The following is a 111,661-nucleotide window of genomic DNA, read 5'->3' on the forward strand; positions in this document are numbered from 1 at the left end:
CTATGAACATTTGAACATCTTGGCCTTGTTCTGTTATCTCCAGAAGAGGACTGGCCACCCCTCGTAGCCTGGTTCCTCAATAGGTTTCTTCCTAGGTACTAGGCAGTTTTTCCTAGCCACTGTGCTTCTACACCTGCATTGCTTGCTGTTTGGATCTTAGGCTTGGTTTCTGTACAGCACTTTGTGACATCAGCTGATGTAAGAAGGGCTTTATAAATAAAGTTGATTGATTGAAGCTACTAGTCTCAGATCCGATGGTTTCCACTAGTTACCACAAAGTCAAAATGGACTATATCATAAAGATTTGTGAAGAATTTTTTTTTTTTAAATGTATTTATTTAATGTTATGCATAAGGTTAGCAGTGTGGTTAAGGTTGGGGTTAGGTTGAAAAATCACATTTTAAGAAGAGAAATTGTAAAAAAATAGGCCTGGTTTATGACTTTCTGGTTGTGGTATCTACTGACGACCAGCTCGAGGCGAGAGAAATTGACCGCCACCTTTTGTGTTTTGGTAAGGGTTAAGAGCGACGTCAAGCACCCAACATCCCTCAGCCAATCACCCAAATTGAAATTAATCACATATGGTGTGTTCAAGACAACTTGGAATTCTGAAAAATATGAGGTCAAGTCATGACTTCAGGGGTATTCGGGTCGGGAAGTTGGAGATCTAGAAAGAGACCCTAGATCGCGAGTTGGAATTCCGAATTGGATAACCGTTCAAAACGAGTTTTCTCAGTCAAGGATAGTTTTTTTCCCCGAGTCCTCAGTTGCCATGAACACGCAGAAGTCGGAAATCTGACGTTTCCGAGTTCTCAGTTGTTCTGAACGTGGCATTTGCCTCCGGGTATTCGACGGAAATACATTTCGCGTCTAAAATTGGATCCTTGGGACGTCCCAACTCTGACGCCACCACATTGAAGTTGACATTTAAAATGGTACAGGTAAGGGTTAAGGTTATGGTTATGTAAGGGTTGTGGTTAGGCTTATGGTAGGGGTTAAAGTCAGAATTAGAGTTTAGGGTAGTGACGTCCCAAGGATCCCATATAGCATTCATGGGCGGGGCGTGGCCGTGAGATTCCTCAGAGGGCAGTCCGTTTGAAACGAGCGACAGTAGGAACTAAAAGCTGATATTTTCCAGTCCTGAACCGACAACGGTCCTCTAGAAACAACTTCAGGTAGGTTGCTGAACGATTTAATTCAGTTTAGATAAATGCTATGTTATTCAATTAATTAAAATAAGTGTTTATGTCTGAACGAGTTTCGGATGAAAATATTAAACAATGTGGCTGTAAATATAGGTTTGTAAAATCTATCTTAATCACTTCCAATGCAGTATTCTGTAGTTTGGTCAACATACATTTACTTTTACGTCGGTATCAATTCACATTATATTGTTTTTAAGACAGAGTAAATATTTAGCTCCGGGAAACGTCCCGTTTTAACTCAGTGATAAAGCCGCTTACCGACTGCGTTACCTGTTCTAATGAGCGCGCGTTACGTGTGGTCGGTTTCAGAACCCTGGACAGCGCTGGGGGCTCATTCTACAAACAGGCTACATCCCGACAAAAACAACACAGAAACGTTGAGAGATTTTAAAGTTTGTTTGTAGAAACGCTGTAAAAAAAGTTCAACTGTGTAATTTGTTTTGAAAAAACTCCATGTTTTGTATTAAGAGGTCAGCATTGAAAGAGTAAGAGAGATGTTCTCCAATTGTGACACTCGCAAGCAAGACTTCATCATTTGTCACAGAAATGGGTCATTCAGTAGCCTCGACAAGGCAATACAGTAGCTCCTTAAAGTATTTCTCAAATGTTGTTTCCCCGCTGTTTAAACGTAATTGGTAAGATGGTGCGATATTGTCATTTACCTTTTTTTGGTAATCATTTAGGTTCAAATGTTCGGTTATATGGAGCGAAAGGTCAAGACAGTTTTGTTTGAGACACGTGGCTGTGTTATGTCAAGTATTTCTAAAGCCAACGCGACTATGGCGATGTATCATGCTATTCGTGCCCACCTACAGCCTCTGCCAAAAGCTCATTCGCGTCGCTGGATGTGAACATGTGTCTCTTTCTTCGGTTCAAAGAGGTGCAGCTTAAACCACACATTATAGTAGTCACAGTTCCGTCAGCCAGCACAGGGATGAGACGTGATTATGATATAGCCTAGCTAATACACTATGTGTAGGCAGAGTTCCCGGTGGGAGAGGAGCTGTGGGTGGGGTTGCCAGATTCGCTGCCAAGGGGATATCCCTCTTTCACACTTCTTAATAGCTTACATTGAGCCTTAAGGCCCAGTGCTTTCACCCTGGGAGTTCTGGGTATTTAGATCTGTATAAATGTGTCAGGGGAGACAACCTGCTCAATCTGAGGTAGAGGTATCCACGTTGAGGTAGAATGCAACACAATATTTGCTTTGTTGGTCCATTTGCATGGATATGCTTTATTTATTTCTGTCATAGTACCCAACCTGACACACTGCCGAGCAACGCCCCCTGGAGCAAAGTGCCTTGCTCAAGAGTACAATGGTGGAAGGCAGTATATGGGATAAATAGGTAGGCAGATCAAAACGTATTTGTTTCTGTATCAGTGACTGTGTAGTCTACCATTGGCCTGTATAGTGCTGCTGCTTTAATACGCAGGATTCTATGTTATTCTCCAGGGTTTGGACCCGTGAAGAGGAAGCCTGCACTCTTTGACCCAGTCAGACAAACAATTGGTGAAGGAAAGCTGCTCAAAGAGAGCTTCAGAGACTCACCCAGATCACTTCTATTCAATGGGCTAAGTTAGGATAATGATATTGAAGCACTTGACTATCTTTGCACTTTAGATCTAGTTTATTTGGAAGCAGGGTCTGGCAGACTGACTGACGTTTTAGACTGTTCCCTCATGTCTTCCTGGGGTACAGTGTGTAGGCAGAACTTCAGTAGACTGACATCCAAACTGATTTCCCAGTTGATTCGCTTCAATGATGAGTGTCTAGAACTTCACCAACTCACCCCGATCTCTCCCATTCACTGTTCTACCTCAGGATAATGAGACAGGAGCACTAGATTATCTCTGCTCTAGTTTTAATGGAAGCAGGGAACGTCTGACAGACACATCATTGAGATGCTGTGTAGGCTACACAGCAGCATGTTGAAGTTGTTCACATGAGTAGTGCATTTACACGTGGAGTGTATGTATTTTCCTTGTTGTCCATGGCTTTGATAAGGGTTATAGGGAGCCTGGGTTCGGCCAAGCAGGGTGACAACAGAACAGAACAGAACAGTAGGTGGCTTGGTGGCTGAGTTGGGCTATGAGGATCACTCACTAACACACGGAATGGAGTGGTTTTCCAAAGTGGTAGCCTAAGGGCTGGCTCCATGTAAAATATGACCTTATGAACAGATCTAGGATCATCTTATTGTGCCCAAATACTAACCTTAACCATTGGTTGTCTTCCAACAACATGTGGGAGGAAACCGCACAATAGCCACATATGACCTTATGAACAGATCTAGGATCAGCTTGCAATAGCCGCTCTAACTGCAATGTGAATAATCTATATTCAGTAGGCTTTATCCCTGATAGGACTATAACCCCTTCTCCCCTAACCATGAATTTTCTATATTCAGTAGTCTATATCCCTGATAGGACTAGAAAACCATCTTCCCCAATCTGCATTGACTGCGCTCATAAATGCACTGCTACTCACATACCTCGTGCATTTCATCACATACCTCGTGCATTTCATCACATACCTCGTGCATTTCATCACATACCTCGGGAATTTCATCACGTACCTCGGGCATTTCATCACATACCTCGGGCATTTCATCACATACCTCGGGCATTTCATCACATACCTTGTGCATTTCATTTCATCACATACCTCGAGCATTTCATCACATACAGGCATTTCATGTCAGGCATTTCATCACGTACCTCGGGAATTTCATCACGTACCTCGGGCATTTCATCACGTAGGCATTTCATCACATACCTCTGGCATTTCATCACATACCTCAGGCATTTCATCACATACCTCGGGCATTTCATCACGTACCTCGGGCATTTCATCACATACCTCGGGCATTTCATCACATACCTCGGGCATTTCATCACATACCTCGGGCATTTCATCACTTACCTCGGGCATTTCATCACGTACCTCGGGAATTTCATCGGGCATTTCATCACATACCTCGGGCATTTCATCAGGCATTTCATCACGTACCTCGGGCATTTCATCACGTACCTCGGGCATTTCATCACATACCTTGGGCATTTCATCACGTACCTCAGGCATTTCATCACATACCTCTGGCATTTCATCACATACCTCAGGCATTTCATCACATACCTCGGGCATTTCATCACATACCTCGGGCATTTCATCATCATTTCATCACGTACCTCGGGCATTTCATCACGTACCTCAGGCATTTCATTGCGTACCTCGGGCATTTCATCACGTACCTCAAGCATTTCATCACATACCTCGGGCATTTCATCACGTACCTCGGGCATTTCATCACGTACCTCGGGCACTTCATCACATACCTCGTGCACTTCATCAATACCTCGCTCGTGCAATTCCTCACAAACCTTGTGCATTTCATCACATACCTCAGGCATTTCATCACGTACCTCGTGCATTTCATCACGTACCTCGGGCATTTCATCAATACCTCGCTCGTGCATTTCCTCACAAAGCTTGTGCATTCCCTACATACCTTGTGCATTTCATCACATCCTCTTCAGTCAAACAACCAATAATATTGTGCGCCTCTGGTTCTTTTCCTATGTTTGGTCCGGATCTCGTTCTCACCTGCAGCGAACTGCACCACGGGACAAATTGAAACCGCTGTGCGTCGTTTAGTGTGCGCATCTGAGTATGAATAATGTTCACACCAGTCCAGACGAAACGAACTAAGGGGAGAAACACACCAGAGTTCGGGGGGAGACAAACCCTCTAAACCAATTTGGTGTGAAAGCCCCCTTAATCAGGTCTGTGGGGGGTAAGAGTCATCCATGAATTACTGTACATGGCAGAAGAGAGATGTTGTTGACTTCCACCTGCGTGACAACTAATGACTAACAGTACATCAGAGTCAGGAGAATTATATCTGTTCTACTGTACTGATCATGTCTTCATAGCTCTCAAACTCAACTCTGGACCCGGAAGCAAGTTCCACTGCTTTTTAAAATTGTTCCCCTCTAATCAGGGACTGACTTAGACCAGGGACACCAGATGGGTGCCATAAATGATCAAGTAGAACAGAAAGGCAGCAGTAGTCCAGACTTCGTAGGGTAAGATTTGAAAACCCCTGCATAGGCTGTTGGGCTGTGGGCAGGTAGCTTAGCAGGTTAGAGCATTGGCCCAGTAACCAAAAGGTCAGTGGTTCTAGTACCTGAGCCGACAAGGATAAAAATCTGTCAATGTGCCCTTGAGTAAGGCACTTAACCATAATTTGCTCCATGGGTGCCATGCTACTATGGCTGACCCTGTAAAACAACACATTTCACTGAGCCTATCCAGTATATGTGGCAATGAAACATTTAGGTATTTTTTTTTTATTCAGTAAGAAATAGGTCAGAATAAATTCACATCCAAATGGCTTTGTGCAGACTAGTATGAAAGTATGAAAAACACAGTATGTTCAGCATCTGAATCTACATTTTTACTAATGATTTTTCATTTGTAAAAATACTTGAACGGGAAAAACGTCCAGAATCTTGGGTCTTGCCAGTCATCATATTAAGAGTCAACATTCCCAATACTGGTCTATTTTTATTTTTATTTTTTTATTTTACCTTTATTTAACCAGGCAAGTCAGTTAAGAACAAATTCTTATTTTCAATGACGGCCTAGGAACAGTGGGTTAACTGCCTGTTCAGGGGCAGAACTATGGGGCATCATCTAACTATATTGATGCAAAGTTAGTTCACGTCAATACAGTGTTTGCATAATGATGAATACAAGTGTCCTGAAGCAGATACCACGCCGTTAGTACCCTTCTATGGCACTGTATACATATCGGTTCTATGACGGTTCTATGGTTCTATGACACTGTATACATAGCGGTTCTATGACGGTTCTATGGTTCTATGGCACTGTATACATATCGGTTCTATGACGGTTCTATGGTTCTATGGCACTGTATACATATCGGTTCTATGACGGTTCTATGGTTCTATGACACTGTATACATAGCGGTTCTATGACGGTTCTATGGTTCTATGGCACTGTATACATATCGGTTCTATGACGGTTCTATGGTTCTATGACACTGTATACATAGCGGTTCTATGACGGTTCTATGGTTCTATGACACTGTATACATAGCGGTTCTATGACGGTTCTATGGTTCTATGACACTGTATACAGATCGTTTCTGAAACCTCTTGGAATCTGATCTAGGAATGCCTATTTAATCTGAATAAGAGTGCATATTTGCAGTAACCCGAACCCCCCCCCCCCGACACGCACAGATGCATGCACACACTAACACACACTCAGAAGTCACCTCAAAGCAAGGGCAAGCTGGGCATGGTGATACTGTCATCCATCAGAACTGTGGAGCCTGTCGGACTAACTAACTCACTAACTAACATAGACACAACTGCCCCAGCCCAGACGGTGTTCCTAATGAATCCACCATCTGTGTGGGTGGGAGTTAGAGTTAAGGTGTCAGCATGCTAGCAGAACTCAGCTAAGTGTGCTCGCATACACCCTTAAAAGACCTTCACTTGAAAAACAAGAAAAAATCGGCGACAAGTACTGTTTGAGACGCCTTAGCCAATATACACTTACTCAAAATAGTCAGAATGAATCTAAGATAACTCAAGAAATCTGTCAATTCATTTTGAAGTTTTTGCTAAGGAGATCTTAGTCCCACAATTTTACATCTAACTAATATGTTTAAAAAAACTGAAAAACGAGTTGCCTCTCGTTGAATGACAACAAAGACTTTATTGAAGAATCCCTACTGTGGACCAATTATCGACGAAGGTAGCGTAGACATCGGCTCCGAACTTCGGCTTGCCTCCAAAAAAAAATGTTGTGTGCCTGAACAGCTGAAAAAACCCTCACCGAAGACAAAAACATCACAAAATGTCATCATCATGGATGCACAATCTCTTCCGAACTGTTTCGGCTGGGAAGCTGTCAGACGCCTTTACATTAGAGCAGAGGCACGGGGAACATCTGGGCACAGGAGTCCTGTCACTTCGAAGTCACCACAGAGCAAGGTATGTTTACAGCTCTGTGGAGGACGGGTATGTTTACAGCTCTGTGGAGGATGTGTACAGTGGCAAGAAAAAGTATGTGAACCCTTTGGAATTACCTGGATTTCTGCATAAATTAGTCATCAAATTTGTTCTGATCTTCATCTCAGTCACAACAATAGACAAACAAAGTGTGCACTAATAACACACAAATTATTGTATTTTTCTTGTCTATATTGAATACATCATTTAAACATTCACAGTGTAGGTTGAAAAAAGCTTGTGAACCCCTAGGCTAATGACTTCTCCAAAAGCTAATTGGAGTCAGGAGCTAACCTGGAGTCCAATCAATGAGACAAGATTGGAGATGTTGGTTAGAGCTGATCTGCCCTGCACTATAAAAAACACTCACTAAATGTCAGTTTGCTATTCACAAGAAGTATTACCTGATGTGAACCATGCCTCAAACAAAACAGATCTCAGAAGACCTAAGATTAGGAATTGTTGACTTGCATAAAGCTGGAAAGGGTTACAAAAGTATCTCTAAAAGTCTTGATGCTCATCAGTCTACAGTAAGACAAATGATCTATAAATGGAGAAAGTTCAACACTGTTGCTACTCTCCCTAGGAGTGGCCATCCTGCAAAATGACTGCAAGAGCACAGCGCAGAATGTTCAATGAGGTTAAGAAGAATCCTAGAGTGTCAGCTGAAGACTTACAGAAATCTCTGTAACATGGTAGCATCTCTGTTGACTAGTCTACAATACGTAAAACCCTAAACAGGAATGGTGTTCATGGGAGGACACCACGGAAGAAGCCACTGCTGTCCAAAAAAACCCATTGCTGCACATCTGAAGTTTGCAAAAGTGCACCTGGATGTTCCACAGCGCTGGCAAAATATTCTGTGGACAAAGGAGACTACAGTTGAGTAGCTTGGAAGGAACACACAACACCATGTGTGGAGCTCACATACTTTTCCCACCCTGCTCTGTGACTGTTTACACAGTGTGTTCAATAAAGACATGAAAACATATAATTGTTTGTGTGTTATTAGTGTAAGCAGACTGTGTTTGTCTATTGTTGTGACCTAGATGAAGATAAGATCAAATTTTATGACGAATTTATGCAGGAATCCAGGTATTTAAAAAATGTTCACATACTTTTTCTTGCCACTGTATGTCTACAGTTCTGTGGAGGATGGGTATGTTTACAGTTCTGTGGAGGACAGGTATGTTTACAGCTCTGTGGAGGACAGGTATGTTTACAGTTCTGTGGAGGACAGGTATGTTTACAGTTCTGTGGAGGACAGGTATGTTTACAGCTCTGTGGAGGATAGGTATGTTTACAGTTCTGTGGAGGACAGGTATGTTTACAGCTCTGTGGAGGACAGGTATGTTTACATGCTGTTCATACCCATACAGGCAATAATACAGTAGAAACAGTCTATAGACAATGTGTGCAAATGAGGTAAGATAAGGGAGGTAAGGCAATAAATAGCCCATGGTTGCGAAGTAATTACAATATAGCAATTAAACACTGGAATAGTAGATATGCAGAAGATAAATGTGCAAGTAGAGATACTGGAGTGCAAAGGAGCAAGATAAATAAATAAATACAGTATGGGGATGAGGTAGTTGGATGGGCTATTTACATATGGGCTATGTACAGCTATGTACAGGTGCAGTGATCTGTGAGCTGCTCTGACAACTGGTGCTTAAAGCTAGTGAGGAGATATGTGTCTCCAGCTTCAGTGATTTTTGCAGTTTGTTCCAGTCATTGGCAGCAGAGAACTGGATGGAAAGGTGTCCAAAGTAGGAATTGGCTTTGGGGGTGACCAGTGAGATATACCTGCTGGAGCGCGTGCTACAGGTGGGTGCTGCTATGGTGACCAGTGAGCTGAGATAAGGCGGGGCTTTACCTAGCAGAGACTTGGGTTTGGCGGGTTTGGCGACGAGTATGAAGCGAGGGCCAGCCATCGAGAGCATACATGTCGCAGTGGTGGGTAGTATATGGGGCTTTGGTGACAAAACGGATGGCACTGTGATAGACTGCATCCAATTTGTTGAGTAGAGTGTTGGAGGCTATTTTGTAAATGACATCGCCGAAGTCGAGGATCAGTAGGATAGTCAGTTTTATGAGGGTATGTTTGGCGGCGTAAGTGAAGGAGGCTTTGTTGCGAAATAGGAAGCCAATTCTAGATTTCATTTTGGATTGGAGATGCTTAATGTGAGTCTGGAAGGAGAGTTTACAGTTTAGCCAGACACCTAGTTATTTGTAGTTGTCCACATATTCTAGGTCAGAACCGTCCAGAGTAGTGATGTTGGACGGGCGGGAAGATGCGGGCAGGAGGAGGCTTGGGCGAGTTGCTATGGAGGGTGCATGGCTGTTGACCGGGGTTGGGGGAGCCAGGTGGAAAGCATGGCCAGTCGTAGAAAAATGCTTATTTAAATTCTCAATTATAGTGGATTTATCGGTGGTGACCGTGTTTCCTAGCCTCAGTGCAGTGGGCAGCTGGGAGGAGGTGGACTTTACAGTGTCCCAGAACTTAGTGCTACAGGAGGAACATTTCTGCTTGAAAAAGCCTTAGCTTTCCTAACTGCCTGTGTATATTGGTTCCTGACTTCACTGAAAAGTTGCATATCGCGGGGGCTATTCGATGCTAATGCAGAACGCCACAGGATGTTTTTGTGCTGGTCAAGGGCAGACTGGTCTGGTTAGAACTGTATGAACAGTATGAGCAGAATAATGGCTAATGGCTTGTGTCAGGTTGTATAGATACATCTGGGAGGGAGATAAAAGAGTGTGAGAGAGAGAGAGAGAGACAAAGAGAGAGAGAGAGAGAGACAAAGAGAGAGAGAGAGACAAGGAGAGACAAAGAGAGAGAGAGAGAGAAAGACAGAGAGACAAAGAGAGAGAGAGACAAAGAGAGAGAGAGACAAAGAGAGAGAGAGAGAGAGAGAAAGACAGAGAGAGACAAAGACAGAGAGAGACAAAGACAGACAGAGAGAGACAAAGAGAGAGAGAGACGAAGAGAGAGAGAGAGACAAAGAGAGAGAGAGAGAGAGACAAAGACAGAGACAAAGACAGAGAGAGACAGAGAGAGAGACAAAGACTGAGAGAGACAAAGACTGAGAGAGACAGAGAGTGAGAGACAAAGAGAGAGAGACAAAGAGAGAGAGAGACAAAGACAGAGAGAGACAGACAGAGATAGACAAAGACAGAGAGAGACAAAGAGAGACAAAGACAGAGAGAGACAAAGACAGAGAGACAAAGACAGAGAGAGACAAAGAGAGAGAGAGAGAAAGTTAAAGAGAGACTATGTGTTATGCAAGTGTATGAGATGGGTGTTCTGTCTGCTATCTGCCTGGTAATGGTGAGGAGGCGTGGGGGTTGGTGGAGGGAGGGTGGGGGTGGGTGGGTGCTCTGCTTGGTAATGGTGAGGAGGCGTGGGGGTTGGTGGAGGGAGGGTGGGGGTGGGTGCTCTGCTTGGTAATGGTGAGGAGGCATGGGGGTTGGTGGAGGGAGGGTGGGGGTGGGTGCTCTGCTTGGTAATGGTGAGGAGGCATGGGGGTGGAGGGAGGGAGAGAAAGGGGGAGGGGCTGTGAACAGGCCTACTCCACTAGATTAATACTGTAGGTTTTATCCTCTCCGAATGGGACGCTCTGGCTTTAGTCCCATAATCCCCTCTGGGAAAGATGATTGCTTCGAATCTCCTGAATACTGTGTTGCCATCACAGGCCGTCCCACTACCCGCATGCACATGCACACACTAACAGTTGTATAATGAGGAAAGTGGCATCACCGTGGTTAACATGTTTGAAGGCTGATTATATTCAGATATTACCTCTGTGTCCGTTACTGATACAGACCCTTGCTGTAAGACAGTTTTCTGTAGAATCACAGTGTGTTGGTGCTAGCTGTGGGTTACAGTGTGTTTGTGCTAGCAGTGGGTTACAGTGTGCTGGTGCTAGCAGTGTGTTACAGTGTGTTGGTGCTAGCAGTGGGTTACAGTATGTTGTTGCTAGCAGTGGGTTACAGTGTGCTGGTGCTAGCAGTGGGTTACAGTGTGTTGGTGCACAGTGTGTTACACTAGCAGTGGGTTACAGTATGTTGGTGCTAGCAGTGGGTTAAGTATGTTGGTGCTAGCAGTGGGTTACAGTGTGCTGGTTAGCAGTGGGTTTTGTTACAGTGTGTTGGTGCTGAGTGGGTTACAGTGTGTTGGTGCTCGATGGGTTACAGTTTGTTACAGTGTGTTGGCGCTAGCAGTGGGTTACAGTGTGTTGGTGCTAGCAGTGAGTTACAGTGTGTTGGTGCTAGCAGTGGGTTACAGTGTGTTGGTGCTAGCAGTGGGTTACAGTGTGATGGCGCTAGCAGTGGGTTACAGTGTGTTTGTGCTAGCAGTGGGTTACAGTGTGTTTGTGCTAGCAGTGGGTTACAGTGTGTTGGTGCTAGCAGTGGGTTACAGTGTGTTGGTGCTAGCAGTGGGTTACAGTGTGTTGGTGCTAGCAGTGGGTTACAGTGTGTTGGTGCTAGCAGTGGGTTACAGTGTGTTGGTGCTAGCAGTGGGTTACAGTGTGTTGGTGCTAGTAGTGGGTTAAAGTGTGTTGGTGCTAGCAGTGGGTTACAGTGTGTTGGTGCTAGCAGTGAGTTACAGTGTGTTGGTGCTAGCAGTGGGTTACAGTGTGTTGGTGCTAGCAGTGGGTTACAGTGTGTTGGTGCTAGCAAGGTGTTACAGTGTGTTGGTGCTAGCAGTGGGTTACAGTGTGCTGGTGCTAGCAGTGGGTTAAAGTGTGTTACAGTGTGTTGGTGCTAGCAGTGGGTTACAGTGTGTTGGTGCTCGCAGTGGGTTACAGTTTGTTACAGTGTGTTGGCGCTAGCAGTGGGTTACAGTGTGTTGGTGCTAGCAGTGAGTTACAGTGTGTTGGTGCTAGCAGTGGGTTACAGTGTGTTGGTGCTAGCAGTGGGTTACAGTGTGATGGCGCTAGCAGTGGGTTACAGTGTGTTTGTGCTAGCAGTGGGTTACAGTGTGTTTGTGCTAGCAGTGGGTTACAGTGTGTTGGTGCTAGCAGTGGGTTACAGTGTGTTGGTGCTAGCAGTGGGTTACAGTGTGTTGGTGCTAGCAGTGGGTTACAGTGTGTTGGTGCTAGCAGTGGGTTACAGTGTGTTGGTGCTAGCAGTGGGTTAAAGTGTGTTGGTGCTAGCAGTGGGTTACAGTGTGTTGGTGCTAGCAGTGTGTTACAGTGTGTTGGTGCTAGCAGTGGGTTACAGTGTGTTGGTGCTAGCAGTGGGTTACAGTGTGTTGGTGCTAGCAGTGTGTTACAGTGTGTTGGTGCTAGCAGTGGGTTACAGTATGTTGGTGCTAGCAGTGGGTTACAGTATGTTGGTGCTAGCAGTGGGTTACAGTGTGCTGGTGCTAGCAGTGGGTTAAAGTGTGTTACAGTGTGTTGGTGCTAGCAGTGGGTTACAGTGTGTTGGTGCTCGCAGTGGGTTACAGTTTGTTACAGTGTGTTGGCGCTAGCAGTGGGTTACAGTGTGTTGGTGCTAGCAGTGAGTTACAGTGTGTTGGTGCTAGCAGTGGGTTACAGTGTGTTGGTGCTAGCAGTGGGTTACAGTGTGATGGCGCTAGCAGTGGGTTACAGTGTGTTTGTGCTAGCAGTGGGTTACAGTGTGTTTGTGCTAGCAGTGGGTTACAGTGTGTTGGCGCGAGCAGTGGGTTACAGTGTGCTGGTGCTAGCAGTGTGTTACAGTGTGTTGGTGCTAGCAGTGGGTTACAGTATGTTGGTGCTAGCAGTGGGTTACAGTGTGCTGGTGCTAGCAGTGGGTTAAAGTGTGTTGGTGCTAGCAGTGGGTTACAGTGTGTTGGTGCTAGCAGTGGGTTACAGTGTGTTGGTGCTAGCAGTGGGTTACAGTGTGTTGGTGCTAGCAGTGGGTTAAAGTGTGTTGGTGCTAGCAGTGGGTTACAGTGTGTTGGTGCTAGCAGTGAGTTACAGTGTGTTGGTGCTAGCAGTGGGTTACAGTGTGTTGGTGCTAGCAGTGGGTTACAGTGTGTTGGTGCTAGCAGTGGGTTACAGTGTGTTGGTGCTAGCAGTGTGTTACAGTGTGTTGGTGCTAGCAGTGGGTTACAGTATGTTGGTGCTAGCAGTGGGTTACAGTGTGTTGGTGCTAGCAGTGGGTTACAGTGTGTTGGTGCTAGCAGTGGGTTACAGTGTGTTGGTGCTAGCAGTGGGTTACAGTGTGTTGGTGCTAGCAGTGTGTTACAGTGTGTTGGTGCTAGCAGTGGGTTACAGTGTGTTGGTGCTAGCAGTGGGTTACAGTGTGTTGGTGCTAGCAGTGGGTTACAGTGTGTTGGTGCTAGCAGTGGGTTACAGTGTGTTGGTGCTAGCAAGGTGTTACAGTGTGTTGTGAGTGTGTGAGTTGCGTTGTTTGTCGGGGCGGGTTGTATAATGTTTCACGTGTCTACAGGGTTCCACACACACACACACACACACACACACACACACACACACACACACACACACACACACACACACACACACACACACACACACACACACACACACACACACACACACACACACACTCGTTATGAAGAGGGTTGAACCAAGGCCTCATACCTTTTAAATCAATTTTAATCAATTATGATGAACTGTAAGATCTCCTCTTCAGGAGACCTCTCTGTGTGTGTGTGTGTGTGTGTGTGTGTGTGTGTGTGTGTGTGTGTGTGTGTGTGTGTGTGTGTGTGTGTTTGTTAAAACCTGTTTCTGAGTGTTCTGACCTTCAGACACTATCAGAAGGCATCTACATTCAGACTCCTCCTGTCTGGATCCTACTGTGGTTATCTGGTTTTCTGAGAACACAAGGCTGCCAAAGACCTGATGAAACTAACCAGCTGTCGGAAGATGCTTATGCTCGTTCACCTTGTGATGACCCTATACTTGTGATGAAAGGTCAAGTTTTGGTCAAACCCACTTCTGAACTTTTAATTGCTGATAAGATGATTACTTCTGTCAGGGGGAGGTCAGATGTATTAAAATGTTGTTGCCATGGAAACTCACGCACAGAGGACTGTGAGAGACTGTATGAGTTATAGGATGTTACAAGATGTCTTAGACATTTTGCCGAACTTGGGGAGAACTATCATATATTGTTATACTGTACTCTGTATTTTTTTCACCTTTATTTAAACAGTTAGGCTAGTTGAGAACAAGTTCTCATTTGCAACTGCGACCTGGTCAAGATAAAGCATAGCAGTGTGAACAGACAACACAGAGTTACACATGGAGTAAACAATTAACAAGTCAATAACACAGTAGAAAAAAAGAGAGTCTATATACATTGTGTGCAAAAGGCATGAGGAGGTAGGCGAATAATTACAATTTTGCAGATTAACACTGGAGTGATAAATTATCAGATGGTCATGTACAGGTAGAGATATTGGTGTGCAGAAAAGCAGAAAAGTAAATAAATATAAACAGTATGGGGATGAGGTAGGTAAAATTGGGTGAGCTATTTACCGATAGACTATGTACAGCTGCAGCGATCGGTTAGCTGCTCAGATAGCAGATGTTTGAAGTTGGTGAGGGAGATAAAAGTCTCCAACTTCAGCGATTTTTGCAATTTGTTCCAGTCACAGGCAGCAGAGAACTGGAACGAAAGGCGGCCAAATGAGGTGTTGGCTTTAGGGATGATCAGTGAGATACACCTGCTGGAGCGCGTGCTACGGGTGGGTTTTGCCATCATGACCAGTGAACTGAGATAAGGAGGAGCTTTACCTAGCATGGCCTTGTAGACGACCTGGAGCCAGTGGGTCTGGCGACGAATATGTAGCGAGTGCCAGCCGACTAGAGCATACAAGTCGCAGTGGTGGGTGGTATAAGGTGCTTTAGTAACAAAACGGATGGCACTGTGATAAACTGCATCCAGTTTGCTGAGTAGAGTGTTGGAAGCTATTTTGTAGATGACATCGCCGAAGTCGAGGATCAGTAGGATAGTCAGTTTTACTAGGGTCAGTTTGGCGGCGTAAGTGAAGGAGGCTTTGTTGCGAAATAGAAAGCCGACTCTAGATTTGATTTTAGATTGGAGATGTTTGATATGAGTCTGGAAGGAGAGTTTACAGTGTAGCCAGACACCTAGTTACTTATAGATGTCCACATATTCTAGGTCGGAACTATCCAGGGTGGTGATGCTAGTCGGGCGTGCGGGTGCAGGCAGCGAACGGTTGAAAAGCATGTATTTGGTTTTACTAGCATTTAAGAGCAGTTGGAGGCCACGGAAGGAGTGCTGTATGGCATTGAAGCTCGTTTGGAGGTTAGATGGCACAGTGTCCAAGGACGGGCCGGAAGTATACAGAATGGTGTCGTCTGCGTAGAGGTGGATCAGGGAATCGCCCGCAGCAAGAGCAACATCATTGATATATACAGAGAAAAGAGTCGGCCCGAGAATTGAACCCTGTGGCACCCCCATAGAGACTGCCAGAGGACTCGACAGCATGCCCTCCGATTTGACACACTGAACTCTGTCTGCAAAGGAGTTGGTGAGCCAGGCAAGGCCGTCATCAGAAAAATCGAGGCTACTGAGTCTACCGATAAGAATATGGTGATTGACAGAGTCGAAAGCCTTGACAAGGTCGATGAAGACGGCTGCACAGTACTGTCTTTTATCGATGGCGGTTATGATGTCGTTTAGTACCTTGAGCGTGGCTGAGGTGTACCCGTGACCGGCTCGGAAACCAGATTGCACAGCGGAGAAGGTACGGTGGGATTCGAGATGGTCAGTGACCTGTTTGTTGACTTGGCTTTCGAAGACCTTAGATAGGCAGGGCAGGAAGGATATAGGTCTGTAACAGTTTGGGTCCAGGGTGTCTCCCCCTTTGAAGTGGGGGATGACTGCGGCAGCTTTCCAATCCTTGGGGATCTCAGACGATATGAAAGAGAGGTTGAACAGGCTGGTAATAGGGGTTGCGACAATGGCGGTGGATAGTTTCAGAAATAGAGGGTCCAGATTGTCAAGCCCAGCTGATTTGTACGGGTCCAGGTTTTGCAGCTCTTTCAGAACATCTGCTATCTGGATTTGGGTAAAGGAGAACCTGGAGAGGCTTGGGCGAGTAGCTGCGGGGGGGGGGGCGGAGCTGTTGGCCGAGGTCGGAGTAGCCAGGAGGAAGGCATGGCCAGCCGTTGAGAAATGCTTGTACATACAGTGGAATACTATCAACTTCTGCCTACAATTGTATTACTAAAAGGAGTGTTTTAATACTTAAACAAAAAGTCTGTGTTTCCTTTCCATTATTAATGTATGTTTGATAATTATATAGACCTGATCATTTGTTGAGGAAATTGACCAACAGATACATGGTAATGATCCAAATCTACTGACTGTTGCCAGGAATCAATTACCCACCATTAAAGAGATTCTCTTGTACTTTTGTGTACTTTTTAGCCAGTAGTTCTGAAAGTAGCGCTCACGATCCAAAAGAGGTCCCCAGAAGTAGCATACTACGCATCGGCTAGAACTCAAATTGCTAGGGTGGGTGGCCCACGTTGGAGAAAATGTAGGGAAAATGGCGCAGCACAGCTGCCAGATTTCATGGCTAATTGCGGTAAAAGCGGTAATTTTATTCATAGATTATGCATGAACTACACATTGACACGTCCAGCACAATGCGGGAGGGCATTTGTGATGTCATCAGCCTCCGTCTTGCTTGAGGATCAATAGAGAATAAAAGAGGAAAGGCCCCTCCCATTTGTGCCATGTCATGACTTACCTGGACTACTTATTGAGATTTGCCTTTTGTTAAGTGAATCATGTGTTATTAACTGAGGTGAAAAGGAGACTGGAGGGCCACTTTAAGTAGTCCAGGCTTCAGCCTTTTCACCACAACAGATCAATCCACATCCAAAATCACAGCCAATCCACTCTATTCAATACGCATCGCGGAAGTTCGGCTTTACTGCATGATTGAAATTTAAAGGTAATGTTCCATCGTTAGCAGAGACTGCATTCACGGTAAATGCTGCATATGTCGGCTCAATCAGAAATGACCTTTAAATTGATATCACTTTACAGACTGAATAGATCCCTAATGAGTTTACCATCACACCTCACCACGTCAGTCAATGATCAGAGCGTCTGTTAAATGACTACAAGTCTCTATCCTCCCCATGGTGCCACCTGACAGTAACCGAGAGAGAAAGAGAGGTCTGTTGGGTTTTATCTGCTTGCCGCCATTGTGTGGAAGCTGTCAGCACCTATTTCATGCTCTTAGAGCCTCGAATGGATTTCTGCGCTCCATCTTTGTCAGATTTCTTCAAATATTTAGCAGTGGGGCAGGCTGGTTCAGAGAGGGGTAGGGCTGGGGTGGGTAGAGCTGGAGCAGGTAGGGCTGGAGCGGGCCGGGTTAGGGGTAGGGCTGGAGCGGGCAGGGTTAGGGGTAGGGCTGGAGAGGGCAGGGTTAGGGGTAGGGCTGGAGAGAGCAGGGTTAGGGGTAGGGCTGGAGAGAGCAGGGTGGAGCAGGTAGGGCTGGGAGGGCAGGGTTAGGGGAGGGCTGGAGCAGGGTTAGGGGTAGGGCTGGAGAGGGCAGGGTTAGGGGTAGGGCTGGAGCGGGCAGGGTTAGGGGTAGGGCTGGAGAGGGCAGGGTTAGGGGTAGGGCTGGAGCGGGCAGGGTTAGGGGTAGGGCTGAGTAGTGTTGTGGTCGGGTTCTCTCTCTCATCTTAAGTGTCTGGAGGCCCACAAACAAGACTGTCTCGGGGAGAGGCGCAAAATCAAACATTGGAAGGCATTAGAGTCACAGAGTAGCAAGGCGTGGTGGCCTAAATACAGTGGCCTACATACAGTGGAATACAGTAGAAGTCAATGCTCCCAGTTTTTTGTATAAGTATGATGACGCCGATATAGCAGCTCTGTTTCTAGCTCGTAAGCAACTTTGCAGTATTTTGTTTTTTTTGTGTGTTATTTCTTACATTTTTAGCCCAGAACGTGTTTTATGTTATTACATACAGGACAGCCAGAAATAACTTTGGGATATCAGATTGGTGGTAACTCACCAGCATTACGACTAAGAATACTACTTTCCCAAAATGGATATTTTGTTGGTACCCCCAGGGCAATTGAACTTATCCCAGAAACTCAAACAGGAAGTACCCGTGATAAAGTCTATTCAATGCTGGTGTGACCAATCGGAATCCCATGCTCAAAATTATTTTGAACATGCCGACTGGGATATGTTCCGGGTAGCCTCTGAGAATAACATTGACGTGTATAGGGGATGTTGTTCCCACTGTAACTATTAAAACCTGCCCAAACCAGAAACCGTGGATAGATGGCAGCATTTGCGCACGCCATCACATTTAACCATGGCAAGGTGACTGGGAACATGGCTGAATTCAAACAGTGTAGTTATTTCCTCCGTAAGGCAATCAAAAAGGCAAAACATCAGTACAGAGACAAAGTGGAGTCGCAACTCAACGGCTCAAACATGAGATGATTGTGGCAGGATCTACAGACAATCACGGATTACAAAGGGAAAACCAGCCACGTCGCAGGCACCGATGTCTTGCTCCCAGACAAGCTAAACACCTTCTTCACTCGCTTTGAGGATAACACAGTGCCAGTGACGGGGCTCATTCTCAAGGACTGTGGGCTCTCTTTCTCTGTGGCCGAAGTGAGTAAGACATTTAAGCGTGTTAACCCTCGCAAGGCTGCCAGCCCAGGCGGCATTATTGGCCACGTCCTTAGAGCATGCGCAAACCAGCTGGCTGGTGTGTTTACGGACATATTCAATCTCTCTCTATCCCAGTCTGCTGTCCCCACTTGCTTTAAGATGCCCCCCATTGTTCCTGTACCCAAGAAAGCAAAGTTAGCTGAACTAAATTACTATCGCACCGTAGCACTCACTTCTGTCATTAAGAAGTGCTTTGAGAGGCTGGTTAAGGATCATATCACCTCTATCTTACCTGCCACCCGAGACCCACTTCAATTTGCTTACCGCCCCAATAGATCCACAGACGATGCAATTGCACTGCACACTACTGGATCCCATCTGGACAAGAGGAATACCTACATCAGAATGCTGTTCATTGACTTTAGCTCTGCCTTCAACACCATAGTACCCTCCAAGCTCATCAATGAGCTCTGTCCCTTGGTCTGAACCCACACTGGTTCCTGGACTTCCTGACGGTCCGCCCCTAGGTGAAGGTAGGAAACAACATCACTGGGGGTCCACAAGGGTACGTATTCAGCCGCCTCCTGTACTCCCTGTTCACCCATAACTGCGTGGCCACCCACGTCTCCAACTCAATCATCAAGTTTGCAGACAACAGTAGTAGGCCTGATTATCAACAATGACGGGACAGCCTACAGACAGGAAGTGAGAGACCTGGCAGAGTGGTACCAGGAAAATAACCTCTCCCTCAACGTCAACAAAACAAAGGAGCTGATCGTGGACTACAGGAGACAGCAGAGAGAGCACGCCCCTATCCACATCGATAGGACCGTGGTGGAGAAGGTAGAAAGCTTCAAGTTCCTCTGCGCAAACATCACTGACATTCTGAAATGGTCCACCCACACAGACAGTGTGGTGAAGAAGATGCAACAGCTCCAGAGGCTGAAGAAATGTGTCTTGGAACCTAAGACCCTCACAAATTTCTACAGATGCACCATTGAGAGCATCCTGTTGGGCTGCATCACCACCTGGTATGGCAACTGCTCCACCCACAAGTGCAGGGCTCTCTAGAGGGTGGTACAGTCTGCCCAAAGCATCACCAGGGGCAAACTACCTGACCTCCAGGACACCTACAGCACCCGATGCCACAGGAAAGCCAAAAAGATTATCAAGGACATCAACCACCCGAGCCATGGCCTGTTCACCCCGCTATCATCCAGAAGGCGATGTCAGTACAGGTGCATCAAAGCTGGGACCAAGAGACTGAAAGATTCAAAGCCATTAGATCTCAAAGCCATTAGATTTGTTAAATAGCCATCACTAGCCAGCTACCGCCGGGCTACTCAACCTTGCATCTTAGAGGCTGCTGCCCTATATACCTAGACATGGAATCACTGGTCACTTTAATAATGGAACACTAGTCACTTTTGGGACCGGTGTTCCTTCCACGGGACGGTTGAGTTAATGTAGGCTAATGCGATTAGCATGAGGTTGTAAGTAACAAGAACATTTCTCAGGACATAGACATATCTGATATTGGCAGAAAGCTTAAATTCTTGTTAATCTAACTGCACTGTCCAATTTTCTGTAACTATTACAGTGAAAGAATACCATCCTCTTGTGTGAGGAGAGTGCACAATTTTGAACATGAAAAGTTATTAATAAACAAATTAGGCACATTTGGGCAGTCTTGATACAAAATTTTGAACAGAAATGCGAGGGAGGGAGAACGGAGGGAGCAGCGGTGAGGCTGTCTCTCACCAGGCTCTCCCTCCCTCCGCTCTCCCTCCCTCCACTGAGAAAAGGAGACACTGTCTCCAGGCAGATGGCCAAACTCAAGTCGCACTGCATAATTTCTGCCTCATGCACAAATTCATGTTGTTACTCCTGTGACCAGAGAAAGTCAAATATTCCTTGGTATTAAAAAAAAGACAAGACAGTAATATAACAACGCAATCTTATCAGAACACGTTGCTGTACTCATTCAGTGCAGCTGCAGTCCTGGTTGTAGCCTGAGTGGAAGTAGAGAGAACGCACATTTTATGGCTCATGAAAGTGTTGAACAAAGTGTTGACAGTCTGAATAGAAACTTAAACATGAACTTACTCATAAAAACAGCAGCTCTGTGCTGTATTCATTTAGTCTCTCTGAAGTCTTGGTTCTAACATTGTTTGAGGCTTCTTATTACTGTCTATGGCTTGAGGAAACTGTACAGACGTGGTGATCTGAGCTATCTGATTGGCCAGTGATAAGGCTATAGGTGCACTTGATTTTCACTCTGGGCCTGCAGAAACATGAACTGGTTCAAAACACTTTGCCTTCCAGGCGCTAGGGCTGCTGAATCAAGTGCACCTACCACCAACAGTGCCAAGTATATATATATACCACACTACAGGCTGATCCAACTTTGATTCATGACTTTAAAACAAGTCAAAATGAGGCTCAGTAGTGTGTGTGGCCTCCACGTGCCTGTATGACCTCCCTACAACGCTTGGGCATGCTCCTGGTGAGGTGGAGGATGGTCTCCTGAGGGATCTCCTCCCAGACCTGGACTAAAGCATCCGCCAACTCCTGGACAGTCTGTGGTGCAACGTGGCGTTGGTGGATGGAGCGAGACATGATGTCCCAGATGTGCTCAATTGGATTCAGGTATGGGGAACGGGCGGGCCAGTCCATAGCATCAATGCCTTCCTCTTGCAGGAACGGCTGACACACTCCAGCCACATGAGGTCTAGCATTGTCTTGCATTAGGAGGAACCCAGGGCCAACCGCACCAGCATATGGTCTCACAAGGGGTCTGAGGATCTCACCTCGGTACCTAATGGCAGTCAGGCTACCTCTGGTGAGCACATGGAGGGCTGTGCGGCCCCCCAAATAAATGCCACCCCACACCATGACTGACCCACCGCCAAACCGGTCATGCTGGAGGATGTTGCGGGCAGCAGAACGTTCTCCATGGCGTCTCCAGACTCTGTCACGTCTGTCACGTGCTCAGTGTGAACCTGCTTTCATCTGTGAAGAGCACAGGGCGCCAGTGGCGATTTTGCCAATCTTGGTGTTCTCTGGCAAATGCCAAACGTCCTGCACGGTGTTGAGCTGTAAGCACAACCCCCACCTGTGGACGTCGGGCCCTCATACCACCCTCATGGAGTCTGTTTCTGACCGTTTGAGCAGACACATGCACATTTGTGGCCTGCTGGAGGTCATTTTGCAGGGCTCTGGCAGTGCTCCTCCTGCTCCTCCTTGCACAAAGGCGGAGGTAGCGGTCCTGCTGCTGGGTTGTTGCCCTCCTACGGCCTCCTCCACGTCTCCTGATGTACTGGCCTGTCTCCTGGTAGCACCTCCATGCTCTGGACACTACAATGACAGACACAGCAAACCTTCTTGCCACAGCTCGCATTGATGTACCATCCTGGATGAGCTGCACTACCTGAGCCACTTGTGTTGGTTGTAGACTCTGTCTCATGCTACCACTAGAGTGAAAGCACCGCCAGCATTCAAAAGTGACCAAAACATCAGCCAGGAAGCATAGGAACTGAGAAGTGGTCTCTGGTCACCACCTGCAGAACCACTCCTTTATTGGTGGTGTTTTGCTAATTGCCTATAATTTCCACCTGTTGTCTATTCCATTTGCACAACAGCATGTGAAATTTATTGTCAATCAGTGTTGCTTTCTAAGTGGACAGTTTGATTTCACAGAAGTGTGATCGACTTGGAGTTACATTGTGTTGTTTAAGTGTTCCCTTAATTTTTTTGAGCAGTGTATATATGCAACCAAGGCTTTATCATCATTCTTTTAACAGAAATGTTTGGAGATCGACCCGTCAATCGCAATCGACCGGTTGGTGACCACTGCTATAGGCTTGTCTCATCATCATCGGTGATCAGGCATAACACTGTCGTGTCTTCAGCAAACTTGATGATCGTGTTGGAGTCGTGCGTTGCCAGAGTTGTGGTTGAACTGGGAGTACAGGAGGGGACTAAGCACACACCCCTGAGGGTCCCCCCGTGTTGAGGGTCAGTGTGGAGGTGTCAGTGCGGAGGTGATGTTGCCTATCCCCACCACCTGGAGACCCCCGTCAGAAAGTCCAGGATCCAGTTGCAAGTGGAAGTGTTCAGTCTCAGGGGGTCCTGAGTTGGTGATGAGTTATGACTATGAACTACATTACAGTGCGTGCGTGTGTGTGTGCGTGCGTGCGTGCGTGTGTGCGTGTGTGCGTGTGTGTGTGTGTGTGTGTGTGTGTGTGTGTGTGTGTGTGTGTGTGTGTGCGTGCGTGCGTGCGTGCGTGCGTGCGTGTGTGTGTGTGTGTGTGTGTGTGTGTGTGTGTGTGTGTGTGTGTGTGTGTGTGTGTGTGTGTGTGTGTGTGTGTGTGGTCCTTGTCTCCATTGCTCCGGTGCAGACCATATGGGAGTCTCCCTGACTTCATAGGATCAGGGCTTTGGTGGAGTTAAGCCGGAAGGCATGCTATGTGCTGGAGGAAAGATCCTCTGATTGTGTGTGTGTGTGTGTGTGTGTGTGTGTGTGTGTGTGTGTGTGTGTGTGTGTGTGTGTGTGTGTGTGTGTGTGTGTGTGTGTGTGTGTGTGTGTGTGTGTGTGTGTGTGTGTGTGTGTGTGTGTGTGTGTGTGTGTGTGTGTGTGTGTGTGTGTGTGTGTGTGTGTGTGTGTGTGTGTGTGTGTGTGTGCGTGCGTGCGTGTGTGCGTGTGCGTGCGTGTGTGTGTGTATAGAGAGCAGATGGCCCTGACCCTGGAGCGGTATATCTATAGACTGTAACGCAGTAGGAAACAGGAATGTCCCTTCAGTTCCACCCATAGACAATCAACAGGCCTCAACCGTTCCTCTGCGATGAGCAGATCATAGAACACATACCATAGCTACACATCTACTGGGTCTAAATACAACGTGCTTAATGCATAACCAAAAGGGAATTTATTTTCTGCATTATCGTGTCTCACCAGGTCACGTTAACGGTAAAAAAGTAACATTCTCATATAATGTTATTTCTGGAGTTTTGTTATTGGTTTCATATTTAAAAAGGGACAATCTGTGATTGCTACATCAATTTTAAAAAGTTGAAATGAATAATATACACTGAGCGTACAAAACATTTTACAGGTGACATCAATAAGGGATCATAGCTTTCACCTGGATTCACCTGGTCAGTCTATGTCATGGAGAGAGCAGATGTTCTTAATGTTTTGTACACTCAGTTTATTTCAATTGATTGTTAAAGAATATCATTTATAGATGCTTCGTGATCTTAGTTCAGCTGTCACACCCCCTCAGAACCCAAAATATAAGCTTTAAAGCCTCATAACATGTATAGATGCTTTGTGAGCTTAGTTCAGCTGTCACACCGCCTCAGAACCTAAAATATAAGCTTTAAAGCCTCATAACATTTATAGATGCTTCGTGGGCTTAGTTCAGCTGTCACACCCAATCAGAACCTAAAATATAAGCTTTAAAGCCTCGTAACATTTATAGATGCTTCATGAGCTTAGTTCAGCTGTCACACCCCCTCAGAACCTAAAATATAAGCTTTAAAGCCTCATAACATTTATAGATGCTTTGTGAGCTTAGTTCAGCTGTCACACCCCCTCAGAACCTAAAATATAAGCTTTAAAGCCTCATAACATTTATAGATGCTTCATGAGCTTAGTTCAGCTGTCACACCCCCTCAGAACCTAAAATATAAGCTTTAAAGCCTCATAACATTTATAGATGCTTCATGAGCTTAGTTCAGCTGTCACACCCCCTCAGAACCCAAAATATAAGCTTTAAAGCCTCATAACATTTATAGATGCTTCGTGATCTTAGTTCAGCTGTAACACCCCCTCAGAACCCAAAATATAAGCTTTAAAGCCTCATAACATGGTTAGAACTGCAATGTTGATATTGTGGATTGTCAGTCCTTGTATCCATAGCTCTGTCTATGAATTTGAGATTGGTTACATTTCTCCAGCTCTATCTCTCCCCTGTTTTACGAGAACAGTGGTGGGGCGTCCACTTTGTTATTACTCGAACTGCAGAATGCCCCTTTAAACACATTGTCAGGTAGCAACCATGGGAAGAGTTGCAGTGGAGAGGAGAGCGGCTGATTGATGAGAATTATATACAGTTGATGTTGGAAGTTTACATACACCTTAGCCAAATACGTTTAAACTCAGTTTTTCATAATTCCTGACATTTAATCCTCGTAAAAATTCCCTGTCTTAGGTCAGTTAGGATCACCACATTATTTTAAGAATGTGAAATGTCAGAATAATAGTAGAGTGATTTATTTGAGCTTTTATTTCTTTCATCACATTCCCAGTGGGTCAGAAGTTCACATACACTCAGTTAGTATTTGGTAGCATTGCCTTTGAATTGTTTATCTTGGGTGAAACGTTTTGGGTAGCCTTCCACAAGCTTCCCAAAATAGGTTGAGTGAATTTTGGCCCATTCCTCCTGACAGAGCTGGTGTAACTGAGTAAGGTTTGTAGTCCTCCTTGCTTGCACACACTTTTTCAGTTCTGCCCACAAAATTTCTATGGGATTGAGGTCAGTGTTTTGTGATGGCCACTCCAATACATTGACTTTGTTGTCCTTAAGCCATTTTGCCACAACTTTGGAAGTATGCTTGGGGTCATTGTCCATTTGGAAGACCCATTTGCGACCAAACTTTAACTTCCTGACTGATGTCTTGAGATGTTGCTTCAATATATCCACATAATTTTCCGTCCTCATGATGCCATCTATTTTGTGAAGTTCACCAGTCCCTCCTGCAGCAAAGCTCCCCCACAACATGATGTTGCCACCCCCATGTTTCATGATTGGGATGGTATTTTTCGGCTTGCAAGTCTCCCCCTTTTTCCTCCAAACATAACGATGGTCATTATGGCCATTTATGTTTCATCAGACCAGAGGACATTTCTCCAAAAAGTATGATCTTTGTCCACATGTGCAGTTGCAAACCGTAGTTTGGCTTTTTTATGGCGGTTTTGGAGCAGTGGCTTCTTCCTTGCTGAGTGGCCTTTCAGGTTATGTTGATATAGGACTTTACTGTGAATATAGATACATTTGTACCTGTTTCTCCAGCATCTTCACAAGGTCCTTTGCTGTTGTTCTGGGATTGATTTTCACTTTTCGCACAAAACTATAGTCATCTTAGGAGACAGAACGACCTTCCTAGAGTCTTCAGAAAAACTCCTTTATGCGTTATGACGGCTGCGTGGTCCCATGTTTATACTTCAGTACTATTGCTTGTACAGATGAATATGGTACCTTCAGGCATTTGGAAAGTGCTGCCAAGGATGAACCAGACTTGTGGATTTCTAAAGATCTTGGCTGATCTGTGTTTGAGCCGTTATATCAAGCAAAGAGGCACTGTGTTTGAAGGTAGGCCTTGAAATACATCCACAGGTACACCTCCAATTGACTCAAAGGATGTCAATTAGCCTATCAGAAGCTTCTAAAACCATGACATCATTTTCTGGCATTTTCCAAACTGTTTAAAAGGCACAGTCAACAGTGAATTATAAGTTAAATAATCTGTCTGTAAACAATTGTTGGAAAAATGACTTGTGTCATGCACAAAGTAGATGTCCTAGCTGACTTCCCAAAACTATAGTTTCTTAAACAAGACATTTGTGGAGTGGTTAATTAAAACACGTTTTAATGACTGCAACCTACGTGTATGTAAACTTGAGACTACAGCTGTGTATATATATATATTTTACAGATACAGATGTCATTTACAGATAGCTAGTCAGTTAGTAACCTTGTTATGTAAACATCCTAGGTTTATCTGTGTATCCAGACTCAACACACACACACACACACACACACACACACACACACACAGAGACACACACACACACACACACACACACACACACACACACACACACACACACACACACACACACACACACACACAGATAGATAGAGATGGAAGCTCCTGCATTAATAATGTTGCCCTGGTAACAACCTGTGAATAATGGAGCACGTCTTGTCTTTGATGTGAAGGAGACAGATGTGACATGTTAAAAATGGAGGCAGCCCCTCCCCCCCCCCCTTCCTCCCCCTCTCCTTGTCCTTGACACAGTTATTTAATGTGGTCGTGTTTAATTATGAAATATGGAGCCTTGGTTTCCTGAAAGCTGGGGTAGAGGGCAACGTATGGGCACTGGGCTGCTCCAGTGGCTCGTAATGAAACATGAGCAACGCAAACGCTGTTACTTTCTTTTAGGGCTACTGGCAGTCAGCTGCATGACAAACAGGTTAGCATACCATTGTACTGTAGGTTATATAGGCTTTGAATGAGTAACACAATGGAACGTTCTAGCTTCAATACGAAACGCCTGTGTCAGAGATACATGAATAAGACGGAGAAGAAAGCAGACAGACAGACAGACAGACGCACACAACATCTTCATATCTACTGTACATCTCTATGAGATGTGGTTTAGCATCTCCATTGTTACCTGAGCTACAGCAGTCTAGTGACCTGGACAGCATCTCAGAACCACATGGACTGTGGTGTGATGGGCCAGCTCTGAACATCTCCTATTTCCTGGGGAAATGTTGTTTAACTGAGCTGAACATGGAGTCTGATTGATTGCAGTGAACAGAGTTGGGTCATCACTGGCAGCTGACAGTGTGTTACCAGCCTGCTGTTTGACAGTAGGACAGCATCATTGTTCATTGTTAGGACAGCACCAGCCTGCTGTTTGACACTAGGACAGCATCTCATTGCTACCAGCCTGCTGTTTGACAGTAGGACAGCATCTCATTGTTACCAGCCTGCTGTTTGACAGTAGGACAGCATCTCATTGTTACCAGCCTGCTGTTTGACACTAGGACAGCATCTCATTGTTATCAGCCTGTTGTTTGACAGTAGGACAGCATCTCATTGTTACCAGCCTGTTGTTTGACAGTAGGACAGCATCTCATTGCTACCAGCCTGCTGTTTGACAGTAGGACAGCATCTCATTGTTACCAGCCTGTTGTTTGACACTAGGACAGCATCTCACTGTTACCAGCCTGTTGTTTGACACTAGGACAGCATCTCATTGTTACCAGCCTGCTGTTTGACAGTAGGACAGCATCTCATTGTTACCAGCCTGTTGTTTGACACTAGGACAGCATCTCATTGTTATCAGCCTGCTGTTTGACACCAGGACAGCATCTCATTGTTACCAGCCTGTTGTTTGACAGTAGGACAGCATCTTACATTGTTACCAGCCTGTTGTTTGACAGTAGGACAGCATCTCATTGTTACCAGCCTGTTGTTTGACACTAGGACAGCATCTCATTGCTACCAGCCTGTTGTTTGACACTAGGACAGCATCTTACTGTTACCAGCCTGTTGTTTGACACTGTTAGGACAGCATGTTGTTTCAGGACAGCATGCTGTTACCAGCCTGTTGTTTGACAGTAGGACAGCATCTCATTGTTACCAGCCTGCTGTTTGACACCAGGACAGCATCTCATTGTTACCAGCCTGTTGTTTGACACCAGGACAGCATCTCACTGTTATAGCCTGTTGTTTACCTAGGATGGTTCATTAGTTACCAGCCTGCTGTTTGACACCAGGACAGCATCTTACTGTTACCAGCCTGTTGTTTGACAGAAACATCTCATTGTTAAAACCTGTTGTTTGACAAACAGCAATTGTTACCAGCCTGTTGTTTGACACTAGGACAGCATCTCATTGTTGAGCTGTTGTTTGACACTAGGACAGCATCTCATTGTTTACCAGCCTGTTTTGACACTAGGACAGCATCTCATTGTTTATACTGCTGTACCTCTAATGGTTCATCAGTGTTGAGCTCATCCTCCTATATGGAGAAACCCAGCCTAAAACCCCAAACAGCAAACAAAAAGAGGAGCTCAGTGTTGAGCTGTTTCTAATGGAGCTCAGTGTTTAGCTGTTTCTAATGGAGCTCAGTGTTGAGTTGTTTCTAATGGAGCTCAGTGTTGAGCTGTTTCTAATGGAGCTCAGCGTTGAGCTGTTTCTAATGGAGCTCAGTGTTTAGTTGTTTCTAATGGAGCTCAGCATTAAGCTGTTTCTGATAGAGCTCAGTGTTGAGAGCTATAAGTTGATTAAAAACATAACTATCATTTCTCCTAGCCTCTCTTCATCACATGATTACATATGCCCTCTCTTATGACCGAAAATAACTTCTGGACATCAGAACTGCGATTACTCACCACGGACTGGCAGAATCCTTTTTGTCCTTTACTGAGTTCAACGTGAATGATGTACTGCTTTCCTAGGAACAGGCCCAGATACCCATCATTTGCGTGAAGAGGAGGCGGAGAAAAAGGGGCCGGCGGGCTGCCGTCTGAGAATTCGTAAGAGATCTAATGAACGTACACTGCCTTCCATTCTGCTAGCATACCTGCAATCTTTGGAAAATAATAATAGATAATAAACCTATGCAGAAGATTACACTACCAACGGGACTGTAACATCTTATGCTTCACGGAGTCGTGGCTGAATGATGACATTATCAACACACAGCTGGCTGGTTATACGCTGTATCAGCAGGATAGAACAGCGGTGTCTGGTAAGATAAGGGGCTGTGGACTATGTATTTTTGTCAACAGCAGCTGGTGCACGATATCTAAGGAATTCTTGAGGTTTTGCTCGCCTGAGTCAGAGTATCTTATAAGATGTAGACCCACACTATCTACCTAGAGTGTTTTTCATCTGTGTTTTTCATAGCTGTCTACATACCACCACAGTCTGATGCTGGCACTAAGACAGCACTCAATGAGCTGTATTCCGCCGTTAACAAACAGGAAAACACTCATCCAGAGGCGGCGCTCCTAGTGGCTAGGGACTTTAATGCAGGGAAACTTAAATCCGTCTTTCCAAATTTCTATCAGCATGTTAAATGTGTAACCAGAGGGGAAAGATCTCTGGACCACCTTAACTCCACACACAGAGATGTGTACAAAGCTCTCCCTCGCCCTCCATTTGGCAAATCTGACCATAATTCTATCCTCCTGATTCCTGCTTACAAGCAAAAAATTAAAGCAGGAAGCACCAGTGACAAGATCAATAAATAAGTGGTCAGATGAAGCTGTTTTGCACTGACTGAAATATGTTCCGGGATTCCTCCGATGGCATTGAGGAGTACACCACCAGCAGTCATTGGCTTCATCAATAAGTGCATCGATGACGTCGTCCCCACAGTGACCGTAGGTGCATACCCCAACCAGAAGCCATGGATTACAGGCAACATCAAATCAAATCAAATTTTATTTGTCACATACACATGGTTAGCAGATGTTAATGCGAGTGTAGCGAAATGCTTGTGCTTCTAGTTCCGACAATGCAGTAATAACCAACAAGTAATCTAACTAACAATTCCTAAACTACTATCTTATACACAGTGTAAGGGGATAAAGAATATGTACATAAGGATATATGAATAAGTGATGGTACAGAGCAGCATTGGCAAGATACAGTAGATGGTATCGAGTACAGTATATACATATGAGATGAGTATGTAAACAAAGTGGCTTAGTTAAAGTGGCTAGTGATACATGTATTACATAAGGATGCAGTTGATTATATAGAGTACAGTATATACGTATGCATATGAGATGAATAATGTAGGGTAAGTAACATTATATAAGGTAGCATTGTTTAGCACTGGCCCTCCCTCCCTCATCCGCACTGAGCTAAAGGCTAGAGCTGCCGCTTTCAAAGAGCGGGACTCTAACAAGCTAATAAGAAATCGCGCTATGCCCTTCGACAAACCATCAAACAAGCAAAACGTCAATACAGGACTAAGATGGAATCGTACTACCCCGGCTTTAACACTCGGCAGATGTGGCAGGGCTTACAAACCATTACAGACTACGAAGGGAAGCCCAGCCAAGAGCTGCCCAGTGACATAAGCCTACCAGACAAGCTCAAGAAAACGTACATTGTAGAAATCGTAACTCATCGCTGCTGTAAATGGTTTATGGAATTGAGAATGGAATTTTCCATTCCTGGGTTTAAACAGGATTTTTGTCAATGTTGTTGTTGCTTAAAATAGCAACCAGTTGGATCCCTGGTTTATGGGGAGAATGGTACTGTGTTAATCATGTCAGAAGATGACAAGCCTAATCCCCTCCCTCAATGGGCCGCCACTGCCCCGCCCCCCCCCCCCCTTATTCTGCCTCGGGGGACAACACTGCCTCTCCCTCCCTCATCCTGCCTCGATGGGCCGCCACTGCCTCTCCCTCCCTCATCCTGCCTCGATGGGCCGCCACTGGCCCTCCCTCCCTCATCCTGCCTCGATGGGCCACCACTGGCCCTCCCTCCCTCATCCTGCCTCGATGGGCCGCCACTGCCTCTTCCTCCCTCATCCTGCCTCGATGGGCCACCACTGCCTCTTCCTCCCTCATCCTGCCTCGATGGGCCGCCACTGCCCTACCTCCCTCATCCTGCCTCGATGGGCCGCCACTGGCCCTCCCTCCCTCATCCTGCCTCGATGGGCCGCCACTGGCCCTTCCTCCCTCATCCTGCCTCGATGGGCCACCACTGCCTCTTCCTCCCTCATCCTGCCTCGATGGGCCACCACTGCCTCTTCCTCCCTCATCCTGTCTCGATGGGCCACCACTGCCCGATGGGCCGCCCTCCTTCATCCTGCCTCGATGGGGCCGCCTCCCTCCCTCATCCTGCCTCTGGCCCTCCCTCCCACATCCTGCCTCGATGGGGCCTCTTCCTCCCCACCACTGGCCCTCCCTCCCTCATCCTGCCTCGATGGGCCGCCCTCCCTCCCTCATCCTGCCTCGATGGCCCTGGCCCTCCCTCCCTCATCCTGCCTCGATGGGCCGCCACTGCCCTCCCTCCCTCATCCTGCCGCCACTACACTTTTCTTCACTACAATCTGTCACCTAAATGTGCTTTATTGGAGTAGTAAGTAACATGGAGGAAGAGAGAAAAAACGGTGGTGAGTAAATCCTCTTCACCCTGGCGTTTTTAAACCCTCCCTCGGCTCTGTTCTGGCTGAGGCATTACGAATGTAGTCAATCAAACGGAGTGACAGCAGCGTGTCATGTGGAGGGGGATGGGGAGGCGGAACTTAGCAACAGATAGAGCCCTAGTAGCCTAGATCCACTCAATCTCAATTCATCTTTCCACAATCTTCTTCTCAACAGTATTGGAGGAGGTCCAAGGTCCCTCCTCTCTGACCTCTCCTGTTGAGAGGGAGGATGAGGAGAGAGGATCGAGAAAAGATTAATTGAGACTGAGCCTCTACCGATTCTGAATTGAGAAAGACCTTGTACTAAAACACATGACTGCTGCACCAGAGAAGTAATTTTTTTGAAGTTTTCCCTGCATGGAGCAAGGTTAGACCTTACCAGGTCTGTGTTGGGTAAAAGACAGGAAGTGTGTGTGTGAGAGAGAGAGTGGGATTGATTGTCTGTCTGTCTGTCTGTCTGTCTGTCTGTCTGTCTGTCTGTCTGTCTGTCTGTGTACTGTACCCCATGCTGAAGGTCAACTCTAAATGCCACAGCCTAGGATCACTGGAGACACACTGATAGACTGTTCACCAACAGCCTGGGATCACTGGAGACACACTGATAGACTGTTCACCAACAGCCTGGGATCACTGGAGACACACTGATAGACTGTTCACCAACAGCCTGGGATCACTGGAGGCACATTGATAGACTGTTCACCAACAGCCTAGGATCACTGGAGACACACTGATAGACTGTTCACCAACAGCCTGGGATCACTGGAGACACACTGATAGACTGTTCACCAACAGCCTGGGATCACTGGAGACACACTGATAGACTGTTCACCAACAGCCTGGGATCACTGGAGACACACTGATAGACTGTTCACCAACAGCCTAGGATCACTGGAGACACACTGATAGACTGTTCACCAACAGCCTGGGATCACTGGAGACACACTGATAGACTGTTCACCAACAGCCTGGGATCACTGGAGACACACTGATAGACTGTTCACCAACAGCCTGGGATCACTGGAGACACACTGATAGACTGTTCACCAACAGCCTGGGATCACTGGAGACACACTGATAGACTGTTCACCAACAGCCTAGGATCACTGGAGACACACTGATAGACTGTTCACCAACAGCCTGGGATCACTGGAGACACACTGATAGACTGTTCACCAACAGCCTGGGATCACTGGAGACACACTGATAGACTGTTCACCAACAGCCTGGGATCACTGGAGACAAACTGATAGACTGTTCACCAACAGCCTGGGATCTGTTGTGTGTTGACAGTATGCAGACTCCTTTGGTAGTGAATCCAGTCCATTTCAGACTATTGACTTTATTTATTGTATTTATTTATCCGTTATTTTACAGCCTGGGTTGACTGAGAACACTGATTCTCATTTGCAGCAATGACCTGGGAATGGTCACAGGGGATAGGAGGGGGATGAATGAGCCAATTGTAAACTGGGGATTATTAGGTGACCGTGATGGTTTGAGGGACAGATTGGGAATTTAGCCAGGACACCAGGGTTAACACCCCTACTCTTATGATAAGTGCCATGGGATCTTTAATGACCTCAGAGAGTCAGGACTGTTCACCCATCTGAAAGACGGAATGGAAAGGCACTTGAAAGAGGCAGTTATGATGTTCTACCAGTAATGCTGGATCACTGGATTCAACACTAGAGGCCTATCAGCTGTCTCTATCCAGCTGTGATCACTTTCCCCTGGGAAGGGGGTGAATGAGACGTGGATATGAAAGCCTAGGAGGAGGAGAGGAGGTGGAGGAGGAGGAGGAGGTGTTCACCAACAGCCTGTAGGATCACTGGAGAGGTGTAGGAGGTGGTGGAGGAACAGGTGGAGGAGGAGGAGGAGGAGGATCACTGGAGACAGGTGGAGGAGGTGGTGGAGGAGGACAGGTGGAGGATCAGGTGGAGGAGGAGGAGGTGACACACTGGATACATTTCACCAACAGAAGGGGTAATCAACTGGAGAAACATTACTGATGACAACAGCCTGGGATCAGACTATGGAAAACAAACAATGAGGAGAAGACAATATCACCTCACAGTGAAATGGAAATACAAAAAGAGAAAGACAGAGAAAGGGGAATACAACAACAAAAGAGAGAAACGAGGGAGGCTTTCAAGAGTCTGACTGTCCTGTACTGTGGGCTGCTGTTCCTTTCAGAGCCGATATCAATTATTAAAGACCACTCAGACTAGAGGGAAGGGAAGATTTATTGAATGGGAGAGAAAGAGGGGAGTGAATGGGAGAACAGGGAGTGAATCTCATTTGAATGGGAAGAAGAGGGGGAGGAATGGAAAGAGGAGGATGGGAGAGAAAGAGAGGGATGAATGAGAAAGAGAGGGAGTGAATGGGATTATTAGGTGACCGTGATGAATGGGAGAGAAAGAGGGGGAGTGAATGGGAGAGAAAGAGAGAGGGAGTGAATGGGAGAGAAAGATAGTGAGTGAATGGGGAGATCTTTAATGAATGGGAGAGAAAGAGAGGGAGTGAATGGGAGAGAAAAGAGGGAGCGAATGGGAGAGAAAAGAGAGAGTGAATGGAAGAGAAAGAGAGGGAGTGAATGGGAGAGAAAGAGAGGGAGCGAATGGGAGAGAAAGAGAGGGGAGTGAATGGGAGAGAAAGATCCAGCTGTGGGAGAGAAACAAGAGGGAGTGAATGGGAAGAGGGGGAGTGGGAAGAGGGAGTCGAATGGGACAGAAAGAGAGGGAGTGAATGGGAGAGAGAGAGGGAGTGAATGGGAGGAGGAGGAGGTGGAGGAGGAGGGAGTGGGAAGAGGGAGTGAATGGGAGAGTGTAGGGAGTGAATGGGAGAGAAAGGAGGTGAATGGGGAGGAGGGGGAGGAATGGAGAGAGAGAGGGAGTGAATGGGGAGGAGGAGTGAGTGAATGGGAGAGAAAGAGAGGGAATGAATGGGAGAGAAAGAGAGGGAGTGAATGGGAGAGAAAGAGAGGGAGCGAATGGGAGAAAATTACTGAGTGAATGGAAGAGAAAGAGAGGGAGTGAATGAGAGAGAACGACAGGGAGTGAATGGGAGAGAAAGAGACTAGGGAGTGAATGGGAGAGAAAGAGAGAGGGAGTGAATGGGAGAGAAAGAGAGAGAGTGAATGGAAGAGAAAGAGAGGGAGTGAATGAGAGAGAACGACAGGGAGTGAATGGGAGAGAAAGGAGGGCGTGAATGGGAGAGAAAGAGAGGGACTGAATGGGAGAGTGGGAGGCTGCGGGATGAGGGAGTGAATGGGAGATTAAAGACCTAGGGAGTGGGAAGAGGGAGTAAATGGGAGAGAAAGAGAGGGAGTGAATGGGAGAGAAGAGGGAGTGAATGGGAGAGAAAGAGAGGGAGTGAATGGGAGAGAAAGAGAGGGAGAGAAAGAGAGAGAGGGAGTGGGAAGAGGAAGTGATTGGGAGAGAAAAGAGGGAGTGAATGGGAGAGAAAGAGGGAGTGAATGGGAGAGAAAGAGAGGGAGTGAATGGGAGAGAAAGAGAGGGAGCGAATGGGAGAGAAAGAGAGGGGAGTGAATGGGAGAGAAAGAGAGGGGGAGTGAATGAGAGAGAGGGAGTGGGAAGAGGGAGTGAATGGGAGAGAAAGAGAGGGAGTGAATGGGAGAGAAAGAGAGGGGAGTGAATGGGAGAGAAAGAGAGGGAGTGAATGGGAGAGAAAGAGAGAGGGAGTGAATGGGAGAGAAAGAGAGGGAGCGAATGGGAGAGAAAGAGAGAGAGTGAATGGAAGAGAAAGAGAGGGAGTGAATGAGAGAGAACGACAGGGAGTGAATGGGAGAGAAAGAGAGGGCGTGAATGGGAGAGAAAGAGAGGGAGTGAATGGGGAGAGAGAAGGGAGTGGGATGAGGGAGTGAATGGGAGAGAAAAGAGAGGGAGTGGGAAGAGGGAGTGAATGGGAGAGAAAGAGAGGGAGTGAATGGGAGAGAAAGAGAGGGAGTGAATGGGAGAGAAAGAGAGGGAGTGAATGGGAGAGAAAGAGAGAGGGAGAATGGGAGAGGGAGTGAATGGGAGAGAAAGAGAGGGAGTGAATGGGAGAGAAAGAGAGGGAGTGAATGGGAGAGAAAGAGGGGGAGTGGATGGGAGCGAAAGAGAGGGAGTGAATGGTAGAGAAAGAGAGGGAGTGAATGGGATAGAAAGAGAGAGGGAGTGAATGGGAGAGAAAGAGAGGGAGTGAATGGGAGAGAAAGAGAGGGAGTGAATGGGAGAGAAAGAGAGGGAGAAGAGGGAGTGAATGGGAGAGAAAGAGAGGGAGTGAATGGGAGAGAAAGAGAGGGAGTGAATGGGAGAGAAAGAGAGGGAGTGAATGGGAGAGAAAGAGAGGGAGTGAATGGGAGAGAAAGAGAGGGAGTGAATGGGAGAGAAAGAGAGGGAGTGAATGGGAGAGAAAGAGAGGGAGTGAATGGGAGAGAAAGAGAGGGGGAGTGAATGGGAGAGGGAGGGAGTGAAAGAGAGAGAGGGAGTGAATGGGAGAGAAAGAGAGGGAGTGAATGGGAGAGAAAGAGAGGGAGTGAATGGGAGAGAAAGAGAGGGAGTGAATGGGAGAGAAAGAGAGGGAGTGAATGGGAGAGAAAGAGAGGGAGTGAATGGGAGAGAAAGAGAGGGGGAATGAAGTGAATGGGAGAGAGAAGTGAATGGGAGAGGGAGTGAATGGGAGAGAAAAGAGAGGGAGTGAATGGGAGAGAAAGAGAGGGAGTGAAGTGAATGGGAGAGAAAGAGAGGGAGTGAATGGGAGAGAAAGAGAGGGAGTGAATGGGAGAGAAAGAGAGGGAGTGAATGGGAGAGAAAGAGAGGGAGTGAATGGGAGAGAAAGAGAGGGAGTGAATGGGAGAGAAAGAGAGGGAGTGAATGGGAGAGAAAGAGAGGGAGTGAATGGGAGAGAAAGAGAGGGAGTGAATGGGAGAGAAAGAGAGGGAGTGAATGGGGAGAGAAAGAAAGAGAGGGAGTGAATGGGGGAGAGAAAGAGAGGGAGTGAATGGGAGAGAAAGAGAGGGAGTGAATGGGAGAGAATGGGAAGAAAGGGAGTGAATGGGAGAGAAAGAGAGGGAGTGAATGGGAGAGAAAGAGAGGGAGTGAATGGGAGAGAAAGAGAGGGAGTGAATGGGAGAGAAAGAGAGGGAGTGAATGAGAGAGAAAGAGAGGGGAGTGAATGGGAGAGAAAGAGAGGGAGTGAATGGGAGAGAAAGAGAGGGGAGTGAATGGGAGAGAAAAAGAGGGAGTGAATGGGATAGAGAGAAAGATGGGAGGGAGTGAATGGGAGAGAAAGAGAGGGAGTGAATGGGAGAGGGAGAGAATGGGAGAGAAAGAGAGGGAGTGAATGGGAGAGAAAGAGAGGGAGAATGGGAGAGAAAGAGAGGGAGTGAATGGGAGAGAAAGAAAGGGAGTGGGAAGGGGGAGTGAATGGGAATGGGAGAAAGAGAGGGAGTGAATGGGAGAGAAAGAGAGGGAGTGAATGGGAGAGAAAGAGAGGGAGTGAATGGGAGAGAAAGAGAGGGAGTGAATGGGAGAGAAAAGAGAGGGAGTGAATGGGAGAGAAAGAGAGGGAGTGAATGGGAGAGAAAGAGAGAGGGAGTGGGAAGAGGGAGTGAATGGGAGAGAAAGAGAGGGAGTGAATGGGAGAGAAAGAGAGGGAGTGAATGGGAGAGAAAGAGAGGGAGTGAATGGGAGAGAAAGAGAGGGGGAGTGAATGGATGGGATAGAAAAAGAGAGAGGGAGTGAATGGGAGAGAAAGAGGGGAGTGAATGGGAGAGAAAGAGGGGGAGTGAATGGGAGAGAAAGAGAGGGAGTGAATGGGAGAGAAAGAGAGGGAGTGAATGGGAGAGAAAGAGAGAGGGAGTGAATGGGAGAAAAGAGAGGGAGTGAATGGGAGAGAAAGAGAGAGGGAGTGGGAAGGGGAGTGAATGGGAGAGAAAGAGAGGGAGTGAATGGGAGAGAAAGAGAGGGAGTGAATGGGAGAGAAAGAGAGGGAGTGAATGGGAGAGAAAGAGAGGGGGAGTGGGAAGAGGGAGTGAATGGGAGAGAAAGAGAGGGAGTGAATGGGAGAGAAAGAGAGGGAGTGAATGGGAGAGAAAGAGAGGGAGTGAATGGGAGAGAAAGAGAGGGGGAGTGAATGAATGGGATAGAAAGAGAGAGGGAGTGAATGGGAGAGAAAGAGAGGGAGTGAATGGGAGAGAAAGAGGGAGTGAATGGGAGAGTATGAGGGGGAGTGAGTGGGAGAGAAAGAGGGGGAGTGGATGGGAGAGAAAGAGAGAGGGAAAACCTTATCTGACATTAAAACATAGGATCACATCAATGTGCACACACTGGTTCAATCAACCTCAAGGAAATTACGTTAAACCAAAGTAGAATATATGTTGAATTGACATCCGTGCACAGTGGGACCTGAGCCTCCCCTCATCTGAAAATAACTTTAAGTTGTTGATTTGGATAAAAAGAACATGAGTTCCCACATCTTGCCGACTGAATCCCAGTGTACAGAAATAGAGACGATATAGTTTACATCAAGCTGGTTCTCACTGTATTCTGCCACTGTGTATTTGACAGCATTCACATGATATGGTTTCCCATCTGTCCCGACAACAAAGCATCTCGGAACATAAAATGGCCGAGGCTTTTGTCGAGTTTAGATGAAAACCTTTGAGAGAGGCTTTCTAAAATGCATGGCATTATGACAACTGACTTGGAATGATTGAGTGTGCAGTATTGTTTTAACGTAATGTTAATGTTATGTTAATGGGATAAATAACAGATTGAAGTGAACTTAAAGAAATGTGTGTTACAAAACTAAACTCCTTTCAGTTTAGTCTCTCTCTCTCCTTCCCCCTCCCTACCCCTCTCTCTCCTTCTCTCTCCCGACCCCTTTCCCTCCCTACCCATCTCCCTCAGTACCCCTCTCCCTCCTTACCTCTCTCCCTCCTACCTCTCCCTCCCTTCCTCTCTCCCTCCCTTCCTCTCTCCCTTATTTCACTTATAATTTACTGTATCACAATTCCAGTGGGTCAGAAGTTTACATACACTAAGTTGACTGTGCCTTTAAACAGCTTGGAGAAATGATGTCATGGCTTTAGAAGCTTCTGACAGGCTAATTGACATAATTTGAGTCAATTAGAGGTGTACCTGTGGATGTATTTCAAGGCCTACCTTCAAACTCAGTGCCTCTTTGCATGACATCATGGGAAAATCAAAAGAAATCAGCCAATACCTCAGAAAGAAAATTGTAGACCTCCACAAGTCTGGTTCATCCTTGGGAGCAATTTCTAAATGCCTGAAGGTACCAAGTTCATCTGTACAATCAATAGTACGCAAGTATAAACACCATGGGACCACGCAGCCGTCATACCGCTTAGGAAGGAGACGCGTTCTGTCTCCTAGAGATGAACGTATTTTGTGGTTAAAGTGCAAATCAATCCCAGAACAACAGCAAAGGTCCTTGTGAAGATGCTGGAGGAAACAGGTACAAACGTATCTATATCCACAGTAAAACAAGTCCTATATTGACATAACCTGAAAGACTGCTCAGCAAGGAAGAAGCCACTACTGCTCCAAAACCGCCATAAAAAGGCAGATTACAGTTTGCAACTGCACATGGAGACTTTTTGGAGAAATGTCCTCTGGTTTGATGAAACAAAAAATATAATTATTTGGCCATAATGACCATCGTAATGTTTGGAGGAAAAAGGGGGATGCTTGCAAGCCGAAGAACACCATCCCAACCGTGAAGCGCGGGGGTGACAGCATCATGTTTGTGAGGGTGCTGTGCTGCAGGAGGGACTGATGCACTTAAAAAAATAGATGGCATCATGAAGCAGGAAAATTGTGGATATATTGAAGCAATCAGTTAAATGTCGCAAATGGATCTTCCAAATGGACAATGACCACAAGCATACTTGTGGTCATTGTATGGCTTAAGAACAACAAAGTCAAGGTATTGGAGTGGCCATCACAAAGCCCTGACCTCAATCCCATAGAAAATTTGTGGTCAGAACTGAAAAAGCATATGCAAGCAAGGAGGCCTACAAACCTGACTCAGTTACACCAGCTCTGTCAGGATGAATGGGCCAAAATTCACCCAACTTATTGTGTGAAGCTTGTGGAAGGCTAACCGAAATGTTTGACCCAAGTTAAACAATTTAAAGGCAATGGTACCAAATACTAATTGAGTGTATGTACACATCTGGTCCACTGTGAATGTGATGAAAGAAATAAAAGCTGAAATAAATAATTATCTACTAATATTCTGACATTTCACATTTTTAAAATAAAGTGGTGTTCCTAACTGACCTAAGACAGGGAATTTTTACTAGGATTTAGGATTAAATGTCAGGAATTGTGAAAAACTGAGTTTAAATGTATTTGGCTAAGGTGTATTTAAACTTCCGACTTCATCTGTATTTATAAATCCCTTTTAACATCAGCAGATGTCACAAAGTGCTGAACAGAAACCCAACCTAAAACCCCAAACAGCAAGTAATGCAGATGTAGAAGCACGGTGGCAAGGAAAAACTCCCTAGAAAGGTAGGAACCTAGGAAGAAACCTAGAGAGGAACCGGAGGGGTGGCCAGTTCTATGTGAGTACATGGCCATTAAGGCCAGATTGTTCTTTGAGATGTTCAGAAAGAGAAGAGATAGGGAAGGACTCTAACCTTGAGGGATTTTGTCTGCTGTGTCTGTCAGTCTGTCTAATCTAGACCATCTAGACTGTGAAGGTGGTTGCAAACTCGTTTGACTCAGAACTAGGGGAACTATGAGAACTCCGACAACTCCGACAACTCTGAGAACTCTGAGAACTATGAGAACTATGAGAACTCCGACAACTCCGACAACTCCGACAACTCCGACAACTCTGAGAACAATGAGAACTATGAGAACTCCGACAACTCTCAGAACTATGAGAATTCTGAGAACTCTGAGAACTCCGAGAACTCTGAGAACTCTGAGCCATCCACAATGCTATGTAGACTAGATTCAATATCAAAGAATTGTCCTGTTCCACCATATCTGAATTGCATACCGTATGCAGCTTGACTTGTTTGGGATCTCTCATATCCCCACTAAGCAGCAACTCTAAAGGGATAACAAATATTCTGTTTATCGCCATAACGCACTAATGTGATACATTGATACTCATTTTTTTTTCTCTTTCTCTCTCTCTCTCTCTCTCTCTCTCTCTCTCTCTCTCTCTCTCTCTCTCTCTTCAGTCTTAGCAGTAGCAGCCAGTCTTCTCGTGGTTTGGAGGCCGACGCCCATCTCACTACCTAGAAGCCATGGCAGATGAAGCGGACATGCGCAATGAGCTGGAAAACCTGCAGGCGAAGGCAGATCAGATAGCCGATGAGGTAAACACACACACCTCACACACCCCTCACACAAACCTCTCACACACCCCTCACACAAACCTCTCACACACCTCACACACCCCTTACACAAACCTCTCGCACATTCCTCACACAAACCTCACATACGAACCTCACACAAACCTCACACACTCCTCACACAAACCTCACACACGAACCTCACACGTGAGTGACGGCTCACAGTAGACCGTCATCCTTTCATTCACACAAATGAGATCCACATCAGGGCTCATGTCTGAAAAGCGTCTTAGAGTAAGACTGCTGATCTAGGAACAGTATTGTATTTAAGATCAAAATTTATACGATTATACGGACAGGGGGCACCTGATCCTAGATCAGCATTTCTACTCGGATATGCTTTTTGGAACACCTGAGACAGAAGCATACAACTAGACATCTGTTCCACATCAGAGCTCCTTCAACTAGACATCTGTTCCACATCAGAGCTCCTTCAACTAGACATCTGTTCAGACATCTGTTCCACTCTCTATCAACTAGACATCTGTTCTCAGAGCTCCTTCAACTAGACATCTATTCCGTATCAGAGCTCCTTCAACTAGACATCTGTTCCATATCAGAGCTCCTTCAACTAGACATCTGTTCCATATCAGAGCTCCTTCAACTAGACATCTGTTCCACATCAGAGCTCCTTCAACTAGACATCTGTTCCATATAGCTCCTTCAACTAGACATCTGTTCCATATCAGAGCTCCTTCAACTAGACATCTGTTCCACATCAGAGCTCCTTCAACTAGACATCTGTTCCATATCAGCTCCTTCTAGACATCTGTTCCACATTCAGAGCTCCTTCAACTAGACATCTGTTCCACATCAGAGCTCCTTCAACTAGACATCTGTTCCATATCAGAGCTCCTTCAACTAGACATCTGTTCCACATTCAGAGCTCCTTCAACTAGACATCTGTTCCACATTCAGAGCTCCTTCAACTAGACATCTGTTCCATATCAGAGCTCCTTCAACTAGACATCTGTTCCACGTCAGAGCTCCTTCAACTAGACATTTGTTCCGTATCAGAGCTCCTTCAACTAGACATCTGTTCCACATCAGAGCTCCTTCAACTAGACATCTGTTCCACATTCAGAGCTCCTTCAACTAGCGTATCAGAGCTCCTTCAACTAGACATCTGTTCCACGTCAGAGCTCCTTCAACTAGACATTTGTTCCGTATCAGAGCTCCTTCAACTAGACATCTGTTCCACGTCAGAGCTCCTTCAACTAGACATCTGTTCCACATTCAGAGCTCCTTCAACTAGACATCTGTTCCACATTCAGAGCTCCTTCAACTAGACATCTGTTCCACATTCAGAGCTCCTTCAACTAGACATCTGTTCCATATTCAGAGCTCCTTCAACTAGACATCTGTTCCACATCAGAGCTCCTTCAACTAGACATCTGTTCCGTATCAGCTCCTTCAACACTAGACATCTGTTCCATATTCAGAGCTCCTTCAACTAGACATCTGTTCCACGTCAGAGCTCCTTCAACTAGACATCTGTTCCACATTCAGAGCTCCTTCAACTAGACATCTGTTCCACATTCAGCTCCTTCAACTAGACATCTGTTCAGTATCAGAGCTCCTTCAACTAGACATCTGTTCCACAGTCAGAGCTCTATCAACTAGACATCTGTTCCATATCAGAGCTCCTTCAACTAGACATCTGTTCACATCAGAGCTCCTTCAACTAGATATCTGTTCCACATCAGAGCTCCTTCAACTAGACATCTGTTCCACATTCAGAGCTCCTTCAACTAGACATCTGTTCCATATCAGAGCTCCTTCAACTAGACATCTGTTCCACATTCAGAGCTCCTTCAACTAGACATCTGTTCCACATTCAGAGCTCCTTCAACTAGACATCTGTTCCACATTCAGAGCTCCTTCAACTAGACATCTGTTCCACATCAGAGCTCCTTCAGCTAGACATCTGTTCCACATTCAGAGCTCCTTCAACTAGACATCTGTTCCACATTCAGAGCTCCTTCAACTAGACATCTGTTCCACATCAGAGCTCCTTCAACTAGACATCTGTTCCACATCTAGAGCTCCTTCAACTAGACATCTGTTATCAGAGCTCCTTCAACTAGACATCTGTTCCACATTCAGAGCTCCTTCAACTAGACATCTGTTCCACATTCAGAGCTCCTTTAGACATCTGTTCCACATTCAGAGCTCCTTCAACTAGACATCTGTTCCACATCAGAGCTCCTTCAACTAGACATCTGTTCCACATAGAGCTCCTTCAGACAGTTCCACATTCAGAGCCTTCAACTAGACATCTGTTCCACATTCAGAGCTCCTTCAACTAGACATCTGTTCCTATCAGAGCTCCTTCAACTAGACATCTGTTCTACATCAGAGCTCCTTTAGACAGAGCTCCTTCAACTAGACATCTGTTCCACATTCAGAGCTCCTTCAACTAGACATCTGTTCCACATTCAGAGCTCCTTCAACTAGACATCCACTGCTCCTTCAACTAGACATCTGTTCCACATCAGAGCTCCTTCAACTAGACATCTGTTCCACATCAGACAGTTCCATATCAGAGCTCCTTCAACTAGACATCTGTTCCACATTCCTTCAACTAGACATCTGTTCCGTATCAGAGCTCCTTCAACTAGACATCTGTTCCACGTCAGAGCTCCTTCAACTAGACATCTGTTCCATATCAGAGCTCCTTCAACTAGACATCTGCTCCTTCAACTAGACATATCAGAGCTCCTTCAACTAGACATCTGTTCCACGTCAGAGCTCCTTCAATGTTCCACATTCAGAGCTCCTTCAACTAGACATCTGTTCCACATTCAGAGCTCCTTCAACTAGACATCTGTTCCACATTCAGAGCTCCTTCAACTAGACATCTGTTCCATATTCAGAGCTCCTTCAACTAGACAGACATCTGTTCCACATCTGTTCCGTATCAGAGCTCCTTCAACTAGACATCTGTTCCATATTCAGAGCTCCTTCAACTAGACATCTGCTCCTTCAACTAGACATCTGTTCCACAGCTCCTTCAGACAGTTCCACATTCAGAGCTTCAACTAGACATCTGTTCCTTCAACATAGACATCTGTTCAGAGCTCCTTCAACTAGACATCTGTTCCAGTCAGATATCAACAGACATCTGTTCCATATCAGAGCTCCTTCAACTAGACATCTGTTCCACATCAGAGCTCCTTCAACTAGATATCTGTTCCACATCAGAGCTCCTTCAACTAGACATCTGTTCCACATTCAGAGCTCCTTCAACTAGACATCTGTTCCATATCAGAGCTCCTTCAACTAGACATCTGTTCCACATTCAGAGCTCCTTCAACTAGACATCTGTTCCACATTCAGAGCTCCTTCAACTAGACATCTGTTCCACATTCAGAGCTCCTTCAACTAGACATCTGTTCCACATCAACTAGACATCTGTTCCACATTCAGAGCTCCTTCAACTAGACATCTGTTCCACATTCAGAGCTCCTTCAACTAGACATCTGTTCCACATCAGAGCTCCTTCAACTAGACATCTGTTCCACATCAGAGCTCCTTCAACTAGACATCTGTTCCACATTCAGAGCTCCTTCAACTAGACATCTGTTCCATATCAGAGCTCCTTCAACTAGACATCTGTTCCACATTGCTCCTTCAACTAGACATCTGTTCCACATTCAGAGCTCCTTCAACTAGACATCTGTTCCACATTCAGAGCTCCTTCAACTAGACATCTGTTCCACATCAGAGCTCCTTCAGCTAGACATCTGTTCCACATTCAGAGCTCTATCAACTAGACATCTGTTCCGTATCAGAGCTCCTTCAACTAGACATTGTTCCACATTCAGAGCTCCTTCAACTAGACATCTGTTCCACATTAGAGCTCCTTCAACTAGACATCTGTTCCATATCAGAGCTCCTTCAACAAGACATCTGTTCTATATCAGAGCTCCTTCAACTAGACATCTGTTCCACATCAGAGCTCCTTCAACTAGACATCTGTTCCACATTCAGAGCTCCTTCAACTAGACATCTGTTCCACATTCAGAGCTCCTTCAACTAGACAGTTCCACATCAGAGCTCCTTCAACTAGACATCTGTTCCACATCAGAGCTCCTTCAACTAGACATCTGTTCCATATCAGAGCTCCTTCAACTAGACATCTGTTCCACATCAGAGCTCCTTTAGACATCTGTTCCGTATCAGAGCTCCTTCAACTAGACATCTGTTCCACATGTCCTTCAACTAGACATCTGTTCCACATTCAGAGCTCCTTCAACTAGACATCTGTTCCACATCAGAGCTCCTTCAACTAGACATCTGTTCCATATCAGAGCTCCTTCAACTAGAGACATCTGTTCCATATCAGAGTTCCTTCAACTAGACATCTGTTCCACATTCAGAGCTCCTTCAACTAGACATCTGTTCCACATCAGAGCTCCTTCAACTAGACATCTGTTCCTCAGAGCTCCTTCAACTAGACATCTGTTCCACATCAGAGCTCCTTCAACTAGACATCTGTTCCGTATCAGAGCTCCTTCAACAAGACATCTGTTCCACATTCAGAGCTCTATCAAGACATCTATTCCACATTGAGCTTCTTCAACTAGACATCTGTTCCACATTCAGCTCCTTATGAGCTCCTTCAACTAGACATCATTCAGAGCTCCTTCAACTAGACATCTGTTCCATTCAGAGCTCCTTCAACTAGACATCTATTCCATATCAGAGCTCCTTCAACTAACAGCTCCTTCAACTAGACATCTGTTCCATATCAGAGCTCCTTCAACTGCTCCTTCAACTAGACATCTGTTCCGTATCAGAGCTCCTTCAACTAGACATCTGTATCAGAGCTCCTTCAACTAGACATCTGTTTGCTCCTTTCCTGTTCCACATTCAGAGCTCCTTCAACTAGACATCTGTTCCACATTCAGAGCTCCTTCAACTAGACATCTTATCAGAGCTCCTTCAACTAGACATCTGTTCCACATTCAGAGCTCCTTCAACTAGACATCTGTTCCACATTCAGAGGTATTCAGAGCTCCTTCAACCAGACATCTGTTCCACATTCAGAGCTCCTTCAACTAGACATCTGTTCCATATCAGAGCTCCTTCAACTAGACATCTGTTCCACATTCAGAGCTCCTTCAACTAGACATCTATTCCATATTCAGAGCTCCTTCAACTAGACATCTGTTCCACATTCAGAGCTCCTTCAACTAGACATCTGTTCCACATTCAGAGCTCCTTCAACTAGACAATCTGTTCCATCAGAGCTCCTTCAACCATCTGTTCCACATTCAGAGCTCCTTCAACTAGACATCTGTTCCACATTTCAACTAGACATTCAGAGGACATCTGTTCCACATTCCTCCTTCAACTAGACATCTGTTCCACATCAGAGCTCCTTCAACTAGACATCTGTTCCACATCAGAGCTCTTTCAACTAGACATCTGTTCCACATTCAGAGCTCCTTCAACTAGACATCTGTTCCACATCAGAGCTCCTTCAACTAGACATCTGTTCCTCAGAGCTCCTTCAACTAGACATCTGTTCCGTATCAGAGCTCCTTCAACTAGACATCTGTTCCACATTCAGAGCTCCTTCAACTAGACATCTGTTCCACATTCAGAGCTCCTTCAACTAGACATCATTGCTCCTTTTCAGAGCTCTATCAACTAGACATCTGTTCCGTATCAGAGCTCCTTCAACTAGACATCTGTTCCACATTCAGAGCTCCTTCAACTAGACATCTGTTCCACATTCAGAGCTCCTTCAACTAGACATCTGTTCCACATTCAGAGCTTCTTCAACTAGACATCTGTTCCATATCAGAGCTCCTTCAACTAGACATCTGTTCCACATTCAGAGCTCCTTCAACTAGACATCTGTTCCACATCAGAGCTCCTTCAACTAGACATCTGTTCCATATCAGAGCTCCTTCAACTAGACATCTGTTCCACATCAGAGCTCCTTCAACTAGACATCTGTTCCACATCAGAGCTCCTTCAACTATTTTGTCCCACTTTAGCTACACTGTAATACATACCTAACGGGAGATAGCCTATATGGGGATTTGCAAGTCATGAATTAGAAATACGTTTGAGTGCTGTTTGACTATAAATAGTCTGTATTGCTCTAAGCTAAGCTGAGTCAACCAGTCCCTGCTGTGTTTACACAGCTTGGTCACTCAATATGTCAATCAGCTGTGGCCTTATAGTGAGCACTGTGTTTTGGTTTCCAAGGATAGAAAGAGATCAAATCTGTGTATGTAAATCACAATATAACTATTATTTTGTTTAGAAAGCTCATTGAGGCTGATCCATATGTATTTAACTGTATCAATTGAACACTGTCTAACAGTATACCCAGTTGGCTTCCATGGAGAGAAAGAGATCTCATCTTTATATAGATTATGACAGGACCTTTGTTGAGTCTTTGAGGTAGAGCCAGGACTAGGACTTCCTGTCAGGGGTCAATAATAACAGACAACCAGCCATGGACCGATTTCTCAGACAAATCCCACTTTGTGTCAAGAGCACTTGAGTATTTGGGCCTGCTAGTGTGGGGGGGGGGGGGCCTGACACGGCACAGGAAGGAGATTTCCCAAATTGGCCGTCGGTCTGGTCTGGGTTGGTAGTCAAAAACATGACAACATATGATATAATCACACATCAACAAAGATAAATCTCCTGTCTCATGACCTACATGTGTCTTTGAGAAAAGTGTAATATGATGCGTTATCATAGTTACCCCGTCTGTCGCCCCGCAGGGTGAACGTGTGGCATCTGAGATCGGTAACAGAAGGCATTGTCTAATATCTCACCATTACTTCACAACTGTCGCATGTAGGACCACTGTCTTTGGGTTCATTTGATCCCAGATTGACAATGCATTAGAAATCTCTCTTTAATAATCTCACATTAATAATCTCACTTTAATAATCTCACTTTAATAATCTCACTTTAATAATCCCTGGCTCGGTTGTCTTGCTATCCACTTCACTGTTATTCTCTCACTGTTCTCCTCTGTCATTGAGCCCTGCTTTTCAACTACCGTTAGTCAGCCATAAATTATATTTGCCATAAACTAACTATCATGGTTATGTGTCCTACTGTGTCTATGTCCCTGTGGTTTTGCTGTGGGCGAGGTTTTAGACAGTGTTAACTGTACATCTCTCTGGCCTGTCCTTTCCTAAGGAGTGGGGACACAGCCTTTAATTCAGATCGCTAGAGTTATAGAATAGCTCAAATGGACCTATTAAACATTCATGAAGAGATCATGTAATCCAGACAGGGTTTGGAGGGAGAGGGAGAGAGATTAGAGAAAGGGAGGGAGGGAGGGAGGGAGGGAGGGAGGGAGGGAGGGAGGGAGGGAGGGAGGGAGGGAGGGAGGGGGAGGGAGGGAGGGAGGGGAGGGAGGGAGGGAGGAGGGGAGGGGGGAGGGGGGGAGGGGGGGAGGGAGGTGCAAGAGATATAGAGAGAGATGGAAGAGGGGCATGGTAGATAGGAAGGGAGCCATTTAGAGGGAAATATTGTTATGTAAAAGCAGATTGTTGGAAAAGGAGGGAGGGAAGAGTGAGGAGAACATGTGATAAATTCAGTGGGAATGTGAAGACCTGGTAGCTCACTGTATCCATGTTAATGATACATCCTCCTATAGACCGGCACCTCCAAATATTGGCACAGTGATTCAATTGTTGTTGTTTTGGCTCTGTACACCAGCATTACAATTTCTAAACAGTTCACCCAATATGGATGAAAATACCCTCAAATTAAAGCTGACAGTCCTGCACATTAACCTCGTAGTCATTGTATCATTTCAAATCCAAATTGCTGGAGTACAGAGCTGAAATACTAACTCTGTCAATATAGGAGGTGATCTGATTATTATTCAATTTTTGTATTATATAATGTTTATTTTGTTTATGAAATGGGTTCACTGAATGAAAATGGAGTTCCAATAGAGTTGACACCAGCACTGGTTACAGGTGTGTTCATCACCAGGTGTGTTCATCACCAGGTGTGTTCATCACCAGGTGTGTGGTATAGTACAGTAGTAGAGAAGAGATTCATCTAACAACTCTCTAATATGGGTCTTTTCTCTCCACAGTCGCTGGAGAGCACTCGGCGTATGCTGGCCATGGTGGAGGAGGTAAGGTCATCTTAACATTACACACACCACACAGTTTTCTTATTCAAATTGAGAGACAGATCTAATTTCCTGATAGAATGTAAGCGGCTGTATTTCCTTTTAAGGTGAATGGAGAGTTTGGTCCGGGTTTGATTACATGAATTATACATTAAATAGCACATCTCCTCGCATCATAGAGCGTTACTCTGCCCAGTTGAGGGACTAGCATCACTCTTTCTTGCCGGAAGACAAATGGCTGAGTAGTGATTTTTAAATGTACTGTCAATCTGTGGCTGTATCTGTTTCCTGAGTGCTTTAAACGGTATAGACAGACAGAGGATGAAGGGCCAATATCCCAGCATGTATTATGCATGAGTAGCTCTCAATGTGACTCCCCAGATGGTCTCATCTAGGGGATATAGGAACATACATCACCCTGTCTGTCTGTAAAGTAGAGCTGGACCATGGAGAGCCAACAGTCTATACTCCTAGGCCTCTCTATAGATTGAACATTGGCCGTCGTTGTAAATGTATCTTCTTAGATATAGTATGTTGAGCTTCTTCACCAATAGCTTGGAGCTGTATCGCATCCGGCCGTGATTTGGAGTGCCATAGGGCGGCACACAATTGGCCCAGCGCCGTCCGGGTTTGGGAGTCCGCATAGGGCGGCACACAATTGGCCCAGCGCCGTCCGGGTTTGGCCGGGTTAGGCCGTCGTTGTAAATAAGAATTTGTTCTTAACTGACTTGCCTAGTAACGCTCCACCAGCTAAAGACCTGACGAGGGAGGGGTGGAGTTTATCAAAGGACTATGTGCATAAGTAGTATGTCATATATACATAGTCGGGGCGGCAGGGTAGCCTAGTGGGTAGAGCGTTGGACTAGTAACTGGAAGGTTGCAGGTTCAAATCCCCGAGCTGACAAGGTACAAATCTGTCATTCTGCCCCTGAACAGGCAGTTAACCCACCGTTCCCAGGCCATCATTGAAAATAAGAATTTGTTCTTAACTGACTTGCCTGGTTAAAGAAAGGTAAAATAAAATAGTCACTTTAACCATATCTACATGTACATACTACCTCAATCAGCCTGACGAACCAGTGTCTGTATATAGCCTGTCTTTTTACTGTTGTTTTTAGTTCTTTACTTACCTAATGTTCACCTAATACCTTTTTTTTGCATTATTGGTTAGAGCCTGTAAGGAAGCATTTCTGTCACGCCCTGACCTGGTCAGGGTGTGATTTGGGTGGGCATTCTATGTTCCTTTTTCTATCTTTTTGTATTTCTTTGTTTTGATTTGTTTTGGGTATGGTTCTCAATCGGGGACAGCTGTCTATTGTTGTCTCTGATTGGGAACCATACTTAGGTAGATTTCTCCCACAGGGTTTTGTGGGTAGTTAATTTCTGTTTATTGTTGTCTCTGATTGGGAACCATACTTAGGTAGATTTCTCCCACAGGGTTTTGTGGGTAGTTAATTTCTGTTTATTGTTGTCTCTGATTGGGAACCATACTTAGGTAGATTTCTCCCACAGGGTTTTGTGGGTAGTTAATTTCTGTTTATTGTTGTCTCTGATTGGGAACCATACTTAGGTAGATTTCTCCCACAGGGTTTTGTGGGTAGTTAATTTCTGTTTATTGTTGTCTCTGATTGGGAACCATACTTAGGTAGATTTCTCCCACAGGGTTTTGTGGGTAGTTAATTTCTGTTTATTGTTGTCTCTGATTGGGAACCATACTTAGGTAGATTTCTCCCACAGGGTTTTGTGGGTAGTTAATTTCTGTTTATTGTTGTCTCTGATTGGGAACCATACTTAGGTAGATTTCTCCCACAGGGTGTTTGTGGGTAGTTAATTTCTGTTTATTGTTGTCTCTGATTGGGAACCATACTTAGGTAGATTTCTCCCACAGGGTTTTGTGGGTAGTTAATTTCTGTTTATTGTTGTCTCTGATTGGGAACCATACTTAGGTAGATTTCTCCCACAGGGTTTTGTGGGTAGTTAATTTCTGTTTATTGTTGTCTCTGATTGGGAACCATACTTAGGGTAGATTTCTCCCACAGGGTTTTGTGGGTAGTTCATTTCTGTTTATTGTTGTGCACCTTTCGGGACTGTTTCAGGTGATTCCGTTTGTTATTTTGTTATTAGTGTTCAGTTTTAATAAAGAAAGCATGAACACTTACCACGCTTACGCTTTGTCCGATGATTCCTCGTCTTCCGAGACGAAAACCGTTACAATTTCACTGTAAGGTCTACATCTGTTGTATTCGGTGTATGTGACAAAAAAACAAACATTTTTTGATTTGATTTGTTATATCAAATCCGAGAATAGTGTGTTCTTTGTTCCAATATTGTTGTTCATTCACACATTGAAGATTGACATCAAAACATCACTTTTATAATTGTAACTCTTTCACGGCTATGAGGCTGGGTTGTGGAGATAAATAACATATTACTTTAACCGAGGCATTGAGAAACCCGCCCCACTCACACAGGTCAATACTTTTCCAATTATCCTCTGTAGCACAGGAGCACTAACAGGGTGAGAGTCGAACAAGTGCCCTCCCTATGATGTGTGGGCTTTAAAATCTCCAACACAAGGCTAATACAATCAGGCAAGAGTATCGGTGCAGGGAGAGTATCTGTTCAGCGCTGTTCAAATCAAATCAAACTTTATTTGTCACATAGACCTTACCGTGTGTTGACCTTACCGTGTGTAGACCTAACCGTGTGTAGTCCTAACCGTGTGTAGACCTTACCGTGTGTAGTCCTAACCGTGTGTAGACCTAACCGTGTGTAGACCTTACCGTGTGTAGACCTTACCGTGTGTAGACCTTACCGTGTGTTGACCTAACCGTGTGTTGACCTAACTGTGTGTAGACCTAACCGTGTGTTGACCTAACCGTGTGTTGACCTTACCGTGTGTAGACCTAACCGTGTGTAGACCTAACCGTGTGTAGACCTTACCGTGTGTAGACCTTACCGTGTGTAGACCTAACCGTGTGTAGACCTTACCGTGTGTAGAACTAACCGTGTGTAGAACTAACCGTGTGTTGACCTAACCGTGTGTAGACCTTACCGTGTGTAGACCTAACCGTGTGTAGACCTTACCGTGTGTTGACCTTACCGTGTGTAGACCTTACCATGTGTAGACCTTACCGTGTGTAGACCTAACCGTGTGTAGACCTTACCGTGTGTAGAACTAACCGTGTGTTGACCTAACCGTGTGTAGACCGTACCGTGTGTAGACCTTACCGTGTGTTGACCTTACCGTGTGTGGACCTAACCGTGTGAGGACCTAACCGTGTGTTGACCTTACCGTGTGTAGACCTTACCGTGTGTAGAACGTACCGTGTGTAGAACTAACCGTGTGTTGACCTTACCGTGTGTTGACCTAACCGTGTGTAGACCTTACCGTGTGTAGACCTAACCGTGTGTAGACCTAACCGTGTGTAGCCCTAACCGTGTGTAGACCTAACCGTGTGTAGACCTAACTGTGTGTAGACCTAACCGTGTGTTGACCTTACCGTGTGTAGACCTTACCGTGTGTAGAACTAACCATGTGTTGACCTTACCGTGTGTAGACCTTACCGTGTGTAGACCTAACCGTGTGTAGACCTTACCGTGTGTAGACCTAACCGTGTGTAGACCTAACCGTGTGTTGACCTTACCGTGTGTAGACCTTACCGTGTGTAGACCTAACCGTGTGTAGACTTTACCGTGTGTAGACCTTACCGTGTGTAGAACTAACCGTGTGTAGACCTTACCGTGTGTAGACCTAACCGTGTGTAGACCTTACCGTGTGTAGACCTAACCGTGTGTTGACCTTACCGTGTGTAGACCTTACCGTGTGTAGAACTAACCATGTGTTGACCTTACCGTGTGTAGACCTTACCGTGTGTAGACCTAACCGTGTGTTGACCTTACCGTGTGTAGACCTAACCGTGTGTAGACCTAACCGTGTGTAGACCTTACCGTGTGTAGACCTTACCGTGTGTAGACCTTACCGTGTGTAGACTTTACCGTGTGTAGACCTTACCGTGTGTAGAACTAACCGTGTGTAGACCTTACCGTGTGTAGACCTAACCGTGTGTAGACCTAACCGTGTGTAGACCTTAACCGTGTGTAGACCTTACCGTGTGTAGACCTTACCGTGTGTAGACCTTACCGTGTGTAGACCTTACCGTGTGTAGAACTAACCGTGTGTTGACCTTACCGTGTGTAGACCTTACCGTGTGTAGAACTAACCGTGTGTAGACCTAACTGTGTGTTGACCTTACCGTGTGTAGACCTAACCGTGTGTAGACCTTACCGTGTGTAGAACTAACCGTGTGTTGACCTTACCGTGTGTAGACCTAACCGTGTGTTGACCTTACCGTGTGTAGACCTTACCGTGTGTAGACCTAACCGTGTGTAGACCTAACCGTGTGTTGACCTTACCGTGTGTAGACCTAACCGTGTGTAGACCTTACCGTGTGTAGACCTAACCGTGTGTTGACCTAACCGTGTGTTGACCTTACCGTGAATTGGTTACTTACAAGCCTTAACCAACAGTGCAGTTCAAGAAGAGTTAGATTTTTACCAATTAGACTAAAGTTTTTTTTTAAGAATAAAAAGGAACGCAATAAGAATAACAATAACGAGTCTATATACAGGAGGCACCGGTACAGAGTCATTTTCCGGGGTAGAGGCTGTTGATGTAATCTGTATGAAGTGATTATGCATAGGTAATGTGGAGGCTATATACAGAGGGTACTGGTACAGAGTCAATGTGGAGGCTATATACAGGGGGTACCGGTACAGAGTCAATGTGGAGGCTATATACAGAGGGTACTGGTACAGAGTCAATGTGGAGGCTATATACAGAGGGTACCGGTACAGAGTCAATGTGGAGGCTATATACAGAGGGTACCGGTACAGAGTCAATGTGGAGGCTATATACAGGGGGTACCGGTACAGAGTCAATGTGGAGGTTATATACAGGGGTACCGGTACAGAGTCAATGTGGAGGCTTTATACAGGGGGTACCGGTACAGAGTCAATGTGGAGGTTATATACAGGGGGTACCGGTACAGAGTCAATGTGGAGGCTATATACAGGGGGTACCGGTACAGAGTCAATGTGGAGACTATATACAGGGGGTACCAGTACAGAGTCAATGTGGAGGTTATATACAGAGGGTACCGGTACAGAGTCAATGTGGAGGCTATATACAGGGGGTACCAGTACAGAGTCAATGTGGAGACTATATACAGGGGGTACCGGTACAGAGTCAATGTGGAGGCTATATACAGGGGGTACCAGTACAGAGTCAATGTGGAGGCTATATACAGGGGGTACCGGTACAGAGTCAATGTGGAGGTATATACAGAGGGTACCGGTACAGAGTCAATGTGGAGGCTATATACAGAGGGTACCGGTACAGAGTCAATGTGGAGGCTATATACAGAGGGTACCGGTACAGAGTCAATGTGGAGGCTATATACAGGGGGTACCGGTACAGAGTCAATGTGGAGGCTATATACAGGGGTACTGGTACAGAGTCAATGTGGAGGCTATATACAGAGGGTATCGGTACAGAGTCAATGTGGAGGCTATATACAGAGGGTACCGGTACAGAGTCAATGTGGAGGCTATATACAGGGGGTACCGGTACAGAGTCAATGTGCGGTTAGTTGAGGTAATTTGTATATATAGGTAGAGGTTAAGTGACTATGCATAGATAATAAACAACGAGTAGCAGCAGTGTACAAAAGGGAGGGAGATGGATGTAAATAGTGCGGTGGCCATTTGATTAATTGTTCAGCAGTCTTATGACCTGGGGGTAGAAGCTTTTGAGGAGCCTTTTGCTCCTAGACTTAAGTGCTCTCTTTGACTGATGGGGTGATGTTACGTTTTATAGAGGTTGTGAATGTGGTTAGTGTTGGGTTATCCATCTGTCTAATGTAATGTTGTCAGCTCTGCCTTTGGCCTATAGTCTAGCTTTACTCAGCCCAAATAAACTGAGTAACCCACTGAGCCGCCCTGTTATGAAGCATTATAACACTCTAGTCTAGCTTTCCTCAGCCCCAAATAAACTGAGTAACCCACTGAGCCGCCCTGTTATGAAGCATTATAACACTCTAGTCTAGCTTTACTCAGCCCCAAATAAACTGAGTTACCCACTGAGCCGCCCTGTTATGAAGCATTATAACACTCTAGTCTAGCTTTACTCAGCCCCAATAAACTGAGTAACCCACTGAGCCGCCCTGTTATGAAGCATTATAACACTCTAGTCTAGCTTTACTCAGCCCCAATAAACTGAGTTACCCACTGAGTCGCTCTGTTATGAAGCATTATAACACTCTAGTCTAGCTTTACTCAGCCCCAAATAAACTGAGTTACCCACTGAGCCGCCCTGTTATGAAGCATTATAACACTCTAGTCTAGCTTTACTCAGCCCCAAATAAACTGAGTTACCCACTGAGTCGCTCTGTTATGAAGCATTATAACACTCTAGTCTAGCTTTACTCAGCCCCAAATAAACTGAGTTACCCACTGAGCCGCCCTGTTATGAAGCATTATAACACTCTAGTCTAGCTTTACTCAGCCCCAAATAAACTGAGTTACCCACTGAGTCGCCCTGTTATCAAGCATTATAACACTCTAGTCTAGCTTTACTCAGCCCCAATAAACTGAGTTACCCACTGAGTCGCCCTGTTATGAAGCATTATAACACTCTTGTCTAGCTTTCCTCAGCCCCAATAAACTGAGTTACCCACTGAGCCGCCCTGTTATGAAGCATTATAACACTCTAGTCTAGCTTTACTCAGCCCCAAATAAACTGAGTTACCCACTGAGCCGCCCTGTTATGAAGCATTATAACACTCTAGTCTAGCTTTACTCAGCCCAAATAAACTGAGTAACCCACTGAGCCGCCCTGTTATGAAGCATTATAACACTCTAGTCTAGCTTTACTCAGCCCCAATAAACTGAGTTACCCACTGAGTCGCCCTGTTATGAAGCATTATAACACTCTAGTCTAGCTTAGTCTAGCACTCTATTCTGAGCCCTGTTAGAAATAACTCTAATAATGTTGTCTGAGATGACACAGATTTTCCTGAGGTTTATCTCAGTTATCAAGGAGCTTTATCTTGACCCGTGATGATGCTGGTGGGACCACCTATTTAACATGCAGTGAAGCATCAGGCATACATTTCAGTTGAATATTTCAATCCAAAGATTTGTCACGCCTGCTCCCACTGCCCCTCTCTGGCGCTCCAGGGCGCCAGACGGCCCGTCAATACGCACACCTGTCACCATCATTACACGCATCAGCACTCCATGGGACTCACTTGGACTCTATTACCTTATTGATTGCCTCCCCTATATCTGTCACTTCCTCAGTTTCATCCACGTGTCTGCATTAATGTGGTTTTGTTTCCCCTCGTCCAGACACTGTCCTTGTTTTGTTTCATGTCCGTATCTAATTAAATGTTCACTCCCTGTACTTGCTTCTTGTCTCCCAGTGTCTGTCCTCACAGAACAAACCAGTGGTGGAGGGGTTAAATCTATCGGTCTATCCCCATATATGCTTTAAGCAGTTCAAGATGAGGAGAGAGAGACAGTAATATAAAGTCTGTTATAGCAGGACTCTGTGGAAGTGGTGGAGGGAGACAGACAGTAATGTAAAGTCTGTTATAGCAGGACTCTGTGGAAGTGGTGGAGGGAGACAGACAGTAATGTAATAGCAGTCTATTATATCAGGACTCTGTGGAAGTGGTGGAGGGAGACAGACAGTAATATAACTTCTGTTAAAGCAGGACTCTGTGGAAGTGGTGGAGGGAGGGAGACAGTAATATAACGTATGTTATGGAGCAGGACTCTGTGGAAGTGGTGGAGGGAGACAGACTGTAATGTAACGTCTGTTATAGCAGGACTCTGTGGAAGTGGTGGAGGGAGACAGACTGTAATGTAAAGTCTGTTATAGCAGGACTCTGTGGAAGTGGTGGAGGGAGACAGACATAATGTAAAGTCTGTTATAGCAGGACTCTGTGGAAGTGGTGGAGGAGACAGACAGTAATATAACGTCTGTTATAGAATATCATACGTCAGGACTCTGTGGAAGTGGTGGAGGGAGGAGACAGTAATGTAAAGTCTGTTATAGCAGGACTCTGTGGAAGTGGTGGAGGGAGAGAGTCCAAGGGGAAAATAATCAATGCTGCTGGTTGGTGGACAGACGGACGAATGGACGGACAGATAGATGGTTCACACCTTGAGCAAGATAGTCCAGATTGTAGAATTTAGAAAACGTGACCAATATTTGAGTGTGCAAACAAGGTGACATTGACAAAAGCTCCGAAAACTTTGCACCCGGATGGCAAACCATACATCCTCCTACACATCTATGGTGAAAACACTTCTGAAATCTGGCCTGCCCTTACTGAATGGTTGGTGGGACAGTCCATCCTATAGCTCCGCCTGTCTAACACACAGTAATACTGACTCCATCTCCATGTAATACCTGATGGGTCATTGTGTAAAATTGATCCATAAATAATACATGTTGAAAAGAAGCATCTGGTGCCGTCAAGTCTATTTCCGATGGTTCATTAGTGTAGGTCCACTTCCTCCTCATTTCTCATGGTTCATTATTCCATCCTCCTATATCCGCCCTCTGCTATATACCTGATGGTTCATTAGTGTAGGATTCCAATTACGTGTCCTATATCATACACGCCATGAATATCATACGTCATGCAACTGACTCTGGCTGACAAATGGCTGAGCTCCGCCCTCTGGGGATACTGATGGGAGTGGGATTGGGCAATGAGGTCATTGTCTCTGCAACTGAAGGTCAGTACAGGAGGATTCCAATGAGTAAAATCGATGACAATTGCTCTGCCCTGAGTCATTAGTGTAGATTCCAATGACTCCATCTCCTATAGCTCCGCCCTCTGCTATATACCTGATGGTTCATTAGTCTCTCTCAATGATTCCATCCTCCTATAGCTCCGCCCTCTGCTATATACCTGATGGTTCATTAGTGTAGGATTCCAATAACTCCATCCTCCTATAGCTCCGCCCTCTGCTATATACCTGATGGTTGATTAGTGTAGGATTCCAATGACTCCATCCTCCTATAGCTCCGCCCTCTGCGATATACCTGATGGTTCATTAGTGTAGGATTCCAATGAGTCCATCCTCCTATAGCTCCGCCCTCTGCTATATACCTGATGGTTCATTAGTGTAGGATTCCAATGAGTCCATCCTCCTATAGCTCCGCCCTCTGCTATATACCTGATGGTTCATTAGTGTAGGATTCCAATGAGTCCATCCTCCTATAGCTCCGCCCTCTGCTATATACCTGATGGTTCATTAGTGTAGGATTCCAATGAGTCCATCCTCCTATAGCTCCGCCCTCTGCTATATACCTGATGGTTCATTAGTGTAGGATTCCAATGACTCCATCCTCCTATAGCTCCGCCCTCTGCTATATACCTGATGGTTCATTAGTGTAGGATTCCAATGAGTCCATCCTCCTATAGCTCCGCCCTCTGCTATATACCTGATGGTTCATTAGTGTAGGATTCCAATGAGTCCATCCTCCTATAGCTCCGCCCTCTGCTATATACCTGATGGTTCATTAGTGTAGGATTCCAATGAGTCCATCCTCCTATAGCTCCGCCCCCTGCTATATACTTGATGGTTCATTAGTGTAGGATTCCAATGAGTCCATCCTCCTATAGCTCCGCCCTCTGCTATATACCTGATGGTTCATTAGTGTAGATTTCCAATGAGTCCATCCTCCTATAGCTCCGCCCTCTGCTATATACCTGATGGTTCATTAGTGTAGGATTCCAATGAGTCCATCCTCCAATAGCTCAGCCCTCTGCTATATACCTGATGGTTCATTAGTGTAGGATTCCAATGAGTCCATCCTCCAATAGCTCTGCCCTCTGCTATATACCTGATGGTTCATTATTGTAGGATTCCAATGAGTCCATCCTCCTATAGCTCCGCCCTCTGCTATATACCTGATGGTTCATTAGTGTAGGATTCCAATGATTCCATCCTCCTATAGCTCCGCCCTCTGCTATATGCCTGATGGTTCATTACTGTAGGCAATAGTAAGTCACTGTGCAGATGATGTCATCTATAAAACATCTCATCTTCCACACAACAGGGCATGAATAGATTCCTATGATTTAGAAATCAGTGCTATTTTCCATGTATCTAGTAGGAGGGTCAAACTAGCCTCGTCCATAGAGGACAGGGCATATGAGCCTCAGCCTCATATTTCATAAACAGCTGACCTTGCAAGTTATATGACAGCGGTGCGGCCCATCTCCAGCTGTGTGATATCATTACGGTGGTCTTCATTCAACTTTTGACCTCTTATCTAATAATGGCCCTGGAGTGGCTGGGCTGCGTACAACATGGTTCTCTCTCTCCTCTCAGGGCTCTCTCTCCTCCCAGGGCTCTCTCTCTCTCCCCTCAGGGCTCTCTCTCTCCCCTCAGGGCTCTCTCTCTCCTCTCAGGGCTCTCTCTCTCTCCTCTCAGGGCTCTCTCTCTCTCTACTCCCAGGGCTCTTTCTCTCCTCCCAGGGCTCTCTCTCTCTCCTCTCAGGGCTCTCTCTCTCTCCCCTCAGGGCTCTCTCTCTCTCCTCTCAGGGCTCTCTCTCTCTCCTCTCAGGGCTCTCTCTCTCTCCTCTCAGGGCTCTCTCTCTCTCCTCTCAGGGCTCTCTCTCTCTCCTCTCAGGGCTCTCTCTCTCCTCTCAGGGCTCTCTCTCTCTCCTCCCAGGGCTCTCTCTCTCTCCTCTCTCTCCTCTCTCTCTCTCCCCTCAGGGCTCTCTCTCTCCCCTCAGGGCTCTCTCTCTCCCTCAGGGCTCTCTCTCTCTCTCCCTCAGGGCTCTCTCTCCCTCAGGCTCTCTCTCTCCCCTCAGGGCTCTCTCTCCCCCTCAGGCTCTCTCTCTCCTCTCAGGGCTCTCTCTCTCCCCAGGGCTCTCTCTCTCTCCCCTCAGGACTCTCTCTCTCTCTCCCCTCAGGACTCTCTCTCTCTCTCTCTCTCCCCTCAGGACTCTCTCTCTCTCCCCCAGGGCTCTCTCTCTCCCCTCAGGGCTCTCTCTCTCTCTCAGGGCTCTCTCTCCCCTCAGGGCTCTCTCTCTCCCCCAGGGCTCTCTCTCTCTCCCCTCAGGGCTCTCTCTCTCTCCCCTCAGGGCTCTCTCTCAGGGCTCTCTCTCTCTCCCTCAGGGCTCTCTCTCTCTCCTCTCAGGACTCTCTCTCTCCTCTCAGGGCTCTCTCCCTCAGGACTCTCTCTCTCTCTCCTCTCAGGGCTCTCTCTCTCTCCCTCAGGACTCTCTCTCTCCCCTCAGGGCTCTCTCTCTACCCCTCAGGGCTCTCTCTCTCTCCCCAGGGCTCTCTCTCTCTCCCCAGGGCTCTCTCTCCTCTCAGGTCTCTCTCTCTCCTCTCAGGGCTCTCTCTCTCTCCCCTCAGGGACTCTCTCTCTCTCCCCTCAGGGCTCTCTCTCTCTCCCCTCAGGACTCTCTCTCTCTCCTCTCAGGGCTCTCTCTCTCCTCTCAGGGCTCTCTCTCTCCTCTCAGGGCTCTCTCTCTCTCCTCTCAGGGCTCTCTCTCTCTCCCCCTCAGGGCTCTCTCTCTCCCCTCAGGACTCTCTCTCTCTCCTCTCAGGGCTCTCTCTCTCCTCTCAGGGCTCTCTCTCCCCTCAGGGCTCTCTCTCCTCTCAGGGCTCTCTCTCTCTCCCCCAGGACTCTCTCTCTCTCCTCTCAGGGCTCTCTCTCTCTCCTCCAGGGCTCTCTCTCTCTCTCCCTCAGGGCTCTCTCTCTCCCTCAGGGACTCTCTCTCTCCCCTCCAGGGCTCTCTCCTCTCTCTCCCAGGGCTCTCTCTCTCTCCCCCAGGGCTCTCTCTCTCTCCCTCAGGACGCTCTCTCTCTCCCCTCAGGACTCTCTCTCTCTCTTCTCAGGGCTCTCTCTCTCTCCCCTCAGGACTCTCTCTCTCTCCCCCAGGGCTCTCTCTCTCCCCAGGGCTCTCTCTCTCCCCCAGGGCTCTCTCTCTCTCCCAGGCTCTCTCTCTCTCCCCTCAGGGCTCTCTCTCTCCCTCAGGGCTCTCTCTCTCTCCCTCAGGGCTCTCTCTCTCCTCTCAGGGCTCTCTCTCTCTCCCCTCAGGACTCTCTCTCTCTCTCCCCTCAGGACTCTCTCTCTCCCCAGGACTCTCTCTCTCCCCTCAGGGCTCTCTCTCTCCCCCAGGGCTCTCTCTCCTCTCAGGGCTCTCTCTCTCCCCTCAGGGCTCTCTCTCTCCCCTCAGGGCTCTCTCTCTCTCTCTCTCTCCTCTCAGGACTCTCTCTCTCTCTCCCTCAGGGCTCTCTCTCCTCTCAGGGCTCCCTCTCCCTCAGGGCTCTCTCTCTCCTCTCAGGGCTCTCTCTCTCTCCTCTCTCCCCTCAGGGCTCTCTCTCTCTCCCCTCAGGGCTCTCTCTCTCCTCTCTCTCTCTCCCCCAGGGCTCTCTCTCTCTCCTCTCAGGACTCCTCTCTCTCTCTCCCCTCAGGACTCTCTCTCTCTCCCCTCAGGGCTCTCTCTCTCTCCCCTCAGGGCTCTCTCTCTCCTCTCAGGGCTCTCTCTCTCCTCTCAGGGCTCTCTCTCTCTCCTCTCAGGGCTCTCTCTCTCTCCCCTCAGGGCTCTCTCTCTCCCCTCAGGGCTCTCTCTCTCTCCCCTCAGGACTCTCTTTCTCTCCTCCCAGGGCTCTCAGGCTCTCTCTCCCCCAGGGCTCTCTCTCTCCCCCAGGGCTCTCTCTCTCCCCCAGGGCTCTCTCTCCCCAGGGCTCTCTCTCCTCTCAGGGCCCCCAGGGCTCTCTCTCTCTCCCCTCAGGACTCTCTCTCTCTCCCCTCAGGGCTCTCTCTCCTCTCTCTCTCTCCCTCAGGGCTCTCTCTCCCCCAGGGCTCTCTCTCTCTCCCCCAGGGCTCTCTCTCTCCCCTCAGGGCTCTCTCTCTCTCCCCTCAGGGCTCTCTCTCTCTCTCTCTCCTCCCAGGGCTCTCTCTCTCTCCCCTCAGGCTCTCTCTCTCCTCTCTCTCCCCTCAGGGCTCTCTCTCTCCCTCAGGGCTCTCTCTCTCTCCCCCAGGGCTCTCCCTCTCTCTCCCCCAGGGCTCTCTCTCTCCCCCCAGGGCTCTCTCTCTCTCTCCCCCCAGGGCTCTCTCCCCCAGGGCTCTCTCTCTCCCCCAGGGCTCTCTCTCTCTCCCCCCAGGGCTCTCTCTCCCCCAGGGCTCTCTCTCTCCCCCAGGGCTCTCTCTCCCCCAGGGCTCTCTCTCTCCCCCCAGGGACTCTCTCTCTCCCCCAGGGCTCTCTCTCTCCCCCCAGGGCTCTCTCTCCCCCAGGGCTCTCTCTCTCTCCCCCAGGGCTCTCTCTCTCTCTCCCCCAGGCTCTCTCTCTCTCCCCCAGGGCTCTCTCTCTCTCCCCCAGGGCTCTCTCTCTCCCCCAGGGCTCTCTCTCTCTCCCCCAGGGCTCTCTCTCTCCCCCAGGACTCTCTCTCTCTCTCCCCTCAGGGCTCTCTCTCTCTCTCCCCCAGGGCTCTCTCTCTCCCCCAGGGCTCTCTCTCTCTCTCTCCCCTCAGGACTCTCTCTCTCTCCCCCCAGGGCTCTCTCTCTCCCCCAGGGCTCTCTCTCTCCCCTCAGGACTCTCTCTCTCTCCCCTCAGGACTCTCTCTCTCTCTCCCCTCAGGACTCTCTCTCTCTCCCCCCAGGCTCTCTCTCTCTCCCCCCAGGGCTCTCTCTCTCTCCCCCAGGGCTCTCTCTCTCCCCCCAGGGCTCTCTCTCTCTCCCCCAGGGCTCTCTCTCTCTCCCCCCAGGGCTCTCTCTCTCTCCCCCAGGGCTCTCTCTCTCCCCCCAGGGCTCTCTCTCTCTCCTCCCAGGGCTCTCTCTCTCTCTCCCTCAGGACTCTCTCTCTCTCTCCCCCAGGACTCTCTCTCTCTCCCCCAGGGCTCTCTCTCTCTCCCCCAGGGCTCTCTCTCTCTCTCCCCCAGGGCTCTCTCTCTCTCTCCCCCAGGGCTCTCTCTCTCTCCCCCCAGGGCTCTCTCTCTCTCTCCCCCAGGACTCTCTCCCAGGGCTCTCTCTCTCTCCCCCCAGGGCTCTCTCTCTCTCCCCTCAGGGCTCTCTCTCTCTCTCCTCCCAGGGCTCTCTCTCTCCTCCCAGGGCTCTCTCTCTCTCCCCCAGGGCTCTCTCTCTCCCCCCAGGACTCTCTCTCTCTCTCCCCCCAGGGCTCTCTCTCTCTCCCCCCAGGGCTCTCTCTCTCTCTCCCCTCAGGGCTGTCTCTCACCGCAGGTGATTCAGTCCGTTATCAACCTGAAGCCTGGGAGTCATAACAAGCAGAGTAAGGTGTTTTGAAAAAGGTCTCAACCTTGTAAAAGGCATGAACGTGGCCTGTGACACTATTCCCAATAATCACCCATGTCTGGTGCCTCTATCTTAATGACTCTGTTGAAGAAGTGCTTTCTTTGCCATTCATTCCACAAGCACTTTAAGGTCAACCTGTGCAGGCCATAATGCAAACCCGCAGAATATATAACCAACGGTCTCATCGCCCCACATGTCCGCTGCTTCTTACTACTTCATAGTTTGGCTGTTATTGTGGAAATATTACCGGTCCGTTTGGATTGATGTTATCGGTCATCTCACTGGGCCTGTTTCTCTACATTTACAGAATGTCAGTCTGTCTCTCATCCAGAGCCACATACAGTCAGTACATTCATCTTCAGACAGCTAGGTGGGACAACCACATTATCGCAGGCATATTAAGTACTTTTTTCCTCAATAAAGTAATTTATCAGCCAAGTCAGCGCTAGTAAGAAGATACTAGTGCGAGGGTTAGTTCAAGAAAGGCAAGACACACTTCTTCTGTGCCGTCTCTCTGGTTCTCAGTTCATCTTTCCTCGATTCCTCACATCCTCTTTCCTCGTCTCCTTTTCTAAACACATTGGAGAAGAAGGTCCAAGGGCAGAAACCTTGATGGGAAACATCCATCAATTGGTTGAAATGGAGCTGAGGAGATAATATGACAGGAATCACAGAAAGGTGATTGATATGGAGTCCAACACTGCCCTGAGAAGGTCAAGCATCGATCTGATCCCAAGGCGCTGGCCCGTACATTAATAGCCCTTTGACCTTTGTTCGTCTCCCTGTTAAGAAACTCCTATAAACCCACCAATGGAACTGAATGGAGGTTTTGTGAGGTTGTTGTCGGCTTGTTAATGGTGTCAGCATATGTCCAGTATTCTGTGTGTGATGGGGCCAGGGAATTCAGTGTATGCCTGAGGGGTTGTGGTGTGTGTGCGTGCGTGTCTCTTTCCATTCCTTGGTATGCGTGCGAGCAACAATAATTTAAATCACATGAGAGGGGCTCCCGAGTGGCGCAGCGGTCTAAGTTACTGCATCTCAGTTTGAATCCAGGCTATATCACAACCGGCCGCGATCGGGAGTCCCATAAGGCGGCGCACAATTGGCCCAGCGTCGTCTGGGTTTGGCCGGTGTAGTATGTCATTGTAAATAAGAATTTGTTCTTAAGTGACTTGCCTAGTTAAATAAAGGTTAAAAAAAAAAGTCAGGCTGTTGGAACCTCTCTGAGGAAGTGCAGTTATGTCATTGACCAATCAGGGAAAGGGGGTTCAAACCTGGTTGGATCTCCAACACAGCATATTAATTTGTTTAGTAGAAGCTTCTTGGTCATCCTTATACCTGTTGTGTTCTGAGCCAATCTAATAGATCACTGTATCATACCTTCTCTAAAAGCAGATATGATAATACACTCTTCAGGGTTTTTCTGAAATCAAATAGGATCATTTTATTTTATTTCAATAGAGCCTTGTTTTGCCCTAAGGAGGCGAAGTTACATCTCCCACCGTAGCTCTGAGTTCCTCTGTACTTCAGCACTAGTATCATCACTGCATCACCCCTGAACACCTTATGAATGAACTGCATTTCACATTGACTCTATCCAGCAATGTATTTAGAGAGATGGGACATTGGGGCGGCAGGGTAGCCTAGTGGTTAGAGCGTTGGACTAGTAACCGGAAGTTCAAATCCCCGAGCTGACAAGGTACAAATCTGTCGTTCTGCCCCTGAGTTAACCCACTGTTCCTAGGCCATCATTGAAAATAAGAATTTGTTCTTAACTGACTTGCCTAGTAAAATAAAGGTAAAATTAAATTGAGGTTTCTGCATTAGGATGCATTTACATAACATGGCTACCATATAATTTTGTAGTGTTATCTCCCCATTAACATGACATGGGGAATATTTAAACAATGCCATGAAACTGAAGATCCTAAGTCTCCTCATCCGTTAAATAAAGGTTAAATAGACATAATTACAACAGCAAAACTATTTGTTGAATGTGTGCCAATCTGGTCAATGGAGCATCGGACCCCAGACCCCTTTTACTGGGTCTATTAGAACCATATTCAACATTCTAAATGTTGTCCCAACTCTCTAGGTACATGGCTCTGACTCAAACTACAACCCACGTCCACTCTGTCATTGCTCATACACTGCTCAAAAAAATAAAGGGAACACTAAAGTAACACATCCTAGATCTGAATGAATGAAATATTCTTATTAAATACTTTTTTCTTTACGTAGTTGAATGTGCTGACAACAAAATGCCTATAAAAAATGCCTCTAATTTCCACCTGTTTTCTGTTCCATTTGCACAACAGCATGTGAAATTTATTGTCAATCAGTGTTGCTTCCTAAGTGGACAGTTTGATTTCACAGAAGTGTGATTGACTTGGAGTTACATTGTGTTGTTTAAGTGTTCCTTTTATTTTTTTGAGCAGTGTATTTAATATGCCACAAACTATTGTTTTTGTTGTTGTTTTGTTTTGTATTTATATGTATATATTCTTAATCCATTCCTTTAGATTTGTGTGTATTAGGTAGTTGTTGTCGAATTGCATTTCACTACACTCGCAATAACATCTGCTAACCATGTGTATGTGACCAGTAAAATTTGATTTGATGTCCCATATATATGATCTCATGTCTGGATCAATACCTGTTGAGAAACTGATCGCATTAACTCAGTGTCCCTCCATTTAATAATAATGATGATAATATATATATATATTATATTTCTCTTCTGTTCACACTGAACTGTTTTATCTCACCTCTTCTTCTCTTCCTTTCTTCTTCCCTGTCTTTCTGACCCGGGGTGTGTAGAGTAAAGATGCTGGTATCAGGACTTTGGTTATGCTGGATGAGCAGGGAGGTAAGTCCCTATAGAGACACAATATTACACTCTAAAATTCTGTTCACTTTCCCAAATATCCCAGGTTTCCCAGAAATCCTGGTTGGAGGATTACGGAATTCCTGCTTAATATTCTCTCCTTATTCCGGGAATCTTCTAAATCGGGATTTTAGGAAAAACAGTTTGGAAAGTATTCAGAACCCCTTGACTTTATCCACATTTTGTTATGTTACAGCCTTATTCTAAAATGGATTTAAAAAACAACGAATTCTCATCAATCTACACACAATAAACCTTAATGGCAAAGCCAAAACAAGTTTAAAAAAAAACAGATACCTTATTTACATAAGTATTCAGACTCTTTGCTGTGAGACTCGAAATTGCGCTAAGGTGCATCCTGTTTCCATTGATCAACAACTTGTTTGGAATCCACCTGTGATAAATTTAATTGAACTTGATTAAAAAGACACACACCTGTCTATATAAGGTCCCACAGTTGACAGTGCATGTCAGAGCAAAAACCAAGTCATGATGTCAAAGGATTCCGAGACAGGATTTCCCCAAGAACACAGTGGCCTTCATCATTCTTAAATGGAAGATATTTGGAACCAAGACTCTTCTTAGTGCTGGCCGCCCAGTCAAACTGAGCAATCGGGTGAGAAGGGCCTTGGTCAGGGAGGTGACACAAAACCCGATGATTACTCTGACAGAGCTTCAGAGTTCCTCTGTGGAGATGGGAGAACCTTCCAGAAGGACAACCATCTCTGCAGCACTCCACCAATCAGGCCTTTATGATAGTGGCCACTCCACAGGAAAAGGCACGACAGCACGTTTGGAGTTTGCCAAAAGGCCCCTAAAAAGATTCCCTGGTCTGATGAAACCAAGATTGAACTCTTTGCCCTGAATTCCAAGCGTCACGTCTGGAGGAAACCTTGCACCATCCCTATGGTGAAGAATAGTGGTGGCAGCATCATGCTGTGGGGATGTTTTTCAGCTTCAGGGAGCGGGAGACTAGTCAGGATCGAGGGAAAGATGAATGGAGCAAAGTACAGAGAGATCCTTGATGAACACCTGCTCCAGAGTGCCCAGGACCTCAGACTGGGGCGAAAATTCACCGTCCAACAGGACAACGACCCTAAGCACACAACCAAGACAACACAGGAGTGGCTTTGGGACAAGTCTCTGAATGTCCTTGAGTGGCCCTGCCAGAGCCCGGACTTGAATCCGATCAAACATCTCTGGAGAGACCTGAAAATAGCTGTGCAGATGTGCTCCCTATCCAACCTGACAGAGCTTGAGAGGATCTGCAGAGAAGAATGGGAGAAACTCCCCAAATACAGGTGTGCCAAGCCTGTAGCGTCAAACCCAAGAAGACTCAAGGCTGTAATCGCTGCCAAAGGTGCTTCAACAAAGTACTAAATAAAGGGTCTTAATACTAATGTAAATGTGATATTTCAGTTTATTTAATTTGTATAAATTTGCAAAAAAATTCTAAAACCTGTTTTTGCTTTGTCATTATGTTGTATTGTGTGTCGATAGATGTCGGGGGGGGGCGGGGGGGGGGGGGGGGTGGACTATTGAATCGATTGTAGGATAAGGCTGTAGAAAAGGTCAAGGGGTCTGAAAGTTAAAGGCACCATGGTTTTGTAGTTCTGTTATTTCTATAATACTGTATATAGTGTATGAACTGTTTTCTGTCTTGTATCTTTATTAGAGGTATAGTACATTTTCTCACTAAACAGTAGTAATGACCTGTAGTATCGAGGTGAAGAAAGCTGTCGATTGATAACACATCTTCTTTACTGAGAGGACACACTGATCCGTTATACTAGTAGTAGTGACAAAACATCTCAATTGACTTCCACTCAAAGAGGACACATTTGTAGAATCCCTGAGTTTAGGCTTTGGTTAAGGAAATGGATCCTTGTGGAAGCTTGATAGTACTGGTTGGTTAGCCAGGAGAAGCAGCTTGATAGTACTGGTTGGTTAGCCAGGAGAAGCAGCTTGATAGTACTGGTTGGTTAGCCAGGAGAAGCAGCTTGATTGTACTGGTTGGTTAGCCAGGAGTAGCAGCTTGATTTTTACTGGTTGGTTAGCCAGGAGAAGCAACTTGATAGTACTGGTTGGTTATCCAGAAGAAGCAGCTTGATAGTACTGGTTGGTTAGCCAGAAGAAGCAGCCTAACCAGAAACAGACCTCAGTAGCTGCCATTCAGAATATGCAGCAGACTGAGAAGTTCAACTAAATAGACTTTCTCAGTTGAATGGACAACATCTCTTCAAGTCTACTCTTGATCCAAACTGCTACAGATCTATATCTATCCTACCCTGCCTTTCTAAGGTCTTCGAAAGCCAAGTCAACAAACAGATTACCGACCATTTCGAATCTCACCATACCTTCTCTGCTGTGCAATCTGGTTTCAGAGCTGGTCATGGGTGCACCTCAGCCACGCTCAAGGTCCTAAATGATATCTTAACCGCCATCGATAAGAAACATTACTGTGCAGCCATATTCATTGATCTGGCCAAGGCTTTCGACTCTGTCAATCACCACATCCTCATCGGCAGACTCGACAGCCTTGATTTCTCAAATGATTGCTTCGCCTGGTTCACCAACTACTTCTCTGATAGAGTTCAGTGTGTCAAATCGGAGGGTCTGCTGTCTGGACCTCTGGCAGTCTCTATGGGGGTGCCACAGGCTTCAATTCTTGGACCGACTCTCTTCTCTGTATACATCAATAATGTCGCTCTTGCGGCTGGTGAGTCTCTGATCCACCTCTACGCAGACGACACCATTCTGTATACTTCTGGCCCTTCTTTGGACACTGTGTTAACAACCCTCCAGTCAAGCCTCAATGACATACAACTCTCCTTCCGTGGCCTCCAATTTCTCTTAAATACAAGTAAAACTAAAAGCATGCTCTTCAACCGATCGCTGCCTGCACCTGCCCGCCTGTCCAACATCACTACTCTGAATGGCTCTGACTTAGAATACGTGGACAACTACAAATACCTAGGTGTCTGGTTAGACTGTAAACTCTCCTTCCAGACCCACATCAAACATCTCCAATCCAAAGTTAAATCTAGAATTGGCTTCCAATTTCGCAACAAAGCATCCTTCACTCATGCTGCCAAACATACCCATGTAAAACTGACCATCCTTCCAATCCTCGACTTTGGCGATGTCATTTACAATATAGCCTCCAATACCCTACTCAACAAATTGGATGCAGTCTATCACAGTGCAATCCGTTTTGTCACCAAAGCCCCATATACTACCCACCATTGCGACCTGTACACTCTCGTTGGCTGGCCCTCGCTTCATACTCGTCGCCAAACCCACTGGCTCCATGTCATCTACAAGAACCTGCTAGGTAACGTCCCCCCTTATCTCAGCTCGCTGGTCACCATAGCATCACCCACCTGTAGCACACGCTCCAGCAGATGTATCTCTCTTGTCACCCCCAGAACCAATTCTTTCTTTGGCCGCCTCTCCTTCCAGTTCTCTGCTGCCAATGACTGGAACGAACTACAAAAATCTCTGAAGCTGGAATCACTTATCTCCCTCACTAGCTTTAAGCACCAACTGTCAGAGCAGCTCACAGATTACTGCATCTGTACATAGCCCACCTATAATTTAGCCCAAACAACTACCTCTTTCCCTACTGTATTTATTTAATTTATTTATTTATTTTGCTCCTTCGCACCCCATAATTTTTTATTTCTACTTTGCACATTCTTCCATTGCAAATCTACCATTCCAGTGTTTTACTTGCTATATTGTATTTACTTTGCCACCATGGCCTTTTTTTGCCTTTACGTCCCTTATCTCACCTCATTTGCTCACATCGTATATAGACTTGTTTATACTGTATTATTGACTGTATGTTTGTTTTACTCCATGTGTAACTCTGTGTCGTTGTACGTCGAACTGCTTTGCTTTATCTTGGCCAGGTCGCAATTGTAAATGAGAACTTGTTCTCAACTTGCCTACCTGGTTAAATAAAGGTGAAATAAAATAAAAATAAATGAAAATTAGACCTCCTCAGTTGAATGGACATAACATGGTTTCCTGGCATTGAGAAAGACAGTCCCTGAGAAGCATCAGCCCACTGAATGTCAGTGATGTATAGAATAATGTCAGTGAGCTATAGAATAATCTCAGTGAGGTATAGAATAATGTCAGTGATGTATAGAATAATGTCAGTGAGCTATAGAATAATGTCAGTGAGCTATAGAATAATGTCAATGAGGTGTAGAATAATGTCAGTGAGGTATAGATTAATGTCAGTGAGGTATAAAATAATGTCAGTGAGGTATAGAATAATGTTAGTGAGGTATAGAATGATGTTAGTGAGGTGTAGAATAATGTTAGTGAGGTGTAGAATAATGTCAGTGAGGTATAGAATGATGTCACTGAGGTATAGAATACTGTTAGTGAGGTGTAGAATAATGTCAGTGAGGTATAGAATGATGTCAGTGAGCTGTAGAATAATGTCAATGAGGTGTAGAATAATGTCAGTGAGGTATAGATTAATGTCAGTGAGGTATAAAATAATGTCAGTGAGGTATAGAATAATGTCAGTGAGGTATAGAATAATGTCAGTGAGCTATAGAATAATGTCAATGAGGTGTAGAATAATGTCAGTCAGTAAGGTATAGATTAATGTCAGTGAGGTATAAAATAATGTCAGTGAGGTATAGAATAATGTTAGTGAGGTATAGAATGATGTTAGTGAGGTGTAGAATAATGTCAGTGAGGTGTAGAATAATGTCAGTGAGGTATAGAATGATGTCACTGAGGTATAGAATACTGTTAGTGAGGTGTAGAATAATGTCAGTGAGGTATAGAATGATGTCAGTGAGCTGTAGAATAATGTCAATGAGGTGTAGAATAATGTCAGTGAGGTATAGAATAATGTCAGTGAGGTATAAAATAATGTCAGTGAGGTGTAGAATAATGTTAGTGAGGTGTAGTATGATGTCAGTGAGGTGTAGAATAATGTCAGTGAGGTATAGAATAATGTCAGTGAGGTATAGAATAATGTCAGTGAGGTATAGAATAATGTCAATGAGGTATAGAATAATGTCAGTGAGGTGTAGAATAATGTCAGTGAGGTATAAAATAATGTCAATGAGGTGTATAATAATGTCAGTGAGGTGTAGAATAATGTCAGTGAGGTATAGAATAATGTCAGTGAGGTATAGAATAATGTCAGTGAGGTATAGAATAATGTCAGTGAGAATGATGTTAGTGAGGTATAGAATAATGTCAGTGAGGTATAGAATAATGTCAGTGAGGTATAGAATGATGTCAGTGAGCTATAGAATAATGTCAATGAGGTATAGAATAATGTCAAAGAGGTATAGAATAATGTCAGTGAGGTATAGAATAATGTCAGTGAGGTGTAGAATAATGTCAGTGAGGTATAGAATAATGTCAGTGAGCTATAGAATAATGTCAGTGAGCTATAGAATAATGTCAGTGAGGTGTAGAATAATGTCAGTGAGGTATAGAATAATGTCAGTGAGGTATAAAATAATGTCAGTGAGGTGTAGAATAATGTTAGTGAGGTGTAGTATGATGTTAGTGAGGTGTAGAATAATGTCAGTGAGGTATAGAATAATGTCAGTGAGGTGTAGAATAATGTCAGCGAGGTATAGAATAATGTTAGTGAGGTGTAGAATAATGTCAGTGAGGTATAGAATAATGTTAGTGAGGTATAGAATGATGTTAGTGAGGTGTAGAATAATGTTAGTGAGGTGTAGAATAATGTCAGTGAGGTATAGAAAGATGTCAGTGAGGTATAGAATACTGTTAGTGAGGTGTAGAATAATGTCAGTGAGGTATAGAATGATGTCAGTGAGGTATAGAATAATGTCAGTGAGGTGTAGAATAATGTCAGTGAGGTGTAGAATAATGTCAGTGAGGTACAGAATGATGTCAGTGAGGTATAGAATAATGTCAGTGAGGTATAGAATAATGTCAGTGAGGTACAGAATAATGTCAGTGAGGTGTAGAATAATGTCAGCGAGGTATAGAATAATGTCAGTGAGGTGTAGAATGATGTCAGTGAGGTATAGAATGATGTTAGTGAGGTATAGAATGATGTTAGTGAGGTATAGAATGATGTTAGTGAGGTGTAGAATAATGTCAGTGAGATATAGAATGATGTTAGTGAGGTGTAGCAATAGGCAAATATAAAGCATTCACATCCACTCCTGTGTTCAATTTAATTTACTGGATTGTTTCAACAGAAATATATAAATAGATCAAACGATCATATCCAATCTATCAGTGGTATTTCTATCTGCAACATTCAGTGCTATGCTTCCTGAGTAATGGTGCTGACTTCCTGCTCGCTGCAACCGCCACCACCGCCACAGAGCAATCAATTCCCAGATTCAAATGGCCCCTGCCCCTCCCTCCACCACAGTGCAGCCCCATCCACCAGGCCCTGGAAGGAAGGACCAGAGCAACCCCCATTTGCATGGACCGGCTGAGATTACAGGGAATGTGGCTAACACCATGGTGTGGTCACGGGTTGGCTGAGATTACAGGGAATGTGGCTAACACCATGGTGTGGTCACGGGTTGGCTGAGATTACAGTGAATGTGGCTAACACCATGGTGTGGTCACGGGTTGGCTGAGATTACAGGGAATGTGGCTAACACCATGGTGTGGTCACGGGTTGGCTGAGATTACAGGGAATGTGGCTAACACCATGGTGTGGTCACGGGTTGGCTGAGATTACAGGGAATGTGGCTAACACCATGGTGTGGTCACGGGTTGGCTGAGATTACAGGGAATGTGGCTAACACCATGGTGTGGTCACGGGTTGGCTAAGATTACAGTGAATGTGGCTAACACCATGGTGTGGTCACGGGTTGGCTGAGATTACAGGGAATGTGGCTAACACCATGGTGTGGTCACGGGTTGGCTGAGATTACAGGGAATGTGGCTAACACCATGGTGTGGTCACGGGTTGGCTAAGATTACAGGGAATGTGGCTAACACCATGGTGTGGTCAAGGGTTGGCTGAGATTACAGTGAATGTGGCTAACACCATGGTGTGGTCACGGGTTGGCTGAGATTACAGGAATGTGGCTAACACCATGGTGTGGTCACGGGTTGGCTGAGATTACAGGGAATGTGGCTAACACCATGGTGTGGTCACGGGTTGGCTGAGATTACAGTGAATGTGGCTAACACCATGGTGTGGTCACGGGTTGGCTGAGATTACAGGGAATGTGGCTAACACCATGGTGTGGTCACGGGTTGGCTGAGATTACAGTGAATGTGGCTAACACCATGGTGTGGTCACGGGTTGGCTGAGATTACAGGGAATGTGGCTAACACCATGGTGTGGTCACGGGTTGGCTGAGATTACAGTGAATGTGGCTAACACCATGGTGTGGTCACGGGTTGGCTGAGATTACAGGGAATGTGGCTAACACCATGGTGTGGTCACGGGTTGGCTGAGATTACAGTGAATGTGGCTAACACCATGGTGTGGTCACGGGTTGGCTGAGATTACAGGGAATGTGGCTAACACCATGGTGTGGTCTCCAATCTCACCAACATGACAAGGAGCTTCGCTGTGGTCAGAACGCTGGAGAGACATGGGGATGTTGTCTTTCTCGGCTTCTAGGTTCAGCCAATCAAATAATACTGAGATTATTGACCATCTAAAAAATGCTCTACAAATTCTGTCTATTTGAACATCAGGCCACCAAAACCCTCCCCCACCACAACAGGCACATACTCACTAACACACACACACACACATCTACACTCACACACCGCAACACACACACACACACACACACACACACACACACACACACACACACACACACACACACACACACACACACACACACACACACACACACACACACACACACACACACACACACACACACACACACACACACACACACACAGGGGGGTGATCAGTCATGTATGTGTCTTGTGGTAATGCATGAGAGCTCCTTGGAAACAGCAGTCGTGGAGTGACTTCAGGAGTAATCTGATTGGCTACACTACTGTTAACCCAAGTGTTCCCATTGGTCAGTCAAGGGCAGTCTTTCACGCTCTGATTGTGTAGAGAAGTGTGTAATTGCAGACCGCAATTAGAGGTGCTTTCTGATATCATGTTACACCCATTGGTACTCTCCATTGGTCCATGGCAGTTTCTTTCATTGTAGCTGAGCCTAACCCTTTTCCTAATCTTAACCTCAGTCTCCTAACCTACCACGTTCATTATCCTAACCTGACACGTTAGTTACCCTAACCTGCTATGTGAACAAATCCTCTGTGTCGAGCAACCCTCAGGCTTATAACACTGGAACTGACCAATGGCATGTATCAATGGGTGTTTCCCGATATCAGTGAACACCCACATAAAGAAACACCCTGAATTGTGGTCTGCAATCACACCATATTCGGTGTGTAAAAGGCATGTTGTAAGCAGAGAGAGTCACCCAACTGAGCTATGATGATAAGATTTCTCTCATGCTCTCTCTCTCTGTCACATTCCACCTCTTATCCAATCCCTCGTGATCCCTGGGATTACCTGGGGAGGCTAATTATCTGTGGGGGTAGTGTTGTCAGGGGCAACAGAGAGGTCAGTGAGGATAACAACACTGTACAGTGGCTAGCCGTGACCAGAGACGAGTGTATCTGTCTACAAACATTGTGAATTGTTTTCGCCACAAACCAGGGATTTTACAAATGTGAACAAGCAAGCCACCACGGCCATGAAATCCCTTACCCTTACCTATACTCCAGACCACTCCCTTCTCCCTGGACCAACTCCAGGTAGATAATGACCGTAACTACAGGTCTAGGATCAGAGTGTTCGCAATACTAACCCAACTCACCATTTAGGGAATGAACCAATATCTGACCCTGTTTCAGTGGTTTAGGGTATTAACCAATATCTGACCCTGTTTCAGTGGTCGAGGGAATGAACCAATATCTGACCCTGTTTCAGTGGTTTAGGGAATGAACCAATATCTGACCCTGTTTCAGTGGTCGAGGGAATGAACCAATATCTGACCCTGTTTCAGTGGTTTAGGGAATGAACCAATATCTGACCCTGTTTCAGTGGTCGTGGGAATGAACCAATATCTGACCCTGTTTCAGTGGTTTAGGTAATGAACCAATATCTGACCCTGTTTCAGTGGTTTAGGGCAACCTCTTGGGATGAATGGACTGTCATCACTGTTTGTACCCAACTTACATTCAAACATTCTGCTTGCATGTTACTACATGTCCCATAATGCTTTTCACCTTATCCACTGCTTCACAACACTTGTTTACTTCATCTACAGTCCTCCTTCAATCTCATCCTGTTTCTCTCTGTCTATCACCTCTCTCTCTCTCTCTCTGTCTATCACCACTCTCTCTCTCTGTCCATCACCTCTCTCTCTCACTCTCTCTCTATCTCTATCACTCTCTCTCTCTCTCTGTCTATCACCTCTCTCTCTCGCTCTCTCTCTCTCTCTCTCTCTCTCTCTCACTCTCTCTCTATCTCTATCACCTCTCTCTCTCTATCTCTATCACCTCTCTCTCTCTATCTCTATCACCTCTCTCTCTCTATCTCTATCACCTCTCTCTCTCTATCTCTATCACCTCTCTCTCTCTATCTCTATCACCTCTATCTCTCTATCTCTATCACCTCTCTCTCTCTCTGTCTATCACCTCTATCTCTCTCTGTCTATCACCTCTCTCTCTCGCTCTCTCTATCTCTATCACCTCTCTCTCTCTCTGTCTATCACCTCTCTCTCTCTCTCTCTCTATCACCACTGGCTGGTTTCCAATAAAAAAGGTGGGTTAAAATAACAACAGGTATTTTCAACATCGTGTGATCATAGGTGTGCTCCCTTCCCTAGGCCCTAGCAGAAGAGGTGCCCAATGAGGGAGGTTGTTTTGTATTGTAATCCAGCCTTTATGTGTTCTTCATTGTATATCTGTGACAATCTTTCTCTCTCACTGCACTGGCTGTGAGTGTGTCAGTGTGGCTCCATAAGGCATTGCATTATGGTTGTGTTTGATAGGCTGTAACTTAGACCTCAATCATCACAAGAGCCAATCCGATTCATTTCACTGCTCTCATTTCCTTTGTTGTTACCAGAACAACTGGATTGGTTTGAAGATGGCATGAACAAGGTTCATCAAGACTTGAAGGAGGCCGAGAAATATATGTATATATTTTTTAATTGAACCTTTATTTAACTAGGCAAGTCAGTTGAGAACAAATTCTTATTTACAATGACAGCCTACCGGGGAACAGTGAGTTAACTGCCTTGTTCAGTGGCAGAAAGACAGATACTTACCTTGTCAACTCAGGGATTCGATCCAGCAACCCTTCGGTTACTGACCCAACGCTCTAACCACTAGGCTACCTGACTAGGCAAAGCTTTGGCCAATTATGTCCATGTGTTGCCAAGTAGGTACCGGTGGCGACAGGCCCTAGAATCTAGCCTATGTTGGGTTGGTAGTGCTGTCCAATGTCTCTGTCTCTTTAGTCACAGTCTCTTTTTGTCTCCTTTCCTTTGTTCTCCCTCTCTCTCCTTCTCCCCCGTTCTCTGTCACGTGCCCTCGTTCTCTGTGGGGATAAATGACTTGTGTTGACAATCAGAGCAACTGGAGCGGATCGAGGAGGGGATGGACCAGATCAATAAGGACATGAAGGATGCAGAAAAGAATTTGAACAATCTAGGGTCTCTCTGTGGTCTTTGTTCGTGTCCCTGTAACAAGTAGGTGCAGCCTGCCTACCTTACTGCCTGCCTGCCTGCCGCCTGTCTACCTGTCTGTTTGTCTGCCTGCCTGTCAACTTGCCTGCTTTAATGCCTAAAGTAGAGTGCATGATGACCAGTACAACACTATGGCATGTCAACTTCAGACCTTACCCAAGGCCTTCAATGCTGCTTCCTTCTGCACTTAGAGAGAGAGATGCATGTTGGGATAATCCACTGTACTTACTCCTTCAAATGATCACAGTCATACATGGCATACTTGTATCAGCATGTTACATAATGCTACAACATGAGGCAGTAGGCCTACAGTACGATTTAATGTGACCTGATTACTGCTGTTGTTTGTAGATATGCACAAACATACTGCCTATGCATGGCAGACACACACACACACGCACGCACACACGCACACACGCACACACACACACACACACGCACGCACGCACGCACGCACGCACGCACGCACGCACGCACACACACACACACACACACACACACACACACACACACACACACACACACACACACACACCTGAGTTTTTCTTTCAGCAGGTATCCAGGTCACAGTGTCATAGTTTACTGATTACAGGAAAAAGTTAACACAATTGCACACAGTTCTCTTTTGATGAAAACAAATGTGTTAATATTCGGTGAACAAAACACTCAAGTTACATTTGTTTTAACTGATTACATTTTTTATTTAAAGTTTCGCAAAAAGGTGGTCTAAGTTAAGCAAGTCAGGTACAAAGGCAAGAAAATGATCAGAAGTTGTGTAGATGTATCTGAGAATTTTATCATTGCTGTTCTGCTGTAGATACAGTAAAAACAGGATTTAAATAGGGTTCTATATAGGGTTTATATAGGGTATTATATAGGTTATATATAGGGTTTATATAGGATTTTATATAGGGTTTTATATAGGTTATATATAGGGGTTTATATAGGGTTTATATAGGTTATATATAGGGTTTTATATAGGTTTTATACAAGGTTTTATATAGGGTTTATATAGGGTTTTATATAGGGTATTATATAGGGTTTTATATCTGTTTTATATAGGGGTTTATATAGGGTTTTATATAGGGTTTTATATAGGGTTTATATAGGGTTTTATATAGGGTTTATATAGGGTTTTATATAGGTTTTATTTAGGGTTTATATAGGGTTTTATATAGGTTATATATAGGGTTTATATAGGGTTTTATATAGGTTATATATAGGGTTTATATAGGGTTTATGTAGGTTTTATAGAGGTTTTATATAGGGTTTATATAGGGTTTATGTAGGGTTTTATATAGGTTAAATATAGGGTTTATATAGAGTTTTATATAGGGTTTTATATAGGTTTTTATATCGGGTTTTATATAGGGTTTATATAGGGTATATATAGGGTTTTATATAGGACTTCTTAAAGAAAAACTATCAGGTCTGTGAGAGACCAAATTCTTACTAGTTGGTAGGTGATCAAATACTTATGTCATGCAATAAAATGCAAATTAATTACTTAAAAATCATACAATGTGATTTTCTGGATTTTTGTTTTAGATTCCGTCTCTCACTGTTGAAGTGTACCTATGATAAAAAATTACAGACCTCTACATGCTTTGTAAGTAGGAAAACCTGCAAAATCGGCAGTGTATCAAATACTTGTTCTCCCAACTATAGGTTTTATATAGATTATATATAGATTTTATATAGGGTTTATATAGGGTTTATGTAGGTTTTATATAGGTTTTATATAGGGTTTATATAGGGTTTATGTAGGTTTTATATCGGGTTTATATAGGGTTTATGTAGGTTTTATATAGTGTTTGTATAGGTTTTTTATAAGGTTTATATAGGTTTTATATAGATTATATATAGGGTTTATATAGGTTATATAGGGTTTATATAGGTTTTATATAGGGTTTATATAGGTTTTATACAGGGTTTATATAGGGTTTATGTAGGTTTTATATAGACTATATATTGGGTTTATATAGGGTTTATATAGGTTTTATATAGTGTTTATATAGGGTTTATATATGGTTTATGTAGATTTTATATAGGGTTTATATAGGTTTATATAGGTTTTATATAGATTATATATAGGTTTTATATAGGGTTTATATAGGTTTTATATAGGGTTTATATAGGTTTTATATAGGGTTTATATAGGGCTTTTGTATAGGTATTATATAGGTTTTATATAGGGTTTATGTATGTTTTATATAGGTTTTATATAGGGTTTATATAGGTTTTATATAGGGTTTATAAAGGGTTTAAATAGGGTTTATGTAGGTTTTATATAGGGTTTGTATAGGTTTTTTTATAAGGTTTATATAGGTTTTATATAGATTATATATAGGGTTTATATATGTTTTATATAGGGTTTATATAGGTTTTATACAGGGTTTATATAGGGTTTATGTAGGTTTTATATAGATTATATATAGGGTTTACATAGGGTTTATATAGGTTTTATATAGTGTTTATATGGGGTTTATATATGGTTTATGTAGGTTTTATATAGGGTTTATATAGGTTTATATAGGTTTTATATAGATTATATATAGGTTTTATATAGGGTTTATATAGGTCTTATATAGGGTTTATATAGGGTTTATATAGGTTTATATAGGTTTTATATAGGGCTTTTGTATAGGTTTTATATAGGTTTTATATATGGTATATATAGGTTTTATATAGGGTTTATAAAGGGTTTATGTAGGTTTTATATAGGGTTTATATAGGTTTTATATAGTGTTTATATAGGGTTTATGTAGGTTTTATTTAGGGTTTGTATAGGTTTTTTATACAGGGTTATATAGGGTTTATGTAGGTTTTATATAGATTATATATAGGGTTTATATAGGTTTTATATAGGGTTCATATAGGTTTGAAATAGGTTTATATAGGTTTTATACAGGTTTTATACAGGGTTAATATAGGGTTTATGTAGGTTTTATATAGATTATATATAGGATTTATATAGGTTTTATATAGATTATATATAGGGTTTATATAGGGTTTATTTAGGTTTTATATAGGGTTTATATAGGTTTTATACAGGGTTTATATAGTGTTTATTTAGGTTTTATATAGATTATATATAGGTTTTATATAGGTTTTATATAGGGTTTATATAGGGTTTATATAGGTTTTATATAGGGTTCATATAGGGTTTATATAGGGTTTATGTAGGTTTTATATAGGGTTTATATAGGTTTATATAGGTTTTATATAGATTATATATAGGTTTTATATAGGGTTTATGTAGGTTTTATATAGGGTTTATATGGGGTTTATGTAGGTTTTATATAGGGTTTGTATAGGTTTTTTTATAAGGTTTATATAGGTTTTATATAGATTATATATAGGGTTTATATAGGGTTTATTTAGGTTTTATATAGGGTTTATATAGGTTTTATACAGGGTTTATATAGTGTTTATTTAGGTTTTATATAGATTATATATAGGTTTTATATAGGTTTTATATAGGGTTTATATAGGGTTTATATAGGTTTTATATAGGGTTCATATAGGGTTTATATAGGGTTTATGTAGGTTTTATATAGGGTTTATATAGGTTTATATAGGTTTTATATAGATTATATATAGGTTTTATATAGGGTTTATATAGGGTTTATATAGGGTTTATATAGGTTTATATAGGTTTATATAGGTTTTATATAGGGCTTTTGTATAGGTTTTATATAGGTTTTATATAGGGTTTATATAGGGTTTATGTAGGTTTTATATAGATTATATATAGGTTTTATATAGGGTTTATATGGGGTTTATATAGGTTTTATTTAAGGCTTTTGTATAGGTTTTATATAGGTTTTATATAGGGTTTATATAGGGTTTATGTAGGTTTTATATAGTTTTTATATAGGGTTTATATAGGTTTTATATAGGTTTTATATAGGGTTTATAAAGGGTTTATGTAGGTTTTATATAGGGTTTATATAAGTTTTATATAAGGTTTATATAGGTTTATATAGGTTTTATATTGGTTTTATAGACGTTTTATATAGGTTTTATATAGATTAAATATGGATTTTATAAAGGGTTTATATAGGTTTTATATAGGTTTTATATAGGTTTATATAGGTTTTATATAGGGCTTTTATATAGGTTTTATATAGGGTTTATATATGGTTTATATAGACTAAATATACATTTTATATAGGGTTTATATAGGTTTTATGTAGGTTTTATATAGGGTTTATATAGGTTTTATATAGGTTTTATGTAGGTTTTACATTGGGTTTATATAGGTTTTATATATGGTTTTATATATGTTTTATATAGGGTTTTATATAGGGTTTATATGGGTTCTATATAGATTTTATATAGGGGTTTATATAGGGTTTATATAGGGTTTATATAAGTTTTTTATAGGGTTTATATAGGTTTTATTTAAGGTTTTATATAGATTTTCTATAAATTATATAGGGTTTTCTATAGATTTTATATAGGTTTTATATAGATTATATAGGGTTTTATATAGATTTTATATAGGTTTTATATCGGGTTTATTTAGGTTTATATAGGTTTTATATAGGGTTTATATAGGTTTTAAATAGGGTTTCGAAGGACACAGGTGTTTGTAATCTTGGCTGACTGTTTCTTGATTTTGTTAGTCGGTTTACAAACATCAATATTACATATTAAAAAAGCATGAATGGATAACATACGGTTATAGATTCAATTAGGATACAACATATAGGCCTACAAACACAATATTAGTTACAATGGATAGCGAAAACAAAATCATCACAGGAAATGGCTACATATCAAACTCCACAACGAGTCCGAAGGGAACGAGGGTCGTTAAACTAGATATGTTTCAACACAGATCCCAAAATTACTTGTACGTGATTTGAGGAAAAACTGTAATCAAACTAACAGTCAAAATGTCTGTTTTGAGATTTGTGCACCTAACTTGAACTTTAAAGATTTCCTCTCCAGCAAAGTGTTCAAATAATTAATCCAGAATTTGTCCCTGACATGCTGTCATGACACATTACTTGTGTCATATAATGGATCTATTACATCAAATGAAAGTCCACCCCCCCCCCACCCACCCCACCCCCCCTCCTGACTGGTATGTGTCCCTGCAGGATAAAGGGGGGAGGGCAAGCGTGGGGTACCAACCAGGATGGAGTGGTTAACAGTCAGCCAGGGGCCCGTGTGGTGGACGAACGTGAACAGATGGCCATCAGTGGAGGGTTCATCCGCAGGTGAGGAGTTGGTGTAGACGTGTGTGCACGTGTGCATATGGACTCCCTCTGCCACGCCGAAATCTACCGACAGTTTTATGGACTATCCAATGTGCGTTTCCAGGGTAACTGAAGACGCCCGGGAGAATGAGATGGATGAAAACCTGGAGCAGGTGGGCGGGATCATCGGTAACCTGCGTCACATGGCCCTGGACATGGGCAACGAGATAGACACCCAGAACCGGCAGATCGACAGGATCATGGACAAGGTGCTGTCCCCGATCATAACGATTACAATCAATCACAATCAATACATTTTCAGTGTCAGAGATGGTCAGCCATGCGCTGAGTTGACAGTCTACAATTAAAGTCTTGATCTTGATTGTATAATTTCACATCATCCCAAACCTCTCCCTCTCTCCTCAGGCTGATTCCAACAAGACCAGGATTGACGAGGCCAACCAGCGTGCCACAAAGATGTTGGGCTAAGCTGTAGCGACAACATGCTTTCAACCCCCCCCCCCCCGAAACATGCTTTTATCATGGCACTTTCTCAGACCCGCCCCCCTCCTCCTTCTCTTCTTCCTGTTGTAAAATGTTGTTCTGTTGTCTTCTATCTTTGGCTTTTATTAAAATGATAGTCCTGGTTAGTCATCTCGTCCTCTCTCTCATCTCTGTCTCTCTTCCTAGTTGTTCCTCTACCCTCCATTCTGTCTCTCCTAGTTGTTCCTCTACCCTCCATTCTGTCTCTCTTCCTAGTTGTTCGTCTACTTCCCATTCTGTCTCTCTTCCTAGTTGTTCGTCTACTTCCCATTCTGTCTCTCTTCCTAGTTGTTCCTCTACCCTCCATTCTGTCTCTCTTCCTAGTTGTTCGTCTACCTCCCATTCTGTCTCTCTTCCTAGTTGTTCGTTTACTTCCCATTCTGTCTCTCTTCCTAGTTGTTCCTCTACCCTCCATTCTGTCTCTCCTCCTAAAGTATACAGTGCTTCTTTGATGGCTTTAGCTCACCTGTGCAGTTCTCTGTTTCCGTCTTGCTCATCTTCTTTTATATAAACTGTATTTACATCATTACTCAGATACCACGACTACTATGGCTTTACATGAGCAGGACAAATGCTCCACTACATGCTGTTTCTTCCATGTGTTAGTGGTGTGACAGTGTTGTCCACGTGAGACACTCTGTAGTTAATGTTGTTGTTGTTTTTGATGCTACACAAAAGTCAGAATATCGAAAAACACTGTCATCTTCCTCCCAGACACTCCCATAAGGTACAATGTGCAACTGTTTTATTTTATCTTTATTTAACCAGGCAAGTCAGTTAAGAACAAATTCTTATTTTCAATGACGTCCTGGGAACAGTGGGTTAACTGCCTGTTCAGGGGCAGAACGACAGATTTGTCAGCTCGGGGGTTTGAACTTGCAACCTTCCGGTTACTAGTCCAATGCTCTAACCACTAGGCTACACTGCCGCTGGGAAGATAACCAGCGATGAACCTCGTTTTTCAGTCAGGCTCACGCCTTCAATGCAACGTTACTTTACATTATCATTGACCGGTGATTAGCAGTAATGGTCATTTCTAAACTCACGTGAGCCCACATGTCCCATGTGGGGAATTGAACCCTCAACCTTAGGGTTTTGCAGCCCCAAGCTCAAACCAACTCACATCAAGTCATTGTCAGGGGCAGAGTATCTAAACCCCTCCTCTCAGACAGACCTGGAGACGGGCGGAGGTAGGAGAACAACAACGAGCAGAATGCTTTGATTACGTAACCCAGGTGGTCTCCAATACAGTAGCAGTCATTCATGGTTGGCTCATCAACCTCTGGTTATGTCCGGCTCAACCGCTCAGCGGTCTTACTCCCTTTGATGTACTGTAAGCCCTGTGTGTGTCCCGCAGCAGATAGAACAACATCATCATCATCTAGAACAAGTAACATGGCCACCACAGCATACCCAGCAGTGTGTAGGACACTCCCAGCTGAGAGGAAACCCTGCTTCCTGCCACTCTGCAATAGTGCCACTCTTTTGTTCACACATTTCCAGACTGTGATCATTGTAAAATAATGTGGGAAAAAAATGCCAATAAAAAAACATGACTGTAGAACAACAAAAAAACACGTTATTTATTGAAAATGTAGATGGACTGTGTAGCACAACTAGACTGGAGAAACTAAAAGGACTGACATTACACACTCAGGCTATACTACACAGGAAGGAAGGAGAGGACTGACATTACACACAGGCTACACTCCACTGAAAGGAAGGAGAGGACTGACATTACACACTCAGGCTACACTCCACTGAAAGGAAGGAGAGGACTGACATTACACACAGGCTACACTCCACTGAAAGGAAGGAGAGGACTGACATTACACACTCAGGCTACACTCCACTGAAAGGAAGGAGAGGACTGACATTACACACTCAGGCTACACTCCACTGAAATGAAGGAGAGGACTGACATTACACACTCAGGCTACACTCCACTGAAAGGAAGGAGAGGACTGACATTACACACTCAGGCTACACTCCACAGAAATGAAGGAGAGGACTGACATTACACACTCAGGCTACACTCCACAGGAAGGAAGGAGAGGACTGACATTACACACAGGCTACACTCCACTGAAAGGAAGGAGAGGACTGACATTACACACTCAGGCTACACTCCACAGGAAGGAACGAGAGGACTGACATTACACACAGGCTACACTCCACTGAAAGGAAGGAGAGGACTGACATTACACACAGGCTACACTCCACTGAAAGGAAGGAGAGGACTGACATTACACACTCAGGCTACACTCCACAGGAAGGAACGAGAGGACTGACATTACACACAGGCTACACTCCACTGAAAGGAAGGAGAGGACTGACATTACACACAGGCTACACTCCACTGAAAGGAAGGAGAGGACTGACATTACACACAGGCTACACTCCACTGAAAGGAAGGAGAGGACTGACATTACACACAGGCTACACTCCACTGAAAGGAAGGAGAGGACTGACATTACACTGATGGATAACCTCTTTGGGCCCTGGATTTAAGGTGGATTAGAGCTCCTCACGTCACTAAGAACACACACACACAGGTAATCCCTGGACCTCGCATCAATGAGACAGACCAATATAAACAAACTGACCGTTACAAAACACTCATTTTAATTATGAACAAATGACCTTGAGCTGACCCGTTTATAACCCCCAACGTTTGAAGACAGGGTTAGCTGACCAGTTTATAACCCCCAACATGTTTGAAACATGGTGAGCTGACCAGTTTATAAACCCCAACATGTTTGAAACAGGGTTAGCTGACCAGTTTATAACCCCCAACATGTTTGAAACAGGGTTAGCTGACCAGTTTATAACCCCCAACATGTTTGAAACAGGGTTAGCTGACCAGTTTATAACCCCCAACATGATTGAAACAAGGTGAGCTGACCAGTTTATAACCCCCAACATGATTGAAACAGGGTTAGCTGACCAGTTTATAACCCCCAACATGATTGAAACAGGGTTAGCTGACCAGTTTATAACCCCCAACATGATTGAAACAGGGTTAGCTGACCAGTTTATAACCCCCAACATGTTTGAAACAGGGTTAGCTGACCAGTTTATAACCCCCAACATGATTGAAACAGGGTTAGCTGACCAGTTTATAACCCCCAACATGTTTGAAACAAGGTTAGCTGACCAGTTTATAACCCCCAACATGTTTGAAACAGGGTTAGCTGACCAGTTTATAACCCCCAACATGTTTGAAACAGGGTTCGCTAACCAGTTTATAACCCCCAACATGTTTGAAACAGGGTTCGCTAACCAGTTTATAACCCCCAACATGTTTGAAACAGGGTTCGCTGACCAGTTTATAACCCCCAACATGATTGAAACAGGGTGAGCTGACCAGTTTATAACCCCCAACATGTTTGAAACAGGGTTAGCTGACCAGTTTATAACCCCCAACATGATTGAAACAGGGTTAGCTGACCAGTTTATAACCCCCAACATGATTGAAACAGGGTTAGCTGACCAGTTTATAACCCCCAACATGTTTGAAACAGGGTTAGCTGACCAGTTTATAACCCCCAACATGATTGAAACAGGGTTAGCTGACCAGTTTATAACCCCCAACATGATTGAAACAGGGTTAGCTGACCAGTTTATAACCCCCAACATGTTTGAAACAGGGTGAGCTGACCAGTTTATAACCCCCAACATGTTTGAAACAGGGTGAGCTGACCAGTTTATAACCTCCAACATGATTGAAACAGGGTGAGCTGACCAGTTTATAACCCCCAACATGATTGAAACAGGGTTAGCTGACCAGTTTATAACCCCCAACATGTTTGAAACAGGGTGAGCTGACCAGTTTATAACCCCCAACATGTTTGAAACAGGGTTCGCTGACCAGTTTATAACCTCCAACATGTTTGAAACAGGGTGAGCTGACCAGTTTATAACCCCCAACATGATTGAAACAGGGTGAGCTGACCAGTTTATAACCCCCAACATGTTTGAAACAGGGTTCGCTGACCAGTTTATAACCCCCAACATGTTTGAAACAGGGTTCGCTAACCAGTTTATAACCCCCAACATGTTTGAAACAGGGTGAGCTGACCAGTTTATAACCCCCAACATGTTTGAAACAGGGTGAGCTGACCAGTTTATAACCTCCAACATGATTGAAACAGGGTGAGCTGACCAGTTTATAACCCCCAACATGTTTGAAACAGGGTTAGCTGACCAGTTTATAACCCCCAACATGTTTGAAACAGGGTTCGCTGACCAGTTTATAACCCCCAACATGTTTGAAACAGGGTTAGCTGACCAGTTTATAACCCCCAACATGTTTGAAACAGGGTTATCTGACCAGTTTATAACCCCCAACATGATTGAAACAGGGTTAGCTGACCAGTTTATAACCCCCAACATGTTTGAAACAGGGTGAGCTGACCAGTTTATAACCCCCAACATGATTGAAACAGGGTGAGCTGACCAGTTTATAACCCCCAACATGATTGAAACAGGGTTCGCTGACCAGTTTATAACCCCCAACATGTTTGAAACAGGGTGAGCTGACCAGTGCCTCACCCTAACTTTAAGGGCAACCTCCACCCTGGAGCACATTCAACAGACCAACGAAGGCAGAATCTTCTGAGATAAATGCGTTGTGTGGATGGGTCAACAGTGCCATCTAGCAGCAAGAAAACAGGTTTTGTCACATACACTGGATAGGTAAAGTGAACATGTGTTGTTTTACAGGGTCAGTTATAGTAGTACAGCACCCATAGAGCAAATGTAGGGTGAAGTGCCTTGCTCAATGGCACATTTTTCACCTTGTCGGCTCAGGAATTCGAACCAGCGACTTTTAGCTCCTAGCCCAACGCTAACTGCTAGGCTACCTGCTACTCTTACAGACTAGTAGTGCTGGTATGAGATGGGTGGTTGTTCATCCCGCAACAAGGGAGCTTCTCAGATGAGATGACAACTTGCACCAAATATATACGGTAATGACAAACTACAAAATGTAGCTTTGATCAGAATCCACGTCTCCAGAGGAAGTAGTTGTGTTCAATCAGCCTGAGTTATTCACTTCCTCCGGAATGCTGGCCTTCCAGGCAGAGTTGCAAAGAAAAAGCCATATCTCAGAATAGCCAATAAAACAAAAAGATTAAGATAGGCAAAAGAACACAGACACTGGACAGAGGAACTCTGCCTAGAAGGCCAGCATCCCGGAGTCACCTCTTCACGGTTGACTTTGAGACTGGTGTTTTGCAGATACTATTTAATGAGGCTGCCAGTTGAGAAATTGTGAGGTGTCTGTTTCTCAAATTAGACACTAATGTACTTGTCCTCTTGCTCAGTTGTGCACCAGGGCCTCCCACTCTTTCTATTCTGGTTAGAGACGTTTGAGCTGTTCTGTGAAGGGAGCAATACACAGCGTTGTACGAGATCTTCAGTTTCTTGGCAATTTCTCATATCGAATGGCCTTCATTTCTCAGAAAAAGAATAGACTGACGAGTTTCAGAAGAAAGTTCTTTGTTTCTGGTCATTTTGAGCCTGTAATCAAACCCACAAATACTGATGCTTCAGATACTCAACTAGACTAAAGAAGGGCAGTTTTATTGCTTCTTTAAACCAGAACAATTTTCAGCTGTGCTAACAATTGTAAAAGGGTTTTCTAATGATCAATTAGCCATTTTAAAATGATAAACTTGGATTAGCTAACACAACATGCCATTGGAACACAGGAGTGATAGTTGCTGATAATGGGCCTCTGTACACGTATGTAGATTTTCCATTTAAAAAAAAAAAATCCCCCCCCAAAAAAATCAGCCCTTTCCAGCTACAATAGTAATTTACAACAATGTCTACACCATTTCTGATCAATTTTATGTGATTAACTGAACAATTCTCTTTATTTCAAAAACAAGGACATTTATGACTCAACTTTTTAACGGTAGTGTATATTTTGATTTTTTAAAAATGCAGTGATTCCACATCTGTAGCTGAATTGTTTTAAAAATGTTCATATAGGGCCGGCATAAAACACACATTTAAAAATAATAATAATAAGTGCAGAACATGAAGCCTGGGTGCCAGTCTGTTTCTGCTAGCATGTTTGGCATATGACAGCGAACGGCATGACAGCAGACTGGTCGCCAGGCTACAGAACACGTACAATTAAATCAAGTTCCAAAATGGGTCAAAACAGATTTCAGTCCTTCAAAATATATCTATAAAATAGAACAATGAGGCAAATAATGCTAAAAACAACCTTGTTACATTGAAGCTCTACCTTTTATTGTTATTCTTTAATGTAGCAGTAGGGCAGGTGGAAATAATTTAGCTTAGCCAAATCATCGTTGTTATCAATTGAAGAAGAAGAAGCCCCCCCCCCCCCAAAAAAAAGTTAAATACTGCGTTCTGAAGGGGTTAGACTAAATACAGTCGAGCTTGTAGGTGAAATGAGTCCTGTAACTCATCATCACGTCGTGGAGCTAATCGTTGTTACATCGTATAGTTAAAGCATTATATATTCTCCTTTTTTTAATGCAGACTACAGCATCTTAACTACACTTTTTATCCACAAATAGAAATAGGAAAGCTGTAGAGACCAAAGGAATACCCAGAGTTAACCATCCCGGAGACTGGGTTAAATAACTCTGTAGGTCTTAAGGTTAGTGTTTGGCACAGTGGGACTTTTTTGTAAAAAAAAAAAAAAAAGGGACTTTACAAATTAAAACATAGCAATGTATCAACCTACGTGACCATCAGAGGACCAAGCAACTTTCTGGTAGAGAACGCAGTGATGAGTATTAAACCTGTCGCCCGTAATAAAGGAATGTGCTAAAGATAAACTGCATCTCAGGGCTTTAATGAAGTGGCAGCTGTGTTCATATAGAGGATGTTGCCATAGTCTAAGACCGGTAGGAACGTCGACTGAACGATTTCTAACTATTTAGTGAAAGGCATGACCTACTTATAAAAAAATATATTCTCTGTTTAACTCATCAATATGCTTTATATTGAAAGACAGATTTTCACTTATCCAGATGCCCCAATATTTGTAAGCAGAGACACAAATCAATATGGGCACCATCCAAAGTACATTTGCATGCACACTATAGAAGAACATACAGTATACTTTGTTTGACCTACATTCAATACTAATTTCAGGTCAAAACATTTCCCTGTAGTTCAGATACAGCCTCGTCAACCATGGGAGCAATAGCATACAAAACAACATGGTTGGTGTGCAGGTTAGGTAGTACCAAAGGTACTGTAAACAAGGTAGCGAAGTAGAAGTCTATATCGAGTACCGTCAGAAAGTATTCATACCCCATGACTTATACCACATTTTGTTAAAGCCTACATTTTTTAAACAGATTGAATACATTTCCCCACCCATCTACACACATAAATGTGAAGGTGAAAACATGGCATTGGAAATGCAAGCAAATTTACTGAAAAATTATATACAAAAATATCAAATTACGTAAAAATATTTCACACCCGAGTCAATACTTTGTATTAGTACCTTTTGCAGCAATTACAACTGTGAGTCGTTCTGTGTAACTCCACCCCTGGATTGTTCAACATTTGCCTCAAAACTCTTCAAGCTCTTGTCAAATTGGTTGTTGAGCATTGCATGACAACCATTTTTCAGATCTTGTCAAATTCCACTCAGGAATTTTCACTGACTTCTTGGTAAGCAACTCCAGTGTATATTTGACCTTGTGTTGTAGGTTATTGTCCTGCTGAAAGGTGAATTCATCTCCCAGTGTCTGTTGGAAAGCAGACTGAACCAGGTTTTCATAAAGGGTTTTGCTTGGCTCCATTCCGTATATTTATTTTTTAATCCTGAAAAACTCCCATCCTTAACAATTACAAGCATACCCATAACATGATACAGCCACCACTATGCTTGGAGAGTGGTACTCAGTAATGTGTCGTATTGAAAATCATGACAGAATGTTAATTGCTTTGCCACATTTTTGGAAGTATTTCTAGAGTGCATTGTTGCAAACAGGATGCATGTTTCGGGAATATGTTTAACTCTGTACAGGATTCCTTCCTTTTACTGTCATTTAGGTTAGTATTGTGGAGTAACTACAATGTTGATCCATCCTCAGTTTTCTGCTATTACAGCCACTAAACTATGTAACGGTTTTAAAGTCACCGTTGGCCTCATGGTGAAATCCCAGAGCGGTTCTCTTCCTCTCCGGCAACTGAGCTAGGAAGGACACCTACCACTTCATAGTGGACTGGGTGTACTGATACTTCACCATGCTCAAAAATGTCTGCTTTTTTCCCCCATCCATCAATAGATCAACCTCCCTGGTCTTCGTTGTTGAATTTGTGTTTGAAATTCACTGCTTGACAAAAGGGACCTTAAAGATAATTGTATGTGGGGGGGGAAGAGAGAGACGAGGCAGTCATTCCAAACACAGGTTAAACACTTATTATTGCACACAATGTGAGTCCATGCAAACTTCAGCACAGTTTTCCTCCTGAACTTATAGAGACTTGCCATAACAAAAAGGGGATTGAATATGATCGACTCAAGACATTTCAGCTTTTCAAGTTTAATGAATGCAACATTTTTACCAAAGCATAATTCCACTGACATGGAGCCAGTGTCAAAAAAAATCTCAATTTAATCAATTTTAAAAATTCAGGCTGTAACACAAAATGTGGAAAAAGTCAAGGAGTGGGACTTTGAAGGAACTGGATGGTAGCAGTACAGTGATACTTTCCTTGGCCATGTTCAGTCTCCCCCCATTTTTTGTTACCCCTCTTTGTCCCCAATTGGTAGTTAGTCTTGTCTCATCGCTGCAACTCCTGTACAGACTCAGGAGAGGCGAAGGCCGAGAGCCGCACTGCTTCTTGACACAATGCCCACATGACCCAGAAGTCAGCCGCACCAATGTGTCGGAGGAAACACCGTACACCAGGCGACCATGTCAGCATGCACTGCGCCCGGCCCGCCACAGGAGTCGCTAGGGCACGATGGTACAAGGATATCCCTGCCGGCTAAACCCCCCCCTCAACCCCAACGACACTTGGCCAACGGGTCTCCCGGTCACGACAGAGCCTGGACTCGAACCCAGAATATCTAGTGGCACAGCTAGCACTGCGATGCAGTACCTTAGACCACTGCGCCACTCAGGGGGCAGTCTGCTTTTTTTCTATATCCTTGTGTTGTTTGACCTTGTGCCTATTTAAGCTTGTCAATTGAGTGAAGTTCTTCCCACAGTCGGAGCAGTGGTATGGCTTCTCACCAGTATGTACTCTCTTGTGTACCTTTAGTCTTTGTACATTTACAAAACTCTTTTCGCATTCAGAACAGGCGTGAGGTTTCTCTCTCACGGTGTGAGTTTTCTGGTGCTTTCGACAGGTTCCCGCGAGCGTGAAACGCTTCTCACAGACAGGGCATTGATAAGGCTTATCGCCACTATGACTGCGCATGTGGCCTTTTAGCTCACAGCTCGACGAAAAACCTTTTCCACAAATAATGCAGTTGAAAGGCCACTTCCCTGTATGCGTCGATGATTGATGGTGTTTAAGGGAATCTACCCGGATGAAACATTGATCGCAGTCGGGACATTGGTACGGTTTCTCTCCGGTATGTGTTCGCTGATGTATCTTCAAGCCACATGTATTGGAATACTGTTTCCCACACTCAGAGCAGACAAAGGGCTTTTCCCCCGTGTGCATTCGCTGGTGGACTACAAGTTGGTGTCGGTAACCAAAACACTTTCCACAGTCAGAGCAAAGGTAAGGTTTTTCTCCCATGTGCGTTATACTCCGATGTTTTTGTAAGAGGTTGGAAAGGCAATAACTTTTATCACATTCAGAACATTGATATGGTTTCTCTCCGGTATGTCTTGACATATGAACTTTCAACTGAATTGATCTTGAGAACTTCTTATCACATTGCTCACATTGGAAAGATTTGTGTCCCAGATGTAAGAGCTTGTGTTGATTTAAGCATCCCGCCGAGGAGAAATTTCGCCCACAGTCAGAGCAGTGATGAGGCTTCTCTCCCCTGTGAATTCTTTCATGTGCTTTTAAGTCCTCTTCGATAAGGAAGGTCAGACCACAGTCAGAGCAGAGGTGAGGCTTCTCTCCAGTGTGCTCTTGCATATGTCTCTTGAATTGTAACGCATAAAGGAAATATGAATTACAAACGGCACAATGGTAAGTTTGCTCTCCAGTGTGTGAGTACATATGTATCTTAAGTTGTAATTGTCTTGAGAAACTCTTCTCACAATGAGAGCACTGGTAAGGTTTCTTGCCAGCATGTACTGCCAAGTGTTGTTGAAGATTAGATTTTCTGTAGAAACTCTTCTCACAGATGGGGCACTGGTGAGGCTTTTCCCCCGTGTGTATTTGCTGGTGCCTAGTAAGACTGCGTAGTTGAGCAAAGCTCTTTCCACAGTCAGAACAAATACAGGGCCTTTCTATATGCGAGTTTGCCCTATGATCTTTTAATCTTCTGGAAGTCGGATACCTTACCAGTGTACGAGAAGTTATCTCGCAAGCATGTAAAAGCAAGTGTTCTTTAAGATACGATTGTTTTGAGAAACCCTTCTCACAGTGAGGACACGGATGAGGGTGAGGGTTCTCTACAGAATGTTCCTGCAGGCGTTGATTAATATTTAAACGTTTTTCGACGGCATGTATTTCCTGACATTGTTCTCCTACATTTCTGGTACTTGGTGACCCATCAGAATCAGTGTGAGTCATCATATGTTCTTTCAATCCATCTGAAGTACTGTACCTCTTCTCACATTGCAGACAGTGGAAAGGTTTCTCTCCCATGTGTAACTGCATGTGTTCCTTTAAAGTTTCCTCAGCAGAGAACCTTTGATCACAGTCGGGGCAGTGGTGAAACATCCCTACCTCGTGAATTAACAGGTGGTATTTAAGATGCGGCTTGGTTTTAAAACTCTTCTTACATTGACCACATTGGTACGGTCGCTCCCCAGTATGCGTCATCGTATGAACTTTTAGCTGATCTGAATTGGTGTACCCCTTGTCACATTGCGTGCAACAGAAAGGCTTAATCCCTAAATGTATCCGCTTGTGTTTAGTTAAATACCGCGCTGTAGAAAATTTTTGCCCACAGTCAGAACAGGGGTGAAGCTTCTCTGTGTGAATCGCCTCATGTGCTTTTAAGTCCTCTTCTATAAAGAAACAAAGATCACATTTGGAGCAGAGGTGAGGCTTCTCTCCAGTGTGCTCTTGCTTATGTCTCTTAAATTGTAATGCATTAACGAAATATGAATTACAATCTGAACAACGGTAAGGAGTCTCTCCAGTGTGTGTGTACAGCTGTTGAGTATGGTCTGATGCTGTGCAGGTCTTCTCACGGTAAGGGTATTGACACAATTTCTCTCCAGAATGTACTAACACGTGATTAGGATCAGAACTTTTTACTACAGCATGTGATACTTCCTGACATTGTTTTTCACAGTCAGGGCATTGGTAAGGTCTCACACCAGAGCATATAACCATATGATCTTTCAACTGATCTGATCTAGTGTACTTCTTACTACACTCCAGGCAGTGGAAGGGTTTCTCTCCTGAATGGAACAACGGCATGCGTTTCCTGATACATCCTGTCAAAGAGAAACTTCTGCCGCAGTCAGAGCAGTTCTGACACTTCTCTTTAGGATGGACTGTCTTGGCTATCTTTGACAATGTCACAGTAGAGACACTTTCTTTGCTACCCGAACAGTGGGGAGGCGTCTCTCCAGAGTGCAGGTGCCGTTTAAGACGTGACTGTTTTGTGAAGCTCTTCTCACGTTGAGAACTGTGAGATCTCTCTTTTTGGAGTCTTGGGGACTCTTTTGGGGGTCTTGGGGACTCTTTTGGGGGTCTTGGGGACTCTTTTGGGGGTCTTGGGGACTCTTTTGGGGGTCTTGGGCTCTTTCCTGTACGAATGACAGAGAAAAAAAACATGTCAGCTGCTGAAACAAGTTACACCATATCAATTGAACACAGTTGGCATCTTAGCAGTAGATATTAAAATATTTTGGGGGCAGCAGGTAGCCTAGTGGTTAGAGCGTTGGACTAGTAACCGGAAGGTTGCAAGTTCAAACCCCCGAGCTGACAAGGTACAAATCTGTCATTCTGCCCCTGAACAGGCAGTTAACCCACTGTTCCTAGGCAGTCATTGTAAATAAGAATTTGTTCTTAACCGACTTGCCTAGTTAAACAAAGGATAAATAAGCGTTTAAAAAAAAGTTATACCATATCAATTGTTGAACAGTTGGCATTTTAGCAGTAGATAAAATAAAAATAAGAGTCATTAAACAGAATAAAACAGCATAAATACTACTTGTATGAAGTATTTTGGGGACCCAACAGACAGTTCTACTATATCTAGGAATCAATAACTTAAGGATAGGATATGTTGTAGAGCATGTGTTTTCCCACCTCCTCTGTCGTTGCCTTCCAGCGATTGGACAAGACACCCAAGGATTCAGGGTCAAATACATCGTTTATAAAAAATAAAAATAAATAAATGAAAACATGCCCTAAACACTTTCAATGCACGCTGTTCTGTTCATACCGTCATCAGCAAAGACAGAAATCATCTCCTCCTCCTCTTCTACTTTGATGTTGACTCTCTGGCCCGGTATAAACCTGCAGTCCTCCAGCAGCACGGTTAACCTCTTTAGAGTCTGCCAAGACGCCATCTCTGGGGCATGCTGCCCACCGTCACAACCAGGACCCAGTGACTCTGTACATTTGGTCTCAGACTTGAAAGAAAGAGGTGAGTTGGGTTAATCTTCACTGTTCTAAAAAAAAAAAAAAACCACCACACACACAGAAGGGGAACTCAAATTTTAAGCAGGTTAGCAGCGAGGTAGCAGTCGTTTGTTAAGCAGCGGGTTAGCAGTCGGTTGTCAACTTCTTCGATATAGGGGGCGCTCTTTTAATTTGAATTTTAAAAAATGTTCCCGTTTTAAACAAGATATTTTGTCACAAAGATGCTCGACTATGCATATAATTGACAGCTTTAGAAAGCAAACACTGACGCTTCCAAAACTGCAAAGATATTATCTGTGAGTGCCACAGAACTGATGCTACAGGCAAAACCAAGATGAAATTTCAAACAGGAAATGGCCCAGATTCTGAAGGCGCTGTGTTCTAATGTCTCCTTATACGGCTGTGAACGCGCCAGGAATGAGCCTACACTTTCTGTCGTTTCCCCAAGGTGTCTGCAGCATTGTGACATATTTGTAGGCATATCATTGGAAGATTGACCATAAGAGACTACATTTACCAGGTGCCCGCTTGGGGTCCTCCGTCAAAATTATTGCGTTATCTTCAGCTGCGTGCATTTTTCCATTTTCTTCAGAGGAGAAACAACTGCCACGAATGATTTATCATCGAATAGATATGTGAAAAACACCTTGAGGATTGATTCTAAACAACGTTTGCCATGTTTGTCGATATTATGGAGTTAATTTGGAAAAAAGTTTGGCGTTGTAATGACTGAATTTTTGGGTTTTTTTCTTAGCCAAACGTAATTAACAAAACGGAGCGATTTCTCCTACACAAATAATATTTTTTGAAAAACTGAACATTTGCTATCTAACTGAGAGTCTCCTCATTGAAAACATCCAAAGTTCTTCAAAGGTAAATTTTATTTGAATGCTTTTCTTGTTTTTGTGAAAATGTTGCCTGCTGAATGCTAGGCTAATGCTATGCTAGCTATCAATACCTCTTACACAAATGCTTGTGTAGCGATGGTTGAAAAGCATATTTTGAAAATCTGAGATGACAGTGTTGTTAACAAAAGGCTGGTTAGCAGTCGGTTGTTAAGCAGCGGGTTAGCAGTCGGTTGTTAAGCAGCGAGGTAGCAAACGGTTGTTAAGCAGGTTAGCAGCAAGGTAGGAGTTGGTTGTCACCGTTTTCCTCACCCTGTTTGTTCGTGTGTGAAATTGTGAGTGAACAAGTTCAATTATATGGTAAAACATAGACACTGGTTCTATGTTCCAGTTCCCTTTAACAGTCCATTTTTTCAACCTGAAGTGCTAGGACCTACGCTGCGGAGGCCCAGTTAACCTTCCTGATTCAGATCCTAGCCGTTCATGCATGTTCAAGTCTTTATAAACGGAATGCTCACCCCCCACTCTCACCTGTGGTATAATGAGCCAGTGTGGAACTGGCTCTGCCTCCAGCTTCCTGCTGGGAAACCAACCCCCTCCCTCTTCATTCTGTTCTCCATGGCAACATGCTTGTGAGCTGCCCGCTGTCGCTGATTGGCTGGGACCCGTGGGGACAACGCTAGCCTCTTCTATTCCGGTGATGTCTTCTTTCAGTTGTAGTAACCGAGACATTCCTTGTTCCTCAGATTCTGTTAAATCAGCACTCTCACAATATTCCTCCATTATTTTACGACGCAGTGAGCGTCTACTCTCTCCTTTGCCTTCAGACCCATCTCGGCCACATATTCCACACCGCTCGCATAGATAACGTAAATGATCCTCGGTTAAAGTCCATAAACTCAGTGCTATGTCATCCAACAGCGTTTTCCTCTCTGGACTCATTTTTCCACGTGGTAAACAAGGCAATAGTCAGTTTGGTAAATGATGACTTGCCAGCTGGTTACTCTTCAAAATTTCTCACAATCCCCAATTAGCACTCAACAGGCAGGCGGCCCGCCAAAGCGATTCTGGTGCTTTTAGATGCAAATCAACTCGCCAGAGATACAAAAACTTGTCTGCTCTAGCTTTTCTTCTGCGCCCGTGCTCACATGAAGATCAGTCAAAGTGCTGTTTTCAGCATCAAAGGAGAGGAGCAAGATGAGTATGTCCCGCCATCCTTAAAATTAGAACACACACACAAAGAAAACTCAATGTAAGCCAACTGAGTTTATAAAAAAAGGTATTCAGTACAGTCAAACATTCACTATTATTATACTGATGAGCAACATGTTAGCATGAGGTAATAGCCTCCTACAATTTTTTTAACATTTAAATTCTGCTATCCCTCGACCTACTTAATTTTGGGTTGAAAGGGTACATTCTAATGTGCATTCCATCTAAATGTGGGCCACCAGTCAGACTTTACAATGGGGAAATGAAATGCATCTCATTTTCATCATACCCAGAAATCTCAGCAGGCAGGCGCCCCTCCAAAGTGATTCTGGCGGTGCGACAGCAGACTTGCTTATACTGGCCGGGCTTTCAAATGCAAATCAACCCGCCAGAGATAGAAATCACTTCATAAAGCCATCTCATTTTCACCATAATCTCGGTTGATAAGCGGTGAACATTTCAGGAATCGGACAATAATATCTGCCAACATTGGTATCGGCCCGATGTCTAGTTCAACATGTGCAAAACCGATTGTAACGGATGTGAAACGGCTAGCTTAGTTAGCAGTGCGCGCTAAATAGCGTTTCAATCGGTGACGTCACTTGCTCTGAGACCTTGAAGTAGTAGTTCCGATGTCTAGTTCAACATGTGCAAAACCGATGTCAAAGCTGACGTGCATACCTATATCACGTAGGTACATGACGCCATGTAAAATTGTGCTACACGGGCAACACGGCATTCCTAACCTAGCCCACAATGTCTGCTGTGTGGATCGAGCAGTCAACAAGTCCAGCAGTCATTTGAAAGAGTAAGAACATTTCAGCGAGACAACTCAAAGGCGAAATCCATTAAAACGCTGAGATTGAACTCATTGCCCTTGACAATCAACCGTTCTGTCGTGGGTGATGTTGGCTTTCACCGACTGGTCGAGCACCGGTACACACAAACAAAAATCTGAGCTTGTGGGGCAGTATTTTGACATCTGGATGACAAGCATGCCCAAATTATACTGCCTGTTTGGTACTCAGGCCCAGAAGCAAGGATATGCATATAATTGGTAGATTTGGATAGAAAACACTAAAGTTTTCAAAACTGTTAAAATAATGTCTGTAAGTATAACAGAACTGATATGGCAGGCAAAAACCTGAGGAAAATCCATCCAAGAAGTGGGATTTTTTTTGATAACTGAACAAATTACACCAACAAAACTGAGTTTTTGGGATATAAAGAGAGACGTTATCGAACAAAACAAACATTTATTGTATAGCTGGGACTCTTGTGACTGCAACCAGATGATCTTCAAAAGGTAGGTGATTCATTTTATCCCCATTTCTGACTTCTGTGACTCCTCTACTTGGTTGGAAAATGTTTGTATGCGTTAGTAATACAATATTGGGTGGGATTAAAAATATTTTATATGACTATGTTTTGTTAACTAGTAAATAGCGGCCTACAGCAGTGTGTTCATTCATTTGTTCAAATCATTTCTAACTTTCAGCAAGTTAGTTTTTGCTACCATGTGGCTTTTAGCGCTCGAGCCTGCTAACTAATGAGTGTTAATTCACCTGTTTCCATACATGTTTAATTTTAAAACATTTATCTTACAAAGGGAGTTGTTTAATCTAACTGCTTAAATATTTCTGTACATGGAATTCTATACCTTTTTTGCCTCATCTTTAAAGAAAAATGCCACGGGCACTATCTGATGTGTGGAGACATTTCACTGCAGCTAATGTAGAAGGAAAAGCTGTGTACATTTGCAAATACTGTGCCAAATCATGTGTGAAGAATGCAACAAATATGCAGAATCTGGCAGAGTGCATAAAGTTCCGCTCACGACAAGCAACCTCTGTCCCTCTACTTCTATTCGAGGTGAAAATGATGAATCAGACACCTTATCGATAGCAACAGCTCATGGTCCTGGAATCAGGTTTTTTGACTCAATGGAGGAAATTAGTCAGAAATGCTGATGAATGTCTTGCTCGAGCTGTGTATGCAACTCTGATGCTCACACGCAATGTGTATTGGAAGAGATTTCTGAATGTTCTTCGCCCAGCATACACCCCTCCAACCAGACATGCTTTATCTACTCATTTGCTGGATGCAGAGTTCAACAGAGTTCAAGTGAAGGTCAAGCAAATCATAGAGAAAGCAGACTGTATTGAAATCATCTCTGATGGGTGGTCGAATGTTCATGGGCAAGGAATAATTAAATACATCTCCACCACTCAACCAGGATTCTACAAGAGCACAGACACAAGGGACACACCGGTCTTTACATTACAGATGATCTGAAAGCAGTCATCAATGACCTTGGACCACAGAAGGTATTTGCACTGGTGACAGACAATGCGGCGAACATGAAGGCTGCTTGGACGAGTCCTACCCTCACATCACACCCGTTGGCTGTGCTGCTCATGGATTGAATCTGCTCTTCAAGGACATCATGGCACTGAAACAATGGATGCACTCTACAAGAGAGGCACGGAAATGGTTAGGTATGTGAAGGGTCATCAAGTTATAGCAGCAATCTACCTCACCAAGCAAACTGAGAAGAATAAGAGCACCACATTCACATTGAAGCTGCCCATCAACATCCATTGGGGTGGGGTCATGTTTGACAGTCTCCTGGAGGGGAAGGAGTCTCTCCAAGAAATGGCCATATCACAGTCTGCCGATACGGACAGCCCCATCAAGAGGATCCTCCTGGATGATGTATTTTGGGAGAGAGTGGTAAGCGGCCAGAAACCTATAGCAGTAGCCATTTCACAGATTAAGGAAGACAATGCCATCCTGTCTGATGTTCAGACTCTGCTTGCAGATATAAGAGAAGAAATCCGTACTGCCCTGCCCTGCCCACTTCACTGTTGCTCCAGGCAGAGGAAACTGCACTTCTGAAATACATCAAAAAACATGTATGGGCTTCAGGCAGAAGTCTTCATGCCGCAACTTACATGTTAGACCCCAAGTATGCTGGCAAGAGCATCCTGTCTGGTGCAGAGATCAACAAGGCCTATGGTGTCATCACTACTGTGTCTCGCCACCTTGGCCTGGATGAGGGCAAGGTTCTTGGAAGTCTGGCGATGTACACTTCCAAGCAAAGGCTTTGGGATGAAGATGCAATATGGCAGTCATACCAACATGTCTCATCAGCCACCTGGTGGAAGGGACTTCGTGGATCTGAGGCTCTTTCCCCTGTTGCCTCAATCATCCTCCAAATCCCACCAACATCAGCTGCCTCAGAACGCAACTGGTCCTTGTTTGGGAACACACACACACACCAAAGCATGCAACAGGGTGACCAATACAATGAAAAATTGGTGGCCATTCGGGCAAATTTGAGGCTTTTTGAGCCTGACAAAGAGCCATCTTCAACAAGGTTGGAAAGTGACAGTGAAGATGAGGCCTCAGAGTCTGATGTTCAAGAGGTGGACATTGAGGAGGTCCATGGAGAAGACATGGAAGTCTGAGAGGAAGACAACCAAAGCTTTAGTTCCTTGATCATCATTTTACAGATGTACGTTGAAAATGTTTTTGGGAGATGCGATGGATCATTGGGGATCATTCAATATTCCCTTTCTTTTGTTGTTCAGTGAAATCACGTGAACAGTCTAACAGTCGTTTAATTAAAGTTCAATGCGTAACTAAATAGTTTATTTCTATTTAATAATTTGTCAATTATGTCTACTTATGACAGGGTAAAAGGTTTATTTTTGTCTCCATATGATATGGTAAATATATCCAAAGCTAAATACATTACATTTAAATGGTATTAATATTAATTTGCTTTAATTCCCATATATTCCCACGGAAATTTTCCACAAAATGTGCAACCCTAATACCAAGTGCACAACTTTTCAGATGTTGCCCTAGCGAAGTTCCACAGTAATAGCGTCATTGCTATTAGCCTCACGACTGACATTTGGACGAGCAATATCAGCCCCATGAGCATTCTGAGTCTGACAGCACAGTGGGTCGTGGAGGATTTCGTACTGAGGATAGTCGTATTGCTGATGAATTTGCTGGTGCTCATACCGCTGCTGCCATTTCTATGGCATTTGTGAACATGCTTGGAAACATGAACACACTCCTAACGCCATTCGAACAACTGACTGGAGAAATAAGCTCATCAACTGTGTCTGCAGCAGACGTGATACCCTCTGTCATGGCATTGAAACGCTCAACAAAACTGCCGATACAGACCGTGAACAAGCGAGTCGGTGACATTCTCCCTTTACTGTGTCGCCACCATGCAAGTACCTCTACTTCGATGCAGACAAGAAACCGGGTTTACGTGAAATGTTACCTACACAGCTGGACAAGATGGAAATGGACACAGTGGCAGTGCGCACCGATGAAGAGAGGCTATGGACAGAGAGCTGAAACTTCACTGCTTGACACGATGAAATCCTGGTTGAGAATGAAATGACAATAACAAAACAGCACAGCAAATAAGTGAAAGAAATTGGTTTTGATGATGTTCTACTGGTAGTGGGGACATAAATGTGGGGACATAAATGTCAACAAAATAACTTTTGGTCAGTGTGGTTGTAACCTTTATTTAACTAGGCAAGTCGGTTAAGAACAAATGTGTATTTACAATGATGGCCTCCCCCTGGCCAAACCCAGATGACGCTGGGCCAATTGTGCACCACCCTATGACATGCAGTGCCTTAGACCACTGTGTCCATGTGTGTGTTACTATTTAACTGCACTAGAATGCTTTAAGGCCGCTAAAATTGTAAATATCGGTATCTTTTATGAGGGGGGCAAGGAAAATATTGGATATTGGCCGAAAATGTCATATCAGTGCATCACCAGTTGACAGACCTGTCTCGGTTGATAGATATACAGCTAGACAGAGATCCTAACATAAACCCACCTACTATAGACATCGTTCGACACCCGTGTCTGTCTACCTGTTCAGAAACGCTTTTCCCACTTTGTAGTCTGTGGCATCGCCTACCGGTGGCCAAGAAATAATTCCATCCAATTGTTAAGATGCTAAATCAAAACATGGATGCCAATGTTGGCATCCGATTGGCACTCCCTTCAGCTGCTTGTCTGCTCCCTGTCTGTGGAGGTATGGGGCACGAGCGGTGTTCAGTACGAAACAAAGTACGGCAGCGTTCAACTGAACAGAAACGGTGGTGTTCTCAGCGGCCAGTCCAAAACGGGGGGGGGGGTCTGTCAGCATGGCCGTTGTCCTTTAAAAGACTTCCCTGCCTGCTTCAAGCCACACCCACCACATGTACCTCAGTCTATTCAAGAATGTTTTGGGGAGTCTATTCAAGAATGTTTTGGGGAAATGTGTTGTTCTGTACCACCCGTAATGAAACGTAGCTAGGACAGCTTGCCTGCCAATGCTTTACCCAACTGAAACAGTCCATGCCGAATGGCTGGAGGAAGCAAACAATGTTCCAGGCCAGCTGTGATTTACAACCTAAACAGCGAAGTTTGTTGGACTACCAAGAAATGTATTGGTGAATTATATTAATCACGCATTGAATCTATTCTGCCAACAAGGCCAGTTTATACTTGGTCTAACTACATGACTGTTCTCTGTAGACCAGGGTTCCCCAACGAGCAGACTGCTGGACAAATGTCCCCACCTCCCATGGATTAGATTATCATCTCTATGTTTATTGTTGAACAAACTACTAAAAACACCAATATATTAGCGCCATGTGACTTTAATTTTGGAAATCTGTTCAAGTATTCCCACGCATAATAGATATTTGATCGATCATGCACAAATGTAAACAAGGTTTGAAATGATTGTTTTAGTCAAATATTATCTGTTTTGCCTTGTGATCAATTTGCAGTTTACTAATTATATTACACTAATTATATTCCCACCCTCTGGCTCAAGAACAAATTGTCCAGCAGCTGAATCTAGTTGATGATCCCCTGCTGTAGACAATTACAATGTTCAAGTGTTGCTGAAAACAACATTTAAATTATACGCCGGTGGAAAGTCAGATTGTCGCTGCGACGGAGTTCCTTTGTCGCAGAGACATGAAAAAAAAATGAAAAAAAAAAAAAAAAAAAGAGTTGAAGTCTCTGGACTTCAGCAACGTCCATTGTGGTGAACGGACTGCCACAACAACCAGACCAAATCTTCCTGTGACGAGATTCAGGAGTTCTACAATTCTCAGAGAGAATTACTTAACTCATTTTCTATAAGCTCACCATTACTTTGCAAATAACATTTTGTTGTGGGTTTATTTCCCCTAATAATACATAGAAAGTAGCTAAAGATGTTGTCGGCTATATTATTATTTGTATTTTATCCTGTTATATTATTAAACTTATTAAAATAAGTGTGTTGACTGATCAGGTAAGTGAGTCTTCTGTTTAATGAATCAAATAACCATTGCTTTTATGTTCATGGCACAGCCAGATCAGAGACTGAATTATATCATGGATTCCTTTATGGATGGTGTATATTCAATGGATTTATTAAATAGAGGTCCACCCGGGACTGGCCCATGTTTGCTCTCACTTTTAAACTTGCCAGCGTGTGCACGGGAGGTAATAAACGCTTAGGGCCTATGCCGGCAACAATGGGACTATGAATTGGGTTTTTAAAAAACGTCCTGATTTTTACAGCCAACATTTCATAAAGTCGGTTTGTAAAGGATATAGGATCATGTCAATTAATTACAGATTTCTTTATGTTTTTTTCCAAGGATGTTTTAGTCACAATTTTATATCGAGGTAAGATGTTTGGTACAGTATTACTCAAGTTCAAAAATGTACAATGTGTTGTCCTGGGGTGTAAAGCGTGACCATTTTAATTGCATATACGCCTAAATATTTTGCTGTGCGACCTGGAATTTGTATATACAAAAGTAAGGATTCTAGCATTATTCTAGCTTGATTACCTGAAATATTTTCCCATTGTGCTCCGAAATGTCTTTGTGTGGCCCTACATTCTTCAACTTAGGTGCACATGGGCTCCTTGTAAAAAAAAAGTTTTTAAAAAAAAGAGAGAGTAGAGCCCTGTTGTCTGGCTAACTGTCTTTGTTCTGTGGTAGGATTGGATATCACGCAATCCGCAGCTGTGTATCCCGTATTAGTGGGCATTGTTGAAATCAAAAACCAACCCTCAACTAAGTCCTGATGACCTCTCATACTCAAATATCACATTACACTTGCACTTTCAAGTGAATTTTGACACTGGAATAAATGTTTCTGACTAATATCGATGTCACACATGCTGTTTTCAACAAGTAGGTTCTCGAGTTCAGTTCTGCTTTAATGACAGTGATCCATTTTCTTCCCAGTGGGTGAGGCCGTTTAGGGAGTGGTATCTCTTCAACAAAGCAACACCCTGTAAGGAACAGTTGGTATTGCCTCAAATATAGCCTAGTATATAAAAATCAATAACAAAAATGGAAGCTATTAAAAAGGGCATAATGAATAAATCACATACATAATTCTTAAAACTAAATTATTTGGTGTATCACTGTGTCATCTTCAAATTATTTTTAATTCATTGTGTCCACCTGTGTGGTATGTTTTGAAAAATGGGCAAATAAATCAAATTCACAACAAACAAAAAAGCTTGCAGCAGTTAGCTGAAAGGTGGCAGAGTTCGATATGGAGAGAAATACCTTACTCGTGTTTCAAATTAACCTAGCTTTGGGAAACAACTGGAGTCTGTATTGGTTGGACCCCCCCTCCGTGCATCGTTCTGGTGGTGGAAAATAAACTACCACAATATAGCCGGCTTCAACAAAATAACATTTATTTTCAACAAAACTTATGTATAATCTCTAGGTACTCTACTTACCAGATGTAAAGATAGGTCTCCCTATCAAATAAACCTCAATCCAACTTTTGTCCGAACCGCACCATATACCCAAGATCCAGAGGACTGTCGTGAAACCCATCACTGTCGACACAGCAGGAATATGGTGCAGTTTAGACAGACGTTAGATTCGGGATATTTAATAGTGAGGGTCACATTTCACTTCAGGTCTGGTAGAGCTGGAGATTATACATATGCCTTTGTGGACTGGAAAGTTTTGGTTGTTGGTGTAAACTGGCTTTCTGGTAGGGTTATTCAAACCAATACACTGACGCCCTGATGTTGTCAGTTAAAAACTTAACCCATGGCTAGATGGTTTACTTAGGCTTTATTACGGTTCTCTGGGCGGTGGTTCCCCGCCAGACGCAAATCACGTCTTAAAGGAAAATTAATGTATAGCCTTGGGCGAAGGAGACAACAAATAGCAAGCGGGAGGCCTTTTTTTTCTTTTTAACATACTGGGATCGAGTCGGAAACTCGATACTATGTACCTTTGTTTGTCCTGTGATAAGGCGTCATTTTATTTGGGTGCTGCAACCCGTCGTTTAAAAAAAAAAATCCATTCTGTGTGACGACTGATATTCGGAGGTAAAGTATAGGACACTGCCAGAACTCATCGCGACGCCACTGAACTACATATCATGGAGTTGAAAATTATGTTAGGGTGTATACCTTCACAGCATCGTTTTAACAATAGGCATGTCATTTGAAGCTACATTATATAGTTAAGACAACGTGTTCAAATGTACACAAAAAAAATAAAACAATGTATAGTAAGTAGCACGTCCCCCATTTTGTTCACAAGACATGCTAACGTTAGCTAACTACTCGCTAGCGTGCATCATATTCATACCGAATAAACACATATCTAGTAGTTTTTGCACAAACCTGTATATAGTTAGTTGAATAACTCACCATATTAACGTTAAGCATGTATGAATCTCAAATCAGTCGAACTCGTGGAAATGCTCTCATTGCCATGCTCAAATTGAACTGATCGCAAGCAAATACTCATTTCCGGTAGCAGCAGCAGCTTCTTCTTCTTCTTCTTCTTCTTTAGAAAGAGTACATCCCGCCACATACTATGCGGGTCGGAAACAGGATTCCCCAAAAAACTACTAATTTTTTATAAATCGAACAGCTTTTCTGTTCAAAATAAATCAATAAAACTGCTCTGATCCATACGCATGCTCAAGGGGAACATGGGCGGGTCTTCCGGCGCCAGTACCCCTTGCAAGTCTTTCGCAGCGGTCTATGGCACTGCATCTCAGTGCAAGAGGTGTCACTACAGTCCCCGGTTTGAATCCAGGCTGTATCACATCCGTTCGTGATTGGGAGTCCCATAGGGCGGCGCACAATTGGCCCAGTGTCATCTGGGGGTAAGCCGTCATTGTAAATAAGAATTTGTTCTTAACTGACTTGCCTAGTTAAATAAAATAATTAACACACAGGGTATATTTTGTCTGGCAGCAAACATTTACTACAGGCTGTGGTGTGTCCACTAGCATCACTTGGTTTTTCAATTATTTTAAATCACCAACCGCACAAGAGATTCAATTGACCACTAACTTTTGCTCCCTCAATTTCCTTCACCCTTACAGGTCACTCCAGGAACTTGGGGTCATGATCCCCACCACAAATGCAACACATTAGTCCTTTTAGATTATACTCTGTTCGTCTGCACACACTTGAAACATGATCAAATCCTTCACAATTCTTACACTGCAGTGGTCTGGGGACGAAAGCTCTTATATAACTGTAGTGTCTTAGCTCTTATTACTTATTTCTAAAATAAGAAAGACTCTGTATGCAAAGAAATTAACTGGAGCTTCACATTTACTAAAACGAGTTGGTTCCAGAATAACATAGAACAACACTGCGCATGACCAAGGTTGCGCTATTCTTAAAGGGGACATCAGCAATTAACAGAACATAACAATAACCAAGCTTTACATGCGTAGGTATTTGCTCTTTATCAAAAAACAACAGGGCTGCCATACTTTCTTATTTTTCCTCCATTCACTCAGCGGGTCAGACTCCGGGCACGAGCCACACCAGGAATGATTTTCAGGTATTCAACCTGAACATCCGTCGTCACCCCTGAGATGACTCTTTTGATGGGTGTCTCTACTCCAAAGTTCAAAACACAAAACTTCTGTTGTCCAGATTCTTTTGAGACCCACCGCAATCTTCCTCTGCTCTTCAGAAATAAAAGTAATTCAAATAAGACCACTCCTGGTCACTAACAGACTCCACTTTTCCAAGCGCATACTTCACAATTTGACGCTTCAAAGCGAGGTACACAACAAACGCATCCTTACTCAAGAAACGCATCCCAACAAGAAGCGATTCGTTATCATTTACTGTTCCAGTTTTAGACAATTACCATGTTTTTCTCTCTTCAGTTTCCGTTACTACTGTTGTCCATTCAGCACATTCGCTGCCTAATTCGAACTCAGCATCCTCTCCCGCCATCTTCCTCTCCACTGAAAAGATCTGACCGAGTACTTCTTTCTTTGAGGTTTTATGGCAGACTACACCTATTGGTGTATTGCCGCCACCAACTCTACTGGTTATTGAAACAAAACAAACAATCATGTGTTCCATTGCTGAAGGGTAGGGGGGAATAATGCAAAATATACAAATAAATACATCAAAACAACCATCCCACTTCAGTCACATTCAAATCCCATCCCATGAGGACGGAGCATTCATCAACAGTATTCCCGAGTCCCCAAAAACGCTCAGCAGCACTCACAATTATGCTTATTTTCTCAGATTCTCTTCGTTTACGCGCGATGTAGTTGATAACCAAATAAATAAACACAACAAAGTCCACCTTAACATGCAACGCATCCATCTGTTGACAAGGAATATGATATTGTGTCTCTACTACCATTACTTCTTCCACTCTTCTCAACGCCTCCCAACAGGACACTTCAGAAATTCGGGTGCATGTTCACCACCACAATTTCGGCATTTAGGCTCAGCTGTTGTATAATACTCCTCCCGTCTACATACACATGGCACATGATTTTTTCAAAATTCTGTTACATTCCAGCCTTATTTCAAAATGGATTAAATAGATTTTTCCCCTCATCAATCTACACACAATACCCCCATAATGACCAAGCAAAAACAGGGTTTTAGAATATTTCGGCACATTTATTTACAAAATAAAGTGAAATATCACATTTACATAAGTACACACCTGTATGTTTGGAGTTTCTGCCATTCTTCTCTGTAGAACCTCTCAAGCTCTGTCAGGTTGGATGGGAGCGTTGCTGCACAGCTATTTTCTGGTCTCTCCAGAGATGTTTGATCGGGTTCAAGTCCAGGCTCTGGCTGGGCCACTCCAGGATGTTCAGAGACTTGTCCCGAAGCCACTCCTGCGTTGTCTTGGCTGTGTACTTAGGGTTGTTGTCCTGTTGATTTGATTTGATTTGATTATGATTTGATTTGATTTCTGTTGGAAGGTGAACCTTCATCCCAGTCTGTGGTCCTTTTCATCAAAGATTTCTCTGTACTTTGCTCCTTTCATCTCTGCCTCGATCCTGACTAGTCTCCCAGTCCCTACCACTGAAATACATCTCCACAGCATGATGCTGCCACCACCATGCTTCACCGTAGGGATGGTGCCAGGTTTCCCCACAGCATGATACTGCCACCACCATGCTTCACCGTAGGGATGGTGCCAGGTTTCTCCACAGCATGATGCTGCCACCACCATGCTTCACCGTAGGGATGGTGCCAGGTTTCTCCACAGCATGATGCTGCCACCACCATGCTTCACCGTAGGGATGGTGCCAGGTTTCTCCACAGCATGATGCTGCCACCACCATGCTTCACCGTAGGGATGGTGCCAGGTTTCTCCATAGCATGATGCTGCCACCACCATGCTTCAACGTAGGGATGGTGCCAGGTTTCTCCACAGCATGATGCTGCCACCACCATACTTCACCGTAGGGATGGTGCCAGATTTCCTCCAGATGTGACGCTTGGCATTCAGGCCAAAACGTTCAATCTTGGTTTCATCAGACCAGAGAATCTTGTTTCTCATGGTCTGAGAGTCTTTAGGTGCCTTTTGGCAAACTCCAAGCGGGCTGTCATGTGCCTTTAACTGAGGAGTGGCTTCCATCTAGTCACTCTACCATAAAGGCCTGATTGGTGGAGTGCTGCAGAGATGGTTGTCCTTCCGGAAGGTGTGTATTATTTTGCCCATCTTAATCTTTTAATTTTATTGGCCAGTCTGAGATATGGCTTGTCCTTTCCAACTCTGCCTAGAAGACCAGCATCCCAGAGTCACCTCTTCACTGCTAACGTTGGGACTGGTGTTTTACGGGTACTATTTAATGAAGCTGCCAGTTCAGGACTTGTGATGTGTCTGTTGCTCAAACTAGACACTCTAATGTACTTGACCTCTTGCTCAGTTGTACACCAGGCCCTCCCACTCCTCTTTCTATTCTGTTTAGAACCAGTTTGTACTGTTCTGTGAAGGGAGTAGTACACATCATTGTATGAGATCTTCAGTTTCTTGGCAATTTCTCGCATGGAATAGCCTTCATTTCTCAGAATAAGAATAGACTGATGAGTTTCAGAAGAAAGTTATTTGTTTCTGGTCATTCTGAGCCTGTAAACGAACCCACAAATGCTGATGCTCCAGATACTCAACTAGTCTAAAGAAAGCCAGTTTTATTGCTTCTTTAATCAGCATGACAGTTTTCAGCTGTGCTACTGTAACATAATTGCAAAAGTGTTTTCTAATGACCAATTAGCCTTTTAAAATTATAATCTTGGACTGTCTAACACAACATGCCATTGGAACACAGGAGTGACGGTTGCTGACAATGGGCCTCTGTATGCTTATGTAGATATTAATTTATTTTTTATTTTAAATCATCCGTTTCCAGCTCCAATAGTCATTGTCTACACTGTATTTCTGATCAATTTTATGTTACAAAAACAAGGACATTTCTAAGTGACACCAAACTTTTGAACAGTATTGTCCCAGTCAAAAGTTTGGACACATCTACTCATTGAAGGGTTTTTCTTTATCTTTACTATTTTCCACATTGGATAATAATAGCGAAGACGTCAAAACTATGAAATAACACATATGGAATCATGTAGTAACCAAAAAGTGTTAAACATAATCAAAATATATTTTAGATTTTTCAAAGTAGCCACCCTTTGCCTTGATGAGGGCTTTGCACAATCTTGGCATTCTCTCAACCAGCTTCATGAGGTAGTCACTTGGAATGCATTTCAATTAACAGGTGTGCCTTGTTAAAAAAAGTTTATTTGTGGAAATTCTTTCCTTCTTTAATGCGTTTGAATCAATCAGTTGTGTCAAGGAAGGGGTAGTATACAGAATCATTTTTTAATTTTACCTTCATTTAACTAGGCAAGTCAGTTAAGAACAAATTCTTATTTTCAATGACGGCCTAGGAACAGTGGGTTAACTGCCTGTTCAGGGGCAGAACGACAGATTTGTACCTTGTCAGCTCGGGATTTTAACTTGCAACCTTTTTGGTTACTAGTCCAACGCTCTAACCACTATATATACCATATATACACCAAATATAGGACTAAGTCCATATTATGGAATGAACAGCTCAAATAATCAAAGAAACGACAGTCCATCATTACTTTAAGACATGAAGGTCAGTCAATTCGGTTAATGTCAAGAACTTTGCAGTGCAGTCACAAAAACCATCAAGCTCTATGATGAAACTGGCTGCATGAGGACCGCCACTGGAAAGGAAGACCCAGAGTTACCTCTGCTGCAGAGGATGAGTTCATTAGAGTTACCTCTGCTGCAGAGGATAAGTTCATTAGAGTTACCAGACTCAGAAATTGCAGCCCAAATAAATGCTTCAGAGTTCAAGTAACAGACACATCTCAACATCAACTGTCCAGAGGAGACTGTGTGAATCAGGCCTTCATGGTCAAATTGATGCAAA

At 44.2% G+C, this 111,661-nt stretch overlaps 1 protein-coding gene and 1 long non-coding RNA gene across 3 annotated transcripts; one reads left to right on the top strand and one right to left on the bottom strand.

The window, feature by feature from the left end:
* Window positions 1-1,070: 1,070 nt before the first annotated feature.
* On the top strand, window positions 1,071-83,757 carry LOC135508496 (synaptosomal-associated protein 25-B-like). 2 transcript variants are annotated; one of them, XM_064928745.1, is made up of 9 exons: window positions 1,086-1,175; window positions 2,459-2,551; window positions 41,058-41,195; window positions 49,324-49,365; window positions 66,535-66,583; window positions 77,211-77,328; window positions 82,437-82,556; window positions 82,660-82,804; window positions 82,962-83,757. In XM_064928745.1, exons 3-9 carry the CDS (start codon window positions 41,124-41,126, stop codon window positions 83,022-83,024), a joined length of 609 nt encoding a protein of 202 aa, XP_064784817.1. In that variant the 5' UTR covers window positions 1,086-1,175; window positions 2,459-2,551; window positions 41,058-41,123; the 3' UTR covers window positions 83,025-83,757. The 2 variants fall into 2 exon arrangements, with proteins under 2 accessions (XP_064784816.1, XP_064784817.1); XM_064928744.1 differs by lacking the exon at window positions 2,459-2,551 and having other exon boundaries at window positions 1,071-1,175.
* A 4,886-nt stretch (window positions 83,758-88,643) lies between these two features.
* Window positions 88,644-106,873, bottom strand: LOC135508497 (uncharacterized). The gene is made up of 4 exons (XR_010450803.1): window positions 106,614-106,873; window positions 97,202-97,886; window positions 95,626-95,815; window positions 88,644-94,984 (listed from the first exon to the last, which is right to left on the bottom strand). It is a non-coding gene; the product is annotated as an uncharacterized LOC135508497 (long non-coding RNA).
* Window positions 106,874-111,661: the final 4,788 nt, after the last annotated feature.

The sequence above is a fragment of the Oncorhynchus masou genome, chromosome 21 (genome assembly GCF_036934945.1).
Source record: "Oncorhynchus masou masou isolate Uvic2021 chromosome 21, UVic_Omas_1.1, whole genome shotgun sequence".
Classification (NCBI taxonomy): Eukaryota; Metazoa; Chordata; class Actinopteri; order Salmoniformes; family Salmonidae; genus Oncorhynchus; species Oncorhynchus masou.

What these genes read in the sequence shown, in the direction of transcription:
- LOC135508496 (XM_064928744.1), top strand. Translation starts at nt 41,124, where the DNA reads ATGGCAGATGAAGCGGACATGCGCAATGAGCTGGAAAACCTGCAGGCG. An exon ending in TGCTGGCCATGGTGGAGGAG is followed by an intron (nt 49,366 to 66,534) that starts GTAAGGTCATCT and finishes CGGGGTGTGTAG; the next exon opens with AGTAAAGATGCTGGTATCAG. An exon ending in TGTTCGTGTCCCTGTAACAA is followed by an intron (nt 77,329 to 82,436) that starts GTAGGTGCAGCC and finishes GTGTCCCTGCAG; the next exon opens with GATAAAGGGGGGAGGGCAAG.